Genomic DNA, 144,179 nt, shown 5'->3' with positions numbered 1-144,179 from the left:
ATGATTACGGTAAATACATTGTTAGATGGATTCATCAGTGTGGTGGAAGATATTATTTCAACATCCAAGTTTTCATCACGACCGAAATCCAGGAAAATACGCAGTCCACATCCCCTAATGGACCTTATTGGAGGACGAGATTCGACGGCATAGAGCTGAGCATTCCACAGCAAAAACTACATCACTCTCATATTACGATGACTGTCTCGTAATAAGAAGTATTTTAGCCACAGCTACAGTTGAAGTAACATTCCACTACAGTCATACAAACAAGATCCTTACAAGGGTAAGTCAAATACGTAAAGAAAGAACAAAAGCTGTTCTTCCATTTCTTATACCCTACTCGAACACCTTCTAGTAACACGTTTTATTTCCGAGTTCAAATCTCAGCTCAGACTTGTACAGGCCTCTTGAAGTCCATTGTACGCTATTAGTATTCTGGCACAAAAAGAAAAAAACGATATGTGCCTAAAAATTCGTAGCCTGCTACTTCAAAGTTTTACTGTAAATTTGAATTTACTTGTTGCTTCTAATGTAAGTTAATTTTTATCAGATGTGTCTGCCGAAAACTGTACCAGCAGTATCTGGCAGCTGCTGAAACTTTTAATTAGTGTGCCACAGCGAGAGAATTCAGTAAAAGAGCAAGTCAGGGGCAGACCACTGATCTATTTTTCTTACAAAAGTCGATTATACCTTGAGGCTAAATATTGAAAGAAAAGTGTCACTCCACTTTAAATGTGGCGTTTCAAAACGCTGTAGGCAGTGGTCGACAAATTAAGGGCGTTTAACGACGGCTACCCTCACAGAAATTAAATGTGGAGCGATAACATCTCTCCAGTAACAAGATCACCTTTACGAGAAAAAACTTTGACGTCCATCTAACGGACCGATTAAAAGATTCTACAAACAATTGCGGGATAAATACGTATTCAAATACGTATTTCTTCACAAAATATAATTTTTGTGTACCATTCAGTATTTACAGCTGCATATTCCCTACTTTCTCCATCAAAGGAAACAGTTCCTTGTACGTACAGCCCTCCTTATTTTAAGAGAATAAATATTATAAGTTTCTTTTTAAATTTACGTTTCTTACGTTCTCTCGTAGCTCTGGCGTTCCAAAATGACTCTAGAGGGTACTCCCCAATTCCTGTTAAAAACTTGTAGGACTTCGTAAAGGGGAGTGAGTACGTAATACCTTGACAGGAACCCATGTCCAGAAACGTACTGTTTCCTTGTTATATATAGACACTATTTTATCAAATGTATCCGGACACCTGGCTTAAAAAGCTTACAAGTTCCTTGCGCCCTCAATTGGCAATGATGGAATTCAGGCATACGTTTAATCACTCGCTGGAAGGTTTCTTGCGGAATGGCAGCCCATTCTTCACGGAGTGCTGCACTGAGGAGAGGTATCGATGTCTGTCGGTGAGGCCTGGCATGAAGTCGGCGTTCCAAAACATCCCAAAGGGGTTCTATAGAATGCAGGTCAGAACTCTGTGCAAGCCAGACTATTACAGGGATGTTATTGTCGTGTGACCACTCCGCCACAGGCCGTGAATTATGAACAGGTGCTCCATCGTGTTGAAACATTCAGTCGTTATCCCCGAATTGCTCTTCAACAGTGGGAAGCAAGAAGGTGCTTAAAACATCAATGTAGGCCTGTGCTGTGATAGTGCCATACAAAACAACAAGGGGTGCAAAGGCCGCCCCTCCCCCCCATGAAAAACACGACCACACTATAACACCACCGCCTCCGAATATTACTATTGGCACTACACGCGCTGGCAGGTGACATTCACCAGGCACTTGCCATACACACACCCTGCAATCAGATCGCCACATTGTGTACTCTGATTCGTCAGTCCAGACAACGTTTTTCCACAGTTCAATCGTCCAATGTTTACGCTCCTTACACCATGCGAGGCGTCATTTGGCATTTACCGGAGTGATGTGTGGCTTATGAGTAGCCGCTCGACCATGAAATCCAAGTTTTCTCACCTCCCGCGTAATAGTCTTAACACTTGCAGTGGATCCTCATGCAGTCTGCGTGCAGATACCTGTGTGACGGTGTGGATAGATATGTGCCTCTGAAACATTAATTCATTTTTGGTAGCTCGTTGGCTAGTAATTGTGACTGTTTTCATAACATGGTATTCTAGAATAATGAACTGTGAGTTCATAGAGTCTACTCGTTTGAGGCTAGATCTCCAATTCATCATATTGTACAGGATGATTCAGTGGCCCCAACCAACAGGCTTTATGCAGTCTACAGTGTCTTCGAAAACCATGTGAGAGATTTTCATCTGTCCTCGCTTGTTTCACCCAAACTATTAGTCCTATAGAAAAAAAATGTACAGGACCTTTACGTCGGGAATTTAAAGTAGATAAATTTTGTAGTGGGATATATTTTTACTAGAGGCCACAGGCTCAGAGTTATTCAAGAAAAATCCATTTTAATGTCACTTTTGTAAATTTTTCATGAACAGTTCAGCCGGCCAGAGTGGCCGAGCGGTTAAAGGCGCTACAGTCTGGAACCGCATGACCGCTACGGTTGCAGGTTCGAATCCTGCCTCGGGCATGGATGTGTGTGATGTCCTTAGGTTAGTTAGGTTTAAGTAGTTCTAAGTTCTAGGGGACTTATGACCACAGAGCAGTTGAGTCCCATAGTGCACAGAGCCATTTTTTTGAGCCAACAGTTCATAAACTACTCAGTACAAAATTGAACTACTTTCAATTTCCTACAAAAAGGTCCCATTCATAACTTTTTTGGGGGCTAACAGTTTGCACATTTAGAATGAGAGAAAATAAAAATCTAGCACGTGGGATATGAAGATGTTGTGCGTTGCATAAAACCCATAGGTAGGAGAAACTGAATCATCGCGTGTATTTCCCCATAACAAATCACTACACACGTTTTTAGACGACTTTCGGCTGTCATGCTACTTAAGTTTGCAGTAATGCAGTAGGCTCGACCTATAAGGTATCTGCAATTGCTCTGAAGAATGCGCTAAAAAGCATGCTCATTCCTTGATTATATTTCTGTGTTGTATGACACAACGTTCTCGCACAATTATAATTGTACGTGATTAAATATTTTGCAATTTTTCAGAGTGAGTACTCCAATAAAGTCATGCTTGCGGTTGTGTGTATGTGTGTCGCTGTGTGTGTGTGTGTGTGTGTGTGTGTGTGTGTGTGTGTGAATTAAATGATAGCAGTAAATAACGCTGGAACACGAGACTATTCAAAGTTCTCGATTTTGCACGTCTTCGGCAGCTGCTTATTAGTTCCACTGCTTACGTGTTAAAATAGCCCCACATTTCAACCACGGCGCTGTGTGGATCCTATTCCAGATTTTTCCGTATCAGAAAAATCTGAGGAGAACACCAGGTATTGGAACCTGGCCCCTCTACAACGCTTGCTAGAATCGCCAAGGACTAGGCCATCATCTGGTACTGCGTGTAATATTTCTGATACCTGGTACTAGAAATAAGTCATTTATTCAAAGTGCAGCCGGTTCTAGATAAGTTTACTTGCAGTTAAAAAAGCTTAATTGTCATACAGGACAACCTTTCTACCAGGGTATTTTATTTGATTCAGTGATGGAACTTCAAATCATCCTCCAGCTTGGTAATGAAAATATGGTTGTAGCGTACGCTCACCTCTTAAGCAGTTTGGGTGTGACTAGGTGTTGAGGTGAAAGATTTTTCGGGAGAAGAAGGACGAACTAGAAACATCAATGAGTAGATAAAGAGGTACTTCAATTCCTGCATTTTCGTTTCCTATGAAACTAATGAAGAGAGAATGGAAAACATTAATATCATACTAGGTGTGTTTCAAAGATAACTGTAGAGCAATACTTGAGTGCAATGTCGACCTACTGAATTAAATAATGAAACGGAACTTCTGTCTACAATGATGTGCTATTATGGTTAAAATGGTTCTAGGATACTGATGACCTCAGATGTTAGGTCCCGTAGTGTTCAGAGCCATTTGAACCATTTGTTGTTGGTGTTGTGGTCTTTAGTAGATGACTGGTTTGGTGCAGTTCTCCTTGCTACTCTATCCTGTGCAAGCCTCTTCATCTCGAATAACTACAGCAACCTACATTTTTATAAATCTGCTTGTTATAAATCTGCTTGTTATATTCATCTCTTGGTATCCGTCTAAAATTTTTTACCACTACACTTCCTTCTTAAACTAATTGTCTCCTAAGTTCTGTTCAGTACTTCCTCATTAGTTATTTGATCGACCTTTCTAATCTTCAGTTTTCTTTTCCCACATATCGTTTCGAAAGCGTTTCTTCTCTTTTTATCTAAACTGTTTACCGTCTAAACTGCTTACCGTCTATGTATCCCTTCTGCCATAGCTACAGTCCAGACACATACCTTAAGAAAAGACTTCCTCTTGAATCCATATTCGATAGTACTGTATAGTGAAATACTACATGCTCTCCTACTCATATGCACTGTTGACAGCGATAAAGTAAATATGAAAGTATTAGACGAAAATAGCAAAAAATCGAAAATAATACTGCATGACAAGATTAAAAAGGCGGCATCATGGGAAAGGAAATAACAATCTCTTTAGAATAAAGGGAGAAAACGTAGAGAGAGCATAATTTTTTCCTTGTTTCCTCGTTTTTCTCAAATTTTCTTCATATGTCGCTGTGTTCTCTCTAGCGCTCCTCCGACGGTTTATTTCGTTCTTTTCTAGTGTGTTTTGTTTAAGTGCGTGTTGCTTTTCGATGTCTCTCAACTGTTCTCGACTGTTTATATTGTGACTTGTTTAATGTCTTCTTCTCTTTCGGTGATCCGTTTTATCTTTATTTTTGTTATCCATACATTTGCATAATGAGTCTGTTCTTGGTCTCCTGCTGATTTGTCTATAAAAATTCATCCTCCTCTTCCTTTATTGTTTCTATCTGTTTGTAGATCTCTCTATCTGGTCCGAATATTTTCCTTAGAATGTTCTTTCCTGGTTTTCACTCTTATTTTCGTATGACCATGAAGACTGTGGTTCCTACAGCGTACGGGCGTCTACTGCGCTGAAATGCTTTAGTTTTGCGGTGACAGAAATTGATTTCTTATTGTTGCGTTTCAAAGTGAGCATCAGCACACAACTTGCTGATATCCTCATATCTACGGCGTATACTCTTTTTTCTCTGCTGTTCTCAAGTCGAATGCTGATTCGACGTAAAAACTGCTTCACGTTCTGCGAAAGCAACGTGAAAGTAATTGTCAGCTACCAAAACGTTCAAATGTGTGTGCAATCTTCTGGGACTTAACTCCTAAGGTCATCAGTCCCTAAGCTTACACACTACTTAACCTAAATTATCCTAAGGACAAACGCATACACCCATGCCCGAAGGAGGACTCGAACCTCCACCGGGACCTTTGTCAGCTACCGTCTTGGTTCTGTAAGAAGAAGTGTGATCCATCATGGCATAAATTATTCTGCCGCGAAAGTTAAATTGCTTAATGCTCTCGCTCAAACCGGAAGACGAAGCTGAGAATACACTATGAATGATTTATGTCAATGAATTTGGAATGTTTCTGAAATGGTTCCAGCCCTTTCGTGTACCGAGAAACATCTTTAAATTTTATATGAGCACTCTACTCGGAATCTTCAGCTACATGTCGAACTTTACACTTGTACTAACGCACCAGATTCCTGTTATTATTTATTCTCTTGTCAAATGGAACAGAATAAAATGAGTTTCATTTGTAATTTGTTGAAAAACTGAAGCAGACGAAGTTAAATATTTATGACGTCTGCATTTTAAAAGGCTGAAATGTTATCTCGTGCAACTGACGTTATTGAAATGGTGACTTATCTATTTCAGTTTTTCCTCATACATATTAGTACCTAACTTACCTAGAAATAACAATCGTTATGAGCTTTAGATTCAATACATTTCTACCAAATGTGAAGACAGAACTTTCTCTGCGGTCGTAACACTTTCATTTATTAAGATTTGGCTTCTTGGATACGTATTGTCTTAGCGCTACTCACCTGTGACCTGGAGATGCCCTAATAAATCTAGAACCGGTTAAGTATAAAAAAATATTAGTCGGACAAAGTGCAATTTTTTAATATCAGTCACAAAAACCACACCGCAATAGTCTTCTCGCGTGAGTTGTAGTGCACTATTCCAGCGTATGAGCAACAGATCTAGTTCATCCAGGTCTTCCATGGCCGTGAGGCGAATCCAGCGGACTGTAATAGTAAGTTCCGATGGCAGATTTGGTCAACGCTGAATGCGTGTAGGCAAGAAAGAGACGGAGTACCAAAGGCACGCTCTGTTTCAGAATCTAATATCCACATTTGTTGCCTTTGTTGAGACACTAAAATTAAATAAACAGAAATATAGTGACGTACTTTAGAGCCAGAGTAGGGAGAAATATTTACTACTTTAATTGAAATGATGTCTGTCTGTGATAAGAAAAAATGTGCTAGATCTCTGTACAACGTATAGAAAAGATACATTGGAAGGTCTAAGAATGAATGTGGCGCCTTAAACTGAACATAACCAGCGACTTACAGATTTGGTCATCGATTTCTTGACGATTGGCGCCTCTTTCATTCTATTCTGGCAAGGAAGAAAGTGAGTTTTATGTTTTGGGACAGGTCACACTGCTGCCTACTAGAAATGAAATTAGGATTGCCAAAGCTGATGGCTGCTTCAGCTACATATTAAGAAAAAAATATAGTTAGGAAGAATAAAGCATACCTAAATGAAATATCTTCTGCAAGAAGCAGTGCTCGTGATGACTCTGGGACTGTGTAAAAATCATTTATTAGCTGTTAGTTATCATTATTATCACCGACCTTTCTACAAACATTGCTGGAGAAGGGAATTGCCTAAACCAGGACCGGCCATGGCTTGCAGTTCAGGCGGTCCGCGTGTTCATGCCGGGAACGGCGAAGGTTTGGCCTATCTCAGCTTTTCTCGGTCGTTCTCGAAAGTATCAATACAGCGCGATATTTCATTTAGTATTGCGGTATGGCACACTTCGGTCGGAACAACTCTCTTCAGTTTGGCAGAATCGTGGCGTCAGTGCTATGTATCCTTGCCTATCTGTCTTTAGTATGAAGGACCTTCACAGGTGCAGTGGCTGTTTGCACAAAAAGAGGAAGTCTAGGCAGTCTGTCGACACAAACCTATGAAAATGAATGGGAATGACAGAAGAGGGGGATGAGAATTCTCGGCGTACGTTTTGCAGGAGCATAAATGACAGGTACTGCAAATTACCTATGAAACGATATTACTATGAAATACACTAAGTATTTAAAGATTTTTTTGACAGGAAAGATCAAAAAATTAAAACAACAGACAGACGGGAGCCATTGGTCTGTACAGCAATTGGCACTTTGTGCTAAATTTGCAGCCATGCAGCACTTGAAAAAATTGGTGATGATATGAATAGGGAAATTTCTGAAGTCGCACGCCTTATTCTACTGTCAATCGCATCAGTTTTCGATCGAATTGAGCGGAGAGTATGGATACTACACATTACTGCAAAGTACGTTGGTTAAGTAAAGTGGCATGCCTGGAACGATTTTTCGATTTAAAACTTGCTACTGTGAAATTTATGGAAGAAAATGGCTTCCACGAAAGGAAATTAGAACATACGAAATGGATTGCTGACCTCGAATTTTAAGTGAACTCGGCTGCACAGAGCCTGCAGGAAGTCATTGCAAAGTGTGAGAAAGAACTTCCTTCAGACTTGAAGGGAATGAATTTAAAAAGTACATCGCTTTACAGAAGGGACACATTTTATTCAATACAGTCCAGTTTACTAATTTCGCTGCTACTAAAGAAAGTGCGAGTTTTCAAGAATTCATTATGGTCTTCAAACAATAAAAGTATAATTTCCTAAACGTTCTGAGGACACTGCAGATCTTACACGTGTTTTCGAGTTGTTTTCGAGACCGTTGAAAGCGCTCCTGTGCATGTATAGGTGTAACTGATGGATCTGTAAGATAATTCCCATCTTAATGACAAATCTTTTTACGTTAAACCTGTCTAGGACGTTTATAGTCCTCTACTCATGTAGACTTTCCACGTCGCCGTAATAAGGCTGAAAAAGTGCTACATATTTGTGTGAAAGACCTTTCTTCGATTATGAAGGCAATTACGTCATGACTATGTGGCAACCGCGAAAATCTGTGAAAGTGTCTGTGCCTGTCCACTTGCTGACAGTCTGTACCAGATAAAACTTGTATTATGTCCTTAGCACGCCAAAAGAAGTTAAATAATTTATTTATGTTTGCGGTATATGTTTTGTGAAATGATTAATATAAATATAAGTCCTAGGCAGCCTGAGCCGGCCGCGGTGGCCGTGCTGTTCTAGGCGCTTCAGTCCGGAACCGCGTGACCGCTACAGTCGCAGGTTCGAATCCAGCCTCGGGCGTGGATGTTTGTGATGTCATTAGGTTAGTTAGGTTTAAGTAGTTCTAATTTCTAGGAGACTGATGACCTCAGATGTTAAGTCCCATAGTGCTCAGAGCCATTTGAACCCTAGGCAGTCTGACTACACTTCCAGTTAAATGTAGCACGATCCCGTTCCACCCCCCCCCCCCCCCTCCTCCCCCTCTTTGCGCTCAGCCTGCGTGCCAGTGGCGGTGGGGGAGCGCTATAGCAGTCTTTCCAAAGTACTTATGGCAGGGCACGGCACGCGAGCTTAATTCTTGTTCATACTGGTCTAGAACTTTACATGCACTGAAGAGACAGAAGTCATGGGATACCGACATGCACATATACAGATGGCAGTAGTATCGCATACACAAGGTACAAAAGGGCAGTGCATTGGCAGAACTGTCCTTTGTACTCAGGTGATTTACGTGAAAAGGTTTCCGAGGTGATTATGGCCGCACAACGGAAATTAACAGACTCTGAACGCACAATGATAGTTGCAGGCAGACGACTGGGAAATTGGTGTTCCAGGATTCCCATGATAAATAGAGAACAAAAAAAATCAAATTTCAGGCAATACCTCTCACCACAGACAGCGCAGTGACCGACGGCCTTCCCTTAACTACTGTGAGTAGCGGCGTTTGCGTAGAGTTGTCAGTGCTATCAGACAAGCAACAGTGAGTCAAATAACCATATAAGTCAACCTGGGACTTACGGCGTACATATACCTTACGATAGTGTGACAAATTTTGCGTTAATAGGCTATGGCAGCAGACGACCGACACAAGTATTTTTGCTAACAGTATGACATCGCCTGCAGCGCCTCTTCTGGGCTCGTGACCATCCATTTTGGTTGGATCGTAGACGACAGGAAAACCGTGGCCTGGCCAGATGTATCTCGATTTTCCTTCGCAAGAGTTGATGGTAGGGTTCGAGTCTGGTGCAGAACCCACGAAGCCATGGACCCAGTTGTCGTGGACCCAAGTTGTCGTACTGTGCAAACTGGTGGTGTCTTCATTATAGTTTGGGCTGTGTTCATGTGGAAGGGACTGTATCCTCTGGTCCATCTGAACCGATCATTTACTGGAAATGGTTATGTTCATCTACTTGGAGACCATTTGCAGCTTTCATAGACCTCACGTTCCCAAACAAGGTGGGAATTTGCCACTACCGTTCGCACCTGGTTTGAGAAACATTCTGGTCAATGATTTGGCTACAAAGATCGCCAAACATAAATCTCATCGACCATGTATGGGACATAGTCGGGAGGTCGGTTCGTTCACAAATACGGCACCGCCAACTCTCTCGCACTTATGGACGGCTATAGAGGCAGCATGGTTTAATATCTCTGCAGGTCACTTGTTTAGTCCACGCCACGTCGACTTCGCCAGGGAAAAGTAGGTCTGACACGATATTAGGAGGTATCCATTACTTAATTCACTTCAATGTACATTAATATCGAATTACATATGAATACATGTTAGCCCTTTTTTTTTATTTTACTCCTTCATACCTACCATTGGATCATCGGGTCTACACATTTCTGTCTCTTGGAATCCAGCATAGAAATTCATTACTCCATAAACCATCCATTGCCGGCCGGTGTGGCCGTGCGGTTCTAGGCGCTTCAGTCTGGAACTGCGTGACCGCTACGGTCGCAGGTTCGAATCCTGCCTCGGGCATGGATGTGTGTGATGACCTTAGGTTAGTTCGGTTTACGTAGTTCTAAGTTCTAGGGGACTGATGACCACTGATGTTAAGTCCCATAGTGCTCAGAGCCATTTTCTTAAACCATCCATTCACCTGATTGGATGGTCCACACTCGCCCATTTCATTTTTATTACAGTCTACTTTCTTATTAATTTGTTTGTATTCTTCGCTCTCCTAGTAATTACAGACGCCCGTAGGCTTGTCGTTTGCTGAACAAACCGCAGCTAACTATGCCAGTGCGTGAGGAACGGCGCACTGTAAAAAAGTTTATAATTCGAATAGTTCATCCACACATGAAGCATCCACTACTTCAGCATGATAATGTCATATCACACACGAGCGCTTCGGCATCTGCGACGATTCGACGCACTCGGTCAACTGTCATCGATCATCATCTATACAGTCTCGATGTTTTCATCTGTTTGCAAGACTTAAAGAACACCTTCGAGAAGAGTCGTGTAGGCATAGCCACATCAGACCATAAAAATGCGATAACTGATGCACGCATATACATTACATAAGGTTTGATTTGTTTGTGACATGTAAATGCTGGCATCTGTTATCCCATGTTTGCACTGTGACACGTTTATGCCCATATGATTCTTCTGATAATGCACCGACGCTGACTAAGTTACAGTCGAAATTTATATGTGCAATAAATAACGGATTCTGTGACCGACAGCTGTCCTTCTTTACGTATGAATATTTGACGGTGGCTGTGTACCAGCGGTATCCAATGGATTCCAATTTAGGTAAAGTGAAACATTTTGCATCGATGATATCAACAAATTCATCTCTCGATGGGAGAAATGCGTTTGTTGCCAGTGTGATTATTTTGAGCAGTACGTATGTGACATGAAAAATAGAGGTGTATAATGTTAATAACGTTCGTTTTTCTTAAAAACCCTTAAGAGCTTTCACATAAAAAATTTCAGAGGCATTATTTTTCAGTACACTTTCGTACTGTCAGCATCTGCTTCTATGATTTCATTATTAAATGGTGTATTTATAACTGATGCTTCCAGATTGGCTAGATTACGTGATTTGATTAGATATTGAAGTCTGCCTTCTCTTGAGGCATATAGGCCCTAGTAGGGCTGTAGTGCCATGAGCATAATGAAAATGGAGCAGATATGTTCAATTAACACACATTTCCGATAAATACATATTCCTCAACCGTTTCCCCAGTTTAAGGATCTAATAACGTACTCTAGGGATACTAACAATCTTCTTCCGTAAGTCCTCCTTGAAATTTTAAAAGTGGTCCGGCGTTTCCTTGCTACATTTTTCGTACGATCAGAGACGGATTAAAGTTGTAAGTAACCGCTTTAATTTGGTAATAGTTTCTGACGTCATTGAGGATCCACAGGAACCGTATATAAAATTGTAACAATGATAAGCAGTCGAAATCGCAATAATCTACCTACTTTCAATTCTGGCAACCAGTTTTGGTCCATACGACAATACAATGGCAGAAGGCTCCCAGTGTTGTGATTAGCAGTGTGTGACAGGCGGCTCCGAGGTTCCGCCCCTCTCATTCTCTTTGGTCTGAAAATGAAGGTATGGCCGAAACCAGGTGCCAGCATAAAAATTTAATAATTTGTTGCGATCTGAACTGCTTTTCATTATCATAACTGTAACTTTGATACGAGAAGTAGAATATTTTAGGAATAGTACGACACATTTTGGTAATATCACTGGTGGAATTTGCAATATACTTAGACGTGGATAAAGAAATAAAGAAAACAGACCATTACAGCAACTACGCAGTCAGCCTACAAAACGTGGAACAACTGTAAAATCCACTTGTAGTCGCAAGGTTGCTGTTGTTTTCTAGTATACAATTCCTTACATAGTCTTGTGTACTTTTTTACGTAGGTCAGTTTCACAGTTCTAAACAGACGTTATCTGTCACGCTTGTTTTCTGTATACTGCTATCACAGTAACACGTTTTAGTACAAGGCGAAATAAAATCGGTGAGTAGTTAGACGGCAGGGTGGACGGGAAAAAACTAGATAAAAGTTTCATTCTACAGTCTTCATTGCATCATAATAGTAAAAGTGGGCACTAAGTTGCTACAGCAATCGTACGCAAATCTTTGTTTTTATCTCGTGATCACTTATATTGCTCACATACAGCGGTGCATCAAATCTACGAAGTTTACCTTTGATCGTAGTGTTTAAAGCTGTCATCGACAAATACATACATTACCAGCTGCCTTAATAGAGCAATAATATTCAAAGCGTCCGTCCGTACCCCTGCGCCAACACGGATCATCAACATATCACTAGAAGGAAGAAGATATTTTGGAAGGATGAGACATGAGCGTGCTACGGAGCTCAGTGGAAATAGCGAAGTGTCTGGTTTAACAGATCACGAACAGAAAATTCTTTAATTTCAGTAATGTAATTATCTGTGTATTCGATTCAAGTATAAGTAATGGTTGCCGCTATTGTGCACACTTTACTTTATTTCAGCTCTCTTCCAGCAAGCAAGTCAGTTGCATGGCTTACAATTTACTGCGTGACTTTAATTAATCCCATCCGTTTAGATAATACAGCTGACAAACAACAGCTGTAACAATGGACAGTCTACTCATGATGGGTAGGAAATGATAGGAGGCGATCATCACTTTTTGGATGAGAAATAAAATATGCTTCGACACGTAATTAAGTGTAGTGTTATAGACCAGGAGTCTCCAAACTACGTTCCGCGGGCCGAAACCGGCCCACGAGGGCCTCCAAACCGGCCCGCGTTAGCTAACCGGACATCCCCGGTATCCGGCCCGCCAAATATCTGAGGTGGTACCTACACTGCCAACAGTTGAGTTTCGAGGCCTATCGCGACCAGTACACGGCGGCATTGTGGGAGCTCTATCTTTACAAAGCGGAAGGTCATGGTTAAACTTGTGGCTATCCACAATATACAGACAGACCATTCTCCGTGCGATAGTGAAAAAAAAATAACGGTTAACAGATTAGTTTGGCGAAAATATTTTAAGTAAAAAAAATTCTTACCGTTTTATTCTACTCACGAGTCTGGTGCAAGTCTTTCAAATGGACGCCACCTTGGCGACTAGCCTTAGTAATCAATCATTATGGAAGATGCTTCTTAAGTGAGGTTTCACTTTCTTTTGATTACGTTGTAAGATACATACAGAATGTGCAGTGATATACTTTTCTGTCGGTGAAATTCGCCAGAATAAAATACGCCAGAATTTCGGTCAGGTACGTCCACAAACCAAAATTATGTAATTAAATATAAATCGTAGTTCGTTTCAGTGCTAGCTATTCCCACAACCTTAGATTTTTGCGATTTCATCTTTCCTTTAGCCTTACATTACGGTGATCAGGGAGTGCTAGGGTGCTTTAATCCCACTAGGTAGTTCTTGGCCCTTATGACTTCGTGGAGGAGTCAATGTGGCCCGCGGACTAAAAAGCTTGGAGACCCCTGTTATAGACGATTGCAGTGAAATAAATTCATGTGTGAATGGAGCAGACAGCTATACAATGTAACCCATTATGTGCTAGCACCTGCTACTCCTAACTAAGTTCCACACTACTTGCAATTATGAGGACAATAATTTACGTCTTATAGCTATGTTCCGTAGAAAGGTGGCACTTACGAGAAAGCACGCTAATGTAAAACAAAGTACGTTTGTAACTGGGTTGCAATTAAGATATAACCTGCAGGCAGAGCGTTGGAAAATGTCATAACTGTCATAGCGAGGATGCTTTCAGAATATGGGGAAAAAACCGTGAGTAGGTTAGCTTGACACGTGGGCTATGCGGGATGGCTGGAAGTAGTCTGAAAAGCTTATAACGGCGTTTCAGGGCAGGATGTGTTGATAAATAATTGTTAAGAAAAAAATTAGATGCGTTGCACCGTGTCAATGAAGTTAGGCAATCAGGCCACTGTACGTAGAAATTCAAGCTGCCCGCCGATATACCTTAGACAGTCGCCCTTCTGGCGTAGATGATTGCGCACGAGACTACTCAAGCTTTGGCTAGAGTTCAAACCTAACTACCGTCCATTGTCCAATTTTTCTGTCGCCCTGTTGTTCAGATTTGGGAAATCGAATTAGAAACACGTTTGGCGACACTGTCTTTAGCTAATGCTTAAATTGGGTAATTTAAGCGCTAATTAACTAGGAAAGGGCGCAACTTGTAGAATTTTTTAACAATTATTTCTCAGCACAACCTACGCAGCAACAGACTGTTTCTGACGACCCAGTACAGTCACGTGGGTCGAGACGCCAAAAATTCAAATGGTTCAAATGGCTCTCAGCACTATGGGACCTTACATCTAATGTCATCACTCCCCTAGACTTCATCAGTCCCCTAGACTTAGAACTACTTAAACCTAACTAACCTAAGGACATCACATAATTCCATGCCCGACGCAGGATTCGAACCTGCAACCGTAACGGTCACCCGGTTCCAGACTGAAGCGCCTAGAAGCGCTCCGCCACAGCGGCCTGTAGTCAAGACGTCAGACATGTTTAACGGGACGAAGAGAATACGAGCGTGCTAAATTCAGGTGCTTCAAGATGTAATGCTTGCAATATACCCTGATGAGGGCACACATCAGTAAAGTGATAGGCCACATTTGCAACGCAGTATAGTAGGAGTTTTGGAAGGCGTGGATGCGACAAGTTCCTGGCAAATTTCCGGTTGTACATGGCACGAGATGTATACGCACGCGTCATACAGACTTCACGTCACACACCCGTCACTTCAGATTATAGGCCGGAGTTTGTGGGCGCGGAGCAGGCGCTCGACAGTGTCTGACATGTGTTCCATTGTATTTATATCAAGTGAGTTTGTAGGTCCAGAGATCACTGTGAGTTTACTGTAATGCCAGTCAAACCATTGTAGCACGACTCTAGCCTTGAAATCCTGGAAGATGTCATCACCATCGCTGAAGATATCAAGATTGAAGGGATTAAAGGCGATTGACTTTATCTTCCTTTTGATGACTAGAATATCGCCCTTTTCCGAACTCACAAACAAAAAAATTAACTTCTTTTCGACGGCCTTCCAATACCTCTTTTCCCATTTGGACCATTACGTCGTTTTGAAAGCAACACAATATTACTGATAAAAACATTGTATCAAAGTTAATCACATAAAGCATATGTGCAAATATAAAACACTAAACTCCGTCTGAACAGACCATGAAAGGCCAAACGCTACCGACGGCCGCCGTGTCATCCTCTCAGCCCAGCGGAGTCACTGGATGCAAGTGCCAAATACTTATGTTTTCAGTGCCATAGAGTCTGCAGCTTTGATGAACTGTTTGAAACACTTCATGATGCCTTTAGCAGCCACTCCTTTTATTTCATGTACGGTGGTACAATTTCGGCCTCAGGCCACTTTCAAGTGTTTTATGGATGATTTTTAGTAGTACATTATGCCATGTATGTCGTACTTCATATGACTCTATGTTATGCTCAGAAAATAAGTTCCATATGATTAACTCTGATGCGATACTATGTATCAGTTGAATATTGTTCCCTTGAAAACGGCTTAGTATGAAACATGTTATGGATAAAAGAAATATAATAAATACTTGTTGTCAACACTAAAGTTTTAGTGCAAGTCAATTATCTTCTTATATAACTATGTCTCTTCCTGTTCATACCTTCGTATTCCCAGGAACTTCAACTCTCCAGTTCAATATTTTTATTTATCTATTTCTGTCATAACCTAGCTTTCGGTTCAATAAGGTCAGAAAGCGGCCGCCATCTCTCTTTAGAATTTCATGGTGGTTACTTTTTGTACTTTATGTTCCAACTTTCTGTTAATGAGACCACAGAGAGCTTGTAACTTTGCTATTTTATTTTCAGTAACAGAGTCAAAGTCAAAACTTACCTCACATCAAAAGTAAAAAATTCAAGAAAGTTGTTCTAAAAATGTATTATCTGTGCTGGTGTGAACTGCCGTCAGCACACCGGTCGGCAAAGTGTAACGCGAAGATCGTTAGCAGGCGCTGGATCAAGGGCGTCTATCACAAGAGAGGCCGGAGATATACTGTCAAGCAACACGCCGCCATCATCTTGTCGACAGCATGTATTTAGGCTCCCGCCGCTTATTGGAGGGCTCACTGACTGACTCATTCTAGTTTGACGTCTGTCAGTTATTCGCAGAGCGGGTCACAGGCTATGACAGTACATAGCGACCAGATTAGTGACGATAGTGGGACCAGCAATGAGACTAAAGTTTGTAATAGCAAGATTACCAATATTGTCTGCAAGAGGACTATTACTGATGTGCCTGTGCTATAGAACATGGACTCTGTTCCAGTTAAGTAAATGTTCAAGTAAATAAAGAACCGTCTAAATCCATATGTGCATTTGTGTTGCAGACAGAGGATACTGGTCACCTACAACAACATCCTCTCCCTATCTTCCTTGCGCTACAGAAGTCTACGGTGGCGACGAGGACTCTACGTTATCGATATAAATTTTCGATCTAGCTGTATATTTTCCTTGAAATGGCACTTGTTCCTTTTATTGACAGAAACTTCAGAATTTTATTTCCTGTCTACTTCATTCAGCCTGGTGTACTCATCTTTTCGGGGTCATCACCGTTCTTTTGAATAACAAGAACACCATCTGTTAACAGAAACACATGCACTAATTTAATACTTTTTTTTTTTACTTTACATTTCCATTTAATAAAAATGAAGTCAATGTAAATATTAATATGAGTACACGATAGTCCACACCCTTGTCTTACACCTTGGTTAATAACTATTGCTTTTAATTGATTTCTACCTGTGTCTCTTACAATGTGTGTACTTTAACAAAGGCTGTTCACTACTTCTGGTAACCGGCCGAGGTGGTCGAGCGGTTCTAGGCGCTACAGTCTGAAACCGCGCGACCGCTACGGTCGCAGGTTCGAATCCTGTGATGTGTGTGATATCCTTAGGTTAGTTACGTTTAAGTAGACCTTAGATGTTAAGTCCCATAGTGCTCAGACCCATTTGAACTACTTCTGTTAGTTGATAAGTAAATCCCAGGCAAAATCTTCCATAATCTATCACAGCTCATACGGTCGGAAGACCCACGGTTTTTAGATTAAATTCCCTGTGTTTTTCTATAATTTTCTTGGTTAAAACCACATCGTTCGTGAAGGGAAGACCTGATCTAGAGCCACTTTCTTTTCAGGCATAACAGCTTCTGTAACATAGACTAAATTTGAATGTATATTGCATTCAGTATTTGGTACAGTACTGCCACGATAATTTGTACAGTCACTGCGTTCTCGTCCTCCTTTTTAGAAGACAGAGATTAGTGCTACTGTATACCAAAGGTCTGGGATTTTGTAATTCCTCGCGACGCAGCAGAGCGATTCTAAAATTACTGTAAAACTAACAAATACCTTCTGGCAAAGAACTGGATCAACTGGTAACAAGAGAGTGCCTGTGGCTGAGTCCTGCACAGCGGCAAGTATCGCGGGCGGGCATTTGGCTTCAGAACTCTCGGATGAAACGAGCCCGTGACGTCACCGCAAAGGCGGGGTTGGGCCATTTGTTTGTGACCCGAGTGCGGCAGGTCGGCGCAGCCCTCTCAGCCCTTCAAATCAGTCCGACCCAAGGGCTGATACTGTACTGCTCGGCCCTGGGCAATAGACCGTCGGACGAAGCGAGACAGTGACGTCACTGCGGGAGCCAGACAGCTCCCCAAAGTATTCTGAAGCGGTTCACAATAATTTTGCATTTTATGCCCTCAATTGGGCACTCATGCTTTATTTTCTCGTTAATTTATGTAATCTTAATTCGTAAATGGGAATTTTAATCAAAACTACACCTCGAAGGGGCGTCCTCACGCAGTATAACTAGAACTGTGTTGGAAAGAATGTTTCAGTCAACACATGCAACACGGCGTTGTAACTACAGCATTTACCAGCCGTTGCCACGTCAAAAGGGTCAATTTAATTTTTATTATAGTTATCTACAAGGTCTTTTATTAATTTTAGCATACCAAACTTTCTGAAACTTTGTACAGTTTTTATAGTATCTGCAGCTGGAATATGACGCAGTCGATTGTAAAAAATCCTAATGTATCGTGTTACGTGTATTTGGATTGGAAAATAAAACAGCAGTCTGCTTTCCCATTACTTGTGTTTGATTTTGTGCACTCTGAAATATTTCCTTCTTTTGGCAAAACTTGTATTTTCTGCTCCATGTATTTCTGCAATGCTGTATGCATTATGGCAAAAAATGATAGAAATCAATAAGTTAGAAGTGTTAATACGTTATCAAATACGTAGAAGCGCCATATAAACTAGTATAGGTATGTGTATTCATATACAGAGATATGTAAACAGGCAGAATATGGCGCTGCCACAAAGTTTCATATCAGCGCACACTCCACTGAAGAGTGAAAATCTCATTCTGAAAACGTACCCCAGGCTGTGGCTAAGCCATGTCTCTGCAACATCCTTTCTTTCAGGAGTGCTAGTTCTGCAGGTTCGCAGGAGAGCTTCTCTAAAGTTTGGAAGGTAGGCGATAAGATACTGGCAGAAGTAAAGCTATGAAGACGGGTCGTGAGTCGTACTTGGGTAGTTCAGTTGGTAGAGCACTTGCCCACGAAAGGCCAAGGTCCTGAGTTCGAGTCTCGGTCCGGCACAGAGTTTTAATCTTCCAGGAAGTTTTCGTATCGAACTGATGGACGTGTACGGGTATGGAGACAACCTCATGAATCCATGGTCCGTGCATGGCAGCAGGGGAGTGATATGGACCCCTAACATGTCTAGATACAACTCTGAACGAACTGTTAGTAAACCATAGGAAATGGGTTACAAGAGTTCTTATGTTATCTTTTGCAAACACATAAACATTTCAAATAAAAGCTATGGTATAACAGACTTCCGTGTTTTTCTTACTGTATAGAACGCGTAAGTTACAAGTGGTTTGAAAAGAAAGGAAAGTAGGTCAAGAAAACTGGAAATAAAACAAAAACTAGTGGTTGGTGAGTACAGAACCGTGCATCATGATCCAGATCTCAGAAGTTCAATTTGGTCGGTGTTTCAGCATATAGCAGATTGTCATGGCAACAGTGTTATCTATGTTTTTGTGTATAGTGCAATTATTTTTATGTGCATGCTAGAGGGTCATCTCAAGCTTCGTGTATTCCACGCCATTCGTTTGTGTCTAGCAAAGAAGTGGCCGAAAACACCTTCCCAGATCTGCTCAGGGCAAAATTACTGGCAAATTCGTGGCTTTGCGGGGAACACGTTTGAGATCAAATGAAATTATTGAAGGTGAAGAGTTACTGAATCCGGTTCAGGGATTAGACGACACTAAGCAGCATACGGAAAAGTATCCTCAAAACCTATTATGCTTCACCCCACATCTGTCTCACGATGCATCATTGAGAAAGTGAAAAACCTTAGAATGGAAATTATACTTGAAGTAATGCATTATATGAACGAAGGTGAACACTCGGCAGCGAAAGATGTGTGGACATGTAGTGTAAGGAGATCTCACAACTTGACACGTACAGTTTCATATTTTGTTAACTGGGACCTTAGATCACGCTTCTTGTTTACGACCCGGTTTCCAGGTGGGCCTAAACCAGGAGAAAATATTAGAATAGATTTTCTGAGACGAATTATCCCCTTCAGTATTAACGATAATAGCCACAAAGACCAAGGTGACCACAGACCAAGGTGACAAAATTATCGTTGCTCTTCTTAGATATTCCACAGTGAATTGCTCCTGTCACATGATGAACACAGAGCTGAAAAAATGCCTTTAATGTGCAGCATATGTCATCCAATTGCCCACAACTTCATTTTGTTCCGATTGCAATGAAGGAACTTGCGACCTTTCAAAAACAAAGCCTAGAGATAACACTGGAGCAGACGACCCACACGATTGACTATGTTTGAACCAGTCAAAAGGCAGCATTCGGTGTTGAGTAAAACGCTCTGTGAGAAATGAGAAGCAGCGAGAATAAAAGGAATTCACATCACGTTTAAGGACGAACTGATTTCTGTTATGGCGGTGTGGATGCTGTTGTGTTTTTATATTAAACTTATATACATTACCACGTCCGGAAACTAAAAAACAATGACTGTTGGCATGGAAGATGACGTTCCAGAGACAAATAAAGAACCTTAGAAAGGAGAAGTCTTGCGAATCAGCCTGAAAAATTATGAAGAGTATAAGGCACCACGAGCTAGCTACTTTCCTATAGGCACAATTTTGCCATCTGGAAATGATGTCTGGATCTCAAAGCCGTGAAGTCATGGGAAAGGTAAAGCTTAAAATACACTTACTACTACAACAATACTTTCGAGTAATCAGACACACAAGGAGGCTCCCCCGTGAACCGTCGTGTACCAAACAAAACTAAATTCGGCTGTAGAACAGACGGTCACCTCTGGTATACTCTCACCTAAACAATGTCCAGATATACGTGAACTGTTTGTTAGACTGTTCAAGTACAATATGAGAGCAACTGCGGCGAAGTACCGCAATGCTGGAAAATAATTCAAATATTTTTAAGAATGGAATATTTGGTTTTGTTCCCTGTGGTACATTTCAATTTTGTTGATTTGCCAAAATGATATATTAAAAGTCCTTGTTTTACCACCACGTACCACAGATAGAAGTTTGCTTTGTGGTCAATATTGACGACAATCGGACTCCCACAGATGAATTAGATAGGCACTTAAATCAGACTTCTACACTGAAGTGCCAAATAAACTGGTAAACTTGTTTAATAGCGTGTAGGGCGCCCGCTAGCACGCAGAAGTACCGCAACACGACGTAGCACGCATTCGACAAATGTGTGTAGTAGTGCTGGAGGGAACTGACGCCATGAATCCTGCTGGGCTGTCCATAAATCCATAAGAGTACGAGGGGCTGGAGACCTCTTCTGAACAGCACGTTGCAAGGCATCCCAGACGCGCCCAATAATGTTCATGTTTGGGGATTTTGACGGCCAGAGGAAGTATTTCAACTCAGATGAGTGTTCCTGGAGCTACTCTGTACCAATTCTGGACGTATGGGGTGTCGCATTGTCCTGCTGGAATCGCCCAAGTCCGTCGGAATGCATAATGGACATGAATGGATGCAGGTGATCAGACAGGATGCCTTATCAGAGTCGTGTCTAGACGTATCAGGGGTGTCATATCACTTCAACTGCACACGCCTGACGGCCGCGGTGGGTTCGCGGTTCCACGCGCTCAGTCCGGAACCGCGCAACTGCTACGGTCGCAGGTTCGAATCCTGCCTCGGGAATGGATGGGTGTGATGTCCTTAGGTTAGTTAGGTTTAAGTAGTTCTAAGTTCTAGGGGACTGATGACCACAGATGTCAAGTCCCATAGTGCTCAGAGCCATTTGAACCATTTTTTTGCACACGCCTCACACCATTACAGAGCCTCCACTAGATTAAACAGTCCCCTGTTGACAAGCAGGGTCCATGGATTCATGAGGTTGTCTCCATAGCCGTACAAGTCCATCCGCTCGACATAATCTGAAACGAGACTCGTCCGACCAAGCAACATGTTTCCAGAGATCAACAGTCCATTGTCGGTGTTGACGGGCCCAGGTGAGGTGTAAAGCTTTGTCGTTCAATCATCAATGATACACGAGTGGGCCTTCGGCTCCGAAAATCCATATCGAAGTTATTACGTTGAATGGTTCGCAAGCTGACACTTGATGGCCTAGCACTGAAATCTGCAGCAATCTGCGGAATGTCTGGAGTTCTACCGCTCTGAACAGTCATCGTTGGTCCCGTTGTTGCAGAATCTTTTTCCGGCCGCAGCGATGTCGGAGATCTGATATTTTGCCGTATTCCTGATATTCACGGTATACTCGTGGAACTGACGTAGGAAAAAATCCCCACTTCATCGCTACCTGGGACATGCTGGGTCCCATCGTTCGTGCGCCGACTATAACAGCACATTCAAGCTCATTTAAATCTTGATAACACGCCATTTTAGCAGCAGTAATCCATCTAACAACTGCGTCACACACTTGTTTTATATAGGCGTTGAAAACTGAAGCGCCGTATACTGCCTGTTTACGTATATCGTAGTTGAATACGCTTGCCTATACCAGTTACTTTGGCGCTTCCGTATAAATTGGATGAAATTTTCGCTTCTTATTGGAATGAAAACGGACAATGCCTCCGACTCTCTAGAAGATCGCAAGAAAAAAAATTTTTGTACAGTCATGCAGCTTGCATCAGAGAGATTTTAGTTTTGCAGGTTTAATTGTAGGTGCACGATGGTCACTTTTGGACCTGGACAGCGCTACTGCTCTTCTATTTCTTCATACCAACTTAAATATCAGACAAAATGAATGAAGGAAAACTTCGTAAATTTTTTTTCTTGCACCAACCGATCACGGTAGCGCAGTGGTCAGCGCAATGGACTCTTAGTCGGGAGGACGACGCTTCAAACCTGTATCCGGCCACCCTGAGTTAGGTTCTTTGTGGTTTCGCCAAATTGCTTACGCCAAATGCCGGGATGGTTCCTTCGAAACGGCACGGTCGCTTTTCTTTCCCATCCTTCCCTAACCCAAGCTTGTGCAGCGTCCATAATGACCTCGCTGTCGACGGGATGTTTAACACAAATCTTCAACTCATCATCTTGTAGCACACCACGTTTTGTTTTATGTTCTCTCTACATCGGTTGTCGATTATTGTATCTGTTTGTGTTGTAGCTTTCATTTAGGTAAGCAACTCTCAAATTACTGTTGATTTACTGCAACCAAAAAAAAAAAAGAACCTGTTGATTTGTGAATTATAGCACTGCAGACAATCGCAGCCCAGGACATCATGTTTTGAAGTTAGTGTAATGACAATCGTTTCACATGAAAACGCTTAATTTTAACTATCGGTTGACATGAAATAGTACTGTGGTAGCCTTTAGCAAGAAACGAAATGGCTTGGTACGACATCCCTTCCCAGGAAAATTAGCTATTCAGTACCTGCTTAACGCAGTGGCATCAACACTCCTAAGTTTTGTTTTTATATTTGTTTATTTGTTCAGTCGAACAGAATAAGCAATGCTGGGTTTGGGAAGGTTCACGTACTGCAAGTGTCAACACTTTTCATTCTTCTCGTTAGCTATATTAGGAATTTGGCTTTGGATGTGTCGAAATCTAGTTTACTTGTATAATAACAAAGAATTCTATAGAAATACAACCCGTCATTTCGCGTAAAATGGAGATACTCAAAGTGGAAACAAGCTGGAACGTGCTATTAGCGTCCAATAATACGACAGGAAGCAGCAGGGCTATAATTACGAAACATACACAGGTTGTGTTGAACAATGTTTATTACCTTGCACAATTTAAATACAAAGAAACAGATAAATTTAACAAGCCCATGGGAGTACAATAAAAAATTTTTGTAACACCACTGTTAAAACCTGCATAGCAAAAGCATTAAAAAAAATTTCTGTTCGTGTAAATATTGAATACAATCAAAAATTGCCAAATTCGGAACCCGCAAGACTATCCTGAACAATGAATTCTCTTTTGCAATATAAATTCATACCAAGGAATACACTAAGGCATAACATAAGCCACACCAGTATTAGTAAAAGCAACTTCTAAAACTTAAAAGCTCGGCAATGAAGACACCAGGCACACAAACTTCTGATTAAGGAAAAATACAGTTGATGCTATCACAGGGAGGCACTAATTAAATAACAAACAATCAATAAAAAACAGTGCCTCAGCTCCTCAACATTCCCTGAGAACAAACGCACAAGAAACACTCCTTCACGAAAATTTAACTTCACAACCATTCTACTAAGTACAAATATCACAAACAAATGGCTGATATGGTAATGCAAAATTAATAAGGCGGAGCATCCAGCAATCTAATCTGGCACTAATTACAGAGTGAAACCAGTTTTACAGGTTTAAATTCATATTTCGTGCGAAAGGTGCATTCGTCAATGCGGCAGAGAAGCGAGCTACAGAGCTTAACGACCTGAGAGAGCCATGAGCAACGAGAACAATACTGAACTTAACGACGAGATCGAGACAGAAAGCCAGCAACATGGAGCCCGGTGTAACGAATCACAGCTCCGCTGGCAACGAACAAGTCGTAAAGCTCCGGTGCCACGCCCCACCGTACCGGACGAAATACACTGCGCTCCGCACAACTGAAACATAAATCAACTACAACTGCCCACCTTAGGTTGCACATTCATATTACATAAAAGAATAATCCATAATATTAAAACAGGGAAGCTTGGCAGAAATTCTTTTTTAACTCAACACTTCAGTATTCATTTAAACAGTACAGTACCTTGAAACTAGTACCTTGAAACGTGATAGTAACAGCTGAGTATTACTTTAAACTGGACAGAAGCCACCAGAACTACACTTTTATGGAGTATGATGTAGTTTTACGAGCCAGCATAATATTTCGTTACTTGTAAATATTTGGTTCTTAATCACCCTGGTTACAACTTTACATATGCAAACAATCAATAATGAGAAGGTCACCGGGCTTCCTCACATATAGCTGCAAATCCTTCATCAAGTGGTGGGAAACTAAGATGGAAAGCCCAAGCCCCGTTATCATGCGACATAGAACATAACTTTGACATATCAGAATCGTCACGAAATTCAAACTGAAGGCAACATTAGCTAACCATTAACGAATATAGATAAGCACACAACTGCACCTCTTTAAATCACACACCCATCATATACACCACGCCTCGTGCCGGAAACGGTTCAAATGGCTCTGAGCACTATGGGACTTAACATCTATGGTCATCAGTCCCCTAGAACTTAGAACTACTTAAACCTAACTAACCTAAGGACAGCACACAACACCCAGCCATCACGAGGCAGAGAAAATCCCTGACCCCGCCGGGAATCGAACCCGGGAACCCGGGCGTGGGAAGCGAGAATGCTACCGCACGACCACGAGATGCGGGCACGCCTCGTGCCGGAAACAAAAACCTCTTTGCCGTCTCCGGCCGCAGCACGAGTCATGAACGTGCGCACCCAGAAAGAGCCAAACTTCCGACCGTGTTGCAACAGCAACCGACAGACCACACAGTGAGCCCTGCCGATGATGATGTTTGCCTTGCGGGACGCTCAACTGCTCGGTCATCACCCGCGATGAACAACTGACTCACGGCCGACCAAAGCGAAATCTATGGCAAAGATGACACTACAAAAAAGAGGTACTGGCGCCAGCCGCGAGACGTATCAGAAACGTATCTGATCAGATGTATTAGCAGCTGCATGAAGTAATTAGCATTTCAAAAAAATTACATCGAATGTATTTCTGACCATTTATTTCGCATGTATCGCGTAATATGAAATTCTATTAACAAAGAAAAACATTTCGGCCCCATCACTTTTGTGTTAAATGCTTTTCGCGATAAATTAGGAAATGCCTCTCTGAGAGAAGTTGACACCTAGTGTCGCAGCGCGGGATGTATATCTGATAGGTGCCCCGGTCCATAATGTGCGGTGGGCTAAGCTGAGCAGCCCAATGCTGCCGTGGGCGTGCTGCAGCGTCACGTGGGGTGATAAACCCTCGGGAGCTGGACGGAGGAAGTCCGTGAGCAGGCACTGCTGCGCGGCGGGCAGCCGTGGAGGACACTGGCAGGTGATTCGCAGTAAAATGTTATCTCTTAGTCACTTCGACGTGGAGCCCCATGTGAATGTCGCCCATAGCATAATAAAGCCGGGGCGGTGTATGTTTCGAACAGCCGTTCGTCACGATGACGGCGTATCGGGACGCGAACATACATTGTACAACAAGAAACTTGATTCAACCGACGATGTGACGCGTTTCCGTTGACCAATGGTCCAGTCTCGATTACATTCTCATGCACGATATCTTAGGGCCAACAGTGGAATACGTAGTGGTCGTCCGCTGCGAAGGCTCACGTTCAACAGTGTGCGCTGAACGATGTGCTCCGAAACAGTTGCGCCTGCATCAGCATTGAACAGTGTCCTCAGATCTACCAGAGATTTCCACCTATCGTACTTTACAGAGCGGGCACGCCAGCAACCTCTACGTTCATCGTATCCTAGTGGATTCCCCGTCATTCAGCCTTCTACTTTCCGTTGATGCACACGACATTAGCACGTGAATTACTAATCAGCTTCGTCATTTCTGCCCGTAGGCAGTGTCGCTTATGTCAGTGTACTACCCAACTTGTGGACGTTATCGTCCCTAGAATGATTCACCATTCTATTCTGCTACGCTTACACACTCTTCTTACGCCTTTTACAAGCCCTCTGCACCACCAGATGTCATTCAGTTTCAGAACTGGCAGCAGTGGATAAAATGTTTTGACTCACCAGTGTTTGTAGCACATTTACGGGAAGGGAACAAGAAATTACACGCGCGGGAAGTGACCAGAAGTCCAAATAAAAGTGTATCAACTTGAAAACTCACATCTGTATCAACGTACATCCTCTGAAAACCAATGTGCAGCGCATGGTAGAGACTACTCAGCGTGGTAGCACATGTTACGGTAGCTGCCCGGTCAAATCGTGTATGCAGCGCAGAGAAAATGGCAGCTGAAATGCGTCTGTTCGTACTGCAGTTGGTCTAATCTTCTTTTCGCGATCCCTTCGGAGACGATACGAAGGAGGGGGAAAAATTTCTCTACATTTCTCCCTTAACACTGGTTATAATTATGAAAGTAAGTTTTCACGGGATAATTGCCGTCTGTCTCCAAATGACTGCCAATTCAGGCTTTTCCGCGTATCGATTACACTCTACTGTGAATCGAACGAACACGTGACAATTCGCATAGCCTTTCCTCGACCGCTAATTCTTTTTCCCAGTAGAACCGTGAACAGATATTTTACAGTACACACTATTGAGAAACAGTGAAAACAGCAATTTGTGTTGATCTAAGGAAAACTTATAGGATATCTATTGTGAAACCATCGTACAGTTGTCTTCTAAATCATTACTGAGAACGTTGCGCACCAGTTGTCAGACGAGTGACATTCAGCGTAAGAGGGCTAAGACAGGGCAACCCAGATGTATCCCTAAACAATAAGTATGTTGAGATGCGCTTTTTGCCAAGCTGTAGAGGACAATATAGAGGATTTTCTGACGTTCTCAAGTAATTATTGTCGTTTATAGTTACTGAATTATGACACTGTCTCTGTTTTTTCCTAATGCAATTGTATACTTTCTTCTGCGGTATTGGAAAGAATCTTCTAACAGAAATTGAACGACTTAATGTTTATGGGACTTAATCTAATTGTATCAAGATAACAGCGCCGCGTACCATTGTTCCGTCGTCAGCAGAAGAGGTTCCATAAACGTCTGCCCTATTATACAAAATGTAAGCAAGCACGTAACTTAGGTACGGCTTACTGTCACCGCTGTCATACCAGCTGCTCAAAATGCTAATCTTGAGCATTGTTATACGCTATAAATAGATTCTCCAGGAACAATACAGCGCTTTGAAGTTCAGTTTCACTTAACGGTAGCGCACGTCCGTGTTATAAGGTATTTCATGCCTACGGGAGTCGCCGGTGTTTCCTAATAAACCCCCTTTTTCTAATTTTCACCACACAAAAAAGAATAGATGTGTTAAGACCGAAGAGCGTGCAGACCGTTTTACATTTCCTGTACGGTCGTTCTGAGGCTTCTAGAACCACTAATATGGTTCAAATGGCTCTGAGCACTATGGGTCTTAACATCTGAGGTCATCAGTCCCCTAGAACTTAGAACTACTTAAACCTAACTAACCTAAGGACATGACACACATCCATGCCCGAGGCAGCATTCGAACCTGCAACCGTAGCGGTCTCGCGGTTCCAGACTGAAGTGCCTATAACCACTCGGCCACACCGGCCGAAAACCAATAGTACCTCACGTCAGTATTTATACTACTGTAACTTGGGATGGGACTGGTCGCCACGAAATCGATCATGATGCAATAAAGGAAAGTGAACATCATTTTAGCAGCCAGAGACCAATTTATTCCTGATCTCAATTTTTCATATGACTGCACCCCGTGCTCTGTCGCGATGAAAGTCTTAAAAACAATATCCACCTTTTCGATCGTCGTATCGTTCTGAACGCAGACTGATGGACTTCAGGCGCACACATGAACACACAAACCGTACCCGAGCTACGTGTTTACTAAGATTTTGTACAATGGTGCAGCCGTTTTATGACGCTACAACACGTTACTTCAAATGTTCCACGTTTCTGGTATCCACGATTTTGATAGTAATATGTGGTTATAAATATAGCACAGCGTCCAAAATTTAAGCTTAATAAGGAAAACATGGGAATGAAAGGAGAAAACCTTAGCAACCACCCAAGATTGACAACGAAACCTACTTGTTCGCTCTGTATAGGAAAGGGGTACTCCGTGCTGTAAACAGCAGAACAACTGGAAGCTAAACACAAACTGCACGAGACAACTCACTTAGCAGTTTTTTTATTTTTTATTTTTTTTTATTTTGTCCATTCATAGAGAGCAGTCTCGTGAGAATCTGACTTGACTACGTAATGCCACAAAGATGCAATGCAGATACATTTGTGCAGGGTGGAATACACGGCCAGATACAAAAAGAAGTTTTAGTATTCTTGACTTTTCAGTATCCTTCGACTGTCACGAAGTGTCATTTAGAAGGTTTGGAGAAGGTTTAGAGACACTGGACATGTTCTTCGTGGGCCAGTAGAAGGTCGAACAAGAATAAACATCTCACCGATATCTGGTCGTATCTTACAGACGAAATTAGAGTACACCTGCAAGACAACTGGTTGCAGAGCTTGTAGCTGCCTCATTAGTTCCTATTTCCCGACAAACTACGTATAAGGAGGCGTAGAACAGTACGAATGTTTGCCAGACGTCCGCCCATGTGCATTCAACTCATTTCAGCAAAGAGGTGAACTCGTGTAGTGTGGAGTCGACAACATCCATGGCCCATGAATGAATGGAGGAGTGTGCCCTTCGCCGATGAATGCCAGATCAGTTTCGTCAATCTTCAAAACGATTATCATCGCACCTGGTAGCCTATACAATCCCACGTACGACTTGGAGAGAGACCAGTTTGGTGATGACGGCATCTTGATGTGGGGAGGCATCGTGTGGATTAGTCTTATGGAGGTTCACATCTTCGTTAGTTGTCGGAAGAATACTGTAAAAGTTCAGAAGTACAAATATTTTAGAGGTGCACCTGCTCCAGACTTCCTTCTTATGGACGAAAACACCCCTCCGTATCGAGCTGCTCTGGTGGAGGATTTTGTTGAAGGTGAAGATATTAGCCACATGGACTGTGTAGCGAGGTCCTCGGATCTGCATCCTGTACAAATATGCCTGCGAAGCATTACGGAGGCGATTTCATCCCATCAACCTCCAACAAGGACACTTCCAGACTTCCGAAAACGCTCTAGTTAAGGAATGGGACCGACTATCAAGTGAGCTTTGGATCTATCTCGTACAGAGCATCTCAGGTCGCTGTGCAGCAGGTGTGGCTGTGAAGAATAACTATATTGGGTATTAAGAGATTCTTTGGTTGTGGAAGAGATTTCACAGTTTCGTTATTTTCTTACAAATGTGTATCTTAGCTATCAGAACGTTTCTAACGTTATGTTTCTGGCACTATTGTATGCCAAATGTCTTGTGGCTAAGCTGTAGCTTCATCAGCATTTTTGACATTCTGATAAGCCAATATGTCGTCTTTTTATGATTATGCTTAACTTTTGGACACTAGCGTGGTTTGTCATTTTATAACCAGTACAAAACATCTGAAATACAACATAAATATATTACAAATCATTTAAAAATAACGCTGCAAAGCAATGTAGTGACTCGTTGGAGAAGTAATGGATTTTTCCATGAATAAGAACGACCTATAACCGTCTATAATCTCGTCAGCGCGCTAAGTTAGTTGATACGGAGAGCGCACACACAGCGAGTTACGAAGATGACAGTGAGATACACCGGAAGTGGGTAATAGTGAAACGCGCAAAATTTAGTGTTGTAAGGTGTTCACCACCCTTCTGGAGCAAATGTAATCTACACTCCTGGAAATTAAAATAAGAACACTGTGAATTCATTGTCCCAGGAAGGGGAAACTTTATTGACACATTCCTGGGGTCAGATACATCACATGATCACACTGACAGAACCACAGGCACATAGACACAGGCAACAGAGCATGCACAATGTCGGCACTAGTACAGTGTATATCCACCTTTCGCAGCAATGCAGGCTGCTATTCTCCCATGGAGACGATCGTAGAGATGCTGGATGTAGTCCTGTGGAACGGCTTGCCATGCCATTTCCACCTGGCGCCTCAGTTGGACCAGCGTTCGTGCTGGACGTGCAGACCGCGTGAGACGACGCTTCATCCAGTCCCAAACATGCTCAATGGGGGACAGATCCGGAGATCTTGCTGGCCAGGGTGGTTGACTTACACCTTCTAGAGCACGTTGGGTGGCACGGGATACATGCGGACGTGCATTGTCCTGTTGGAACAGCAAGTTCCCTTGCCGGTCTAGGAATGGTAGAACGATGGGTTCGATGACGGTTTGGATGTACCGTGCACTATTCAGTGTCCCCTCGACGATCACCAGTGGTGTACGGCCAGTGTAGGAGATCGCTCCCCACACCATGATGCCGGGTGTTGGCCCTGTGTGCCTCGGTCGTATGCAGTCCTGATTGTGGCGCTCACCTGCACGGCGCCAAACACGCATACGACCATCATTGGCACCAAGGCAGAAGCGACTGTCATCGCTGAAGACGACACGTCTCCATTCGTCCCTCCATTCACGCCTGTCGCGACACCACTGGAGGCGGGCTGCACGATGTTGGGGCGTGAGCGGAAGACGGCCTAACGGTGTGCGGGACCGTAGCCCAGCTTCATGGAGACGGTTGCGAATGGTCCTCGCCGATACCCCAGGAGCAACAGTGTCCCTAATTTGCTGGGAAGTGGCGGTGCGGTCCCCTACGGCACTGCGTAGGATCCTACGGTCTTGGCGTGCATCCGTGCGTCGCTGCGGTCCGGTCCCAGGTCGACGGGCACGTGCACCTTCCGCCGACCACTGGCGACAACATCGATGTACTGTGGAGACCTCACGCCCCACGTGTTGAGCAATTCGGCGGTACGTCCACCCGGCCTCCCGCATGCCCACTATACGCCCTCGCTCAAAGTCCGTCAACTGCACATACGGTTCACGTCCACGCTGTCGCGGCATGCTACCAGTGTTAAAGACTGCGATGGAGCTCCGTATGCCACGGCAAACTGGCTGACACTGACGGCGGCGGTGCACAAATGCTGCGCAGCTAGCGCCATTCGACGGCCAACACCGCGGTTCCTGGTGTGTCCGCTGTGCCGTGCGTGTGATCATTGCTTGTACAGCCCTCTCGCAGTGTCCGGAGCAAGTATGGTGGGTCTGACACACCGGTGTCAATGTGTTCTTTTTTCCATTTCCAGGAGTGTAGATGTATTGCTCACTTGCTAGAACGACAATTCACAGCACTGCCTAAGACATAAAATATCTTTGCCCCTGTCAAAAGAGAGCTACAATAGAGTCGCCGGTCTGAGCAATCTCTGTGGCAGTTTCAGCCCTTCGCTGTTACAATGTAGTTGTAGTCTCTCGCTGGTACAGCGCAGTTTACAGTTAGCAGTCGTTAAAGTCACAGTGCAGAACAAATTGTAAAACTTTATTATATGGAACTGAAAAATAATTGCGATCAGCCGAAGAGCTAAATGATACCATGGAATGAGATGATGATGATCCAATGAATAGTGAAACGCGTAAGATTTACTGTTGTAAGGTGTTCACCACCCTGCTGGAGCAAATGTAATCTCGATGTATTGCTGACGTTTCGTCAAAGAAGTGGGATACAGAAGTACTAAGGAATGACACGACACCCTTGAATTTCTGTAGGGCTAATGATGCAGCATTAAGGAATAGCTCAGTAGGCAGTACAGATGAAGAGGAATGGCCATCTCTAACAAGGACCATTACAGAAGTTTGGTAGAAAAACATAGGTACAAAGAAGGTAAATCCGAAGGAAGCGTGGGTAACAGAAGAAATACTTCATTTGATCGATGAAAGGAGGAAGTGTAAACTTTTTCGGGGAACTCAGGAATAGAGAAATACAAGTGGCTGAGGAATGAAATAAATAGGAAATGCAGGGAAGCTAAGGTGAAATGGCTGCATGAAAAATGTGATGAAATAGAAAAAAATGATTGTTGGGTTGGGTTGTTTTGGGGGAGGAGACAAGACCGCGAGGTCATCGGTCTCATCGGTTTACGGAAGGATGTGGATGGAAGTCGGCCGTGCCGTTTCAAAAGAACCATCCCGTCATTTGCCTAGAGCGATTTAGGGAAATCATGGAAAACCTAAATCAGGATGGCCAGCCGCGAATGATTGTTAGAAGGAGAGATTCAGCATACGCGAAAGTCAAAACAACCTTCGTTGACATTAAAAGCAAGTGTGGTAACATTAAGAGTGCAACGGGAATTCCACCGCTAAATGCGGAGGAGAGCGGATAGGTTGAAAGAATACAATGAAAGCCTCCGTGAGGGAGAAGGTTTGTATGACGTGATAGAAGAGGAAACAGGAGTCAATTTAGAAAACATAGGGGACGCAGTATTAGAATCAGAATTTAAAATAGTTTTGGAGGACTTAGTATCTAATAAGACAGAAGGGATTTATAACATTCATCAGAAATTCTAAAATCATTGGGGAAGTGGCAACAAAACAACTATTCACGTTGGCGTGTAGAATATATGAGTCTGGCGACGTATCCTCTTTCGGAAAAATACCATCCACACAATTCCGAAGACGGAAAGAGCTGACAAGTGCGAGAATTATCGCACACTCAGCTTAACAGGTCATGCCTCCAAGTTGCTGACAAGAATAATATACAGAAGAAAGGAAAAGAAAATTGAGGATGTGCTAGATGACGATGAATTTGGGCTTAGAAAAGGTAAAGGCACGAGAGAGGCAATTCTGACTTTGCGGTTGATAATGGAAGCAAAACCAAAGAAAAATCAAGACACGTTCATAGGATTTGTCGACCTGGAAAAAGCCCTCAACAATGTAAAATTCTTAGAGAAATAGGGATAAGCTATAGGGAGAGACGGGTAATGTACAATATGTACAAGAGCCAAGAGGGAATAATAAGACTGGACGACCCATAACGCAGTGCTCGGATTAAAAAGACATGGATGTTGTCTCTCCCCTCTCTACTTTTTAATCTGTACATCGAAGAGGCAATGATGGAAATAAAAGGTAGGTTCAGGAGCGAAATTAAAATTCAAGTTGAAAGGATTTTAATGATACGATTAGCCGATGATATTGCTATCCTGAGTGAAAGTGAAGAAGAATTACATGACCTGCTGGTCGGGGTAAAGTATTTAATGAGTACAGGATATGGAGTGGGAGTAGATCAAAGAATGTCGAAAGTACAGAGATACAGCACAAATGAGAACAGCGAGAAACTTAACATCAGGATTGAAGTTTATTAATTCAGCTACCTAGGCAGTAAAACAATCAATGACGGACGGAGCAAAGAGGACATCAAAAGTAGACATCAATGGCAAAAAGCGCATTCTTGGCCGAGGGAACTCCACTCCATGAAACATATGCCTTAATTTGAGAAAGAAATTTTTGAGAATGTACGTCTGGAATACAGCATTATATGGTAGTGAGACATGAACTGCGGGAAAACCGGAACAGAAGAGAATCTAAGCGTTTCAGATGTGGTGCTACATAGGAGAGTTGAAAATTTGGTGGACTGATACGGTAAGGAATGACGAGGTTTTGCACAGAATCGGAGAGGAAGGGATATGTGGAAATGACTGACATGGAGAAGGGGGAGGATGACAGAACATCTGCTAAGACATGAGGGAATGACTTCCATGGTACTAGAGGAAGCTGTAGAGGGCAAATACTCTAGAGGAAGACAGAGATTGGAATACATCCAGCAAATAATAAGAGGACGTAGGTTACAAGTGTGACTCGGAGATGAAGAAGTTAGCACAAGAACGGAATTAGTGGCGGGCTGTATCAAACCAGTCAGAAGACTGACGAGCCAGAAAGAAAAAAAAAAGTTATGACTGGTCTCTTGAGACGAAGCAGTGGTAACTCAATTATAACAGGTTGTTACGGTGGATGGTGGCTCTGAGCACTATGGGACTCAACTTCTGAGGTCATTAGTCCCCTAGAACTTAGAACTACTTAAACCGAACTAACCTAAGGAAATGACACACATCCATGCCCGAGGCAGGATTCGAACCTGCGACCGTAGCGGTCTCGCGGTTCCAAACTGCAGCTCCCAGAACCGCGCGGCCACTTCGGCCGGCCTGTTACGGTGGAGAGAGAGGACAATAAAAGCAGACGAGCACTGGCGAAAAGGGCATTCCTGGCCAAGAGACGTCTATTAGTATCAGTGATAGGTCTTAATTTGAGGAAGGAAGTTGTGAGAATGTATGTTTTGAGCACAGAATTGTGTGGATGGGAAACATGGGCATTTTTGTTTAATGTTATGGGACTTAACGGCTATGGTCATCAGTCCCTACGCTTACACACTACTTAACCTAAATTATCCTAAGGACAAACACACACACCCATGCCCAAGGCAGGACTCGAACCTCCACCGGGACCAACCACACAGGGAAACATGGACTGTTGGAAAACCAAAACAGAGGAGAATCTAAGCCTTTGAGGTGTGGTTCTACCGACAAACGCTTAAAATTACGTGGACGGACAAGGTAAGAGTGTGGAGGCCCTGTGCAGAATCGTAGAGGAAAGGAATATGTGGAAATCACTGACAAGGAGAAGAGGTAGGATGACAGGACAGCTGCTAAGACATGAGGGAATGACTTCCATGTACTTGAGGGGCCTGTAGAGGAAAAACACTGTAGAGGAAGACAGAGATTGGAGTACCTCTAGCTAGTAAATGAGAACGTAGGTTGCAAGTGCTACTCTGAGGTAAAGAGGTTGGCACAGGTGAGAAATTCGTGGCGGGTCGTTCAAACCAGTCCAAAGACTGATGACTCAAAAAAAAAAAACAGTGGTGGGAGTGAGGATCTGCTGTTGTGTATTGCTTCTGACATTGTTTGCTGCAATTGGTACTCATAGGCGAATGACGCGCGGGCTCATGTTTTCTTCCTGCTGGTCGCAGGCTACGCACTGGTAGTTACTCGTCGTCAGTTACTCGTATCCCGTGTTGTTGGTGAGGCTTGTTGGATTCTGACAGCTGGCAGCCAGGATATGGCAAGTCTGTTGTGTTGTTTGCGCGTTTTTTATTTCTGTTGCTTCTATGGTCTTGCGTTTCGTCAAAGCCGGCTGATTAGTCACTACGCGGTTTTCGTAAACTTGATTTCCTTACCGCAGTCTTAGCCTTTAAGGCCGACGGACATCTTTGTTAGTTTCGACGTCAAGTCATTGTTTACAAACGTGCCAGCAGACGAAGCTGCTCGCATCCTTCCGCAGCGTGTACCGCCAGACACGATAGCGGTAGGGTTTCCCTTATCCGCATTACCAGGAAATGTATTCACGGAGGCGTATGAAGCAACGGAGTTTGTGCTGCACGTTACGCCCATGATGGTGGTTCAGATACGTGGGCGATACGTTCAATATACGACCTCATGGTGAAAGAGAGCTACACAGGTGTTTGAATAAAATTCACAGCGGACACAGATCACGCTCGAGATAGATAGGAGTGGCACAATGTCATTCCTGGATGTGTAAGTATCCAGGACAACGAACGGCATAGTAGGACACAAAGTACATCGGAAGCCCAGACATATGGTCGGGTGCTTGCACGTCCAATCCAGCCAACACCCAGTGCTGATCTCAGCTATCCATTCTTTGGCCATCTGTCCTCAGCGCCTAAGCGATGCTCAAAACATACCATCATATCATCACGCCGCGCCTGCAACAGCTACACATCAAAGTAAGACTGTGCGGCTCCCCCAATCGGAGGTTCTAGTCCTCCCTCGGGCATGGGGGTGTGTGTTGTCCTTAGTGTAAGTTGATTCAAGTTAGATTAAGTAGTGCGTAAGCCTAGAGACCGATGACCTCAGCAGTTTGGTCCCATAACCCTAACCACTTTTTTTTTGCTATTTCTTAATGAACACCGCTGCCCTATATCAAGCGCGCCTCATTATTCTTGTCCACTCCAAATGCGTCTTTTGTCAAGAAGCAAAAGTAAAAAAAAATCGAGCATATTTTGTTTAACTATTGGGGGTCACTGACCCTCACGACTGCCTATCTTGTAGCTTCTTTCATCTCGAATGTATCAGCAGCATTAACGTTATTTAAATAGCACGCTGACTTTTTTATTCGGTAGTCCACTTCCTCTCCTGAATCAAAAACTTATTTATGTTTAGTTCACTTAAATATGAGGTTATAAAAACGTACAACAAAGTTGACTTTTTAGTAGTTCACAGTACAGATGCTAGGATTAACGTAACTTGTCCGTTCGTTAGAGGAAGCAGTAAACAAATGGAAACAATGAAAATGCACATCGGCCATTCAGTCCTTCATGAGGAGGTTTCTGTGAGCAGAATACATACCAAGGAAGACAAGGTAAATTTTAATCATAGGCTACCTTTTTCTGTACACAACATGTCGTTTAAACGTAGTACGGTATGTAATAAATGTGCTTATGCTGCTGGAATCACAGTTTTGCTAACTAAAATTCTTTAGAGGTAAGAAGCATTTCTACCTCTCCTTCGTTGGTGTTTAATGCACTCACATAAATTTGAAGTGGAAATGTTTCACTGAATTACCGTTATCCGTTTTCTTTGTGTTTCCATGTGTTAATTATCAATTATAGCAAGTCGACGAGATACTTTACCCCTGCTAGATGCACTATGTCACTGACACAGAAGGGTAAAACTGAATTTGTGTCACGTTCTTAATAATGAGCAAATTTGTAAATACGTGTGAAATAATAAACAGGTGTCTAAAAACTAAAACGAACAAGGAAACGAGTTTGAAACTTTATAAGACGACGGCAAGCAGAGATATGAGGTCTTTAAGAGCAGTAAAGGGATGCACAAGATTCGGCGGATTTCGGAATTCGGAAATCAGGGAAGAGCTGAAAATATATAACTTCCTCAATAAAATACACGAAAATAGAAGAGACTGGAATGAACAGCTCGAAAGAATCAGTGGTGGAAGATTACATTACTAGATAACAAGATTTAAGTCAGTTGGGAGAAGAAGTTAAGGAAGATTGAGGAAGTGTTCGGTACCGTAACAGACAAAACAATAAAATGGCCTAATGCTTGAAGTGAGTATGATGAAGAATTTATTAATAACGTCTCCTTTAAGTGAATGATATACTGCGGTATGTTTCTGAGCAGGTCTTGAGGACAGATAGTGTATTACCGAAGAAAAAGGAAACTAATTTAAAAAAGATGTACTACTGTTCGTACGTTAGTAACGCACAAAGTTTCAAGAAACTGTCTTCCTGGTAGGTAGCTAAACAAGGTTTGCTTAATACTTTATTTTTCGCTGCCGGACGAAAAGTTAGCTGGGGCTGTGGATTCAAATGGGACACCTCGTATACTCGTCAGTGATTAATTATTTGATGCCGAGTCTTAGCAGCATCTCACCCTGTGCACATTTGGAGCCACGCCGCAAGTCACTTGAAGTCTGCCACGCAGACAATACGCAGCTGCCGGTCACTGTACAGAATATACAGGTGCACGGACGAGCGGGTTGCTGAGCTGCAGTACAGCTAATCCTGTTTGCCCAACGCCGGCAAATGCGTGCGGCGGATGCTCCACACGGCCCCATCTGGTTGTTGGGTGCGCAGGCACGTCGCGCGTCCGCTTTGATGTGTTTTGACGGAATACTGGCTGGCTAATTGTAGGCGGTAACTCTCCTGTCACGCGAGATCCTGGTGTCGGCCTGATGGAATCTGTCATCTGCTGTATCATCAAGTCCGGCCGGCTTGTGAGCCTAACAGTTAATAGTGCCTAAACTTTCATTTCTTTTATTAATTAAAACTTCCGCGCTGAATTGCCGTGGACCATACGTAAAACTTCTTCTCCTTCCTGACGTTTCGTTGCCTACTGCGGGCAACATCTACTGAGGTGAGTCGGCGACTGACGACTAGGCGCTGGAGGCCCCGCTTATATAGAGAGCTTAGATGGCGCCACCACTCATCACGTGCTTTCGACTTTAAAACTATCTCTGGCTAGTGCCATCTCGATTACAGGTAATCGATTGTCACTTCGTTTGTACAAAGACCACCGCCATATCTTGTCTAGTTTTAACCCTTCTTCTTTTTTATTAAAATTATTTTCGTGCTTGTAAATCTACATAGCTTCTCTATACATGCGAGTATAATAATGTGAGGTCCTAGCTATCACGTTTGTCTCACTAAATTTTATTTCGTGGTCACCGTCTTTGAAAACGTGTTCCGCTACAGCTGATTTGTTAATTTGTCCCAATCTACAGTTTCTTTTATGTCCTGTTATGCGGGTATTAACATTCCTTTTAGTTGTACCAATATAAACCATGCCACAGCTATACGGAATTTAATACACACCTGGAGCAGCTAAGGGGTGTCGCGCGTCTTTCACCGATCTTAAACTTTCACTCACCTCAGAAGATGTTGCCCGCAGTAGGCAACGAAACGTCAGGAAGGAGAAGAAGTTTTACATATGGACAACGGCAATTCAGCCCGGAAGTTTTAATTAATGAAGACGCCGGCCGTGAAAGCTTACATGTTATGATTTCATTTTCTTTGTCTGGTTTTTTTTCTGGTAATGTCTTATGGGACCAAACTGCCGAGGTCATCGGTCCCTAAGCTTACCTACTACTTAATCTAACTTAAACTGACTTACGCTAAGGACAATACACACACCCATGCCCGAGGGAGGACTCGAACCTAGGACGGGGGGGAGCCACACGGACCGTAACAATGCGCCCTACGCCGCGCGGCTACCTCGCGTGGCCTTTTCTTTGTTATCATTCATTAGTTTTTCTATATGGTTACCTGCTGGTTGCCCTCGGTCATCGGAACCAATATAGATAATTCAAAGGAGAAAACCATTTACATATCTATCCGTGAATGTTGCTTCATATGGCAGCATATACTTTGAGTTCAACGTAACGGTAACATCGGCAAAATTTCATAAACGAAGTCGTCTGGAGCCAATATCGCATAAACGAAAGCGTATACTGTTTACTATCGTAAGTTTACGTAAGTGCTGAGATACATATGCAGATTTGACTTGTAGTTTAGTCCCTTCCACTCCAAACCAACCAACCAACCAACTTTAGCTTCTTTGAATGGAACGACTGTGGTGACTGAGCGAAGTGGCTCACTGGACTCGCATTTGGGTGGACGACGATTAAAACTAGCGATCATCCATCCAGGTTTAGGTTTCCGTGATTTCCCTGAATCGCTACAAATAAACGCCGCGTTAGTTTCTGAAACCTACAATTATGAATAAATGGGTGATAGTCGACAGGTTATGGCTCATGTACCTTCATGTGTCAATTCTTGATATTACTTTATTGACATAAACACCTCTGAAAGAGGTAAGCCTTTGACAATCACAATTTAACCTAATTACAACACAGATTTAGTAAGATAAAAATGGTTCAATTGGCTCTGAGCACTATGGGACGTAACATCTAAGGTCATCAGTCGCGTAGAACTTAGAACTACTTAAACCTAACTAACCTAAGGACATCACCCACATCCATGCCCGAGGCAGGATTCGAACCTGCGATCGTAGCAGTCGCGCGGTTCCGGACTGCAGTGCCTAGCACCGCTCGGACACCGCGGCCGGCTGCGTAAGATATCTGATCGCAATAACAGGGCAATAAAACAGGTAGGCTTTGATTAAAAAGAGTTTTAGCTTACCAGGATTATGAAATAGCTCTTAATTAATTAAAAAGTAACAACCTTCAATAATAACAGCTTCACTTAAGTAAAATTACCAGGTGGAAAATAGGCAGGCCAACAATGAAAATAGCTTCAGTTAAGTAGAACTACCAAATAGAAAACAGGCGGGCCTTCAATAATAACAGCTTCTATTAAATGAAATTACCAAATAGAAAACAGGCAGGCCTTCTTTAATAATAGCTTCAGTTAATCGAAATAACGAAACAGGAAACAGACAGGTCTTCAATGATAACAGCTTCAGTTAAGTAATCAAAGTTTGAATAGCCTTCTTGCGAGGGTGCACCAGAAGGCTAAAACGCAAAGAGGACAAGACTACACCAAATAGGAGTGCCAAGAAAGGTTACAACGAGAGGACCGGCATTACAAGGCCCTTTTCGACGGGTACAGAACGGCAAAAGAAATATTAACATAACAGGGTTAATTACATGAAAGCAACAGTAACTAGCCAAACGGTATACCCGCTTCACTGCAAGATACCGACTCTAAAACGACGCCGAAACGCCCACAAGAAAATTGGAGTGCCAAATCCAATTTCGTAGTAACTGCAAATTGTAGATTTAGGCGCCTGCTAAGGCAGAGCGATACGTCTGCAATGCCTGAAGGTATCTCGAAACAGGCACCCGGTCGTATTCCAAGAGAAAGGTACTTATGTGGTGTTCAAAGACGTTTGGCATGGAGGTCGGCTAAAACCTACCATCTAGGTACTGGGTGATAGCCGGAGGGTCCGGCCACAGTATAGAAGAAAAACATTATCGCTCTGTCTCAGGAAACACCGTCGGGTCACATAGTTTAAGGCAGCCTATTAACAAACAACCTAGGCCAGAATCGATACAGGAAAAGCAAACAACAGCCACAATTCAAGGAACCAACTGGTGGTGAAATAGATCAGCTAAGAAATCACAATGATCGCAACGGTCCTATAGATAACAATAATAAAATAACAGTTACGACCTTCAAATCAAAATCTTAACTGAAGTTCACGAATCGAAGCTGAAGCTTTCCAGTTCCAAAGGGGGCCCAGAATTCAACACAGCGAAACTGGCTTCAACTCTCTCCTGGGTGTGCCACGTCTCAGAGCTGGCTTGGCTACGCACGAAGACGGCACTCGAAGGCAGCCAAGGATTCAGGTCGGTTCACAAATATGCCCAGCAACCACTCGCCGAACACCGTGCCCAAGACGTTTGCGCATTACTCGCTTCGGTCGCTGGACGGACCTCACGCACTGTCTCGTTTGTTACCACTCCTCAACTGGCCACGCCACAACACGTCAACAACCTTGAGCAAAGATCTTAGTGGCCTTAAACCAGAGGGTCATCATGCGACAGATCGAGCTACTGGCGCCAGGAATTCAAATGGTAATGCCAGCAACCTCCCGACGGCTCAGTTTCTTCGAAAGTGCATGGCCGGTTTCCTTCCCCATCGTTGACACGATCCGAGCTTGTGCTTCGCCTCTAAAGACATCGGTCTCAGTGGGAAGCTAAACCCAATCTTTCTTCCTTTCTTCCTTCCTTTCTTCCGACTGTGGCGTTGCAGAAAGACAATGACATGTTACATGTCATAAACTGGATCACCCAAAATTTTCTGGTCAGAATGACGCAGATCGTAGAAGCACATAAACTGAGAACATTGGGGCCGTGAGGTAAGAAACTAACCATGAAAAATGAGTAATCACTAATTTATTGACATAAACAATATTCACGTTTAAGAAAAAGATCTTTTAGTTGGCAGTTTGTGCATTTCTGGGTTTCCCCAGCAGACTGGAATTGTGTGCCTAAGTGGACTCGAACACAGAACCCTGGATTGTGAGGACAATACCAACTGGACAATCGAGTCATCGTACAAAATGCAGCATCACGGCTTTACTTTCAACAGCACCTCTAATGAGTTGTGTCTGGTTAGTTTATGCCATGATAGCAGTTCTTGTGTAATATAAGGCTTTTGCTGCGGTCCCGAACCAGCAAATATACAATTTTATTCTGTCAAGCAATTTCAACCTACATTTTAAAACCATAACTCAAGATCGTTTTGTGCGTTGACAAGTGCATGGTGTTGGTCAGCCTGCTAGGCGGTCAAAAATCGAAAATTGTACAGTGCGGCCAGGGCTTCGTTAAGAACTTTGGCCACCTCTCAGTAGTCATAACGGCAAAGTTTTACGTAAATTTCTGCCCTCGACAATTAATCCCTACAACTTATGATAACTCACGTAGTGAAACGTCTGTCTGCATATCAGTTTTCCTTCCTGGGTGCTACAATCGGCTACAAAATTGCATTAAATACAAGCATGCAAGCGGTTAGCGTTCGCGCTTTGCAAAAAGGTCGTGGACTAGCCGATGGTTCGAATCCCTTGAATCATTATTTTTTAATCTACATTTTTTCATCGCTGGTCACATTATTTAATTTGTACGACATTTGAGAGATAACATAATGGAAAAAAACCGTGCATTTTCAAACTCTAGTGAATATCATACGTTATTTGACTACTTATATTTGTAATCAAATAATCCTGAATGAGGGACAGACTTGGAAAGCCCATATGAAACCTCGATAAATAATTACGCAAATGACGTTACTATCACTTAGTAATGTAGGAGGTCACAATGTGACAGACCACAAGAGTAGCGTACAATTACTCGTCGGATATGCTCTCGAGATCACTCGTTGCATGATGGTATTCGTCATAGAGACATAGAAAACATAATTAAAAATTGATTCAAATACGTGCCGTTTTCTTCATTATATTACCAGTCAAATGTCGTATAAATTGAGTAATATGACCATTGATGAAAAAAATAGATTGGTAATTAAGTTTGAACGGGAATTAAATCATCGCCTCATACTCGTTTGCCTTATGAAGCTCGAACGCTAGTCACTTCACCACTATGAACTGTAATGTCCGGGATCTACAAGCAGATACGTAAGCCACATAACAGACGTGTAAAGCTTCCCTTGCGATTTTCTGCGAATTGCCCAAGTAGTGCATCTTACTAGCAGCACATTATGTTGTTTTAATAGCCTACTATAGGCGTACAAACATTGATATATATCTTTGTTACCACCGTCGTAGCCTCCCTTGTGAGTTAGTGATCACCTCCAAAGAGAAAACGGGAAGAGCTGATGGTCTGCTACCTTGGTATGGTTTCAAAAACGATCGTACTTGGAGTGTGGAACACTGACACCTCCCTGTGGTGTGTTGTCACATGATCAGACTGCTCCCTACAGTTCAGGACGTTGGGAGATCAGTTGCCCTGTTTGTAATTGGTACTGATTTTGTTGACTTGATTTTAAAGGTTTCTATGATGTTGTTTTTTCTCCTTTCGTGGCGGTTATTACTGCGAAGCACTTTTGTGTGAGGTAGGGTGCTTCACTTCTGTAGAATAGTAAAATGGTGCACCACAGTATTTTAGTTAAGGGTGCTTCACCGTAAGTATTGATTTGGCTACAGTCGGAGTTACTTACTTGCTTTGTTCTGCACAGTGCTCTATGGTCGGCAGTGTTAAAGCCTGATCGGTGTTTGCCCTTGCTTGTGTGGCCACGTCCATTTTGTGGCTACGATCATCAGCGTAGTTGATTTCGAGATTCTGTGACCGTACACTGCAGCCTGTGTGGCAGCAACGTATTTGTAATTCATGAGTAATTATGAGATCGGTCAGAGTTATGCCTTTCTTAAAGTATACTAAGTTCTAAAAGTATTGTTGCTAAAGCTTTAGCTCTGCTTGTTCTGACATTTATGTTGTTTTAATGATAAAAATAAGCCCTGCTATTTGATTTGCCTGGCGCCCTTCAGGTCTGTGGTACGTAAACATATAGTGGTGTTACTTTGTGGGTTCCTCACATTGGCATCGCACACAATAGACATTAAGGGGCATAATCGTGCTATTTAAGGAAGGGCAGGTTGCATAGTATTAATTCACCTTTAAGCTTTTATGCTTATGATAAAGGAACTTTAGGTTTTGTAGTTGTCGTCACTGTTGATGCCAGATATTTAGTCTTTGCTAAGTCACTTGCAGGACGAAAGTAGTAACTGAGATGTTAGTTCCAGGGGTCCTGTCGTTGCGAGTAGCAGTTTCGGCCAGGGTTAAGTCTCATCAGCTGGTCCTGCGGGATGTCTCCCTGAGATTCGTCCGAGATTCAAAATTCCGCCACCAGGAGAGTGAGGTAGCCTTAATCTTCCCATCATCCAGCTGGTGTCGGGTGCGGCCATCTTAATATTTTGAACGGTGTAAAGATGTAGAGATTTTACTCAATTCATTCTCGGTAATTAATACTCAGACCTTCACTTCTATCAAACTCGGGATCAGCACAATGTAATTTCAATTAATGTATTCGATAAAAGGTGAAACATGGATATACTGATGATTCCGTAAAAAATCTGTTAAATGTACTAAGTGTGTAAGTACTAAAATACGTTGGTTTACTTAGTATAAAAACTCCTAGCATAAATCAAGTCATTTAGAACGGAACGGCAGAACAATACTAACGAAATGAAATTTTTATTCTTTTCTCTACAAACTATAACGCCATAAATGATAGTATAATTCTATAGACGAGAAATATAACGTCTAGGAAAAGAAAGGAGGAGAATCTATTAGGAGATTATGAAAATTTCTTGTGTCGTTAATCGATGAAGAAAACAGGGAATGGAAGTCTAGAAAAGGTAAACCCCTACTAGAGTCGTATGGATATTACGAAAAGTTCTTGTATCGTTAATCTGTGAAGAAACCGGCGGAAGGAAGGCTAGATAAGATAAACAACTACTGGAATTCTATAATTACCAAACTTAAAAATGGTAAAAAAGGGAAGATTGTGATAGCCTCAAACATAAGCTAGAATGTTGAAGAATAAACTACATGACATAGGATTCTCTGAACCGAAGACAAGAACCGGACAACCCAGAAGTACACGGCTACAGGGGGTCGGGTATGACGTAGTTACGGTGATAGGAGAGTTGTTTTTGGATACAGTCCGCCACAAGCGACCACAATTTTTTTTACTTTCCAGACAGGTTTTGCTGAAGTTTCAGCACTATCAGTGGCTTTTTACTGTCCTCTAAAAATCCAGAAAAAATCCTTTTTACTAATTGTACCCATATAAACTTTTGTTTTTAACACAGTATTTATGTATTCGAAAAACAGAGAAAATTAGTTATATACCTTGTTACCACATGATGTGGACTTCCTCGATTTCATGTCATTTGATGCAATTGGTTTGTTTCACGGTTTATTACCCGCAACGATATGGAATTTAATGTAGAACTGTCATTTGCTGGGTATATTATAGTTATGCCTACCATTAACTAATACTATGTGAAATAGTGTGTGTGTGTGTGTGTGTGTGTGTGTAAGTTTGGAAGGAGGTTTGGATGTTTATGGATTGGTATAGTTGGAGAGCTCTTCAAGGGCAGAGAACAAAGTTCCATTGACGTGCACTATGTATTCATTTATGAGTTTCTTTCCTTCAGTTATGGCTTCTTGTATTTCTTAGTTTTCTTCAATTATTAGTATTTATGGGGAGTGTTGCTGCATTTGAGAATTTTCAGATTGGTGTTGATGCTTGCTGGGCTGTGCTTCATGTCCATAAAGTGATCACCAAACGCTGAAGACAGCTGTTACTCTTAATGTTCTTCTGTGTTAAATTGATTTCCACTCGTGGCAAGTTTGTTGGTAGACACCAAATGTGTGGTGTTTGTCTGTACTTGTGATGGTTGCTCTTAGTTTTCGCTGTATTGAGTAGCTTGTCCTCTTGGCTGTTTTTAGCTGTTCTTCTTTGCATATGTGGCCTAATCTATGGGATGATATGGTTGTAAGTGAGAGTGTACCATTTGCTTGTTGTTGTGGGTGATTCTCGTTCATGTGTGTTTCTGTGTGTGTGTGTGTGTGTGTGTGTGTGTGTGTGTGTGTGTGTGTGTGTGAGTGTGTGTGTGTGTGTGTGTGTGTGTGAGTGTGTGTGTGTGTGTGTGTGTTTTCAGTGTGTTTGTGTTATGTGTGTTTATGTTCTGTACGTGTTATTTCAACGCCCTGCCAAGCATTTGCAAGCAAGCTCTACAACAAACCCATAACAACTAAACAAAATTATCAAATACAAAAAGCCACAGTTGAATGAAAACAAATAATAAATGAATGCACAGTTTTGTGAAATGTAACTCTGTTCTCTGTCCATCAAGAACCATCAGAATACACCAACCCACAAACACCTCAAAGCTCCCTTCCAAAAACACACACACAACCTTCCACATGGTATTAATTAATGTAAGGCATAACCATAACATCCCGTGTGGGGTTGCTAGTCCCCCATCGGGCGCCTCCCCGGGTGGCGGATTGGGGAATGCTCTCCAGATATGGGGGGTACCGGGGAAATAAAATACCCGGGGTGGACCAAAACTAGCACGGGTAGGGAAGACTCGTTAAGCCATGGTGAAGGCAAATCCCTAGGGGTAGAGTACCCCAAAATCAAGACTCCTGGTCCTCCAGGTTGGGGGTTGTGCAGAGGGCTACCAACCCACTCATGTAAAACAATGGCCGGACAGGACACTCAAGGTATGCCTCGGAAACAGGACAGAATTTACTGGAACAGAAATTGGCAAAGTTACAAGGATTTCTCTTTTGGCTCGTGGAATGTCAGAAGTCTATACTGCCCAGGAAGCGCACAGATACTAATAAACGAACTAGGAAAATACAAGGTACAACTGGTAGCGTTCCAAGAAATAAGATGGCAGGGAACGGGATCAATGAAAATAGGAGACGGGACAATAATCTATGGAGACTGCGGTCAGCACCATGAATTTGGAACGGGCTTTTACATTCATAAAACAGCAATTGACACAATAAAGGAATTCAAATCAATTAATAACCGAATATCACACATTACAGTTCAGGCTCAGTGGTTTGATATTACATTTATAAATGTTCATGCACCCACAGAAGATAAGGAAGATGACGTGAAAGAAGAATTTTATAGTCAACTGGAACAGACATATAATTCAATAAGTAGACATAACGTAACAATAGTGTTAGGAGACTTTAATGCCAAAGTAGGAAAAGTAGAAATCTACAAACCAACCATTGGGAATTACAGCTTACATGATGAAAGTTCAGAGAATGGTGTGCGACTCATAAACTTTGCAATGGCAAATGGTCTCACATTAAGCAGCACAAAATTCCAACACAAACGCATTCATTTAGGGACATGGATATCACCAGATGGAAAAGTAGTGAACCAGATCGACCATGTCGCCATCCAAAGACGATTTCAAAACCGTATTAAAGACGTTAGAACTTTTAGGGGAGCAGATTGTGAGACAGATCATATGTTAATCATAGCTCAAATGAAAATAAAGCTAAAAAACAAACAAAGTACAAATAGGGTTGAAATTAAAAGGTACGATGTAGAAAATCTGGCAGAAGAAAAAATAAAAGAAAACTTTAGGAAAGAAATGGAAATTAACCTATCGGAATCTAGACTGACACATAGTGACCAGCAAGACGTGGAAAGTAGATGGAGACACCTCAGAAACAGTATTCAAGATGAAGCTTCCAAAACTTTAGGTAAAAGAAAACGAACTAACAAAATCTGGTTTAATATAAAGTGCCAAGAAAGAGTACTGGAGAGGCAAAATGCGAGGAAGGCATGGTTACAAGACATGGACAATATTACACTAAAGGAGAGATACTATAAAATCCGCAAGGAAACACAACGAACTCTAAGACAAGAGAAGAGAAAACACTACAACAACATGGTAAGAGAAGCGGAGGATGATTTCAAGCATCACAGAGCAAGGCAGATGTACCAGAATATAAAAAAGTCCTTGGGAAAATTCACTAAAAGGGAACAGTGTATAAAGGACCATAATGGGAAAATACTTACAAACAAGAATGACATACAAGAAACATGGAAGACATACTTTACACAGCTGCTCAACTGCAATGATCCACAATATTACTTTACATTTGAAGAACCAGATACAGTTGATATACAAGTCACCACACCATCAGTAAATGAAATAAGACAAACAATAAAGAAATTAGAGAACAACAAGGCCTGTGGGGAAGACCAGGTATATGCTGAGCTGTTAAAAAATGGAGGACCGCAATTGGAAATAGAACTACATTCCTTAATTGAAACAATTTGGGAGACAGAAAACATACCGGCCGATTGGAAAACTGCAATTATATGCCCCATCTTTAAGAAGAATGATCCCCTTGTCTGTGATATCTACAGAGGAATTGCCCTACTCGATGTCACGTATAAAATTTTGTCGATGTGTATACTACACAGACTGATTCCCATAACCGAAGAACTGATTGGGGACTACCAATGTGGTTTCCGCACTAACAGATCCACTTTGGATCACTTATTCACATTGAGACAAATAAATGAGAAGGCATGGGAATTTAATGTAGATATCCATATTCTATTTGTAGACTTCAAGAAGGCCTGTGATAGCATACACCGACAGACACTCTTAAACACCATGAAAGAATTTGAAATACCATTAAAATTTATCAAATTAGTTAAAATGTGTTTGGAAGAAACCATATGCAAAGTTAAGACACCTGCAGGAGAGACTGAAAATTTTAAGGTGTACACTGGACTGAGACAAGGGGATGCCATCTCACCTATTCTATTTAATATTATCTTAGAGAAGATTGATAGAGAATTCACCAAAACTAATCCACAAGGGATCCAACTGCAGGGACAGAACATTACTAGACTTGCTTATGCAGATGATGTAGCCTTAATAAGCGCTTCAAAAGCTGAATTAATCAGGATGATGCAAAATTATTACAAAATAGCTGAGAAAGCTGGACTTCATGTGAATGAAGAAAAGACAGAATATCTAGTCATAAGTAAAAAACTCCAAAAGAATACACCACTGACTGTAAATGGTCTCACTTTCAAGGCAGTTGACCACTTCAAGTACTTAGGGAGTCTTTTTAGCAGAGACAATAGAGCAGAAATAGAAATAGACGCCCGTCTAGCAGCAGCTAATAGAACTTTTTACAGCTGTATCAAAATTTTAAGGATGAGATCACTTAGTACTGAATTCAAAATCCGTTTTTATCAGTCAACTATTGTATCAGTAGCATTATATGGATGTGAAGCTATTACATTCAGGAAAATAGATGAAGAAAAACTGTTGATATTTGAAAGAAAAATACTAAGAAAAATATTTGGACCAATCTTCGATGAAAATGTCATGGAGTGGAGGATAAGGAAAAATGAAGAACTACGGGAGCTGTACAAACATAGTACCATTGTGGAAATGTTAAAGAAGAGAAGACTGAACTGGGCTGGTCATGTAGCAAGGATGCCGGAGAACAGACTACCCAAAATAGCATCCACTAAGAAATTAGAAGGAAAGAGAAGAAGAGGAAGACCTCGAATTAGGTGGATGGAGAATATCCGGGAAGATGCAGCTAGGATGGGCATCAACTCTGATTGGACAACAATTTCCCTGGATAGAAATCATTGGAAGAGGCTCGTAGAGCAGGTGTATGGTCGATAAGGCCTTAGCCACGTGTAAAGTAAAAAAAAAAAGTAAGTATAACCATAACATTGCCATACGTAAATTTTGGAAGTAAATAACTGTTTTACATTAGGTTCTATGTGGTTGAATATGACAAACTTTGAAACAAAGCCACAAAATTAAATAACATAAGATCTAGCATGTGGTAACAAGGTATATATAAAAAATGTTGTCTATCAGATACGAGAATACTGTCTTGAGGACACAAATTTATATATATATTTTTTTTTTTTGGTCATCAGTCTACTGACTGGTTTGATGCTGCCAGCCACGAATTCCTTTCCTGTGCTAACCTCTTCATCTCAGAGTAGCACTTGCAACCTACGTACTCAATTATTTGCTTGACATATTCCAATCTCTGTCTTCCTCTACAGTTTTTGCCCTCTACAGCTCCCTCTAGTACCATGGAAGTCATTCCCTCAAGTCTTAGCAGATGCCCTATCATCCTGTCCCTTCTCCTTATCAGTGTTTTCCACATTTTCCTTTCCTCTCCGATTCTGCGTAGAACCTCCTCATTCTTTACCTTATCAGTCCACCTAATTTTCAACATTCGTCTATAGCACCACATCTCAAATGCTTCGATTCTCTTCTGTTCCGGTTTTCCCACAGTCCATGTTTCACTACCATACAATGCTGTACTCCAGACGTACATCCTCAGAAATTTCTTCCTCAAATTAAGACCGGTATTTGATATTAATAGTCTTCTCTTGGCCAGAAATGCCTCTTATACCGTAGCGAGTCTGCTTTTGATGTCCTCCTTGCTCCGTCCGTCATTGGTTATTTTACTGCCTAGGTAGCAGAATTCCTTAACTTCATTGACTTAGTGACCATCAATCCTGATGTTAAATTTCTCGCTGTTCTCATTTCTACTACTTCTCATTACTTTCGTCTTTCTCCGATTTACTCTCGAACGATATTGTGTACTCATTAGACTGTTCATTCCGTTCAGCAGATCATTTAATTCTTTTTCACTTGCACTCAGGATAGCAATGTCATCAGCGAATCGTATCATTGATATCCTTTCACCTTTTATTTTAATTCCACTCCTGAACCTTTCTTTTATTTCCATCATTGCTTCCTCAATGTACAGATTGAAGAGTAGGGGCGAAAGGCTACAGCCTTGTCTTACACCCTTCTTAATACGAGCACTTTGTTCTTGATCGTCCACTCTTATTATTCCCTCTTGGTTGTTGTACATATTGTATATGACCCGTCTCTCCCTATAGCTTACCCCTACTTTTTTCAGAATCTCGAACAGCTTGCACCATTTTATATTGTCGAACGCTTTTTCCAGGTCGACAATTCCTATGGAAGTGTCTTGATTTTTCTTTAGCCATGCTTCCATTATTAGCCGTAACGTCAGAAATGCCTCTCTCGTCCCTTTACTTTCCCTAAAGCCAAACTGATCGTCACCTAGCGCATTCTCAATTTTCTTTTCCATTCTTCTGTATATTATTCTTGTAAGCAGCTTCGATGCATGAGCTGTTAAGCTGATTGTGCGATAGTTCTCGCACTTGTCAGCTCTTGCCGTCTTCGGAATTGTGTGGATGATGCTTTTCCGAAAGTCAGATGGTATGTCGCCAGACTCATATATTCAACACACCAACGTGAATAGTCGTTTTGTTGCCACTTCCCCCAATGATTTTAGAAATTCTGATGGAATATTATCTATCCCTTCTGCCTTATTTGACCGTAAGTCCTCCAAAGATCTTTTAAATTCCGATTCTAATACTGGATCCCCTATCTCTTCTAAATCGACTCCTGTTTCTTCCTCTATCACATCAGACAAATCTTCACCCTCATAGAGGCTTTCAATGTATTCTTTCCACCTATCTGCTCTCTCCTCTGCATTTAACAGTGGAATTAACGCTGAACTCTAAATGTTACCACCGTTGCTTTTAATGTCACCAAAGGTTGTTTTGACTTTCCTGTATGATGAGTCTGTCCTTCCGACAATAATATCTTTTTCGATGTCTTCACATTTTTTCTGCCGCCATTTCGTCTTAGCTTCCCTGCACTTCCTATTTATTTCATTCCTCAGCGAATTGCATTTCTGTATTCCCTATTTTCCCGGAACATGTTTGTACTTCCTCCTTTCATCAATCAACCGAAGTATTTCTTCTGTTACTGACGGTTTCTTCGCAGCTACCTTCTTTGTACCTATGTTTTCCTTCCCACCGTTTGTGATTGCCCTTTTTAGAGATGTCCATTCCTCTTCAACTGTACTGCCTACTGCGCTATTCCTTATTGCTGTATCTATAGCGTTAGAGAACTCCAAACGTATCTCGTCATTCCTTAGTACTTCCGTATCCCACTTCTTTGCGTATTGATTCTTCCTGACTAATATCTTGAACTTCAGCCTACTCTTCATCACTACTATCATGTGATGTGAGTGTATATCTGCTCCTTGGGTACGCCTTACAATCCAGTATCTGATTTCGGAATCTCTGTCTGACCATGATGTAATCTAATTGAAATCTTCCCGTACCTCCCGTCCTTTTCCAAGTATACCTCCTCCTCTTGTGATTCTTGAACAGGGTATTCGCTATTACTAGCTGAAACTTGTTACAGAACTCAATTAGTCTTTCTCCTCTTTCAGTCCTCGTCCCAAGCCCATATTCTCCTGTAACATTTTCTTCTACTCCTTCCCCTACAACTGCATTCCAGTCGCCCATGACTATTAGATTTTCGTCCCACTTTACATACTGCATTACCCTTTCAATATCCTCATTCACTTTCTCTATCTGCTCATCTTCAGCTTGCGACGTCGGCATGTATACCTGAACTATCGTTGTCGGTGTTAGTCTCGTGTCGATTATGATTAGAACAACCCGGTCACTGAACTGTTCACAGTAACACACCCTCTGCCCTACCTTCCTATTCATAACGAATCCTACACCTGTTATACCATTTTCTGCTGCTGTTGATATTACCCGATACTCGTCTGACCAGAAATCCTTGTCTTCCTTCCACTTCACTTCACTGACCCCTACTATATCTAGATTGATCCTTTGCATTTCCCTTTTCAGATTTTCTAGTTTCCCTACCACGTTCAAGCTTCTGACATTCCACGCCCCGACTCGTAGAACGTTATCATTTCGTTGATTATTCAATCTTTTTTTCATTGTAACCTCCACCTTGGTAGTCCACTCCCGGAGATCCGAATGGGGGACTATTCCGGAATCTTTTGCCAATGGAGAGATCATCATGACACTTCTCCAATTAGATGCCACATGTCCTGTGGATACACGTTACGTGTCTTTAATGCAGTGGTTTCCATTTCCTTCTGCATCCTCATGTCGTTGATCATTGCTGATTCTTCCGCCTTTAGGGCAATTTTCCACCCCTAGGACAAGAGAGTGCCCTGAACCTCTATCCGCTCCTCCGCCCTCTTTGATAAGGCCTTTGGCAGAATGAGGCTGACTTCTTATGCCGGAAGTCTTCGGCCGCCAATGCGGATTATTTATCAAAATATAGGCAGTGGCGGAGATCGAACCCGGGACCGAAGACGTTTTGATTATGAATCAAAGACGCTACCCCCCAGACCACGGGTGTTTACAAGTGGTAAATAGCATGTTTCGTTTTTTACAGAAATAACTAAAAAAACGTTACGATGTTGCAACTTAAGCGAAACGTGCCAGGAGAATAAGAAGAAAAAGGAAAATTGTTTTTTGCTCAAAGGAGATTCCCTCCAAATACAAATCTATTTTGTAAGTGAACACAGACAGAAGACATTCACCTCAAGATGATTATTTCAACGTCCGAACAGGCATTTCCAGCGAATGTCTACAACCAATTGTGGAACACTGCAGCAAAATTACACTAAACTAATTTGAACATACAATTCAACAGCTTCAGTCTTTCACATGGTGTAATACCTGACAGTATATGTAACAATGGAAACAGTATGTCACCTGTAGCTCAACATGCCAAGCAAAAAGCCGAAATAGCCTGGTTGAAAACAAGAAATTAAATACCTGCACACGAAGAAGAAGATTTATCTGGAACTAGGAAATCACAACACAATCTCTGAAATATTAAATGACATTATGGATACAGTCAAACAAAACACAGCAACACTCATAAAAATAAAATGGGAAACAACAACAAAAACTGCACAAGCTTTTGTAGCAAAACAAAATCATTATACATGAAAGTAGAAGGCAAACATGGCAAACATTCCACAAACACATTTCTATCTGAGTGACATTCAATACTAACGAAGACATAACTCTGCTAGAAAAATTATCTAAATACATCATCATACACATTATACATAAAATAGTACCGAATCGTATCACAGAAAATGAGTAAATAATAAACGACAAGAAATAAGCAATAAATGAAACTTCAGTGCAGATATGACAACAGACAAACTGTGAATCGAAACAACTACATTAAGTAACATAAAATCTAGGAAATCCACACCATGTGGTGACAAGGTATATATATAAATTTTGCGTAGTCTTAAAATACGTAATTACTGTCTTAAAAACTCAAATTTATATGTCTACAAGCAGCAAAAAGCATTTTTCCTGTTTCATAGAAGATACTAAAAAATCCACTGATAGTGCTGGAACTTTAGTGAAATATGTCTGGAGGATAACATAAATAAACCAACACACATGAAAAGAAAAAAAAAACAGATAATTGGACACTGCGAGTCACGGGGTATTTGTCTACATAAGATTGATTTAACGCTTTAATATAATACGAGTACGATTTCCTACTTCGAACAGTAGAGAAACAAAATACATTTATGTTGATGTCCCGAATTCAGTTTCACATAATAGCATTCATTTGTGATTTTGTGTAATTTAAATGTCATGTGGTTTTATTATAAATGAAACATACGTATTTTACTCTGAATGTAATGACAGTAGTTAAATATTCTGAAGCGTAGTTAATGAGTGTTTTTAATAAGTTCGGCGCGTGGGCTTTATTTCGCTCGCAGCAACAGCAGCTGAATGTTTAATGAGTCCACAGTTCTCATAGATCCTGACAACCCGTTGACAGCTGAGATGTAAGCGTCAAAGTTCTTCTTTCAGTTAACTTTGTACATTTCATTTCCGTAATTTACTCTACCGATATTTCAAAGTGGCACCTGTTACAGGTGCCTATACGTTTGTCTTTTTTCTACTGAGAAATATGTTATTCCTGGTGGTAGCTCGTAGCTCCCTTACATCAGATACTGTTGTTTCGATTTTTTCTTCAAACGGAGCAAATTGGGAATAACGTCTGAAAATGTTTGACTGTTTAATGTATGGTGTATTGTGTTTCATCTTGACTTGGAGAGTTTAAGGACATGGACAAACGAGAAACAGACTTCTTCAAACAGGCAAGAGTAATACAGCTGTGATGGTCAGTAATACACGGAACAATAGGCACTAGAAGAAGAAGTACAATGTTTTGTAAACCGCAATAATTTGAAACACCTTATGTGTTTTCTACTAATCTCCCAAAATCTTAAATGAACTGTCACTACGCTGTAGTGTTTATCCACGTATGGTAATTTACAAGCCTGTTGATTTCAACAGCAACTAATAAAAACAAATATGCTACATCATGTAATTCGAAAGATGTTTCCTATCGTGACTCGAACACTGCAATCAATGATAAAATAATCTGAAAGTTTCTTAACTGTTCACTCGCATCAGTAATAATGCAACATGGGGTCTGTCGCTTATCTTCTGTCCCAAGAGGGCACCAAACGTAAAATTAGTGGACAACTACATATACTTAAAGGAACTCATTCAGTCTTAAGAACCATATACTTCATATTACGCCTAAGTTAACATTCTGCTAGTGAGAGCTGTAAAAATGTGAGTTAACAAAAAAAATTCCTCCCTGGAGCTAATAAAGTCGCTAGGTCGTTTTGTGTGCTACAGTCACTTAAAAATTTTAGTATTTGTAAAGTTTTACTAAGCTAGTTCCTAAGGAACACAAAGATATACTTACATAAATGACATGTTTTAGAATAATGTAACATATAATATTAAAAATTCTGCAGCTGCTTTCCACACCATTCAGCAACTAAAAACTATTTAATGCCAGAAACCGATGCATTCTGCTTCATTACTGGTAACAGTAGCATTGTTGTTATTGCAGTTAATAAAGAAACACAGCACAATAGCTGATGAAAGCGATATGACTTACGTTTAAACAAATACTGTTGTTAATTGGCTATCTACTTGAGCTGCAGTTCACAAAAGCACATATGTGATATTTGTTTAAAATTTCTATAAAACATAGTGGGACTGAGCTCTTCTTTTGGGAACGTATTATCACCAAAGCAGAGCTTCCTTAGCTGTGTCTGTATTCCCAGCATGTTGTTAACAGAATAATTTCAGAGAAACTACAGCATTACCTATAGCCAATAGCATAAGTTTTGATATGATTTCGATGAGATACCCAGGCTGATTTTTCCCACTAAAACATCTGTTAAAATTTGTAGAAATCTAATAATGAAATTTGTAGAAAATAATAATGGGTAAGAATGCGTTCTGGAGCAGCTGTACAGCTTATCTCAATGTCCCCTGATAAAGATTACAGATCATCTTCTAAAATGTCATAATTTATGAGACTACTTTAGCACATAGTAGTTTTCTGTCTCCTAAAGGTTACTATTGCATCATGGACTCACAATAGATACGGTTTTCGCTACAAAGTACACCTGGAAGAATATTCGATTACGGAGAATGCAGTCAGACCACTAAGTCACATCAGAGGCAACAACCTATAGGCTTTAGGATAGTTTCTGCTGCTACAGTATGTTTCTTAGACCTTCTATGTGTGTTGGTGCTTGCGTGCATGTATACATCTTCCCGAATGTTCTGTAGCGAATTAATTTCCATGGTTTAATGCCAGATCTTCGGAAGACACGCTGACAAGTAAAGCGGGAGGTATAACTAACACACTTTCCGATTTTCTAAAATCATTGTTGGAAGTGGCAACCAAATTGCTATTCAAATTAATTTGTAGAATCTATGGGTCTGGAGACGTACATTCAGCATTTAGTAACAGTATCATCCACACAACAGCGGAGATAGCATTTGCAGACAAATACAACAACTTTCGTAGAATCAGCTTAACATTTCATACATCAAAGTGGCTGCGAAAGCATAGAAAAGAAAATTTATGGCCTTTTGGATGACGATCAGTTTCGCCTTAGGAAAAGCAGCTTAGACGTTGAGATTGATAATGCAAGCAACAATTGAAACATGAAGAAACATTCATAAGGTTTGTCGACCTAGAGAAAGCCTTCGAGATAAAAAATGGCCCCTGAAATTTCACCCTGAATCGGAGTGTGCTCTGATATGAAAAATTCCTGCCAGATTAAAACTGTGTGCCAGACCAGGACTCGAACTTGGGACCTTTATATTTCACGGGCAAGTACTGTACCAACGGAGCTACCAAGAACGACTCATGGCCCATCATCACAGCTTTAGCTCCGCCAGGACCTCGTCTCCTACCTTCAAAACTTCACAGAAGCTCTCCTTGTAGAGCACTTGGCCGCGAAAGGCAAAGGTGCCGAGTTTTAATCCGCCAGTAAATTTCAAAGTAAAATGGTACAAGTGGCTGAAAACTGTCAGGTTAATAGAAGTCTGCTACAGATAAAGACGAATAATATGAAATATACACTCCTGGAAATGGAAAAAAGAACACATTGACACCGGTGTGCCAGACCCACCATACTTGCTCCGGACACTGCGAGAGGGCTGTACAAGCAATGATCATACGCACGGCACAGCGGACACACCAGGAACCGCGGTGTTGGCCGTCGAATGGCGCTAGCTGCGCAGCATTTGTGCACCGCCGCCGTCAGTGTCAGCCAGTTTGCCGTGGCATACGGAGCTCCATCGCAGTCTTTAACACTGGTAGCATGCCGCGACAGCGTGGACGTGAACCGTATGTGCAGCTGACGGACTTTGAGCGAGGGCGTATAGTGGGCATGCGGGAGGCCGGGTGGACGTACCGCCGAATTGCTCAACACGTGGGGCGTGAGGTCTCCACAGTACATCGATGTTGTCGCCAGTGGTCGGCGGAAGGTGCACGTGCCCGTCGACCTGGGACCGGACCGCAGCGACGCACGGATGCACGCCAAGACCGTAGGATCCTACGCAGTGCCGTAGGGGACCGCACCGCCACTTCCCAGCAAATTAGGGACACTGTTGCTCCTGGGGTATCGGCGAGGACCATTCGCAACCGTCTCCATGAAGCTGGGCTACGGTCCCGCACACTGTTAGGCCGTCTTCCGCTCACGCCATAACATCGTGCAGCCCGCCTCCAGTGGTGTCGCAACAGGCGTGAATGGAGGGACGAATGTGTCGTCTTCAGCGATGAGAGTCGCTTCTGCCTTGGTGGCCATGATGGTCGTATGCTTGTTTGGCGCCGTGCAGGTGAGCGCCACAATCAGGACTGCATACGACCGAGGCACACAGGGCCAACACCCGGCATCATGGTGTGGGGAGCGATCTCCTACACTGGCCGTACACCACTGGTGATCGTCGAGGGGACACTGAATTGTGCACGATACATCCAAACCGTCATCGAACCCATCGTTCTACCATTCCTAGACCGGCAAGGGAACTTGCTGTTCCAACAGGACAATGCACGTCCGCATGTATCCCGTGCCACCCAACGTGCTCTAGAAGGTGTAAGTCAACTACCCTGGCCAGCAAGATCTCCGGATCTGTCCCCCATTGAGCATGTTTGGGACTGGATGAAGCGTCGTCTCACGCGGTCTGCACGTCCAGCACGAATGCTGGTCCAACTGAGGCACCAGGTGGAAATGGCATGGCAAGCCGTTCCACAGGACTACATCCAGCATCTCTACGATCGTCTCCATGGGAGAATAGCAGCCTGCATTGCTGCGAAAGGTGGATATACACTGTTCTAGTGCCGACATTGTGCATGCTCTGTTGCCTGTGTCTATGTGCCTGTGGTTCTGTCAGTGTGATCATGTGATGTATCTGACCCCAGGAATGTGTCAATAAAGTTTCCCCTTCCTGGGACAATGAATTCACGGTGTTCTTATTTCAGTTTCCAGGAGTGTATTTACCATGTGGATATTGCGATAAGGAATATCACATTAGCCAGTTCAGTTGAGGAGGAGTGGAAGTCTCTAGGAACGGCATTCATAGATGCTGAACAGTCGCAAGTGAAGACTAGGAGGATAACAGAAGATACTCTTTATTGATCACCGAAAGGAGGAAGTACAAAATTATTCAGTAATGGAAATCACTTAGAAATGAAATAAATAGTAAGTGGAAGGCAGTCACGGAGAAATGGCAACAGGAAAAATGTGGATAAATCATAAAAGAAATAATGGTCGTATGAATTGATTCAGAAAGTAGAAAAGTCAAAACAACATATGGTGAAATCAATAGTAAGGGTGGTAAGAGTAAGAATGAAATACTTATTCCAATATTAAACGCAGACTAAAGAGCGTATAGGTGGGAAGAGTACACTGAGAGCCTCTATGAGAGGGAAACTTGTCTGCTGACGTGATCTGATGACGTGATGGAAGAAGAAAGTGGAGTCGATAAGGAAGACATAGGGGATCCAGCATTAGAGTCAGAATTTAAAAGAGCTCTGGGAGACTCGAGATCAAATGAAGAGGAAGGGGTAGATAACATTCCATCAGAACTTCTAAAATCATTGGGGAAATGTAAACTAAACGACTTTATTCGATTTGGTGTGTACAATCTGTGATTGTGGCGACGTACCATCAGAAATTCTGAAAAATATTATCCGCAAAATTCCGGTGTAGCAAGTCAGAAAAGTGTGAAAAATACCACAAACTCAGCATAATATCTTATGCATACGAGCTGCTGAAAATAATAATATACAGAAGCATGGAAAAGAAAACTGAGGATCTGTTAGATGATTATCATTTTGCGTTTAGGAAGGCACAGACACCAGAGAAGCTAGTGTTATTTTCGCTTTATAATGGAAGTAAGACTGTAGAAATAGAGATATACCCATAGGAGGCGTTCGACAGTTTGAAAGGTTGCGAGATATTCGAAATTCTGATGAAAACAGGACTAAGCTAAAGGGGAAGTTGGGTAAATAAAATATGAACAAGAACCCAGAGGGAAAAATAAGATAGAAAGACCAAGAATAAAGTGATCGGATTAAGGACGCCCTACTGCTCAAACTGTACAACTAAAAAGCAATGACGACAATAAAAGAACGGTTCGATAGTGGGAAAGGATAACAATCAGGATAGTCGCTGATGATACTGCGATCCTCAGTGAAAGTGATAAAGTGTTTTAGGACCTGTTGAATGAAATGAACAGGCTAATCATTAGAGAATATGGGCTGAGAGTAGAAAAGATAAACAAAAATGTAATGAGAAGTAGCAGAAATGAGAATAGCGAGAAACTTAGCCTAAATATTGATGATCGCGAAGTAGACGAAGGAATTATGCTAACTTGGAAGCAAACTAATTGCGGGCGTTGCAAGGAGGACGTAAGAAGCAGACTAGCGTAGGCAAAGTGGGAATATTTGGTGCAGAGAAGCCTACTGGTGTCAATATATCGCCCTCAATTGGAGGAAGGAATTTCGAGACTGTACGTGTGCAGGATGGCGTTATGTGCTACAAAACCATTGACAGTGGGAACACTAGACGAGAATAGAAACGTTTGAGATGTGGTGTTCCAGAATAATGTTGATAATCAGATGCTCTGATGAGATAAGGAAGAATCGGCAAAGAAAGAAACATATGAAAAACACTGACAAAAGAAGGATAGGATGACAGGACATGAGCTGAGGGATCAGGGAATAGCCCCCCAGTGGTAGTAGATGAAACTGTAGAGGTTACAAACTGGAGGAAAATACACAGATTGGAATACATTCAGCAAATAACTGAGGGAACAGGATGTAGATTTTTCTCTGAAATAAAGAAGTTATGCAAGAGAGAAACTCACTTCGGGACGAATCAAATCTATCAGATAAGTCACGTCTCAAAAAATTAAAATTCAAGAGAAACTGTATCAACGACATTCTATCCTAAGTGAGCGCGAGCAAGGACTCCAAGACCTATTGAAAGAAATCAGTAATCTAATGAACTCAAACTATAGACTGAAAGTAAACTGAAGGAAGACGGAAGTTACGAGTAGTAGCTGAAGTTAGATTAGTGATCCAACTAGGAGAAAATGAAGAAGACGAAGTAAAGGAATTGTAATGCCTCCTGGCAAAAAGAATCTAGTTGTATGAAATAAAACACTAAATTGTAGGAAGAAATGTCGTGAGGATTTACGGTTCGAGCACAGCATTGGACAGAAGTGGATTATTGACAGTTGGAAAACGAGACAGAAGAGAAACGAAGCATTTGAGATGTGGTGCAACAGAGGAACGTTGCGTCTTAGCTGAACGGATGAGATAAGAAACGAAAAAGTTCTCTACAGAATTAGTAAAAAGAGGAATAAAAAGTGGAACATCTAGATAAAATTGACAAAGAGAATAGGCAGGATGTTGGGATGTTTGCTAAGACATGAAGGGATAATCTGCGTGGTGCTTTAGCCAACTCTAGAAGATAAGAACTGTAGGGTATAACACAGTTTAATTTATAACAATAATTTTTGGTTATATGTTCTCATCGTTTGATTGAAATTGGAAATACGTTTTCTTTTGTTTTTGCTTTGGTGCCGCATAAAAACACTTAATCATTTGTAGTGTCGCCAGCTACACGGAACAAGAGATACTGTAAATATATTACTTATACTTTAATGATCTGTGTATGGGCTTCTGGGGACACAAAAGAACTTCCTTGTTTAACCAAATGGGAAGACACAAAAATGATCTTTAAATTATATCTGGTTTTTCTATTATTCGTGAGGATCAGGACAATGTGTAGAATATGCACTTTCTTCAACTTGTTTGAATACACAAGGTGTTCAGAAATTCCAGTTAGAGACTTCTAGGATTTGTAGGCAGGAGTGAGTGCATCATATTTTGAGTAGACATCCATCTCCGTAAACGTACTGTTTCCTTTCTACGACAGTTTCAATTAGGATGTGTAGCGCATCGACATCTGGTGAGAGAAAGAGAAAAGTGGCATAGTCGACTGTCATATTATGCTATAAGGTAGACAGGATGAAGTGTACGAGTACTTCGTCAGACGGCCACCTGGCGTCATTTAACGTCCGCCTTGCTACAAGACTCTTGCACAGACAGAGAAAGATCGGCTGGCACGAGTTCTGGCCACTGCACTAGAAACTGAAGAGACGCGATGTCTAATGGAGAGTGTGTACCAACGTTGGTGCTCGCCATATCAAGCCTCTGCTGCAGTGCATCTGTACTGTTCTGTACGCACAGAATGCTGGGTTCCTCTTTGTGCTGGAATAATTTAAGCACGTAATATTTAAGTGTTAATAGAAACAAATGTGCTTATGGAATACAACGATATTTCTTTATGTTTCCTTTCGAATTGCTTCCTAGTAATAGTACTGCATCACACCCAAATAAGTTCCTCAAACAGAAGTAGATGAGTTAAATATCTGAAATGAAACCGTCATAGAACGGAAAGACTACGTTCCCAGACGTGGGTTCCTGTTCAAAATATTACGTACTCTCCTCCCTCTACAAGTCCTAGATGTTTATAACGGGTATTCACGAATACCCTGGGTTGATAGATGCGCCACATGTCTTTCACATTACTCACCATGTACGGAATGGCACGTATTAGATAACGGCAGTGCTGATTATAGAAAGCGTCGTCCTGCTGATAACGATAAACTAGAACTGATCTTCGCTGGTATCGCCTCCGTCTTCGAAAAGAGGGCTACAAAAGAATGCGTAGCTAGTTATGTATTCTGTGCCCTATTTTATCTCAAGTGGTAAAAATCTAGTCAGTATTTATCAACTAATGCGAGTTATGCTGAGTTGCAGGCATAAGGACAGAACAGAGACACTAAAAGGGGAAGGCAGAACTTCGTAGATATCCAACAAATAATTCAGGACATTAGATGCAAGTACTACTCTCAGAGAGAGGTTTCCACAGGAGAGAAACTTGTGACGGGACACATCAGACCACTGAGACGACATAACAAAAAAAAAAAAAGAGAAAATATTTTTTCAGTTTTAATGACAATGTTGTATATGGGCGTATTATTACTGACAGAAACATCATCCAGAATTTCTGCCATATGTTTTATATTATAATAACTGAGCATTCACATTTTTAGTACGTATCTGCTCCAGCTTTCCTTTCAGGCGCTGACACAGCCTTCAAGAACGCGTCGCAAGTATTGTTACTGAAAGCGAGATGTTGAACATGCATCTGAACAACTATTCATACTTTTACAGAAATTCTATACATTTGTGCTGTGGATAAGAAGTTTCACTACAGCGCTTTGGACAACACTGCGCTTTAACAACTTGAAATTTAATAAAACCAACTAGTGACTTTACCCAGACATGAACTGCAAAACACACACGTCGCTCTTCTTTCCTGACTTTAAGTACTTACGTTCTTCGTGATTGCCCCTACTCAAATTCGCATTTTAAAATCGTTACGAAAAGGAAAAAAAAAGTTTCTTCCTTTGATTAGGTGAGATCTTATCGGTGACGCAGTAGAAAGATGTTTAACACCTCAAATATGAAATTATGTCTCAGTGAAGCCCTCTTTTAGTCTAATGTATTTTCTCGAACGCTTATACACTGCGTGAAGTTTAGTTTTCTTTTCTCTTTTTGAAAGTCTTTCACAGTACCCATCCATGGTTACTATGGACACAAAACATGTTCCATGCACTTATCTCACTAGGCTTGTGTGTAAGTGGTATTGACAGTAAAGATTTTCCAACATTTCATACTTCATATATCAAAGTTTTTCCATTGACTAGAGCATTTTTGTAGCTAGTTGTATTGTCCTAAAGAGAATGATCTCTTGTTTACACGCCAATTATATTTACGAGCATTTTTTTTCAAGTTCGGTTAGATGATAGTCTATTTATCTGTTTTGATTGCACTTTTTGTAGCTGTCTATAAAGGGTAATACATTTTGCGTCCCATAGAACATTCGATTTCGCCTTCGTTACTGTGGATACTGTTCTCTACCGACTACTTTGACTCATGTTTACTTCGTTACTTTAAGTTAATAACTTACGTACGATCTACCGTAAGTAATCTGTAGAACATATTACCTACCTGGTAAAACAATGCTCAGAAATTTTGGCTCGTATTCAACCAATGTGGCTCACATCTTACGCAACATTTAGTCGTCGTTAATTCCTGGCGTGAGGTATACATTAAAACGTATACGCTACGTATGCCTCTAGTTGACGATATCGTGGCAACGATTTCGTTAAAGAGTAACGCAGAGGATTTGCATTCCGCCTCACATAGCTGTGGTAAAAGAAAAGTACAACTTATTTACGAAACTTAGGCCACTTTGGACGACTCCATTGTTCATAAACTTTCAGCACTATAGTTTATCCATCTGACTGAAACAGACGCACCCAATGGTTAAAAAATTCGCATAACGGAACCTATTCAGTAGCTGAAGTTAACATTTGACTTCTAGTTTTTGGAAACACACTGCAACATGAAGAATTAATGATATCGCCGCATTCTTTATGCGAGACGGAGGACTTATGTTCAGTTATCACACTTTCAGATTTGGAAACTAACAAGCCCATCTGTTCACCAGAATGCTTCTCTGAAACAAGTCTCACTCATTTCTGCCGCAAAACCTCTCTGCAGCTTCCTCTCGCTATGGATTGCCCATATTTTTATAGAAACAACACACAGCACTTTCATATCCTCAGGACAGAAATAATTTTGTCTCTCAGTAACCCTCCTAGATTGGCATCTTCTCTTCCATCTGGAATGCGTGCAAAGTGGGAAAATATCCTATAAGAAACCAATGCCAGATCTCGAAATATTTCATAATATAAGCCCTACAGCTGGGGGAGGGGTGAAATAATGAAAAACTTTCCTACGTTGACAAAGATGCCATGTACGCCGTACATGGGCCTTCAGGCTGTCAAGCAAATGATCTCAAGCTTAGTTGAACTACTCTATCATTCCACAGAAAGTTGCCACAGTTTCTGGCTCACGTGTTATACGTAACTAGTAAATCTGTATGTTCCCCCATACAAATAATTTGGGCTACATATTTCCAAACCAAGGACTTTATGTGTAAATACTATTAGACGTGTAACGCTGCACTTGTAAATTTGACGAAATGCTTTAAGGTTCTTTTTATCTCTTATAAAAGCTGAGAAAATTATCGTACTTGAGAGGCCTAAAATGAAATTTTAAACCTTGTACTCTTGGGAGTTCTACACTCAACGCGCTCACAACATTAACTACAGTAAAAATTGAAATTAAAAACATTATTCAACTTCAACTTTTCTTTTATTGTAACTGCAAGTGCTAACGTGTCTCTAAAAGTACAGAAAAGATTCTTAAAACAACATATGCGACGAAAATAGGTCCTTTGGATGGGAATGATTGGACTATGTTCTTACGGAACTTAAATTGCTTGGCAGTTTATGCGTAACAATTCTCACATGGGCGAAGTTGTTTTCAGATATTGTCGGTGACAACTCTGCGCCGAAATTCAGATACGAAAAAGACTCATGGCTGAATGAACGTTAAACTGCCAATCACTGTACATTTGGCCAGCAGATGTGTCACTGTAACGACTTTCTGTCAGCTGAAATGACGAATACGTTTGTTTACTCCGCCGGCTTTCCTGAAGTCCATCATTCACGGCACAATTATTGAGAATTACACGATTGCAGAGAGCGTTGATACGCAACGCCTGTCCATGCGAAAAAGTGAGGGAAAAATATTGTTCAGTTTGTTATCCTCGTATTTCATTGAATTATTTACGTACTGCTCCAAATTTAAAGGGGTACTGATTGCTGCGTAAAACCCACTGTTCTAAGACGTTTTCTGTAGAAGTAAGATAGGATGATTTAGTGACCCAGTCGAAGACTATTAGCGTGCCGTAGTATTCGTGAAACCAGTATAGTATCCTTGCAGATTTATGAACAAGGCTGTTGTCATCTAGGAAGGCCAGAATCTCCACTGCTTCCTCATCACGAAGATGTGATGGAAGGGCTACTCTTGGTTAGCGAGAATGTTAAGTATCCTGTTTCATATTCTAGTTTCGGAAATAAAACTGCAAGCGCTGCACGCTTTAACATAATATAATATTTGAATCAACTGTTTAGCTCGCCCCCGCTCTCGGCCAAGGAAAACGCGCACTGTTTGTCCTTTTTGTGTCTCTGCTGGTCATAACAGTCTCTTAGACGCCACTCTTTCTTCCTTAGTCTATACTTCTTTATTTACACTGTGCAACATGATTAAAAGACCACTTTTTAGAAACTCCATGATTGTCTCTCGGTGCGATGCATAAGTTAGAAATTTGGCTCAATGGTCATCCTTCCTCTGTAACAATAAAAATGCATGGCACCCTGTGACATCAGCCTCAGGCTGGACGAAGCTTCAAACACCAAGGTATTAAAGCGCACGTAAAAATGCTAAACCTCATTTCATGTGCCGTGTAAGGTGGGTTAATAGGCATTACACTGACCATAATTCTGCTTAATGCAACCGTGGACGTGTTACATGATGGGACGACACCCCCTCTTATCCACACTTCACCCCTTCATTTGACACTTTTGTGATGTAAGTCGGAACGGCACACCCCAGCATGTTTCATCCCCTCTCTAAGGACACTGTGAGGCTTCATTCCCATTGAAAGTGATCAGAGACCTTTGGAGTGCTGTGCGACAGCTATTTTTCTGCTCTCGTGTACAGACTGGAATCACTAGTGTCCATTCAAAACCTTTGGACAAAATTTGAATGTGATCTAAAGCAGCTCATAGTTTTTTTATCCATCCTGTTTTGTGCCCTCCTGTGGCGTGACTGCAGGGGGTGCAACATTGAATATGTGTGAATTAAGTGGCAAACGGTCCACCTAAAAGCCCCAAGTTCTGCAATACCCTAGGTGGCAGCAGCCCACTATTTTTGAAAATTTTAAAAATATGGTAGAGAAATCGTACGAAGTAGCCCTAGGCGCCTGCAGGCAGACAGCCACTTGACAATCCTGCAATGCCAGTTGCTTGCCTGCAGGCGTTTATGACTACTTGCCAGCTTCGCTCCTAAAACTTTCAACAAAATTGAATGGGTGCCACAGAGAGGTCTTGGATGGACCTTTGTCATTTTATTCATGCATTTAGCATTCTCGTACCCCTCTGTGGTCACGAGACTGCAGGTCGTGAAATAAGAGGGCGGCAGAAGCATAAGCAACCTTTGCTCCCTCCAATCACGTTCAAATATAGTCGAATGATTTTTAACAGTCCCTTGTGGTTCCAACATGTACACGTCAGCAAAATCTGCAGACGCACTGCACTCCAAAGGAATGCAATCACGTTCAAAGGAGATGCACATAATATCCTTACAGAATGATTGTCAGCAGGGTCAAAGGTTGTCAAGGACGCCGTCCTCTTGCTCGTCGCACTGAATGTCGCTTCCAGCCGCAAAATTTGTGGAATCAACGCCCCAAGGAAAGGGATGGTTTATTTGACGTTCATTCTGCCAACGATGAGGTCTTTTCTTGCAGATTCTGAGTCTGAAATATTTTCCTCGGCCATCCATCAGAAAACCGATTTTAACGCTAGGTGCCATCGTTCTGATTTGCATAGCAGACGCATCAAAGAGGTTGTGAATTGTGGATAAGTGGCTTTGTGGCAGAGAATTATGGTGAAAGCTAGTGCATACGTTACATCATAAACCTATCTTACAGGTCAAATGAATTTCTTAACTCTGACCTTTTTTAGCATGTGTCGACATCTTGCTGTTTGAAGCATCGCGAGCCCGAGGATGACTTCGCAGGACTCCACACTTAAGCACCGTTAGAGATTAAGGTTTTAGGCACAGGACTGTAGGCACCTATGAACAAAATTTCAGACTTACTTGTCGCAATAGTATAAATGGCACGATTTTGAGTAAGTTGTCCTTTAATGGCGCTGTACGATGTAGATTCTTTAAACTCGAAATACCGATTTTACGCAAAATGCAGAATTTTTATTCCCTTAGTGAACAAAATTCCGTCCGAGAACCAAAAGCTATGACCGTATAGAAATCCGTTTTTTAATTTATTCGAAACACCTTCTTGTATTCCTAAGATTAACAAAATTATGCAACAGGCTATAGATGCTGAACGATGAGCTTGCACGTACCAAACATCCGCACACTGAGAGAATACTGACTGTAAGACCGTATCTTCAGGAAAACCTTAACACATTCTACCCCTACTTGTTGTCTGACGACCGAAATCATTTCTCAGGCCCAGCAACCGCGAAAAACCCTTACATCATTTCAGGTCTGATGTTACTGTAATTAATATGATGTAGCCTAGGTATTATTTCTATATAACACACTACTACAGCACACGTCTCTTCTTCTCATTGTTATATCTAGATTTTATTATTAGAAAAGGAAACAACTGCTACCTCTAATACAGAATTGTGCTTTCCGTTTACCGAATTGTTATGTAGTGCTATCTGAACTAGGAGAGTGACAATCAACATTGACTGTATGTTTCTGAATATTCTGAAACATAGTTAATCATGCGGTTTAACAGCTCACTTACTGAAATCTAAAAAATGAAGAGTCACCTTTAATCTCTTACTTACAGACTATAGTGTCAGTAATTAAAGTATTTACATGCTTCCAGCTATAATTACATATTAGCTATTTATGTATCTGAAATACAGACTACGATATGTCATTTGGATTACAAATCAGCGTTCAGGAATTATTTAAACTTTAAAATTACAACATAGGTAACTTCTCAAAATTTGTGTTGTAACTGTTCAGGTGTAACTGGTCACTTATAACCTACTAAATGTGTAACGTGTAAGTGTGATATTCTAAATGTGATTGTTATGTAGTCCTTACGCTGCAACTTACGTAAAATGTTCTGTGATAAATCCGACTTGACTGTACAACCATCCACAAGAGGTGGTCTGAACTTTCTATACATGATGTAGTAAAACTAAATGAAAACTAAGTAGCTGAAACTCGTCCATGCAAAACCTTTATAGTGATTGCTGTTTTTCTAGTGTAATATGTGAAATTCGGACAATGAAACTAGTACTGTATAACATGATGACTGTTTCCTCATTATGTGAAACTATATTACGTTAAACTGAGACAGGTAGTTGGCAATCTGTTCCCTGGCTCTAATAGTTGGTAATTTAATCGTGGGAAGTAATTGCCTGTCAAAACATGTAAGTCTACAGTTTCCCTCCAATTATCAAGATTTTGCAATGTTAACTGTTGTATGCCAAATCCACGTGCGGTTACTGCTTTGAAATTATACAGACGATCATAAATCCTCTCTGGTCTCTAAACACGCCAAAGCATTGTTTCCTGGGAACAATACCTTTTCAACGGCCTCCTCGAGGGCTGCCCACTTTACAGTGGTGAGAAGATTTGCGTGTCCCGTTATACCCTAGCAGCTTTGCTGGCGGGAATTTAAGCTCTTGAAATGGTTACCCAAGCCAGACAGGTCGAAATACTGGGACCAGACGAAGAGCAGTCCACAACGATGTTCGTGAAGGCCTCAGACGAGAAGTCCTGCGGGAGGGTTCAGACAAGGGGCACGAAGGGCTCTCAGACATGGTAAAGTCAACCTTCCCAGGGGAAATAACCCCGAAGATAGATTAAACAGCTGCCGCCTTGCAGTTAAGTGACTGGCCCACCATGGGCTAGAGGAAGTAAACATTGACCAAATATTGCTGGTAAGTTGTGAGGCCGACAGGTGTCTACCCTGCCTGCAGGGTGGCATCCCACATTGGGAGCTTTAAATATAATATTCAATAAAACCAGCCGGACGGATTAAATATGAGACGATCGAAGCACCAAAGATTTGGAACAGTGGAAAAGGTCAACATATCGACTTAGAATGTGGGAAGCCTGCAATTAAAAGAAACAGAGATATCTAAAGAACTTAAACAAAGGAACATTAGCAGTGCAGCGATTACAGAAACGAAGATGAAGTTAAGAGGAACTGCAGATTTAGATGTATACCTAATGATCTACAAGGGTACAGGAAGTGACAGAAGAGCAAGTAGTGGAATAGCTATACTAGTGGTAGATAAATGGATATCTAAATTCGATAATTATACTTACATGAATGACAGAATCATAATATCGATATGCAAAACAACTCGCGGGCATCTAGCAGTGACTGAGGTGTATTAACTTTAGAATCAGATATAGATAAATACAGCAAAATGGACCACCTGTTAATCTGCGAAAATTTAAGCGCCAGAACAGGAAATATTCACGTGCCTCTCTAACAATGGGAACTTTTATTGAACAACACGTAAATGATAATGGAGATTCTCTTACACATTTTACCTCAAGCAATGGACTGAAGAACACTTTCATGAAGTGAGACATACGTAAATACACCTGGAGCCCGAAGAAAGAGAGATCAATAATAGACTAGTGATCGACAACAGTAAAATATGCAATGAAGTGCAGGATGTTCGTGTTTCCACAGATAGTGTTATTTACGCGGACTACTACTAGCAGTAGCTCTCGCAAAATGTAACAAGACAAAGAGAGTTGAGACAAAAAGGGAAGAAGATTTTTGAGGTCGACTTATTATAGAATTAGATCACTAAATGTCTATACAAAACCAGACACTAACAAGTGTTAGTTCAGAAAGAGACTGGGTTAATATAAACCACTTTATTGAACTGGTCGCAAATGAGACACAAGGAAAAAGGAAAAAAAGTAAGAAGGGACGTGGAATATGGAATTAAGAAACCATAAAGCAGTTGAGGAAAAGAAACTAGCATATTAGATATATTTACACGATAAAACACAATCTACGAAACAAGGATATAAAGAGAAAAGAAATAAAGTAAAACCATTGTCAAATAATTGTGGAATAAGTTTGTAACAGAACTGAATATGACGTCAATGGAAGACAGCACATTGATCACAAGGTGGTAAATCATTTAAATAAAACTGCAAGAGAGACAACAAATTTAAATGTGATACCAGATTATAAATGATAACCAAGCTTTCGAGGAGGAGTGTATAAACGATATGAAGGCGATCTGGTAAGGATCCCGCAACAAAACAAAGCCTTTAATAAAACAAAAACCGGGAAGCAAGAGCACCCGACGGCATAAACACTAAGTTATTTAAATACAGGTAATTATTTTTTAAACTTACACTTCTTCATTTATAAGATATATGATGCAAAGACGCCAAATCCCAAAATCAAGAACTGTTGCAGATGTCAAATAAATTTTTTAAACCGATAAGCGAAATGGATGCGGTAATTATCATAGTATAATATTGGTCGGCACAGATCTAAGATTTACGTCAAGATAATAAATAAACGTCTACAAATTATTGCAGTACATCTGTTATCTGAAGGACAAAATGATTTTCACACTTAAAAAAATTACAGAAGAACAAGGCGAGTTGAATAGGGAAACACATATCGCATTTACATACATAGAAAAAGCCTCAGATCATCAAAATCTAATAGAACATATACACAAGAATGGATATCTTCAGGAATAATACAAGTGATACGAAGACCATATAGAGGTACAAAAATAATAACAAAGTCTGACCGTGCTATACGAGAAGACATAGCGATACATCAAGCTTGTCACCCCCACTTTTTTAATACATGCATTGACGATATGATTGAAACAAGGGAACAACAAATTGAGCCGTGCTTGAGATTATCACATAATAAATTTTTTAAATCGATGTTTTTCGCAGACGACCTTTTAGTTCTATGGGACAGTGAGACTTCAGTGCGAAGATCCATCTATAGGCTGAACCAAATTTGTACAGAATACAATATGAAAATGTCCATTCCAAAAAAAAAAAAAAAAAAATTAACGGCTTTCGAAGGGACAAAAACGCCCAGGACTGAGATCACAATAGGAAACAAAACCATTGAACAATTAAGTCACTACCGAAAAGAACGCAACAATGACAACAAATTGCATATTTACCAAATGATATGCGGAACAATCAATCGAAAAATGAGAAATAAAGTGATAAAAGACACAAAAATCAAGTTTTATTAGGTAATGGCCATCCTCATATTCTTCTACGAAAGTGAAGCTAGGACAACTGCTAAAAAACAAGAACACAGAATACAAGCGTCAAAAATGAAATTTCTAAATGGAGTTAAGGGCTATACAAGGTCAGACAGACTAAGAAATGAAGACATAAGAGCAAAGCTTGGGATATATACTGACCAGCCTGAACATTATGACCAACGACCTACTGTCCACGCGATAGCAGCGTGACCTGGGGAGGAATGACTGCCAGTCAGACATCCGCACGGTGCATGTAGTATCAATAAACGTAGCGTCTGTATGCAGAATGGGACGGCGCGCTATCCATCTGAGTGTGACGGAGTACAGAATTCGAAGGCCCGGAGGCTGGCACGAACATTTCAGAAACTGCACGATTTGTTGAGTGTTCGAGAAAAGCTGGTTCTTCAACGTGTGGAGAAACAATTGTGAAACCACATCCAGACCTCGTGAGGTTGGGAGGCCAACCTTCATTACAGATGTCGGACGTCGTACGCTGGGCAGACTTCTAAAACAGGACAGGCGGCGAAATGAGGAGGACCCAACATCGGACTGTAATTCTGGGCGGAGTACAAGTGTGCCTGAACATACTGTGCACCGAACGCTCAAATCGGCGGGCCTCTTCAGTCGACGACTCTTGCATTTCCCAATTTTGAACACCACAAAATCGGCAACTACTAGCGAAATGAGCACATGACCATTGGAAATGAACTTCGACGCACAGGCAGAGCATTGCATGGACTGATGAATCCCGATACCTTCTTCATCATGCCGACGGGAGGGCACTAATCCCTCGTCTTCCAGGGGCACAAATCCTTGACATCTGTACTGCGGGACGGAGACAAGCTGGTGATAGCTCCGTTATGCCCTGGGAAACATTCACATGGGCTTCGAAGAGTCCTCTGGAGTACGTGCGAGGCACCTTGATTGCCAAGGTGTATCTTGCACTGGTTGCAGACCAGGTACACCCCTCCATGACGATCATGTTTCGCGGTGGCAGTGGCATTTTTCGAGAAAATAAAACGTCATATTTCAAAGCAGAAGTGTGATTGAGAGGTTCGAGGAATAGAGTAGAGATCTCTAATTGAAGTGCTGGCTCCACATCTCGCCAGATCTGGACCAGATCATACATATCTGGGATGTTGCGATGTGGCGGGTTAAAAGTCGCGTAGCGTTGCATAACTGTTTGACCACTGTATTTCGCCGTACTGTGCACTACAAAAAGTTCCACCTACCTCAGTACGGCATAGGTAGATACTCATCAGATTATTCTTTGAGTTCCATCTCGAGCCAAAAGTGTCCTACGCCAATCAATGTTCACAGATGCATTTATGTTACTTCACCATGCAAATCTAATTAGTCATGTTTAACAACACTAAATGGAAAGAAAACTAATCTCGAAAAGACTTTAGAAAATCATTACTCTGCAAATGGCTATTCTGGTGGCCTTCTTACAAAATCAAGTACCCTTGGACATACTTAATCAGCAAAGTAGGGAAATTACAGCCTTCATTGCAACTGCATGCTTCTCACTTTCCCATGACATAGTTACGTAATGTTTAACATAAGATAATATTGAATATTTACGCATGTGCCACATATACACTCTCACTCTCATTTGTTCACACAACAAGTAAAAGAGTTATTAAATATATATTAATCCTTTCTGAATTCTATGTTCCAAAAATGAAAAATACTGAACGTTTTTAGTTGTAAAAAATCTAAGTAAACTGTTCTGCCATTTAATGAACTTTATTAATAATTCCAAATGATACTAAAAGATTAACTGCTATGAATCCTCACTGTCTTTAATTTTATAAATGTCGGTTTTTGATGTTTTACGTAACTGTCTGTAAATCCGAAAGTATCTCAGATAGATAGTTGAGATTTTAATACAACCTTCCTTTTACTCAGAAAGGGCTGTGTATTGACTTTTAACAAAACTGAATAATATTTAATATGGTTTATTTAGATTCTTAGGGACCTGAATATTCTGTTGCTGGAACTAACACAGGTTGCGCTTCCCACGGCTAGGCTAGCGACAGGTGCGAGTGAGTCACGCTAAGATACCAGTGTACATTGCCACCGCCAACGGCTCCAAAGCTACGAGCCCGTCCTTCAAAGTATCTAACAGCAATAACATGCTATTGCGTATTGACTCGCGACGTTACAATATGACGAACGTGGCGGAATTTGAGGGAAACACGTGACTTGGGTGTGCAGACCTGGTGCCAGTGTCCTGCAACGATATACCACGGCCTCATTGCCTCCATGATACCATGCGTCGCCGCTGTTATCCCTGCCAAAGGTGGACATACTGGTAATATAATGCTGTGGCTGATAAGAGTATGCCATAAATGAGAGGATCAAGTATAATCGATTAAGCTGGCTGAAACAACTACAAAGGATGCCAAATTCCAGGATAGAAAACAACCCTTAAGCTTCACATATTTTCGTACAACATTGTTAGGAAGACTTAGAAAAGTATGGCTTGATACTTATAAGACGCAACAGGCCTACGGCGTAGACCACGATGAAAAAGAAGAGACGACCTGTAGAACGAAAAATTTGCTCTGTTCTTTGCAAGGTCGCGGCGCTGCGGGGAGCAGAAATAAAGCACATTGTTATGGAGTGTGGTGCTATGTAATCCCGAAGTGCAAAGCGTATCAGAATGGTCATGTAAAGAGGATTGTAATTGCAAAAGGTAAGTATAGAGACTCGGGATAGAAGCCATCAGATCCTATCTCACGTTACTCTTGTAATTACTACAGTAAGAAGAGAGTTCCACTTACACTGTAGTGGACTGTTAAACAAAATTGACGGTAAACAATTGCATGGAAACAAAAAATAGTGTTATGAGTTTAATCATATGAAGTTAAAAAGAGTTCCTACACAACATTCATTAAAATCCTGATATAACGATTTCCTAAGAACATGTATGGCAGTCATAAAATGGCTGCAAAGACGAATATTTACTAATCATAATTTTAGGCTTTACATAATGACTCAAGACTTGAATAATAGAACTTAAGCTTGTTACGCAAATATTAGCGATCACAGCAAACGCAAAAGCGTTGGTGCTTGTTATCTCACTCAGTACACACAGACATGAAACAAGAGCATCTCGAAAAGTAGTCTGCACACACTATAGTCACAAACAGTACAATGTAATGAGCTTGTGTGGCAAGAAGCAAATGACGACATCTACTGGTAATACACACTCTGGTTGTCTAAAAGGTACTTTCGACTCATGTGCTCAAATACACTTTCTATAACTTTAATGATAATTACAGCCACCGTTCATCATAAAGGCGTCTTTCAGTGTCTTCGTACATTCTATTGAATTTACGTTCTCATCAATGACATATTACGAATTACTGTTTACAATAATTCATTTTTACGTCAACATAATATGCCATAAAATATGATTTATATCTCCACTGTGACTCGTCTCTGTATGTTTCAATTGGTTACAGTTATATGTTATGTCCATCGCTACTGTCCCTAGACTTATTATTCCATCCTCTTTTGCCATGAGAAGGAATTATTTCTCATCTTCGGCCACACCCAAACGGTTAGTGATTTTAGCAAGCAGGAGATGCTTATGGTTCTACTACTGCGTCCCTATCCATATCTTATCCATCTGTCACGCTTAATCTAAAGGTACTCAAACCATCGATTGGTTTGTGTAAGCGTCCTCAAATCAAATTACACAATTACAATATTATACTTCAGGACTTACGTAACAGTAAAGTCAGTTTCGTCACTACAACAAAATAGGCTCAAAAATGAATATTTTGTACAGCGATTTTTCTGAGAGGAGAGACGGAAGATGACATTCAATGAAACCAGCCAAAGGAATTATGTTTAGCATATGCGGTGTCTCTATTACATAGTATTACATAGAAAGTTATCCAGTTTCTCAAGAGTGTATTAACTACATTATCGAAGATAGAAACGTGCAGTAGATATTAATTAAAGCATCGAATGTAAAAGTTCATCCTGGCGCTATTTGTATGTCGCTGGTTCATTTCGTTCTCGTCCAACTCCTTAACGGAGTCGTTAGCGCGTCTGAGTACCATGAGCAGGCCCGAGTTCGACTGCCGGCCGGGTTGGAGATTTTCTCCTCTCGGGGACCGGGTGTTGTGTTGTCATCACCATCATCGACAAGCAAGTCCCCCAGAGTGGTGTCAATTGGAAAGGCTTGTACCTCGGTGGCCGAAATTACACTGCTGGGTCATTTCATTTTATTTCGTTCCGGTAGGGCCTGCAGCCCACAGAGACCGTGATAGAACTTTGTTTTCTGTTTCATCTAGTGCAGTTTTATTCATAACTGAGCGGAGTGGCTTTCGTTGAGAGTAAGGCACTGTAGATTCCACAGCTCAAAGTATTCGACGATGACAGTCTTATGTAAAAGGGAAACTGCAGTTCGCCCCTGGGAGTTCGTTCACGACACAGACCACATTCAACAGACTTTAGCACTTAGTTCACAAAACCCTACTTGTCGCGTGAGTCGGGAGTTAGCTAGTCTTCATTCTTGGTCATGTTGTGCGCCGACGTGAATGATGCAAACCACACGCGATTCAACAGCTTCAAGCCTTTCAAGATAGTGTAAACAATGGTATTAAAATTCTTTCACTTTAGTTTTTAGTAATGAAGTTACGTTCTATTTCAGGCATCTATCAATGTACAGTATGAAAGAGACACTTCAACGCATCGTCTTTTCTGCTCCGTTAACCGAGAAAAGATTTACTACTGTTACTTTCTCCATTTCCTGTTCCATTGCAATAATACGCAGACTGACAAAAAGGTGAAGTATCCAAAAGACATGCTCGGATGTCAGTGTAACTTTGTACATGTACACAGTATCGGCGGTTACGTAAGTGATTAGAGTAGCATTTTCTGTGAAACATACAACAGCCGCCAGAGTGTATTGCGCTGGTGCGCTGCCAGCGCCAGTCTCCATCGATTGTAATCCCGATCGTTGTGAGTCGATTTGCGATTCCTGCTTGTCTTCTTCGCATCCTTGACGCATGGCTATTTAGCTGCGGTGTGAGCGCTCTGCAGGATCCTCTACACCTCCCGTAAACTCGATCCTCCTCACCCGCTTGTCTCACCCATTCTCTCCCACCCCCACCCGCTGCTGCGCCTGTATTCCCACGTCCCACCTGCTCTCCATCTCTCCACCCTCCTTACCCTCTCCCAAGGTGGCTTCCGCCAGCTCCCCCTCCCTGATGATGCCCTCCCCCCCTCCATCTACCCCTCCTATCAACTTTGATCCTCCCCTCCCACTTCCTGTGTTTCTTCCTTTGGGCATCCTCCCTCCCTTCTCTCTCCTTTTCCCTCCATCCCCCCTTCCTCCACCACTCTTCCCCCAGGCTTTCCCTACTCGCCTCGTCCTTCCTTCCTCCCCCCTATCTCCACTGCCCTTGGCATCTCTGCTCTCCCCTCTCCCTCTCCCACCCCCCCTCCTCCTCTTTTGGCAGGTACCCCGGACTCGTACACACTCACTGGACATTCGCACGCCAGAGATCATCAACATCAGTGTCTCGTGTGTGTGCCTTCGTGTTTGCATTTGGTGTTCTTTCGCCGTCACGCCCCTTCGTTCACATGTGCCGTCGCAGTGGTCAGTGTTCGTGCGTCATGTCAACAAGTTTTAGTGTTTTTTCTTGTCCAGCGTGAACGGCTTCGTGTAAATTGTTTTCTGTGTCTACAGTTTTTTGCCCGCCATTTGTATTGCATCATCTGTACCCCCCCTTTATGTCTCATATTGTACCACTCGAGGCGGAAGAACAGCGTACTATGCTGCTGACAGCCCACCTTTGTACAAGGTGTTTAAAATAACAATGAAGAAAAAAAAACTTTGCAGTGACTTGCATTCGGGTATCAGCTGTGTGAGCGACTGTGACGTGTGGCGCTGGCGAGTGGCCGAGTTGGTACGACAGAGGAGCATGGCCAGCTGCTGCGGCGTGTTTTACCGTTGTATGCAGATCCACTGCCAACGGTGATTGTGATTTCCTTGAGATTTGAAGGACAGATTTCCTTCGCATCTGTTACATGTTACTCAAAGTGAATGAACTGGAGTCGTCGAAGTGTTCCTTGGTGGGTTCTGTTCATGTTAATTGAATACCCAGTACACTGGAAACTATCTTGTTTCAGTTGCTTATAACTGTATTTGGTCTGGCCGCCTGAAATGTTGATAGTATTTAAGGGAGTACTAGCTACGCACTTCAAATAGACATGAAGCCATGCTTAATACGCAGCTAGAGGTCATCCCAGGTAGTACGTTAAGTCTGTGCCTGACGTTCAAGAGCGGGCCGAAACAATTTTTCCTATTTCCTTTTTCTATATTAATATTTTGTTTGTCTAGAGAATTGGCTAATCAAATTTTAAGAGCCGTTACTGGGCAAATGGTCATGTAGGTTAGTTCTGCTTGGTTTCATTTGTGCAGTGTATAATTAGAGGTTTATTTGACCCACTCGGGTAGGCACGCCGGCCCCGGATCGAATCCGCCCGGCGGATCAATGGCCTGTGTGCCGGCCAGCCTGGATGTGGTTTTTAGGCTGTTTTCCACATTCCCTAGGTGAATACTGGGCTGGTCCCCACGTTACGCCTCAGTTACACGACTCGCAGGCATTTGCAACACATTTGCACTATTCCATGGCTTACATTAGACACAGACAGCTGGAGTACACTAATTCCTTCCTAGGGGGTATGGGGTGGCTGCAGAATGGGCATCCAGCCACCCCTTAAACTTACCATGCCACATCCGATTAACTGTGGATGACCCTGCGTAGCTACGGGACGAGGCTCAGGCAAAGAAAGATAATTAGAAGTGTATTTATAACCAGTTGGGCAGATATGTATTTGTGTATCTAACGCTCCAGAATATTGTCTGCCGCTGATGTGTTTCAGATAACTGGCAGTGGTGGATGCGAGCAAACACCGATTGTGGTATCATGGTGGAAGAGGGAAATTTAAAGATCTGGCTCCATTTATTTAACATGCAATTATTATATTCTGGTCATGAAATGTATGCAAACCTTGTACCTGTGAGTAATGCTAAAGAGGAGCTTAGTTGAGTGTATCAGTCTGACGGTTCTTGTATTTTGTTACAATTGCTTAAGATCAGTCATTGGAAGATATCTTAGTTGTTGGAAGCAGTTTTAGAATTTGATATGAGTTATGTGAAAGCCAGTTTCTGTGTAAGGCAGTTATGTCAGTTGAATTTGATTAATGGTGGTTTTAAGAACATTGTTTTGATTAGTTAAAATTGGTTGAGTAAATTTTGAAAGATCTGTGTCTGTCGCACTCGAAAGCGTTAATCTTCTAATCTGAGTCCTGCTGCTAGTTCTGTATCATGGCAGGTGATTTTTATTTTAAACGTTATTACTGTTGGATTCATTAACAGCATGTGTTTGCAATAAAGAAGTTATGGCAACTACTAACTGGTTATGTGTTTAATTTCGATGTGGCGAAGGGAATAACATATCATGTATTAGTGATGATTGTGTCTAGTGTTGTTGCCAAGTCTGGTAACGGGCTTGGACAGTGTCAGATGTTGAGTGGGATACGGAGGTGCCGCGAAGTCGTATAGTTATCAACACTTGATACAGTTTGAAAGGGGCCTCCCTGCGGTTCTCCAGTTTGTCGGCTTGTACGAATTGTGCAGCATTCAGACGTGATAGTGACTATATGACTATGTATTTGACTGTATGGCAACCTGACGACAAGCTTAATGGTCTGTGGTAACCCATCAAGCAAAATGAAATTTGACTGCAGCCAGGCACGCAACACTTGGTAATGATAACAAAGTCAGCACCTTTATTTAAATCTAACTTCGATAATTTTTTTAACACGTGCTACCAGTTTCGACACCACAGGCCCCGAACATAGCCTGCCACCCACAACCATCCTCATGTGCGATGAACAGAATCGTACGCAGCGGGCCCATCATTCTGGGCTTGTTGTTACCACGAAAGGTACGTAATCCAGTTAATTTTGGTCCTCTGAATACATTTCTGTTCATCGCACATGAAAACGGTTGCAGATGGCAGGTTACGTTTGGGGTCTGAAGATGATGCCATGTGGTGTCGAAACTGGTAGCATGTGTTAAAACAAAACAAAAACGACTTTAGATTCCAATACAGCCGCTGGGTTTATTATAATTATTCCAGTACTAAAGAAATACTGGTCGTCAAGGTTCTGGTCATGGGTGGACCACGTCTGACCACCACAAAGGAGGATCGCCATATTGTGCAGCAAACATAACGCTACCATCTGCTCCTGCCATCTGAGAACAAATAATGGAGTCCAAATAACATTCGGGGTCATTCCGAATTATTGGTCTTCTACTAGCAGAAAACACTCTCCCAAGCGATGGCCGCCGTCGAAACACCACAAAAGGCTGTATTTGGAATGATGCTGCAACCGGGAAGGCTGGGATGCTGATAAATGGCGTCACATAGTTTTCAGCGATGAATCGCAGTTCTGCACCATTCGGGATGGGTATCAAGCATGGCGGTGGCATGGGGAGAGGTCCCATTCTTCCACTGCTTTGGAAACGCACAGCAGAGCTACTACTAGCTTTACACTGTGGAGGACAATCAGGTAGTGACCGAGGGACGTCAGACGACACAGCTGTATGCCTTGGAAATGCTGCGTCCTCATGTGCTACCTCTCATGTGACAGTATTGTGGGGCCATTTTTCAGCAGGACAAGGCCTGTCCACACAAGCCATGTGTCTCTATGGAATGACTGCTTGATACTGAGGCACCCCAGCGGTCAGAAAGCCCCAAGATCTGTTCCAGTTCGAAAATATGTGGGACCAGCTCTGACGCCAGCTCCATCCCAGTAGCTCTTTAAAGGGTATCAAGGACGGGAACCACTTACCTGTATATGTTAGAGTCTTGGCTTTTTCATAATTGTGAGAACATGCCCAAAACTATTTATTCAATGGGACAGAGCACCACAGAAGTGGAACTCGCATGTAGGAGCATTTTTTAGCAATTAGATGCCTCATAGATGGATTTGCTGTAAGGTGCGTAAGAATAACGCGTTGCACCATTGGCCTCCAGGGTCGCTTAAATTGACCGTATGTGATAGTGTCTGAAGAGATTTGTGAAACACTCCATGTGCACCTATGTCCAACTCTGAGAGTAGTGCGACGACGATTAGTAACAGCAGTTTGGGCAATAAGTCCAGGAATACTAGGAAAAGTATGAGACTAGTTTGTAAACGTGCGCTACCGGATGGTTGTCGTGCATCTGGAGGGCAAATTGGACGTTGCAAACATTGGTCCTAAACATAATTTCATAAGTACACCGAGGTCTTGTGTGCAAGCTTGAAAGAGATATACATTTGTAAAATCATACTCCACTATGGAAAATAAGACGTTTGTAGTAGAATGTGTAAATAAAAGCTTATTCCAGGCTTTTATTTTGATTTATGTAGAAGATATAGCCTAGAGTAGTCGGTTTATGTAAACTCCCAAAATTGCAAATAGAGGTCGCAGGACAACCCACATATTCTGCATGAAGAACCCCTCCACTCAGACGAGCTGGGTGTTTGGTGCCATGTCCAGAGTGCGCCTTTTGGTCCCATATTCTTCGATTACGCCTTAAGCAGTACCATATATCTAGAGATCTTTGACTCAGTATATCCACAGTTAACAGAGACAGTGAAGCTGGGTGCAGTACTTCAACAAGATGTATCGCTTACCCTTCCAACCAAGTACGGCCCACATCACCAACGTACTCCATGAAGACAGACTTGTCAGTAGAGGCCTCTGGCTACCAAAGTTCCCGGTCTTAACATCATTTGACTCTTACTTACACTAAAAGGCAAGGTGTATACTGAAAAATCTCGCTCATTAGACGATCTTAAACCGAACAATACTAGAGAAATTAACCGCATCAAACCTCCAGAGTTACAGTATGCTATAATGAGCATTCATGTTTCATCCCTTTTTTCGCAGAAAAGTAGGACATTCCAACATTACATAATCTTATTTATCATTTTACGTACTCGTAAATTGTTTTCCTTGAATTGCATCTAACTGATGTTCCTTATTAAATTGTATTAATTTTCATAAGTAATGATTTTCCATTTTGTATTTTTCTACTACAACAACTTCAACTTGTTTTTAAATTTTATTTCTAGTCACAATTCGATTACGAAATTTCGTGATGCTATTCTTAAATAACCAATCTAATAAATTAAGCAATTAAAAAATTTGGAATTTTCACAATTTTGCCCTATATCTGCCCTTAAGCACTTATTTCGGCTGATGGATCTTCGAACGTCGTATTATATTACAGTAAAAAAATGAAAATTATTTATGGTGGAAAAATGCCAAAAATCTTTTGTGAGGGGTCATAACAAAAACGGAAAAGCTTTGCAAAATCAAAAAAATGAGACAACTCAAAGAATTAATTAATAAATACCCGATAACGCCTGACATTCAGCGACAAGTGAACTATGTATCAATATTGCTGGTGTACAGACTATAGTGGAATTTTCTACCAAAACTACGTACTTCAAATTCAAAGGACGCTTAAACTGTTTCAGTATAGAGTAGTCGTATAGATCTTTATGCAGCATGATACATATTTTACCAAATGAAGCTTAAATAAATGCTTGAAGCACTAAAGGTAATATGTAGATGAACATTCATACTCGAAACAATGCGCTTTAGTTACGAGTTATACGCGAGTAACACAGGTCTTAAAGAAGTTCCTATATAAGGTCTTGAAACAGTTTTATGATGCGAAGGAAGAATGTGACGACGAGAACACTCAGTATCCGAATTCCAAATCCACGTAGAGCTTGCTGTTGGCACATAGGGAGTATTCCTGCGGGCTAAATAAATACTTCGACACGCAGGGGTGGAGTTTGACGTCTCTTCCGCCACTGAACCGGTTGTTGAACACAGTAACTAATCCGATTCGTGACGTGAAAAAGAGAGGTCTGGATTAAATCGTCACTGAGAGCTGGACGCTTGTATCGCTAAGCACTGAAATTTGTTACTTGTTCCATGCAACACACCGGGATAAAAGCTGCACGTACAGACGCAAAATAACTGGACCGTTCAGTTCACTGCCTGACTTTTTTTCTTCTTTATTTGCTCTGTATTTCGGTCGTACCGTTCGACAGTAAATCTGTCGCGCTCCTGATATTTCGGACGGCTGCCTCCGAGTTATTTAATCGCTAATCAGGAGAAAAACTGAAGCGAACCGGAACAAAATTATTCCGAGGAACGAGGACGTCAATAATATCGAAAAATTACACTACACTGAATTGTGATAGTAAAATATTAATCTGTCACATGTATATTGGATAAGCAATATCGCTTTTCATGTAAATAACGAAGGAGAATAGGAACACTGCTATATGTTCTCTGCGTTGTATCTCAAACTGTACGGTTGCTGAACTGGTCGTTTTGAAGAACGTCTCTAGCACAAATTTGTTCGACTCAGTAAGCCATACTGTTAGGTTCCTGCTGATAGATTCAAGTATCTATATCTGTTCTAATCGGATTGTCTCTTCGCAGATTTTATATTTGTATAATATCTCCAAGCGTAAGTTATCCATGAAATATTTGAGAACACTTAAAATCCAAATCAGAAGTAGGCTTGGATCTCACGTATTAGATGAAACTTCATTTATGGGAGTATGTAGCATTTTTTCCATATTTAAATTCAAAAGTGTGAGTTACAATTAGGATAACACAATAAAGTCAATATATCCGTAATCAGGACTAATGGTTCAAATGGCTCTGAGCACTATGGGACTTAGCTACTGAGGTCATCAGTCCCCTAGAACTTAGAACAACTTAAACCTAACTAACCTAAAGACATCACACACATCCATGCCCGAGGCAGAATTCGAACCTGCGACCGTAGTGGTAATAAATAAAAGGCTTCGAGACACTGCAGCTTGTTCGTCTACAGTAAACATAGTTATTAAAACACTTACACGTCCTCTAGTGGCATACTGCTCATGTATGTGCTTTACACATCGGATCGAGTCAGGTACACTCGCTCGATTGCCAAACAAACGTGTGACACTCTTAACTATTTTTTTTCTGCTGAACGCTGAAACACCTTGAGTGATGTAAACTCGAAGAAAGAAGGAAGAACATTAGGGTCTAACGACCCGTCGAAGGCTAGGTCATTAGAGGAAGACTACACAATCGGATATAGCAAGGACGGTGAAGGATATCTACCCTCCCCTTTCAAATCAACCATACCAGCATTCGTCTTAATTAGTAGCTATTTGACATTCTTTCTGTCTTATGGATTAATTAAGATCACATTTTAGAAACCAGGATTACGTAAACTACTGATTGTCTCGTACAAAGTAATTATTTTGACAAGTATTGTTCGTGAATTAAGTTCACTTGCAGATCCACATCAGATACGAATACATCACGGTGTCTGACAAGAGGTGCCGCATCCGGAATGGTGAATAGAGTTATAAGGAACATTTAATTTTGTTTAAATATTTTTCAGAAATTTGTCCGTAAGAAAAGTGTTACATATAAAATTGCCTGGAGTCATGAGAATGGCGTACCTGGAAGAACTTATGGACTCTTCCTCTCCATAAGGCCATTATAGACGCTATAGGCGCAGTCAATTGGTGTTAGAGTTCCTAGCTAACAAATCACTTGAATGTCATTCTTCACGGTGTAATCTCCCCCCTCCTTCCTAATTCCAGCTATTATCCAAAGAAAGCAAAGACTTTGATGTAAAATTTGAGAGGAGCGAAGATTACAACAAACTTTCTACTTTACGTAGCTTTTCGTATAGAGTAAGCTGCAGTTCTTCTGGTCTAGGAGTTTGATTCTTCAAGCTAAACTCTCACACTTTATGTCCATATGGTTGAACTGATCTAAATAAATTTGAAGAATGTGTTTGCATAATTTTTGTTGTTACCTTAATATATTTTCTCACATTTTAGAATATCATACAGTCTTTTGAATTTTCATATTAACAAAGCCGAAATTACATTGTTCGCCCAATACAAAAATACGTTGGATCACATCAGAGGCCTGATTACACGGTTTACAGTTTTTCTTGACAGATGGATTTCTATTAATTTCGAATTTTATTTCATAAATGAATCACGAAATAAGCGTAGTAAACGGTACTAGATTGCGCTGTATTAGAGTGACAAATAATTCGTTCTTTGAAATGTTGCTAAAAAAATAATTTTAACTGTACATTCATAGCTACTTATCGATTGTAACATCAAATACAAAGTAATTCCTTTTTATAATTTTTTTTAAATATAAGGTATTGTGTACAAAATGATATGGAAGTTTTCAGAAAAGCAGCTCAGATCATAATGACGTGTCCAACATTTGAAAAACAATACTGTTTGCGACAACTACTGTCGAGGAAAAGTAATTCTAGAGTAGGATGTCCCGTTACAACGGGGAGGAATCTTTACGCGTGAAACTAACATTGGGCGCACCCCAATGGGGTTTAGTGGAGCACTACTATTCACAATGCATGTAACTGATCTGTCGGAAGACCAACGAAGCTCTTCGTGAATGATGATCTATGTAGAGAAGGCGCAAGTCTTGAAAACTTGTAGCGAAATGCGGGTAGACCTGAAAAGGCGACGGCGACGGAATAGGCAGTTCACTGTCATCATAAAAAGTAAGTAACGTATTGCGTAAAACTGGGAAGAAACGCAGGTAATTGTGTGATTACTCGACTGCCAAAAACTATAAGTAGCTGCATTTCTTATATACCTGGGAGTTCGTGTACGGAGCGATTTATGGGGGAACCACAAAACTAAACTGATCGTAGGAAACGTAACTGCCAAATTCATTGGATGTAGCCTCAGGAAGTGTAGGCCACTCCATGAATGAAAAAACTTAACGGAACCCTGTACCTGAATACTATTCGCCGGTGTAGGAATATTGCCATATGTAGTTGACAGATGAAATTGAGAAGATCCTAAGATGAGCGGCGCGTTACGTCACAGGTTCGTTTAGTAAGCGCGGAAGCGTCACACAGGTGCTCACCCATCGTCAGAGGCAGACGATACAAGAGTAGGATTGTGTATGAGTTTGTATTTACTGTTAAAATTCCGAAATCACACGTTCCGAGGAGAGGCAGTGTTACTTTCTAAGTAAACTCAGCGAAAAGTCCACGAAGGCAAGATTACAGAGATTAGAGTTCGTACGGAGATTTAGTAACATTCTCCCTCGTACAATTCCCAACAAGAGCATCACAGCGGGGAATTAGTGGGTGACACAAAGTACTCTCCACCACCCACCATAAGGTGGTTTGGAGATTGTAGATGTGGATATATGGCTGTAATAACATCCCAATTACAGAAACCCTAATAAACAACCCTTTGTTGTAAAGGATGTAGGAAAATTAGTCATCCTGACACTGATGGCAGCTACTGACGACAAAATTTACCCTTGTGATAATTTTATCATCAGGAATGTCATGTGAATAATAATGCTTATCATGAAATAGAGACTGAATGAAAGAACATGATAGGACACGCAACAAAAACATCAAACAAAGAACTGCAAAATAATTAATAACGAATGTTAAGGCCCAGACGGTAAATTGGCCAAAGATAGCATTTACCATACAAGAGAGTTGTAGCTGCATCGAAAAATAAGTTCGATGTGACTACAATGTAACTCGGAAATGGAAATGTTAATAATTCTATTGTCATAGTAGCATTCATGTAAGCGCTACTAGATTGTTTTAAGCTAATCGGAAGTTTGGAAGTTTTGCGATATAGACTGAAGTATTATTCAGACGTCCTATTAAAGCAAAGTCAATTTTACCGTTAGCAAGATTACGGGATACGGAGTTTTGCGACGAAATTAAATCGTGTGAGATTTGTGATGGGACATAGCCTTCGTGATACTGAATAAGCACGAACATTCAGGGACGCTGAAAAAGAGAGATAGCAGACAGAAAAACCATTATTAGTCTCGAGCAGGTAACAGTGAAACGCAAACACGAAGAATGTACAATTGCGCCAAGTTGTCAGAAGTTGTCGTCAACGACTGAATTACTGGTGCAAACGGAAGGAATTCCCTGAGTGAGAAATCGGTGTGCGTACTCAGCGTAGGGACAATTAATTACAAGGAACAATAAAATTGTATTCAAACTTTAATTCTTCATGTCACCTACATAATTGAATAGACATTATCATGTGTATTAGTGACAATTAATTGACTATTAGAATATTGTGAAGTGGAAAGTGAATTTATGTTAATTTAACAGTGAACAGTCATCGATTTTTCCCAAGATTAAGAGACATTCTGAACATTGCTTAAGTATATGTTATCTCTCGAATTACGTCTTGTAGTTATTCAACACGCGACGTAACGACCCCTTGACGACGGAATAACAATTTAATAACTTAACATCCCAGCAATTCCATAACGTGGCCACGACTTGGGTGATAAATTGAAGATTCATGACTTTATATTATTAATATTCAACATTCATTATCTAACCGGGCATAATAAAAGGAAAAACTACAGTTAGCCAGTTCGCGCAAGCTGGAAGTCTGTCGCGGACTCACAACAAAAGAAAACTGGTGATCATCATTTCAGGTGAAGGGAGTCATTGCGTCATCGTGTGGTGCAATTTCGGCGTTTATCAGTGAAGAAGCAAGAGCGGCTTACACATTCTGACGCGCTGCTTAATCGAAACATCGACATTAATCACGAAAGACGGTATCTGAAATATGACCAAACCACGCGAGGAGGGGGTGTCGTTGTCGTGAGCGACGGACGTCGTTCGACGTCATACCAACTGGGACAACCATCAGCACTGAGTCGTGTCAACTGTAAGGAGACGCCGACGCCACAGAGTGTCATTTATATTGGCCACTCAAAGCCTGTTTGTTGAGAAGTGAAACAAAAAGGGACATTAATCGGCATAAGTGCTTTTCTTGCAACTCCGTGTGTGATGAATATTCGAACAGCAGTACGTCTTTCCAACAATTACCTTACCTCGTTCGTTAATCTACTTCTTCTCTTCAGGCCTGGTCAAAACCGTATCACAGCACACTATTCATACAAACATAATGTTATAAGAGATGTAAGTAAAACTTGTCATTGTCCCGTATTAGCGAGCAACGCAGGTACGCGGGGTATGTAACTTGTCCACTTGCTGGAAATGACAGTAAACAAATGAAAACACAAGGAAAACGAATGCCAGCAAATCAAATATCTTCAGTAGAACGGTGTGTGAGTGAGTATAATGTGCTCCAACGAAGACAAGATATAAATTCCAGAAAGTTATCAGTAATTGCAATAGTGTTCCCGTTTGCTGGACCGCCAACATGACGGTAAGCATCCGTCAGAAAGTTAGGTTTTTGCCAGGGTATTGTCCTCTGTCAAGCTCTCTGAGTGGTGTAATGCCTACCTTCATCCTCAATAAAATAAGGGTAATGATGATGCAGTTTTTAATCACTGACTGTCCTTACTGTACACGTGATATGCCATAAAAGCACTTCATGTGCCCATATTGTAACTAAGAAAACATTATAAGATAAATGGGACATCCTGCATTCTCTAACGGGTATGGTTACAGTGTGTAATGTGAATAAATGTAATATTCACTATGTAATATTCACTGGTACTTATAACAACGATGCATGGCGATTTAGTCGTAAGGCACGTTCAAATTAAATCTTTAAAAGAAATGGTAAAGATGCAGGTTCGAAATTATATAAAAAGAAATAGTCGATCAATGTATCAATTAACTGTTGAGATGGACATATAAATATACATTATAATAATTTTTCCGACACTCTTCATTAAGGAAATAAGAATATCTATGATTCACATTTGAAGGTATACGAAAAAAGCAGAGTTGTGCTGGCTGATGAAAGAACAACATCAACATACGTGTAACAAGCAAACTACACATTCACTGCCAGGTGCTCCACCTGTGGGAGAAACGATGGTACGATGCCCAAAGAGTTAGGTACATTTAAGGTTTTCAACCAAATGAGGCACCTCAATCCCAGAAGAGGCATGACACATTTCTTGACTAGACACGAGTCTCATGTCACCAGAGGGCATCTTACTGGTCGAGGACAAATCTATGAATGTGATTTTTTTCTGAATGTGCCTGTTGTGAGGAAGGCACAGAATTGCAGAAACTGTACGATATTGCCGTTTCAAGAAAGGGGTTGGGTAGCGCATGAAACTTATCAGTTACGCCCCGTGTGGTGCATTACCGGATGTTGCGATAGAAAATCGAGACGCAACGCAGTGAAGACAACTGAGGTCAACAATTTTGGTAGACGGACAGCGAACCCTGCATGTACGACAATCGCCACACCGCCAAGTGGAAACACATCCGTGTACCGTGGAAGGTGTAACGCTGCCCAAGTATTCAGAACTGGAGTGACGTGGGCCGCCACCAGCAGCAATAATGCTCCCTCGGACCAGGGGAATGGTTCCCTGCGACCAAGGAGCCAACAGATAAGGTGAAGGTCAGGTGCAGCCACGACGACTCCTGCAGCGCCCAAGCGACCGGTAAGGTATGTCTGTGGAGTCCATTGTGGAATGTGACAGACAAGAACTGATGCTATGACCACAGTAGATTTTACGAGCACACTACCTGCGCTCGCATATCAGCAAACTAACTGAAATGTGTGCATGGCTTTATTGGCCAGGCAACATATTCGGGCTTTTCGGCTAGTTGATGCATGTCCTTTAATTTAACACCACTTCGGCGACTTGCTCGTCGATAATGATAAAATGATGATAAGGACAACACAAGCACCCGTACTAAGCAGAGAAAATCCGACGCGGCTTGGAATCAAACCCGCAGTTCCCCTGATCTGTCAGCAACGGTGAACAAAATACCTTAAGTTGTTGAAGCAAGACAGTATTTTGGTACTAAAGGGAAACGTTAACTTTCAAAGATTATAAAACAGCGTAACCCTGACGAAGAAAATAAAATAAATTATTTATAGTTCAATGTAGAGCAAATTCTATAAAATTTGTACGTGCATTAAAGTTAGCTGCCCTCACGCTTCTGCCGGTTTCCCGGGTCTCCAATCGTGTATGATAATCAAAAACTGGCTCGCTAAAAGCCGCCCACGATCAAAGTGTAAACGCCAGAAATCTCTCGTTTGTCATACAGCATTTAAACTTCGTCGTTGCTGTGAGTCTTCAAGACTCTCAGAAGCTACGAGAGACGCGTGACACTTAGCGACTAAAGTAGGGCAGGCTTAATACTATGAATGAGACACCCTGAGGATAGCTTTTGCATTCATTAGGCTGAAATGCGTTGTATAGAACATATCAAACAGTAGACGGACAGACACAAAAATGATTAACTTAACATGTCGAAAAGTAAACAGTATGTTCAAAAAGTAATTATTGTTCCATATTTCACTTTATATTCGTCAAATCTACAAATATCACGTACTACATACTTTCTAAAGTAACTCGTGTTGCTCCTCAGCGTTCAAGCGTACATCGAAATCGGTTCAATGGTTTACTATCAATAGCGTGACAGACAGAGATACTTTCTCATTTATAATATTACTGTGAATTTTATTAACGATGGATTTAATTAAAACCAATAGTAATTTGTATTCTGTTGCATGTAATAACGAATATGGTACAATAACATGCGATGAATAGAAATTGAGATAATACACACATAAAAAAAAGTTTTGCATCACCCTGCTTTCCAGAACTCATGAAGATAGACGTTGATTGTGGGTATAGTATCATCAACACAGTCCCTTTCACTATTCAGAGATGTCACTAAACCCGCCCAAAGATGTAAACAACCATGTATGAACAGCACCTATTAGACGGAGGGTGCCCGACAACCGATCAGTTCCACTCATTCTACCAAGAAGGAGGGACACGGCTCGTTTCGTCTGTAGTTCAATCATGCCTAGACGGTCAATACTACGGTTCGACTGCGTCCGCATTTCACCTTGTGCCAGGAAGGGCTCTCAACAAAGTAATTGTCCAGGCGTCTCGAGTGAACCAAAGCGATGTTGTTCGGACATGGAGGAGATACAGAGGGACAGGAACTGTCGATGACATGCCTCGCTCAGGCCGCCCAAGGTCTACCACGGCAGTGGATGACCGCTACCTACGGATTATGGCTCAGAGGAACCCTGACAGCAACGCCACCATGTTGAATATTTCTTTTCGTGCAGCCACAAGACGTCGTGTTACGACTCAAATTGTGCGTAGTAGGCTGCATGATGAGCAACTTCCCTCCCGACATCCATGGCGAGGTCCATCTCTGCGGTTAATAATTGGCTCCTATTACCGACCTCCCGACTCAGCAGCATTAGTGGCAGAACAACTGAGAGAAAATTTGGAATACATTTCACATAAATTTTCTCAGCATGTTATAGTCTTAGGTGGAGATTTCAATTTACCAGATATAGACTGGGACACTCAGATGTTTAGGACGGGTGGTAGGGACAGAGCATCGAGTGACATTATACTGAGTGCACTATCCGAAAATTACCTCGAGCAATTAAACAGAGAACCGACTCGTGGAGATAACATCTTGGACCTACTGATAACAAACAGCCCCGAACTTTTCGACTCTTTAAGTGCAGAATAGGGAATCAGTGACCATAAGGCCGTTGCAGCATCCCTGAATATGGAAGTTAATAGGAATGCAAAAAAGGGAGGAAGGTTTATCTGTTTACCAAGAGTAATAGAAGGCAGATTTCAGACTACCTAACAGATCAAAACGAAAATTTCTGTTCCGACACTGACAATGTTCAGTGTTTATGGAAAAAGTTCAAGGCAATCGTAAAATGCGTTTTAGATGCCGAGTAAAACTGAGGGACGGGAAAAACCCACCGTGGTACAACAACAAAGTTAGGAAACTACTGCGAAAGCAAAGAGAGCTTCACTCCAAGTTTAAACGCAGCCAAAACCTCTCAGACAAACAGAAGCTAAACGATGTCAAAGTTAGCGTAAGGAGGGCTATGCGTGAAGCGTTCAGTGAATTCGAAAGTAAAATTCTATGTACCGACTTGACAGAAAATCCTAGGAAGTTCTGGTCTTACGTTAAATCAGTAAGTGGCTCGAAACAGCCTATCCAGACACTCTGGGATGATGATGGCATTGAAACAGAGGATGACACGCGTAAAGCTGAAATACTACACACCTTTTTCCAAAGCTGTTTCACAGAGGAAGACCGCACTGCAGTTCCTTCTCTAAATCCTCGCACAAACGAAAAAATCGCTGACATCGAAACAATTGTCCAAGGAATAGAAAAGCAACTGGAATCACTCAACAGAGGAAAGTCCACTGGACATGACGGGATACCAATTCGATTCTAAACAGTACTCGAAAGAACTTGCCCCCCTTCTAACAGCCGTGTACCGCAAGTCTCTAGTGGAACGGAGGGTTCCAAATGATTGGAAAAGAGCACAGGTAGTCCCAGTCTTCAAGAAGGGTCGTCGAGCAGATGCGCAAAACTATAGACCTATATCTCTGACGTCGATCTGTTGTAGAATTTTAGAACATGATTTTTGCTCGAGTATCATGTCGTTTTTGGAAACCCAGAATCTACTATGTAGGAATCAACATGGATTCCGGAAACAGCGATCGTGTGAGACCCAACTCGCTTTATTTGTTCATGAGACCCAGAAAATATTAGATACAGGCTCCCAGGTAGATGCTATTTTTCTTGACTTCCGGAAGGCGTTCGATACAGTTCCGCACTGTCGCCTGATAAACAAAGTAAGAGCCTACGGAATATCAGACCAGCTGTGTGGCTGGATTGAAGAGTTTTTAGCAAACAGAACACAGCACGTTGTTATCAATGGAGAGACGTCTACAGACGTTAAAGTAACCTCTGGCGTGTCACAGGGGAGTGTTATGGGACCATTGCTTTTCACAATATATATAAATGACCTAGTAGATAGTGTCGGAAGTTCCATGCGGGTTTTCGAGGATGATGCTGTAGTATACAGAGAAGTTGCAGCATTAGAAAATTGTAGCGAAATGCAGGAAGATCTGCATCGGATAGGCAGTTGGTGCAGGAAGTGGCAACTGTCCCTTAACATAGACAAATGTAATGTATTGCGAATACATAGAAAGAAGGATCCTTTATTGTATGATTATATGATAGTGGAACAAACACTGGTAGCAGTTACTTCTGTAAAATATCTGGGAGTATGCGTGCGGAGCGATTTGAAGTGGAATGATCATATAAAATTAATTGTTGGTAAGGCGGGTACCAGGTTGAGGTTCAATGGGAGAGTGCTTGGAAAATGTAGTCTATCAACAAAGGAGGTGGCTTACAAAACACTCGCTCGACCTATACTTGAGTATTGCTCATCAGTGTGGGATCCGTACCAGATCGGTTTGACGGAGGAGATAGAGAAATCCAAAGAAGAGCGGCGCGTTTCGTCACAGGATTATTTGGTAACCGTGATAGCGCTACGGAGATGTTTAATAAACTCAAGTGGCAGACTCTGCAAGAGAGGCGCTCTGCATCGCGGTGTAGATTGCTCGCCAGGTTGCGAGAGGGTGCGTTTCTGGATGAGGTATCGAATATATTGCTTCCCCCTACTTATACCTCCCGAGGAGATCACGAATGTAAAATTAGAGAGATTAGACCGCGCTCGGAGGCTTTCAGACAGTCGTTCTTCCCGCGAACCATACGCGACTGGAACAGGAAAGGGAGGTAACGACAGTGGCACGTAAAGTGCCCTCCGCCACACACCGTTGGGTGGCTTGCGGAGTATAAATGTAGATGTAGATGTAGAACCACGGCACCGTGCAGCGCGGTACAGATGGAATCAACAACATGCCGAATGGACCGCTCAGGATTGGCATCACGTTCTTTTCACCGATGAGTGTCGCATATACCTTCAACCAGACAATCGTCGGAGACTTGTTTGGCAGCAACTTGGTCAGACTGAACGCCTTAGACAAACAGTCCAGCGAGTGCAGCAAGATGGATGTTCCCTACTGTTTTAGGGTGCCATTATGTAGGGCCGACGTACACCGCTTGTGGCCATGGATGGCGCCGTAACGGTTGTACGATACGTGAATGCCATCCTCTCACCGATAGTGCCACCATATCGGGAGCATATTAGAGAGGCATTCGTCTTCATGGATTACAATTCGTGTCCATATCGTGCACATCTTGTGAATGACTTCCTTCAGGATAACGACACAGCTCGAGTACAGTGGCCAGCATGCCCTCCAGAACATGGCTGGGATAGATTGTAAAGGGCTGTTTATGGACTATGTGACCCACCAACCACTCTGAGGGATCCACGCCGAATCGCCGTTGAGGGGTAGGACAATGTGGCCAACATTGCCTTGATGAGGATAGTATGCCACGACGAATACAGGCATGCATCAATGCAAGAGGACGTGCTACTGGGTATTAGAGGTTAAGGTGCGTGCAGCAATCTTTACCACCACTTCTGAAGGTTCCGCTGTGTGGTGTACAACATCAAATGCGTGGTTTTCGTGAGCAATAAAAAAGGGCGGAAATGATGTTGATCTCTATGCCAGTTGGAACGTCCTCTTTGAACAATTATATATGACTGTGCTTAAACTGACACACAATATTTTATTTTAGCGCAACGCAATCTGACTTTCAATAATCCCTACAAAAGAATGGCCCTAACTAACGTTAACCTATACCTTTCACAAATCACTTACCTCACAAAAATCTTCGTTACTCGAACTACTGCAATACAGCGAGCGCCACTACTGCCAGCTAAATAAAAGATTCAAACTACAGAAGGCACTAACTACTGATAGGCATAGATAGCAAATGAAAGATTTTAATAGAGAACAAACAATGTATTTACCTTAATAGTCATAATATATGTAGCAGTTCATGACATCCAGTCTTACAAATTTCAAAACTCCGCCATCTCTCTCCCCACATCCACCACTGCTGGTGGCTCACCTCCAACTGCGTAACGCTATGCGCTGTTAACATCCAGCTGCCCAACACAACAATGGCAGACAACAATGAAAACTAGCCACAGAATGCAGACAGCACAGCCAGTGATTTTCATACAGAGCGCTACGTGGCGTTACCAATAAGAAAACCTAAACAGCCTACTTACATAGCCCCCATGCTCCCCACAAAAAATTGTACAAATTTTTTTGGGCACTGGCCAATACATATTTGTTAAAATTTTTTTCAGAATTACAATAACAAAGAAATCAAATGTACACACTTACTGATAGAATGTTGGACAAAGCTAAAATTTTCTCACAGTCCATAAAGACAGTCCTGATCATTCATCACAGTAAAATTGCAGTGTTTTTTTTTCTCAAAGTCTGAGCAGTAAAAGAGAATGCACACGGAAGTAGTGGATTTCCATGCAGTCTTGAAGAAGTTGTGTTGTCCTTCCAACGGAAAGACAGTGCTGACTCTTGACATGCAGACAGGTAATGCGCCACAACAGAGCAAACCCACAGCAGAGTCAATCGAAGTTTTCAAGAATATTGGTAGGTAGGTCATCACAGAGCAGACCCACTATGGTCTTGGTAGAGAGTATGGTATTGGTGGGCCACCAGAGGTGCAGACCCACTGTAGTCCTGGTAGAAATTGTGGTATTGGTGGGCCACCAGAGGTGCAGACCCACTGTAGTCCTTGTAGAAATAATGGTATTGGTGGGTCATCAAAAATGCAGACCCACTGTAGTCCTTGTAGAAATAGCTAGCAGCCATCTGTTGCGACTGTGCAGGTGCACAATCACCATCGAAGAGTCTTGCAGAGAATATAGCAAGTCCATAAACCACCACTTGTGCACTCATAAAGTTTCTGGAATTGTCCTTAGAACCAGCAATGCCGTTAATCAGTCCCTTGCTGAATTATTAACACACGTCCAAACACTAACAGTCCCAACTTCTCACATATTTTGCATATACTATAACCATCAGAAATTTAATGAACTGGTGTCAATTACAATTTTATAACATGAGAATACAATAACAAAGGTACAAAATACATCATTAAAGAACATAATAGTACAGATAACATTTGTAGTACAGGCTTTACAAAAGAATCGAAATAACATATACATCTGTGTTACAGGAATTATGACATAAGTAAATACATAAAAGATCAGAATAACTTTTGAAACATCAACTTTGCACATGAGCATTAAAACAAAACAGAATAAATAATGTCTAAGCATCTTTACAAGGTAAATAACATGTTATCAGAAAAATTCTACAACATAAATCTTATTAGTTAAACACATACAGACAGGAAAAACACAAATTCACGTAGTGTAGTAACACAAAAATACAGGACAGGGTTTGTTTTCAGTGTAACATTTGGTACTGTAGTCCAACCCAAAACTTCATTCCATAGATTTTTCGCCTTATTTCAACATTTGTTTCCACCAAAAAAATCCTATCGAAGCATGCTTTCTATATTTATATGTTCACATATTTCTTACCTCATTATTTATTTTCCATTATCTTACCTCATCATTTATTTCCAAGAAAATCCTACCTTAACCTGTTGTTCCGAAACCTTACTTTTTTGTTCATATCCTCTTTTAAAGTACTTTTTTGCCCAAACCAATTTCTTATAGCTTCTCAATGCATTTCTTCCAATTCACCATCACTCGTTCTCTTATATGGCATACCCCCTCTTAAGCTAACTTAAATCTGCTGAGCTCAGATACTAAACTAAGGGACGAGGCAATGCAGCAACACCAAACAATTAACACAAACAGCAATGACAAAAAAATGCAAATTGCCAAAGCAAGCTACAGTAAATCTAAATTACCAAGCAATGCAACATTACAACTAATATGAGCCAATGTGCAGCAACAAGAAAAATAAACAGTAGTAAAACTAGCTTAACAGAGTAATACAAAGTGAAATTTAGTAGCACTATGCCTGGAAAACAGCCGCAGCAAATGCAATAACTTATATCTAAACATGAGAAAGCTCAAGCAGAAAAAATATTACAGTAAAAATGGCCATGTTTAATACCTATGTCACATCTTAACACTAGGGTGATGCATCATGAGAACGTACTGTAGCAGACAAGTTACCAAATTGCAAAAAAATTATTTATGCAGTTTCTGTGAAGGGAAATGTCTATTTATGTTCCCTCATTTTCTTGGAAGTAGATCATAATGTTTTTTTTTACTGGAGGCATAAAATAACTATATTAGTACATCTATTAAATTTTATTTTAACCAATGCTGCAGTGCAGCTAGAAACTAGATATTAAACAAAATAGGCAAAGCAAGGTGTGAAACGTCATTCACTAGCCATATGGCATTTCATAATGCAGTAAACAATCTTTCAACTAGCAAGACAATAGACATGAAATGTTTCTCATCATTTCATTTCAGTAAATATCATAAATTAAGAACTCTACAGTGTAATCATGTTTTCAAGTTTGAGGGTGTCGTATTTATGATGCTTTCTACAAAGGAATGTCAATAGTGAGGATACTGGCCTCCCTCTTTTTTTTTACCTGTGTCTCTGAAAAGGCACACACTAATGGCTTTTTCTCCAGGCATCTGACACAGCTGGCCGCTCAAGATGCATTATGTCAAGGTCACTTGGCTTTCTGACCGAAATATTTAGGACAGCAGTAACAGTCTCATATAAAAATTTCACGGTTCGAGAATTTGTGTTGCAAATCTGTAGAAACAAAATCCTATAAATATAACAGTGTCCAAAAAGTATTTGTCGGCATTGTGATACATTATGCATTTAGACACATTTCATATCTCTTAAAGTACGATTCTTGCATCCAACATACTTTTTTCAAAAACCAGAGTCCCTAACCACTGCTCATTGTTCCTTACCTTATTCGTCGACACTTCTTCCATATTTCATCATAACAGATACGTGGCGTAATCAAATAACTCATATAGCATCAGCTTATTGATCATAAACATACCGCAACAGCATAATACACATAGTCATCGTAATAATAACATCATAACACCTCAGTCAAATCTCAAAAACGTCATAGCTTTCTGCAATAATGTCAAAACCTAAATAAAAAACCTCTGCTCATTTCAACAGTGTCTTCTGCCTCCAACATACTTTAAAAATCATGATCCCATGCCAAATACATCATTCAAAGCTCTCATAGTATCACAATGGTTCCGAAAAAATATGAACAGTTCACAAAATACAGACGAAATACAATTTCATAAGTGTCAAGTTATCCAACAGTGTAATTGCTAAACATCTGACACTGACGTAGTAAAAATTGTTTGTTTCTCTGTTTAAATAATCAGATAGCTGTGTATTTTATGTGTTAGAGAAATATGGTACCGAAGTGTAAAGTTGTATAAGCAAATACCATATTAGCTAGGGCTCCTTGTGCTTGCGAAACACATGGAACACAAACTAAGCGTGTATCCCCCTGAGGATTAATGTAATTATACCCTCAGGTGTTACAGGTTACAGATTACAGCAATGGAATGAAATGTATCATGGAAAACTTTCTTTGTAATTCAAAAATCTTGAAAAATAAATGGCTTAAGTACAAAATTAATCTCTCAAATGCGTGTCCTGTAGCGCTAAATGTGTGTCTCGCTGTAAGATAATTCTGTGGAAGTGTCGTAGTTATCTTACTCTGTAAGCAAAGCTCTGCTGAAGTCAATATACTTACCTCATCATAAACGAAAGTGAAATGCTTTGCGTATGGATACCGTAGTTATTATGTACCTTACCATGATCAAGAAAGTACTATAATGTAACGTATTGTTGTGCTACAAAAAATGCTGTCTCATTGTAGCTATACATCAAAAGTTACTACTAAAACATGTTTTACTTTCCAGAATAATTCAGAAAAACTGTGCAGATATAAAACAGACACACCGCAAAAGCAACAATGTAAATTACATCACATATTAGTAGCGTCGTGACATAATCGTGTAGCTGTCAAAGAAACCAAATACAAAGTCATCTTTAATCTCACAGAAAGTACTTCAAATCCAGAATGTATTTTCAAGTAAACCAAAATGTTGCATTAAAATCTCATAAGCAGTATATGTTCTAAGTATGTAAGCCTTATAGTCGTTACGTAATCATGCAACTAACAAGCAAGAATGTACACACACAATAACACTGTGTCATCTGTTCACTGTAACAATGCATTCGTAATTATTGTCTAAATATGTTCCCTAGGTTCTTGATTGGATATTTAACTTCAAACATTGTTGCATGGTAACAGTTTCTAAGTCTGACAATGCATACTAGAAATGTGAAGTGAAGAGTTTTATGGCAAAGACAAAGTTAAAAAGCAGATTATCCTTCAATAAACGGTTTTACATGAGACATGTGGTGGAAACCTTTACTCTTCCTAGTACGCAGAGTTTCAACTTCAACGCAATTATCGTGCGGTATACGTCGGTAAAGAATACTGGAATTTTTCTCAAGGTTAGCGTATATGTTATTTTTCCCTGAGCCAGCGGGCGCACGTGGCTGCCTGCGGTGCGAGTCCTTGTCTGTTTCTTTGTTGGCGCACGTCGTTATTGGGATTAGGAGACCTAACTTCTACAAATTCACCTTTCCGAGAAGGCCCTGCCCTGTTTGAAGCTCGACAGTTCTGATACAATTCAGCTCTGTCGTTACGATCATATCGTCTGTCGTCATGTCGGTAGATTCCATAGTTTCTTTCTTGTCGGTCACGTGGTGGAGAATTTCTCCCCGAATCGTAACTGCGCGCTGGACCGTTGCGTCTAAAGTTATTCTGTCTCCCCTGATAATATTTGTTTGTGTTCGCATATTGTCTGTTTCTATAGTAATCTCTGTCATATTCATTACTATGGAAATGTGATATTTCTCTGTAACTATTATTACTCTGCCAGTGGTTGTCTTATGGGTGGTGTCTGTTTTGGACACGATTTGCGTTGTAAGAATAGACTTGTTGTGTCCAGTTATTGTTTCTGTCGTCACGGAATTGTGACGGATGTGACCTGTAGTGATTGTTTTCCGGTTTTTGCATCCCGTGACTGTTTGTGTCAATTTCTAATTGTTGTAAGAGTCCCTGAAAAGCTTCAATGTCGTATTTGCAACGTCCTGCCAAAATAATATTTCTTAAATGTTCAGGAAATTTCATTAAGCAAATGCGGATGAGTTCTGAAGGGCTGTATGGGTTTGAAATATATTGATTCTTATGAAACATGTCTTCAAAATATTTGACAAGACTGGAAAATTCAGATTGTTCGAAATGTTTCATCATTATGATGCTATGTTTTACTCGGTCTTGTGTAGCTTGAGACCAATATGCTGAGAGGAAGGCATGGTAAAATTAAATTCTCCTTCACTGTGACAATCGTGAATGACCGATCGCATTCTTACAGCTGATTCATTCTCTAAATAGCCACACATAAATTCTAATCTGTGCTCTAATGACCAGTTGGGAGGAAAACAATGAGAGAATTGATGAAGCCACGATCGTGGATGAATGTCGTTGCCGGAATTCTTAAATGTTTTGAATTTACGTGTAGTAATGAACAGCTTATAGTCAAAATCATCATGTCGGCGAGTCGCATGTCGGTCATTGTTACGTCGTGTCGGCGGTTCCATCTCAAAATTCGGTGCACATTGCCAATTTCTTTCATAACTTCCGAAATGCCCTGTGATATTATGTTGTGGCTGTTCCGTATTTCTATGTCCCTCTTACCATATTGGGGCACGAGTGTCCTCTGAAATACGTAATTCTTGTATTACCTGTGTCAGCTGATCTTTTACTTCCCGGATTTCTCTTTGGTGTTGTGTATTAATTTGATTCTGATTTTGTTTGAATTTCCTAATTTGTTCGCACTCTTCTGTGTCATTAAAGACTACCGGTTTTGTGTCGTTCAGATTATCATCTACCTTCGTAGATAAATTATTTAGCTGATCCGAAAGTTCAACTACTTTCTCTGATAATGAACTAATTTCCTCCATGTGTCTTTCTGAACCAATTTTCAGAGTACCTACTGTGTCCTTTAAGTTTTCCTGAGTTTTTCCAAGTTGCATAACCAAATCGGTAGATGCAGCTGAGTCAATTTTAGCTTGCAAGGTCTCATGATTTTCATGAACAATAGTTTGCAGTTCTTTTATGGCTGCTTCATGATTCTGTAATGCATTTTCACGCCACGAAAAAAATAGGTTGAAAATGCTCACAAATTTGAGTTTTTATGTCATTACAGGCTTTTTGACACTTAGATTCAATGTTATGTAAATCAGTAGTTAAATCTTCACGTGTTTGTTCAAGCGTGGTGACTAATTTCCAAAGATTCTTTTCCATTGTGTCTAACTTTTGAAGCTTTTGCAGTGTTTGTCTCTGATTTTGTTCCATTGTGTCTAGCTTTTGAAGATATTGTTCCATTGTGTCTAACTGTTGCTGTGTTTGTCTCTGGTGTTGTTCCATTGTGTCTAACTTTTGAAGCTTTTGTCCCATTTGTTGCATTAATTGTAATAACAATGCACTGGTGTCTGAAACATGTTCCTCAGTGCTTTTCGGCAGTGAATTTGCACCGGCAACATTCACATTTTGACAAGCGGAAAATATGTCTTGACTCATTTGAGAAAATGGTGAGAACCGAAAACCTGAGTCTACGGTATTTGCAATATTGTGTTCTGTCATTACCGATTCCTGAGGCGAGCTGTTGCCGACCGATCGATCGATAATGCTTCCCTGTTCACTATTTGTTTCACTGTCTACGCCATTATTTGCAGCCCGCTCCATTTCCCTATGCACAATTACCAAATTACTACTTTGAACATTGGTTAATTCATTACACAGTGGTGGTGATAGGCTACGCTCGTTGTCACTATTATTTCTCAGTTTACTTTGGAGCCTAGTGTTACGTCTTTCACACGCCATAATTGTCACAATATTTCACACGATAACACAGAAAAGCACAATTTGAAGAGCAAAAATAAGAGAACACATTAACATAGCCCTGAAAAAAATATCTAGTTAATCGCAAGCGCAGCTGCGAAATACTTGGTGCAGATTTACATGCATGCCACAACTGTTTTACTGTACAACAATGAAAGACTGCAACTACAACGGAGATTCTGTCTACAATTACGCGCTAGCAATAAACTAAAGCTACACTAATTACACAAACTACAAGAAAAAATCAGAAGATTCCAGTGAGGTATCCTCAGCTAAGGGTCGACATATGAAACGTCCCCTTTGAACAATTATACATGACTGTGCTTAAACTGACACACAATATTTTTTTTAGCGCAACGCAATCTGACTTTCAATAATCCCCACAAAAGAATGGCCCTAACTAACGTTAACCTATACCTTTCACAAATCACTTACCTCACAAAAATCTTCGTTACTCGAACTACTGCAATACAGCGAGCGCCACTACTGCCAGCTAAATAAAAGATTCAAACTACGGAAGGCACTAACTACTGATAGGCATAGATAGCAAATGAAAGATTTTAATAGAAAACAAACAATGTATTTACCTTAATAGTCATAATACATATAGCACTTCATGACATCCAGTCTTACAAATTTCAAAACTCTGCCATCTCTCTCCCCACATCCCCCACTGTTGGCGGCTCACCTCCAACTGCGCAACGCTACGCGCTGTTAACATCCAGCTGCCCAACACTACAATGGCAGACAACAATGCAAACTAGCCACAGACTGCACACAGCACAGCCAGTGATTTTCATACAGGGCGCTACGTGGCGTTACCAATAAGAAAACCTAAACAGCCTACTTACATGAGCGCTACGTGGCGTTACCAATAAGAAAACCTAAACAGCCTACTTACACAGTTTTCTGTAATGGATTTCGGATAACATGGTTGTGGAGATGAAGCAGCGATTAGCATGTCTTATCAATTATTCAAAAACAGTCTTAATCGCATTTATTATTATTATACCGACAACCGGTTTCAACCCGACGTAGGGGTCATCTTCTGGGCGTTTACACTGTGAGAATGAAGATATCTGTCAGAAAGACTCCATTATACAATAGCTAAAATTATGTAAATTTAAAATATGTTACCCATTGGTCGATTGCTGGTGGTGTCACTCCTGTCTACACAACGTCAGGAAACCTATGCGAGCCTACCCCTTTGGATGGGCTTAAACAGCGTGCTGAGATCACGTGAACAGACGGCAACACCCCCAGCGGCGATCAACGGCGTTTACGTCGGGTTGAAACCGGTTAGCGATATGATAATAATAAATGCTATTAAGACTGTTTTTTAATAATTTATTCTGTATAGGTTTCGAAACATTCGGAACCGAAGTGATGCAAATTTTTTTTACATGTGTATGCTTTTGTTAGTTATAAGTTGTTTAGGATTGAATAGAGCCTATTTTTAAATTATAGACAATAGGATTTAATTTAATAAACAAAAAAAATTTCGAAATAGTGGGGGTAGGGGGTGGACAAAATATGGCAACACCACGAACACGACACATTACCATGCCTAATACGATGTAGGAAAGCCGTTGGCACTGAAAACATTGGTGTTGGCCTGGTGGCCAGAGCAGATGCGACAGTACACCTTCCTGAACGATGTGGGCTGTGTGTACAGGGTTCCTGCCGTCTACGAACATAGCCTCACCATTGTCGAACGAACGTTGTGGCATAGGACGAATATGATCAGCCCATGGTTACATGATGCTTGGCAGTAATGTGATGCTACAGAGTAACCACGAAACCTGTGGGATACCGGATCAAGGCTGTCGAATGATCAACGAGCCTCCACTAAGTTTCATTTTTGGGACGCAATTCAGCAAGAAGTTGGAAAACATCCGACGAAGTTATTTCCTTGCCTAATCGAGGTTTTATGGCTGTGGCAGTACGTGTTATTGTTATAGGCATTTGCATCAAGGATATATGGTTCTGGTATTCCAGCTTGATCTGCAGTGCACTTATTATATAGGTACCCTTCGTGTTATTTTGCTCCTGACAGGTATCGCGTGTGAGGCTTCCAGTTCTGCAACTGCTTTTGCAGCTATTCTTATTTTTAATCAGAATCCTCTTCAATGAAACTTCCTGGCAGATTAAAACTGTGTGCCGGACCGAGACTCGAACTCGGGGCTTTTGCATTTCGCGGGCAAGTGCTCTACCAACTGAGCTACCCAAGCACGACTCACGCCCCGTTGTCACAGCTTTACTGCTACCAGTACCTCGTCTCCTAGCCAAAGGTCCCGAGTTAGAGTCTCGGTACGGCACACAGTTTTAATCTGCCAGGAAGTTTCATATCAACGCACACTCCGCTGCAGTGTTCTGGATCCTCTTCAATGTTCGTCAGTCACGATTATTCCACACACACTTCCGCCCGTGTTGTTACTTAGCGGATGATGTTTCTCCGCTTACCATGTGTCTGGTGTAAATCTGCAATACGCTGTTTCTTAAACCAGTAATCCCCTGGACTGCCTTCGGTGCGGAAGCACATATCGTACTAGCACCAACAATTTGCCGAAATCTACTTAGCTGCGACATATTTCACTCACAAATACACAGAAAGCTACTGACGTGACCACGACGGATACTTGTAATGTATTGAGGGCATTTTACAGGTACCTTTCGTGTTTAAATACAACTGTGCAACCTGTAGTCTTTACCAGCACCTACTTTTATGTTCAAACATGCCTTTGTCCCACCCCTTTTTAGTCGTAATTAAGATCATTAAAAATATGGTTTGTTAATATTCAATCAGTTACAGCGTAACAGCCATCGACCCGTAGATACATATATATATAGGGTGACCAGACGTCCGGCTTAATCCGGATATGTCCTCCTTTTTAGCTCTTTGTCCGGGGTCCGAGCGGATTTTTACAGTGTCCGGCTTTGAGCGTAATACAGTTAAATTTACAATTCGTCCCATTCTATTGCGCTTTTCTTAAATACTTTAACTATTGGTACAGCCATCGTGTTACACACGCACGAAGGTGGTGTTAGTAGGTGGCACCAGGATCGTCGACGTTATCGTTGATCGATCTATAAGCGAATGCCAATATCGATTATTTAAAATTTTCGTTTCGTATCTTCGGTTTGTATTGGCTTGGCTTCCTGTAGCGCGCGTGTGATTTGTGAGTGTAATTTTTAACCAAGTAGCTTACGTAAAATATTTGGCTATGCCTAAACGAATGTGTACATTTCCAGATGTCCTTCCTGCAAATATCCGGCTTTCAAGAAAGGGAGAAATGAATTTGAAGCGGAATGTAAGATATGTGGAGCTGGAACGTACGTCTCAGTGGCCAATAAAGGTAAGAAATAACTCGACATATTAACTGTCATGGCCTTATTTCATTGTTTCATAGTCATTCAGTTTACTTGTATTCGGAAGGTTAAAGTGCAGTTTACATGTCGTCAGCTGCTGCTTGAATTGTAGATGTTGCTAGCGATGCGGCGAATGGAGGGAGGTGAATGGTCTTATGTTTTTCGCTTTGTAAACAATTTCGTGTTGTTGACATAACAAAACAATTGACGCCACGCTGTTAAGGAATGTATGTACGTTATGTCTATAAATAATAGACTCATTTCTTAAAATTGAACGTATGTTTGATGGGGAATAGTGCAGATGAGGATACCACCCGACAGCTTTGGACAAGTCACATGAAAGTAGCGAATCAGGAGTGGCGTTTAGGCAGCCGTCTTTGTTAAATCTTAAAACTACGAGCAAATATAAAAACAATTGATGCCACAGTGCCACTACAATCAATGTTTTTAATTTAAAATAAAAAATATTGCTCTGGGAATCACCACCTGACCACCAGTAACTATTAACTACTAGTTTTAGCGGTAATTCCCGGCAGTCACCTGACTTGTCCAAAGCTGACGGGTGGTATCCTCATATGCAGTTGACCCGTTTGATGTGTCCTCTTTTTTCTTCCTTTGTCCTCCTTTTTGAAGCTGTTTGTCCTCCTTTTTAAACAATTGCATCTGGTCACCCTACATATATACCTCTTTCTGCGGTCATAGATCAGCACAGTGAAATAGGTCTTTGAAACTGGGCGTGATTTCCTTTATAATTTCTCTTAATACAGCGAGCGAAAGTTGTCAGAGCGGGTTGGTGTTGCAGCTGTTTCTAGGGTCGTCGAAGAGCACAACAAGCGGCCTAGGTTAGGTCCCCCGCCACAAGGCTCCCGGTCCCGGGGGGCACACGCACATGCGTGGGGTGGGCGCGTGTGTGCTGCAGCGCCGTGCGTGCGCGCCAGCACCCGTTTTACGACGCCACGCTGCGACCTCCGCCTCCAGCGCCGCCTCCGCCCTGCCCCCGTCTCGCTCGTATGAAGGCAATAAATTTCTATGTAAATGAGAAACTCGCCCCTAAATTAGTTTATTCGCCGCCGCTGTGGCCCGCTGTCGCCCTGCAGGGTAGCTGCCCCTGCCTCTACAGCTCCCGTTCCTGCCTCCTCTTACTTTTACCCCCCTGTCGACGCGGACCAGGTATCATACACTAAAAAAGAACCCACACATATTGTCAGCATCTGCATCGGGAGGATCAAGACAGCAATGACCGTAACGCAGTGGCATCGAATTTGTACTGTACCACCGAGTACTTAGCTGCCTACACGAAATGTGGTAAAATACGATGTATCGTACTTTTTTATAGTCAAGTTAATGATTTTTTGACAGTGACAATCATGTAATGGAAAACTTAAGAGAGCTGTTAGTTCTTGTTTTATTGCATGCACGTCACTGAAATTTGGCGATTCTGAAGGCTGTTCTTCGTGCGGTGCGAGAATTTCACGTAGCCATATTGAACATTCGGCTGGTCGACGGACGCCCGCAGGAATAAGAAGAGTGAAACTGTACCACACCTATAGCTGCGATTACGACTGTACATTGAAATTATTGAATATTTAAAATCGTACTGAATGTTAATTTTCTAAAACAGTTCTATTTTGCGGAATGCTAGAGCCAACTTCTAAAATATAGCATTGCTTCAAGTGTCTTTCTTTTTATGCGTGGCATTATATTGTATTCTCTGGTGCTGAAGAGTTATTATGCAGATATAATCACCGAGCTGTATGTATTTTTCTGAAGTACACACGAAGAAGCTCTGGCGTAGCCTGACCTGCCATACGGTTCACATAATCGTGGCCAGTATTGCGACACTTTCGAGCAACCAACGGGTCTATGGAATACCGCGACATGGCTGCCAAGATCATCACCGAACCACCACAGTATTTCACGTTTGCTACGTTAACACGGATAGGATTTGGAGAAAGTGTGCAACATGACTCATCCGACCAAATGACATTCTTCCCTTGCCCCCAAAGTCCAGGTTTCATGGCTTCGAATCATGTCTTCCCATAACGGGCATTTGCATCACAGATGAGTGGTTTTGGACTCCCAGCTCGCCTCGCAGTACACTGATTATGGAGCCCCCTTCGACTGTTTTTTGTTGTTGACAACGTTCGAGATTGCGACATTCAGTTCTGCAATGCTTTTTGCAGCTGCTGTCCACTTATTTTTCGTTACGATCCTCTTGCATGACTGTCAGCCATCATCACTCAACACGCACTTTTGTCTGCGTTTAGAACTAGCGGATGATGTTCCTCCGCTTTTCCTGTATGCCATATAAATCTTAGACACCGTGAATCTTAAAACACCCAACACTTCGGCTGTCATGGTTACGTAAGCACACGCCGTATGAGCACCAACAATTTGCCCACGTTCAAATTGTCTTCGCCCTGGCGTAATCAACTCACACCCAGACAGAACACTGTTCTGCCGATGGTTGATGATTACACGTGTTCAGGAGATTGCACAGGTTCCGTTAGTGATAAAATACAACAGTTCAACTTGCGGGTTCAGTTATCATCTGGATTTATGTTCGAGAGGCATTTCTTGCGGTGTTTCCACATTTTTGCCCAACCCCTGTACATCATTGGCGCAGAACTATACCAAATGTGACGTAAGTCTCCCCCAAAAGTTACGATTCTGTTATGTCACTCTACGGCTCTTTTGTTAACTGTGTGAGCTATAAGTGAGGATCAGACTGAATAATACCCAGGAGACGAATTCTGTAACGAATGTACTAGATGCGATGATAACTATAGAAAATCTGACAATAAGCTGAAAATAATGTCCTTAGTAACACGATAAATGTTCAGTGACACTGAAACATGACAACAAACTGCGACCAGAACTATTGGAAACGAATGATCATCAAAGGCTCATTAACTTCAAGGGGATTCAGTTCGTAATATGTCAACCGTAATATTGAAACTTACAAAAATGTACGAATTACGTTATCTGAAAGAAAATGGGTTAGAACTTAAGACACTAAATCTCACAGTTATTGGGCAAAGAACGATATTGGGAGATTTTTTTGCTTAGTATATCTTTAGTGTTAACGGCGAATACCGTTCGTCTTCGAAAAGCCATACAGAAAATACAATGAAGCGCCAAAGAAACTGGTATATGCATACGTATTCTAATACAGAGACATGTTGTAAACGGGCAGAAAACGGCGATGCGGTCGGCAACACCTAAATAAGACAACACGTGTCTGGCGCAGTTGTTAGAATGGGTTCTGCTGCTACAATTTTACGGTATCAAGATTTAAATGAGTTTGAACGTGGTGTAGGAGACGGCGCACGAGCGATCGGACACAGCATCTCCGAGGTATTGATGAAGGGATTTTCCCTTAATACAATTTCACGAGTGTACCGTGAACTACAGGAATCCGGTAAAACATCAAATCTTCGAAATCGCTGCGGCCGGAAATAGATCCTGCAAGAACGGGACCAGCGACGATTGAAGAGAATCGTTCAACGTGACAGAAGTGTAACCCTTCCGCAAACTGCTGCAGATTTGAATGCTGCGCCGTCAACAAGTGTAAGCGTGCGAACTATTCAACGAAACATCATTGATATAGGCTTTCGGAGCTGAAGGTCCACTTACGTACGCTTGATGACTGCATGACACAAAGCCTTACCCCTCACCTGAGCCCGTCAAAACCGACACTGGACTGTTGATGACTGAAAACATGTTGCTGGTGGGACGAATTTCGTTTCAAAACTGTGTCGAGCGGATGGACGTGCGCGGGTATGGCGACAATCTCAAGAATCCATGGACCCTGCTTGTCAGCATGGCACTGTTCAAATTGGTGGAGTATCTGTAATGGTGTGGGGCGGGCGCATTTGGAGTGATAGTGGACCCCTGATACGTCTAGATACGACTCTGACAGGACACATGTCTAATCACCTGCATCGATTCATGTCCATTGTGCATTCCGACGAAGTTTGGATAATTCCAGCAGCACAATGCGACACCCCACACGTTCAGAATTGCTACAGAATGGCTCGAGGATCACTATTCTGAGTTCAAACACTTCCGCTGGCCACCAAATTCAACAGACATGAACGTTATTGAGCATATCTGGGATGCCTTGCAACGTGCTGTTCGGCAGAGGTCTCCACCCACTCGTCCTGCTACGGATTTATGGACAGCCCTGCAGGATTCAAGGTGTCAGTTTCCTCCAGCTCTACTTCAGACATTAATCGAGTCTGAAATGTAGTTTCGCAGGACAGAGCGGATCAGGTTATGGCTGTGGAAAGGGGCCAAGATCAGTTACTGTTTGTTGCACAAAACAAAGGATCTCTATTTTCCTATAAACCCTTAATCACACATGCCCTTAAAAGTATTCAAAAACAGTAAAGCTGAAAGCCTGAACACAAGATATTAAAACTGATTTAAGGAATACATGCGGCTGAAGAGCTTACTTAAGAATTTACGTCAAGACTAGGCTGAAGGCCGCACACTAGACATAGAAGAACCGAGGATTAAGGCGTGGATAACAAGAATTTCCAATAGAGAAGAAAATTTGAAAGGCTTTAATCAAGTGAATTTTCAAATTTTAATTTCAGGCCGCTAAAGACCTTATTTAAAAATTAAAACAATCTAAATTAATAGGCTGCTGAAGGCCTCGCGCAGTACATGAGACCAAAACCACGATCTAAAACAACAGAACAATGCTGCTCAGGATTGTTCCAAGGTTCGGCCTGAGGAGGTAACTCTAACGTAAGTTTAGGTGAGGTAGGCAGCCAAGTGTAAGACCAAATAATCGGATGGCAACCCGGCCCAGGGATGGCTGAAGAACCGACACACAATCTTATCAATCCCCTTCCGCCCGACCAACGACACGACAACGGAACATATCAGAGAGGACGAAGATACCAGCACCACTACGTCCTCAAAAATGGCGTTTAAATACAGCCAAGGCACAATAACAACTCAAAAACATAAACAAACACCAATAGCTGTCGAACTACACGCCGTGACGGACAGCATCAACACGGCGAGGAAACACACATTCGCTGCTCTGTCCGAAACGACCAATTGCCTACTCCAGTACGCAGACAGCACTCATAACTGCTCAGTGGAAATCACAGAAGCTACACACAGTTTCACGTAAACACTTACACCAAGAACTCCAACAATCCTAAACCAATCACTGTGGAACAACGAGGACAAAATCAAAAGTCGACACATACAGAATTTCCATAAGCGATCGGCGACCAAATACACGTCGTCTGGTGAGACACCCGACCGAACGACCAACCAAGGTCATCCCCACTCACGTTATGTGTGTCGACAACGGTCGGGCGAGTGATGGCTGTTCGGAGCTCACTGCAGCACCATCCCGACTCCCTTGATGTCCGTTCGGAACGCGGAGACACGGCGACCCGGGCATACTAACTCGGACCCAACCATGCAGAGGGAACACTTGCCGATATCTCTGCACAAAGAAGGAACCGACCCACGTGCGACAAGATAACCAACTGACGAGGCCCAGAAACGGTCAAAAGACCAAAGACATGTCGCCCGATGAGACGACCGACCGAACGACCAACCAACGGTCGGTCCCGCTCAAGTCTCCTTCCGTTGGACAGTACATGTGGGCCGCCAGCGGTCGGCGAGTACTGGCTGTCCGCAACTCACTGGCGCTCCGTCCCAACTCCACTCAACAGATGACGACCCGGAAATACTAGCGGTCGCTCCATAGATAGTACGACAGTGGACTTATCGATAAGCGCTGCTACTGCCACACACCGGCAAGCAAAGCAGCAACTTAGTGACGCCAGTAAATCGAAAAGAAACGAGGCGACAGTACGATAAAGACAAGATGACAAGCAATAAACGGAATGAACACGAGCCGCGCTCGGCTCAGAGTGCATACCACGTGGTGTTGCGGCACTTCTACGTGCTCGCGGGGGCGCTACACGATGTTAGGCAGGTGTACCAGTTTCTTTGGCTCTTCGGCGTATATACATAACTTTTATCACGAAATAGAACTTGAAACAAGAAAACACTCATAAATATTCTACTTAAATCAACGAACGAAACCGGATTTGTGCAATCACTGGAAGGGACAGGCTGAGACAGATAGTGGAGACAATGACCATAGGGGTAGAAGGAAATGGACAGAGAGAGAGGGGAGGTGAAGCAAGTGGAAGATGTCGAAGGGTAGTTGGCATGAGGAAAAGGAAGAAGGGAATGCAGAGATAGGAACGGAGAGAGGCAGGAGAATATAGTCAGATTGAGGAGGGAGGAGAATATGATAAGAGACAGGGGCTGGAGGAAAGAGATAGAGGAAGGAGGAGGAAAATGTGATCAGACAGACTGGGGAGAAGGAGTTAGATAGAGGTGGGAGGATCTGGTGGAGACACAGGCAAGTGGGACGTGGTGGTCGCAGAGAGCAGGAGGACCAGTGTGTTCAAAATATATTTGTGGAACACATACACAGGCAAAGCAGCCGGGAAAAGACTAGTTTAGACATAAGGCAAATACCAGGACACCACACCGCACACACAGACACACACACACACACACACACACACACACACACACACACACACACACACATTACAGTCGCTAACTCTTTGCGAGGTGCCGTGGCTAGCACTATATTTGACACAAAATTCTTCTAGGATCTTCATATGGAAATGATTTTGTAAGCCCCCACTTTTCTAACTCCGACTTTTGCTGTTGCACATGGATTAAGAATAAACGCAAACTGACTCTAATCGACCCTGAAAGTGGAGTAGAAAAGAGTTTGGCACCTGCAAGAATATAATTTAATAGAAATTAATTTGATAAATAAGTTTCATTAACACAACACATGAAACATTTACAATACGTCAAATCAGATACTCAAATAAATGCTGTGAAGGTGAAGTTGTCCCTAAACTAGCTTGTGACGTTTATGACCAAGTGGTATGTGGAGCCAATTCTTTGCAACTCAAGTCTTAAGAGAAACACCCAGCGAACCCAACATTAATTGCTGTTACAGTAGTGAGAACTCAGACAATGAACACCCACGACAGAACCACGTAAGAAAAGACGGGAACAGGCGCACTGAGATTATCACAGAGCAAAATTCCCTAATCTGCCGGTGCTGCGGACATACATTACCAAGCTGTCTTCTTAACTACAAGGACACGATCTGGCGTATCGGAAGCTATGGCTGGTTACTTCGACTTCCAGTCGTGGTGATGATAATGTCGCGAGTGTAGCCCAAAACAAATTACCCTGGTCTGGTTGTTCCTGACTAAAGACTTCCTATTAATACAAATGCGCCTCTGAGGGATACGAAGGAGGCTCTTTACACAATCACTGACGGTACAGTGATTGATTTTAACAACCGAAGTCACACAGTAACTCCGATACAGTCAACTTTAGCCAAAACTGCTAAAGACGGACAACATAGGCCGCTTGTACGCAGAACGCGCAATTGCCAACTGTACTCAGAGAGTTACGTTGAAGTCGAAACTTCAGCAACTTCGTCAAACAGTTACAAGTAAATGAAAGTATATTAGACAGCCAACGGAAGGCAGGCTGTCCAGAGCGTCGAGGGCTCAGTCTTGTAACCTACTCCGACCGAAAGGCAAGAGCCGACTCTCTCAAGAGCACCCGTACAAGCCGAACACAGAACATTCCCGCCCCCACGACAGCGATCGTGGTTAAACATCCCAATCAGGAACTCGAAAACTGGCTGAAAATTCCACTCTATTGCTGACGCACTACTATTCCACCAATGCAGGTACTTGGCGCCAATTTCTGCACCGATTTTGGTACGTCACAAAGCTATCCCCTGAGCAAGCCGATCACAGTTATGATTTTGCAGAAAACGCGGAAATTTGCCCGCCAAGACTGCCTGGGAACACAAGTCATTCCCACGCCTCGCTGGTAGCCCGCCAGAAATTGTTTTCACTAAGTTTCTGCGAAGTAACGGAATCTCTAGCGCAGCCGCTCCGTCAGGCCCCTGTGGGCGTGTCGCCCCCTCTCTTATGACAAAGTTGGCTTCTGGAAAGTATCCACTCGACTGCCTCACACCTGTCGGCTTAACCCTTTCAAAATCAGCAGGACCCACCTGTCATCAGACCACCTGGGTGACGAGAGACGCTGCATGGGAAGTACGCGTGTGAAGGAGTAGCAACTTTTCACCGCATGCAATTAGAGAGGAAAATCGAATTACTCAGAGTAAGATAGAAATATGAGAGGGGGCTCATGCCACCTCTCAACTTAACATACAGCTTTCACTCAAAGCGAAATAAGGAGCCATTGTACCCACATGTACAAAACCATTCAATTTCCAAACAACAGCTCTTGGGACTCTGTCAGTCTTTATCAATTACCATCGCTCAGCAGCTTATGTCTATAGCAACATCGAATTTACTAAGCAGTTGCGAGTGATGTTAGGGAGAAAGGTATTACCTCTGCTTATGTCATTACTATATCTTTTGTATTTATTTATGTTTATCTCTTGCTATATAAATGTTGTAAACGAAGATACTGTTTTAATTTATTTACAAAATGTAAATTTTTTGTGACATTTTGTTCATCTAAACATTCTATTACAGGATAAAGTGTATTATGATAAACAGACTGCAAATATGTGTAGGTAGTTACACAATTTCCACATTTGCAGAGTGATTATCTTGATGTTTCCCTGTATGTACCCTTTTTTATTACCTAAGCATACTTTCTTCACGAAATAAAATGTATCCACCACTACTTATAGCACAACAGTAATAATTATCTGTCTTTTTCATAATGTAACATGTATTGCAGATTTTATTTACCATTTATTAATGAGAGAATCTTAATTTTCATTGTTGTTTTTCAATATTGATGATATCTGAGTTCAAATATCTAAATTTGCTGTAATTTCATTGATTTATAGTGTTTTTAATGGAAGAGGGAATACGTAATTTTTACTGTCGATTTCACCTCTAATTTTCAACATAGTTGTAGAAAAGTGTGTGGCAGGAGAGGTAAAGATGAGAATGCTGTAAATTCAACAGACAGAAATGGTAGAGCAGAAAACTGATGGTGATGGTGATGATAATGATGATGATGCTGATGACGATAATGAAATTGCAGTTCTTCTTCATCTGCATGTCATGTTCCAGCCTCACCATCTCTCTCTCTGCCTCCCCACATTCCTTCTTCCGTTGTGACTGTATTCCATCCGTTGTTAAGGGATTGCCTGCGGCGACGTACGCAACATGCGCTTTCCAATAGTGCTTTCGTTTGCTTGCTTTGTCAGTTAATGACTGCACCTGAATTCTGTCCTTATTTCTTATTTCTTTAGCGCATTCAATCACAGATCTAAGTAAATCTAAGTAACTATCCGTGAGTTCTTTTGATCTTAATTAAGAGTATAAAACCAGACAGCTAGTAGCAGGCAAATTCTCTAGCACATGAAGTACAAACGCTGCGAATCAGTTATTACTTATGTTCTCAGTATGTAGGATTCTGTGAGTGTCCGAAACGTTCTCAAGCCTTCCACGCTCCTGGTCACGGTGGCGCCAGCAGAAGATACATGTTGTGTGTGGGGGTGGGGGTGTGGGTGGGGGGAGGGGGGCCAGAGCTCCCCAGGGTGAGAGTTGCGTCCCGGCCGGAAGCTGTCGCGTTACCTACCGAACGGCCAGCCTGCCGGGTGGACGCGCGTGGCGTGCCGTGCTTCGCAACCCCCAACTTCCTGGCACGGCGCTCGCTTTCTGCCAGTAAATTCTGCCAACGCCGCAGTGGACCTCTGGTGCGGCGAGCAGGTATGCACAACATAAATACACGCCACGCGGGCAGAATATATTCCGATCACAAAATTTCCTACAGCGAATCTGGAGAGGTGCACCGTTGAAGTAAAGCAGTTTCAGTGTGCCTTCCTGGAGCACAGAAACATACCTTTCGTGAAAAGTAGTGGTGTACATCTATTATAATAATTATAATATGCATCCTCCTCCGGAACGTAAACAGAAATATAGTGTTTTGAAAATTCTTTGTTTCGATGTAGACCCGTGTTATCTGTTGTCAGTGTTCTCTCAGTTAAATCAGTCGATGTACGTAAGGCATCAAGTGAAAATTGATGTTAGACATAAGGATTAGATTTGTCCTGTTTATAATATCTACATAGAATACATACAGTCTAGAATATATATCAGAAATGAAATGAAAATACGCACGGAACGAAATAAATTGTTATTAGCATCTAAGGCTTCCGGTATTTGGCATCAATTTCGAGTAATGGAAATGTCACTTCATTTCATTTTTCTTCGTCAAAGGAAGTAACGTAATTTTTATTTAGCAGCACTAGAAGTATTTCGTTCACCATATTAGCTGCAGTATTCAAACACAAAATTTTGAGCATATTTTTCCAAAAAATTCTTATTTTAGTTCTATCTTTAGCACTTTGAAAGTAAATAGATTTATGTTAACTGCATTTCACTTCTATTTTCAAGCATAATCTATGGTTGTTGGTGTTTATTACACAGTTATATACACGGTGTAAGGGGTGGAAGTGAAAATACTTCTATTGATGGTTGAGGATGGTGAGTGAACAAAATTACATCAGTATTTACCTCACCAAAGACAGATTAATAATTACAGATATTAGTAGCAGCGCGGTTATTGCTTATTGTCTCCTGGACAGGAGGTAAGGTGCTGAAGTGTGGATGCAATGGAGCTCGTCTATTCTGACTGGGGAGTTCTCTTAGTGGTTTGGTTACTACTGTGCAGAAAACATCAGGTAGCAATTTGTGACCTGTTTTCAGGAAGACTGTTTGGTGCAGAGAAAAAACAGCCTGATGTAGTATTCATTCTGCTTCAACGTTGGCAGATTTATATATCAACTAGTTTGCGTAGTGATACTAAAAATAAACCAGCCACAGTTGCAAAGTTATTTTAAAAAACGCATTTCGCGGTGGTTAAGTATGATCAGATTACCCAAATGGTAAAAGGAGACTAATTACATAACAATCTTGTAGACGTTGTACGGCAGGATTATAAGCTACCCCAAAAATTTAATCAAAACCGCAAACAACACTGAGGTAGAACTGCCAAATGGAGTTTACTGCTATGGTTATCAAAGCTCTATCTCAGCCACATAAACACAAAACCGTCTGAATGAAAAACTGGTAGTCAGAATAACTATAAAGAACTGTGGGAACCTGCACAGAAAATTTCAGAAATCAGTTCACAGCCAAAACGGAAACGAGGTCGTTGGTAGTAGGTTAATTCCCGAAATTCTCTGTGTAGGATCCCTCAGTTCTCTTTAGGTATTCTGAGGACTGAATTTCCATCCAAAGTGTTTTAGGTGTATGTGGCTGTGGTAGAGCTTTGGTAACCGGCGCAATGAACTTAATTTGACCGATTTACCTGAGTGTTGTTTATGGTTTCGATCAAATTTTTGGTGCAGCTTAGAACCCTATATTATAATGTTTATACAATAGTTATGTAATTGGCGTTCTTTTTGCTTGGAGATAATCTGATATGTTGCCTATACACGAGAAAGGCATTATTTTAAAAGGAAAATGTCTTTGGAGCCGTGACTGTTTTATTTCAAATATAACACTCTGATGTGTGACATGTTAAGGAAGACACCAAAAAATATGCATTTGTACCCTTTACACTCTGTATGTTTTCAAATATAGACGTCTTTCGCTCTTTGCTAGCAGGGGTTGCAGCAAAAAATATTTCGTTTCACTTTCAGCCTTCCCTATTATTCGGTTTTTAGGAACCCGTATTTTTCGTCTCCTACATTTGTGTTCTTCACATTTCACTTTTATAGAACTTCACGCAAGCTGATGTCACACAAGTTTTAGTGTAGTCCCATTCCTGTATACAACACACGTGCTTCTACATAATGCTGCGTGAAAACCGTACGAAACCATAATAAATTTTCTATGAATATAGCAGTGAAGTGAAACATGATAATAAAATATTTAACATTGCCAACAAGACTGTTTGTCTCTTCATAACTATGAGGGTTTGTAAAATGAGTGATATGCAAGCAATGTAAATGCATCAAGAGAATAAACAGATTTCTAAAAGACCAAAAACTTCCAAATGTGAAAATGAAACCATGTTTTTCCGACTGCTAACTCAAGTAACAACGAAGGAAGAACTTGTACATCTCAAAATATCTGAAAACCATAAATATTACTGATAGTGCTTTGTAAGCCAAAGTAAAACCTGCCTGGTTTAGCAATCTATATAATGCAGTATGCACAAGGCAGAAAATCAATAAATGAAGCAAAACAGCTGTTAAGAAGTTTTCGTTCTTGTTTCTCTACGTCATTAATTTCTGTCATCCTCATAATTACTGTAGTTTCAGTTGTGCACGAGGCTTCTGGTGAAACAACAGTGTTGCAGTGTTGCAGCTTTTTTGTTGTGGTGATTCCGAGTCAGTGTTTACGCCTTTTTCAGTTTGAATTTTCTTTCTGTGTTGGAGATGATGTTGAGTCATCTGGGTTGTATGGTTTCTCCTAACTCACTGGGTTCCTAAACGTTTCGATTCTATTTCAGTCACGAAACTAAATTATTTTCAAAAGACTATTACTTTTATCACAATTTTGTAAGACTCTAATACTGATCATATAACTTATCAATAATTACTTTTTCTCAATTAGTAGCATTAATGCAGTGGAGGTTATAGATTGATCCACCCACTACACACATATGTGGTTCCTTGTCCCGTACATCGATGATGACAAAATTGAGACATATATGTAAAAAATGATAAGTATCTCCAGAAAATGTCTTCACCAAGTTCTAGGCGCTATCGACAGTAGTACAGAATTTGCTTCATTACTGGTTTCGAAACACATAAAGAATTAATTGACAGAATAAGACAGCAGTAACTACATAAGGGCTAGTATTGCGTTGTACATATTATGATTGTTATTATTACTATTATTACTGTAACTAATAGAGGCTGCAGTCAGACACAGAGCAATAACATCCTGAAGGCTTAAAATTTCTGCCAATTCAGAGGTAAGTAGTGCAGCAATGAAGTGATTGACGAACAATAAGTATAGAGCACACATTTTAACCTGTGAGATTTTAAATTGGGTTGCAATGAGCAGGCAAACAATTGCCGGAATGGAGTGGAGTAAGAAAGGTGAGGTGTATTTTGTAACAAGTATGAACCCTCACTGAGGATATTTAGCTTTCTTATCTGAGAAGGAGTTGTAGGTAGAACTTGGGATGCACCACGAATTCCTTCGTCAAACTTACATTCTACCACCCCCCCCCCCCCCCTCCCGCCCACAAATACACAAACTAAATATCAATCAATCATATTTTACCATTTTTAAAATAAAAGCGTTTCGTTGTAACACTCCATCAGCCCGCTCACAAACACACAAGCTAAATATTATCCTTCTTTTATCATTTTAAAAGCAAAAAGTATGTGATAATATTGGGAGGGGAAGGGGGGGTGGGGCAACAGACAGTAGAGGGAGCGGGGCAGGGGTACTAGCTAATATCTAATTGCACTCAGGGACAATAGTCTAAGGAAGTTCGGGAACCACCGTCCTAAATACATGAAGTGGGTGACATAAGGTTCTTCCATACCATGTTTTCAATGGAAGTATTCCGAGTGATTTGGCATCCATATGCGGAGTATTTTCGTGGTAAATTTGGAGCCTGCTATAACGTGAGATGTCATATAGTTTATCTAGTACTAGTTTGCTGTTCGTTAATATAGCCAGATCATCTGGAAAGGCCAGGCGTTTCTCACTGACTCTCTTTCCTTTTTCTTTTCCCGTTTGGGTACCTTTGACGTGCTTTTCCCATCCTGTAATTATTATTTTGCGTCACGATGTCTAACAATGATGCCGATTAGCCGCCACCTAGTCGCACACCTATGTGATTTTCGAATAAGTTTGAGATGTCTCCCATGAAATTAACTTTTGTACTGGTTTCTGATAAATTTTCCTGGATGGTTGCTCTGGTCTTTTTGTGGACTGCTATTTCCTCTAGAGTATTAAACGGTGTTTGTTTGTCAATGGAATCGTAAGTTTTTTTTGAAATACACAAATTTGAGTGTGGTGCTCCATCATCGTCTGTGGCGTTATATGGTGGGGTTCCAGATGAATAATGAGGCATTCAGTTTCCAACGCAGACTAGTCACGAACTTTATGAAGATGAATTATAGCTTTCAGCTTAAAGTGATCTATATCATTATAAATTGACCAAAGAATACGGTTTTGATTAAGCCATGTCTTCGTATTTGAAAGACTTGATTTCTTGGCCATGCAGCAGAATGGACCAAGTCTCGCATTCACTTGATTCCTATGCATGTTGGGTTACTTCCCTAGGTGGCCTGTGCGAGCGGAGCACCAGAGGACGCGGCTCACTGCGTTTCCAGTTGGGGGCTGCACTTCTGCGAATATTCAAAGAATGGACTAAGAATGGACCAATGGCGGAGTGACTGACATTGGTCGAGTTTTGCCAATTGTTTGCAGGACGAAACGACCTGCAGGACGTCTGAGTGTCGCCACAGTTTATGTGTTTACCCTCCCAGTGCGTCTGGAACAAAGACTGCTGGCACCGACTGACTGCATTGTCCTCATGGTTCTGAGAATACTTGTGGGCCATGCCCTGCTGGTCTTTTGGTGCGAATGATGTTCTGAGGCAGTGTGGGGGAATTCTGAAATCAGCACTAATTGCTGATTCGCAGTTTTCAAGGACAGTAGGGAGTTGAGTGAAGTTGGCTTCACTCTTGCGTTGTGCGGGCGTATGAGACTCGGGATCTGGTCTTCGTCGAAGTTGGACGGTCTTGCGACTTACACTTCCTCGGACAGCCTTCGAGGCCAGGGGTTGAAACAGAGTTGCTGCACACCAGAAGTCGGTGCCTACATCATCAGAACGCTGCCTACCAACGACGTGCTGCAGATTTCAGGTCTGGTACAGTATTTTGTGGTTTCGGCGTTTTAGGACCTATAATTTTGACACTGAATCCTTCAACAGCATGCACGTTGCTTGTTTCTTCATGTGATCCCATTTGAGCTCTCACTACGAACTGTGATACTGCAGTGTAGTCAGGAGAGTAATATTTGATTGATTAGGACCTCCAGTCATCTATTGCATCACAGAGAGTAGGAGCCCCTTGTTCTCGTGCCATCTCTTATTCTCATAATAGTTCAATACATCCCATCCCACAGTTTCTGTTGGTAATCATGTGCCTCTATGTTCTGATGTATAATAAATCTCATTGTAATATTTAATCTGCATATGAATTTGTAGATGCATGTAGAATCCCATTTTCTGTTGTTTATTATGATAAACCTGGTTTCTTTTCTCTGAGTAGATTACGATTCATATTAAAATATTGTGAGTGCGCACTCCTTATTTTAGCAACTAGCAGGGTCCCCCATAATTTTCTTTCGTTACTGTTCTGCGCATAATTAATTAGGTGGTTGATAAGGAGGGGGTCGAGTGGATGTCTCGTGCTCATGCAAAATTCGTCGCAATTAAAGAGGTACAAACTCTTCTCCACCCCGGCACCTCGCATAATATGGCGACCCTTGCCTCGGTTCTTTCCTGTGACTGGTGAGCTGCTGTCAGGACTTGATCGATAACTTTTCTGATTAAAGAAAAACTTAATAATTAATTTTCTTTGCTGTAATTAGATTTCGCGGTAGATTATGTTGCGGCGCGCATGTTATAGCCATTGATTTTGTTCATTTACTTAGTAATATCATGTTGCTTTGTTTTGTGTTTGTTGGGTGATGTGTTTCGGTTCTGTACCACATCACGTTCCGTTGAAACTGACAGCGTTGCTTCAGCGGTGAAATTATTTTGTAGGGTTAAATTCCTTGTTTTTAATAGTAGGAGTGGGTTAGTTCAATTTTTGTGCCAGGTTTTATATGGGGTTTTCGCTGTTATATAATTAATTTTTGTTGTTGTGAAATCGATCTCAAATAAATAGACTGGACTCGGTGGAGCAGTATCAGATTAGTAACAGGGTTGAGCCAGATGAAGGAATGTTAAGTTTTCCTATGGGACGGGAGGTGTGGAACACAGATGATAGACGTGAACTGGAGGCAGGTCGACTGCAGGAGGATAAGAGCGTTGAAATCAGGGAGAAAGAAGCGGAGGTAGAAGTGGATAGGCACACGGAGGCTCATGTTCATATAAATAAGACCACAGGTGAGAAAATACCGAGGAAATTCGGCCACGACAGTATAACAGTGCTCAAGTGTCTAGAGTAACATCACCAATTGGCGAAGACGGGCCTAGTCATCCGACGTTTTATCGATAGAGATTTTGGGGATGGTAAAGGACATAAAGCAGAACCTAGAAAACATAATGTATGAAGTAGAGAAAAAGGTACTTGTGGTTGTGAATGAAGTCAAGAGTGAAATAGCGGTGGTCGGTAAGACGAGTGTCGAGGCGAAGAAAAGGGCCGTCGAAGCCAAGAAGGATGAAGAGTTAGCAAAGGTAGAAGCTGCTGGGGCCAAAAAAGTGGCAAAAATCGCAAATAGCCGTGCAAGAATCGCTAGGTGAATTGGACGCGTCAATGCAGTTGGAAGGAAGCAGTTGCGAGTACGTCGCAAAGAATAGAAAGCGTTGAAGAACATGTTACGGGTACCACCCAAAGATGCGAAAACGTAGAAGAACGTGTAGCACTTCTGTAACGCCAAGTACAAATTGGTACATTGCGTCCAGAGGCGACGACCGGCGGACATGCATGTGTGGTGCCGGACGGCGGCCCACCGTACACCAGTTCGGCGCAAGGTAGCGGACCACGAAGCGCTCACAGCAGCCCAGGGAGCGAACGGTCGCAAAATTACAGCCCGATCGGAACGAGTAACGCTCAGTTCCAGTATCATTATGGGGCAGGACTATGTGATCACAGCACGCACCAGGAGATGTCAGCTCGCATCGTACGGACGGGTGCGTTTGATACTACAACCAGTAGAAATGTGCGAGAGGGACCAGAGTTTGATTAAAAACACTTTTTATCGGCCCTCAGATTCCAAAATTTCCAGGAAAATGGAGGCTCACTTCACCCAAAAATTTGACTGTCAATTTTCTAACACGCCAACAATATCTTGGCCATTGCCAGCAAAGCTAGAATTTATCTGCGGGCACATCGAGGGCACGGCAGCTGAGGAAATGCGCGATGCTGCGGGTACATGCCGAACATACCAAGAATTTACCGACGCGTTTCTCGGTAGGTATTGGTCGGGCGAAATGTAAGACCGAATAAAATAGGAAATTTTTATGTGTCCAGATCTGGAGGCGTCAGGGTACAAGAACCCCACGAAGCTCTTTGAGGCTTTAATAGAAAATAATCAGTTTCTTGATGTGCCACATAGTGATGGCGAAATATTTAAGTTCTGTTTCGCGAAACTGCCAAGAAGCTACCAGCAAGGGCTTGTAGGAAAGTACGGCTCGAATATTGAAACATTCAAAAGCCTTCTGGTCGAATTGGAGTTAATTTTTGAAAAAGAAGCAGAGCATGATCGAAGGGAAGGGCAATACAACCATTACAATGACGACTTTCGTGGAGCACCGCGAAATAACAACAACAGTGGCCTGAGCTCCCAGTTTGTGCACATACATCGACTGAGCAGAAAGATACGTATATAGCTTCTTATCTGTGTTTACTTCGTAGGTTCGTACTTAAATTGCGTGTGAGTTTCGTATAGGAGGTGTAATTTCGAGTTTTAGTTACTGTAATCGTAAATTCAGGCAGATTGTAGCGCAGTCGTTAGGTATTTGTACAGGTTAGTTCATACATTCTTTGCGTGTTTCCCTTGCGTTATCTAGGAACGGTCTCGTGTTTCAGTAACTGTTGTTCAGTATCGATTAGAATGGACAGGGACTGTGATTGCTGTGTTCGGATGAGGGCTGAGTTGGCATCCCTTCGCTCACAGCTGCTGGCGGCGCTGAATTCGGTTGCGCAGCTTGAGGTTGTTGCCAATGCGCACCACTGTGGGGAGCCGGACTTGGGTATCATGGGGATGTCAACCTCGTCCCGTCTGTCCCCAGATCGGTCTGCCGCTGTGGTTGCCCCGGTTGCTGCCCGCAGTGGGGCTGGGCCCTCGCCTGTGGTTGATTGGTCGTTCCAAGGCGTGGCAGGCAGCGAAAGACGTCCCCAGAGGCTGACCAGATAGCCTCCCCGGTGCGTCTGATAAACAGGTTTCAGGTACTGTCCCTGGCTGAGCCAGATGCAGCTGCCTGCCCTGTTTCAGAGGATGATTCTCAAAGATCCGGGCAATCGCAGAGGGTGGGCTTATTGGTAGTTGGGGGCTCCTTTGTTAGGCGCCTTTGGGATATGGCGGCTAAGGAGGGGATGAAATCCAGTGTGCACTCCGTGTGCATTCCGGGTGGAGTCATTCCTGATGTGGAAAGGGTCCTTCCGGATGCCATGAAGAGCACAGGGTGGAGCCAGCTGCATGTGATGGCACATGGCGGCACTAATGACGTGTGTCGCTTTGGGTCTGAGGAAATTCTCTCTGGATTCCAGCGGCTATCTGATTTGGTGAAGGCTGCCGGTATTGCTTACGAGATGAAGGTAGAGCTCACCATGTGCAGCATCGTTGACAGAACCGACTGCGGACCTTTGGTGCAGAGCCGGGTGGAGGGTCTGAATCAGAGGCTCAGACGGTTTTGCGACCGTGTTGGCTGCAGATTCCTTGACTTGCGCCATAGGGTGGTGGGGTTTCGGGTTCCGCTGAATAGGTCAGGAGTTCACTACACTCAGCTGGCGGCTACACGGGTAGCGCAGGCTGTCTGGCGTGGACTGGGTGGTTTTTTAGGTTAGAAGGCCTCAGGAAAGTACGGGGTGGGCGGCAATCTCAAAGAGTGCATGGCAAATACAGGACGTGCTTGGATCAAGGAACAGTCGGAATTGTAGTTGTAAATTGTTGTAGTTGTGCTGGGAAAGTCCCGGAGCTTCAAGTGCTAATAGAAAGCACAGAATCAGAAATCGTTATAGGTACAGAAAGTTGGCTAAAGCCTGAAATAAGTTCTGCAGAAATCTTTACGAAGTCTCAGACGGTGTTCAGGAAAGATAGATTAGGCAGAATTGGTGGTGGAGTGTTTGTGTCTGTCAGTAGTGGTTTACCTAGTAGATACTCCGAATTGGCGTGGGTGGAGGTTATACCTAACAGCCGAACTAAGTTAATAATAGGCTCCTTCTACCGACCCCAAGACTCCGATGATATAGTTGCTGAACAGTTCAGAGAAAATTTGAGTGTTGTAACAAACAAATACCCCACTCATACGGTTATAGTTGGTGGAGACTTCAACCTTCCCTCGATATGTTGGCAAAAATACTTGTTCAAAACCGGTGGTAGGCAGAAAACATCTTCCGAGATTGTCCTAAATGCTTTCTCCGAAAATTAATTCGAGCAGTTAGTCCACGAAACCACGCGAATTGTAAATGGTTGCGAAAACACACTTGACCTCTTAGCCACGAACAATCCAGAGCTAATAGAGAGCATCATGAGTGATACAGGGATCAGTGATCACAAGATCGTTGTAGCTAGGCTCAATAGCGTTTATTCCAAATCCACCACAAACAAACGCGAAATAATTTTATTTAAAAACGCGGATAAAGTGTCACTAGAAGCCTTCCCAAGAGACAATCTCCATTCCTTCCGAACTGACTATGCAAATGTAGACGAGATGTGGCTCAAATTCAAAGATACAGTAGCAACAGCAATTGAGAAATTCATACCTCATAAATAGGTAAGAGTTGGAACTGATCCCCCATGGTACACAAAACAGGTCCGAACGCTGTTGCAGAGGCAACGGAAAAAGCATGCGAAGTTCAGAAGAACGCGAAATTCCGAAGATTGGTTAAAATTTACCGACGCGTGAAATTTGGCACGGAATTCCATGCGAGGTGCCTTTAATAGGTTCCACAACTAAACATTGTCTCGAAATTTGGCAGAAAATCTGAAGAAATTCTGGTCGTATGTAAAGTACACAAGCGGCAAGACGCAGTCAATACTCTCACTGCGCAGTGCCGATGGTACTGTTACCGACGACTGTGCTGCTAAAGCGGAGTTATTGAACACCTTTTTCCGAAATTCCTTCACCAGGGAAGACGAATGGAATATTCCAGAAACTGAAACACGAGCAGCTGCTGGCATGAGTTTCTTGGAAGTAGATACCTTAGGGGTTACGAAGCAACTCAAATCGCTTCAGTGTTCAGGTCCAGATTATGCGATTCGCGCACAGGATTGCCTCGGTGCGATGTCTATGGCTGGTCTTCGTGTTTTACGTCGCGGTTGGAGCAGATCTCCACCTTGGCTCCTCCGGAAACCCACACTTATTTTAGATTTGACTAATTTTAAGAAAGATGGCACATCAGATTTTACATTCCAGTCTCTGTTTTTTAACATTTTAGATATGCATCACGGTTTTACTGTCGTTTACACTGATGGCTCCAAACAGGAGACTTTCCTAGGCTGTTCTGTGGTGTTCCCTGATCATGTTACCCGGATTCACCTCCCTGCTGAATATACCGTTTTCGCAGCGGAGCTCCACGCGATCCTGAAGGCACTGGAGCAGATGAATCGTGTTCGGGGCGATCGATTTCTTCTCTGCTCCGATTCTCTTAGTGCCTTACAATCACTGCAGAACCTGTACCCCACTGAGGAGATGGTACAGCTGATACATGACCAACTGTACTTGCTCCAACGGCGGGGTAAAGAGGTATCCTTTTGCTGGGTGCCTGGTCATGTCGGAATATGGGGCAATGAACAGGCCGATCAGGCTGCCAAGGAGGCCTGCAAAGAGCAGGATGTGGTCCAGTGTCCTATCCCCTTGCAGTCAATCATAGCTGCACTCGACAGGAAGTGCTTGGCGTTGTGGGAGGACGAATGGCTGGCGGTGACGGCCAATAAACTGCGGTTGGTAAAGTCAACCACTCGGACGTGGTGTTCCTCCTGGCGGTTGCTCAGGCGGGAAGAGGTGGCCCTCACACGTCTTCGGATCGGGCACTGTCCTCTCACACATAGCTTTTTATTACGGCGGGAGGATCCTCCGTTTTGTGATGCTTGTGGTGTGCACATCTCTGTCCTGCACATTTTAATAGACTGCATTTTATACCGTGATGCAAGGGCGGAAGCACAAGTTGATGGGGATCTGCCTTCTGTTTTAGCTAATGATGAGACGTGTGTGTCTAGGGTTTTTAAGTTTTGTGATGTGTCTGGACTCTGGCCTAAACTTTTAGGCTGGAGGTTTTAGTGTATTGCAGAGTGGCTGACTCCTTCCCTTTTTTCCTTGCGGTCAGCCAGCCACTTCCGTCTGCTACATTGTTTTAGCTACCTCTATCATTTTCTTCCTTTGTTGTCCATGTTTTACTGCTGACACCCTGCTTCATCCCACGCTTCGGTGTGGGTGAGCACATGTTTTTCACCAATTGTTCCCCGTGTTTTATGTTCCGTTTTCTATTCCTGTTCTGGGATTTTTCTTGACACTATGTTACTGAACGGGCGCTGAAGACTTTGCTGTCGTGCGCCCAACCAACCCCTCTACTACTACTACTACTACTGTATACCGATTTGGTTCCTTTCAGATTACGCTGATACAATAGCTCCCTACTTAGCAATCATATACAACCGTTCGCTCACCGATAGATCTGTACCTACAGATTGGAAAATTGCGCAGGTCGCACCAGTGTTTAAGAAGGGTAGTAGGAGTAATCCATCGAACTACAGACCTATATCATTGACGTCGGTTTGCAGTAGGGTTTTGGAGCATATACTGTATTCAAACATCATGAATCACCTCGAAGGGAACGATCTATTGATACGTAATCAGCATGCTTTCAGAAAACATGGTTCTTGTGCAACGCAGCTAGCTCTTTATTCGCACGAAGTAATGGCCGCTATCGACAGGGGATCTCAAAGTGATTCCGTATTTCTAGGTTTCCGGAAAGCTTTTGACACCGTTCCTCACAAGCGACTTCTAATCAAGCTGCGGGCCTATGGGGTATCGTCTCAGTTATGCGACTGGATTCGTGATTTCCTGTCAGGAAGGTCGCAGTTCGTAGTAATAGACGGCAAATCATCGAGTAAAAAACTAAAGTGATATCAGGTGTTCTCCAGGGAAGCGTCCTGGGACCTCCGCTGTTCCTGATCTATATAAATGACGTGAGTGACAATCTGAGCAGTTTTCTTAGGGTGTCCGCAGATGCTGCTGTAATTTACCGTCTAGTAAGGTAATCCGAAGACCAGTATCAGTTGCAAAGCGATTTAGAAAAGATTGCTGTATGGTGTGGCAGGTGGCAGTCGACGCAAAATAACGAAAAATGTGAGGTGATACACATGAGTTCCACAAGAAATCCGTTGGATTTCGATTACTCGATAAATAGTACAATTCTCAAGGCTGTCAATTCAACTGGGTGTTAAAATTACGAACAACTTCAGTTGGAAAGACCACATAGTTAATATTGTGGGGAAGGCGAGCCAGAGGTTGCGTTTCATTGGCAGGACACATAGAAGATGCAACAAGTCCACTAAAGAGACAGCTTACACTACACTCGTTCGTCCTCTATTAGAATATTGCTGCGTGGTGTGAGATCCTTACTAGGTGGGATTGACGGAGGACATCGAAAGGGTGCAAAAAAGGGCAGCTCGTTTTGTATTATCACATAATAGGGGAGAGAGTGTGGCAGATATGTTGGGGGATGAAAGTCATTAAAGCAAAGACGTTTTTCGTCGCGGCGAGATCTATTTACGAAATTCGAGTCACCAACTTTCTCTTCCGAATGCGAAAATATTTTGTTGAGCCCAACCTACATAGCTAGGAATGATCATCAAAATAAAATAAGAGAAATCAGAGCTCGAACAAATGATACCCGCCAGGACGACACGAACTGGAGGTGCAGAGATGAACAGCGGGATGAGTCAATCAAAATACGTCGTCCTAACCCGAGTTCCAGTCACCGAAACTGAAATGAAGGGCGAGATTGAAATCAGGACCGTCGGATTCGGCTCACAGAAAATCCGCGCAAATACTCGGACAGAGCAGTTTACATATGTTGAAGTATAAGGAGTGCGAGAACGTAGTTTTTGTATAGGGGAAAAAGTGTTGGTGAAATCTTTTCAGCTTTCGAATAAACAAAGAAAACGGCCCTACAGGGTTAAAAGAATCGCTACCAGAACACGTACGAACTGCAGACACTGAAGGGCCAGGAATCCACTGGTATTCGCCATATATTCCACATTAAGCCGTTTGTGGAATGAGTCTTGTGTGTGAAACAAAAGGGAAAAATTTTTCAAATAGACTGGGTTAGAAAACATCTTTCTGTTGTGTACATGTTAGACATTAAGTGTGGTAATTTGTTGTTATTTATATTCTTTAACATCTACTTGTGTAACTTGTTGGAGCTACGAAGCGACATATGATCTTGCGTGGTACTGGTCAACTCTGAAAGCGAAGTGTCGCTCTAAGTCACTTTTCCGGACTTTCCGTTACATGGGGCAGCCACCACTCTTCCGATTCAATGGTAACACAGACTCGATCTTCATGTGAACTTGTCTTTACACCATACATATTACAGTGTCTATATTGAGGAAGAGCTACTGGATGCATATCGACAGTGTCCTGGGCACGCCTTACAGCGTTGCAACATTTGTTTGTTTTCGGGGTATTTGCCACTGGCGTTATGGGCACACAATTGCAGTTTTGCACCTACTTTCAAAATAATGGCTCTGAGCATTATGGGACTTAACTTCTGAAGTCATCAGTCCCCTAGAACTTAGAACTACTTAATCCTAACTATACTAAGGACATCACACACATCCATGCCCGAGGCAGGATTAGAACCTGCGACCGTAGCGGTCGCACGGTTCCAGATTGTAGTGCCTAGAACCGCATGGCCACTCCGGCCGGCGCACCTACTTTCAGTGAGGCTTTTTTTTTTTTTTCGTTGGCGTGTTGGGCACGGCACAGCGCGTTGCACCATACTCCTAGCGTTTGGAGACGTATGTACAAAGTGGACCATTGTGCCCAGCCCTGCCGCTGCTGCAGGGCGTAAACTTTTTGGAGTGTGGAGAGTTTCTCGTACGATGGTAGTCACATCTCTGAACGTGTGCGGTCATCGGGATTTATCGCATGAGCAGTGTAATGCGAAAGGCATGGAATTCTTCAACAAACCCGGTTAGTGTTCTCTTGGTGTCAGACCTAGCACACAAGAGAACTCCAAAAGGATGGTATTTAGATGAACTTCTTTAAAGGGATAGAGTCTTTGCATTGTAACTGGCGAAGTCTGCCGCGTTTTTGTTTTTGTGTGTGTGTGTGTGTGTGTGTGTGTGTGTGTGTGTGTGTGTGTGTGTGTGTGTAAATTTTCCACCGTAAGTTTCAGTACATTCAGTTCCATCTCACATGAGCAGCGACCGACTCAGCGTATCGGCCACGCCAGAGACAGCAACATCCATTTATCCGTCTCAGCGGGGAAGGATGGGAGCGTATGTATGGTAAACGGGTGTAGCCGATAAGTTACATACATTGTTTTTATTAATTTGCATTACTAAGGCAATTGCAGCTAATTTTATCTCGTCTAGTATGTGTTTATTGCGTTTGTGTGTGGCCGCCATATCTTGAGCAGTTTCAGGTATCCATCGAGGCCTCTGGGGTCAGAGACGGCGAGAGACGTGCATTGCTGCCTGTAGATAGCATAGCGAATTTAAATTGTCATCCATAGCTGTGAGCATGCTCGAGTGATGGGCAGGCTATATTTGGGATTACATATAGTAGTTTACGCTTAAGGATAGTGTTCTTCAGCTTTTATTTATCTTCATGAATCGATAATTACACACACACTACTATTAAGAATGGTCCCATAGGTGAAGTTACTATTCTTTATAATTAATATTAATTATAAAGCCTCCTGGAAGAGTATAAGACATTTTATATTGAATTAGTGTAACAGTTTTATTCATGTAAATATTCATTTCTATTAATTTTTTCATTGAATGTAGCAAATATTATCTGAGACGATTGTAAGGAATTCTTAATGCTGTATTTGTAAAAAGTTCTGGGGAGGCACACTTTATAAAAGGATTTAAGTATTTTGCAGGTACTGGGAACAGCGAGTGACTGCTGGACGAGAACTGGCGCTCCAAGGTGGTCGGTATGGACTAAATGGGCCCGAGCGGCTGGGAGTAGCCTGAGGGAGGCGCCTGCCAGTCATGACACATCCCGCCTCCACCCGAGGGCTCAGAGGCGTTTGCTGCCTGTCTAAGCGCAGTGAAAGTAAAGCGGCAGCTCACCTGACGGACAGCTCTGGATCAGCTGAGGGTGGACACAACCCTCAGAACCCCAACGGGACAAGCGAACCTGTTAGCGGCTAGCCAGGGAGACAGCACGATGCCGCTCAGCGGTGGCGCAGAAATGGGGATTCCACTGCAGAAGAAGTGTCGGACGATGAAGGCCTGCTCTAATAATGGCGGCTTGAAGTGACGGAGAGAAGATCTCACTTGTGACGGACGCTGTTCACAGTTCCTGCTCGACTTCGCGTAACTCTCTATAATAGGCTGGACTGCATGCCCAAAGCAGTTACGTGCTGGGTATTGCTGGATTGCCGTTTATCCTGATTATCTCCTCTGCTTCAGAGAGCAGTTCCGACGGCCACGTTGATCAATATGCTATCCTTGTTTCAACTTCCATCAGATGACTCCACGACTTTTGCAGTCACTCTAAGAGTAGTATACTGTAGCGCAATTTTTAAGGCCAGGTGTTACCGTCTTTGAGCAGCCAACTGTCCGCAGCTCGTGGTAGTGCGGTAGCGTTCTCGCTTCCCTCGCCCGGGTTCCCGGGTTCGATTCCCGGCGACGTCAGGGATTTTTTCTGCCTCGTGATGACTGGGTGTTGTGTGATGTCCTTAGGTTAGTTAGGTTTAAATAGTTCTAAGTTCTAGGGGACTGATGACCATTGATGTTAAGTCCCATAGTGCTCAGAGCCATTTGAGCAGCCAACTATCTGTCCTATGGATCTGCCATGAATCTTGCGATCCTCAGTGGCAATCAGAGCCTGTACATGTGCTTGCCACCGTACTGCCCCATACAGAAAATCAATAATAGGCTGCACGACCACCCTACGAGATTCCTGTCGACTGATAACGCCTCTACAGAGAAGGAAGGATGGTTCCGAGAAACATCAGATTGGTGGCCCACACCACTAGTCGCACTCCTTCCAGCAGGCGCCCCTTTCCCCCCGCCAGGAACCACCACCCCGCTCCACAGACGAGTGAGGCAATGTCTGTGTGTTGAGTGATTCGTTGTGTGATCTGAGTGTGTGAAGGATGTTATGGTCAATTTGTTTTCTCTCTCAGACAACTGCCTGTAAACAGTAAAATTCGTGTCCCTAGTGAAAACATTGTTCTATTTTGCCCCCAAACGTTATTTCAGAGACTAGAAACTGGAAATACAATGTTTTGTGTACATAGTTCCGCGTAGTCAGCGCGTACACAATTTTCCCACTAGAGCTCGCCCCGCTAAGCACAACAGCGCAGGCGCAGCGCTCGTCCGTCTCCGCTCTACGAGATGGCGCTGCCATAAAGACGGACCAAATTCTGCTTCCGCCGATCCGCGTATTAATATGTAACGCAGCCAATGTGATTGCTGCTTACGTAGGACCTTTTCTTCTCGCGGATCACACTCGCGCAGTGATACCTGAACGCGCGAGGTATTATAACGAGTGCACAGACCTCCGATTAGTCAGTCTGCATCAGTCTGCATTAGTTTACAGTCAAGTTTCAGTCTGCGCCTAATAAGATTAACATATTCCTGTACATAGCCATGAAGAGAAATGAATAGACACTTTGTCAAGTATCATAGATATGTGAGAATAAGATTAACGTACCAATATCAAAGGAACTTCAGATTGTCAATTGTAAACAGCATCCAGAATCAAGTTACGTAATATCTATGCCTTTTTATTATTTTAATAAATGTGTGTGAAAATTAATCAAGTTCTGTTTAAAGTTGGTCACCGTCAATCTGCTACTACAAGCGTGCAAGTGGCATTTCTATCGTCTGGCCTAACGGCAGAAGATAAACACGCCACGATAAGACCACGAGACATATTGCTGCCACTCGCCTACTTCGTTAGAGCGACAAGTCAAATAATGTGATGTGTGTACCAAAGGTCTTACAGTAAGCACACCACACAATGTCAACTACAGCTTCCAGTCTTCTTTTTTTTTTATATATAAATGCCCATGTTCAAGATATCCTGGTTTCCTATCACCATGTCAAAATGATTTACATACGGAATACGGTTCAGATACGGTAGTAATGAAATATCACCATGACGGCACGGCTGCCATATATAGCACCCACATGATCATCTTTCTCTCCGTCTGGAGTACCAACACCTAAGTGAAGCTCTTCGGAAATTTAAAAATGGCTACCAGTCCTGAAAGTCAAAGAAGCAACATTTTTAGTGGGAAGTCAACATGTTTCACACATGGAAATGTGCTTATAAGTGAAAAAAATTCCAGATGAATGAGACTAAATTACGTGAGTGAAGTACAAATTTACAGCTGTTAAAACAGTAAAGGACTACGTGTAGGGGATTATAGGAGAGCTCAGTGCAAATAATAAAAACTAAGTCGGCATTCAGCATTATTTTCAAATGCATAATGATTTTTTGGGCTGTGTTTAATAAGCGATTTCATAGTCTTCTGGAAGATACATAGCTGACTGTTCAAGTAATGGCGAGGAAAAAACTGATTTGAAATGCAGGTACCTTTCTCATCCAAAATCAGGAGTGTGGAAGTGAAATACCGATTCCTCAGTTTTTTTGAGTATACTACGTCATTAAAATTTAGTTTGTGAGACATTATTGAATTAAATGGAACTTACGTATAGCAATGATCGATTTTCATGGAACCAACAGAATATTTTTCATAAGTTACGTCAGCAGTCGTAAGATAAAGCAATGGAATAAGTTTCCTTTCATTTACGTCTGTGGTCACAATCTTTTCTGTTTAACAGATTACCGGTTTCGTTCTTTAATGATTATCGTCAGATCTGTCACATAAAATCAAAGTCCTAATGCACTGCAGCCATAGTGGCATTGCCAACTGTTAAATGCGGTAATCTGTTAAACAGAAAAGATTGTGACCATAGACGTAAATTAAAGGAAAGTTATTACATATACGGATCACTGTGTTTTTTCGCGACGATGTCGCAGCTTGTGAAATATAGAAATGGAACGTGACAAGTGCCTAGTGTTGCAGTAATATTTATCTCAGAAATATACCAAAATTTCCAGGATGCAATATATCTTGGAAAAGTCAAATTTATGTAACGAGGCCTTAATTCGAAAGAGTTAACGACAAAAAGACAAAAAACTGGAAAAAAGCTGTAAAGGATTTTCCTAGTTCATGCGCCCTTCATGTAGACAGTGTCGAGTCGCCGTAGGTGTGGGCTTTTACGGGTTAATGCGTCTCTTGTACGGACGTATTAGCCGTGCATTACGGCCATCCTTTCAGCTGAAAGCTCGCACCTAATATGCAATCAACCACGAACGGTAGCCACTCTCCTCTTCTGCTAACATAAGGGGTGTGAGAGGGGACGTACTGAGAGAGAAAGAGAGAGAGAGAGAGAGAGAGAGAGAGAGAGGGAAAGACGGATCAGGTAGAGTGGCGGTACTGTACTTGATGGACGTGTGCTGTAGTGCGAGGATGAGAGTTAAATTAAATGCGTTACGCCACAGATGGACGACGGGACTATCTGGGCAACGAAAGCACACCGACAGCAGGGGTTTGGTTTGTACATTTGTGCGCTCCTGAACACAGAGAGACAGAAGTGGGGTGGCAGAGGGAGAGGGGAGAGTGACACAAGGAAAGGAGGGAATGAGAGGCAGACAGAGAGAGGGACAGAGGTGCGTAACTCTGCAAGGCGTGCTACTCGAGGCACAGGATGACGTCATCTATGAAGGGTCAGCAGCATGACTCTAGTTTGTAATTCCATTCTAAACCTTTGACAATGGTAAGAAGGCAGAAGTTCGTGTATACCTACGGACGAAGAATTAATACATTCTGCAAAAAGATACCTCATAACAGAACAGGAATAATCGTGCAAAGGAAGCCGAAAATCAGTAAGGGCGGCGAGGCGCTGCTGAGGGGACACCATACTACAAAATATCGCATAAGAGTAAACACAACTAACATGAAGATTATAATCTTCTCAGAATTAAAGAGAACTTAATGGACAAAAATGAAATAGAATGCCTACATAGTATTTGATACACTGAAAAATTTAGATTTTTTTGAATTTTAATCCCACTCCAAAACCATTATCATATTGCCGTCTTTTCTTCTTCGATATACATATTCAGCAGTTGAGGGGAAGGACTACACGTCAGTCGTGTACCCTTTGTAATCTGAATACTTAGTTCCTCGTCTTCCATTCTCGTTCATGTAAATACTGTATATACCTACCTTTTGTTATAACTTACATGTAATTCACTCAGAATTGCAATCATGCACCATTTTGTATTTCAGCCGTCTTTCCCTTAAGTTTACTTGTATTTTTCGCAGAATTACGAACATCTTGCGTCAATGTAGACTGTTGAACGCCTTAACCAGATCAGTATTATTCTTAAGTCTTTATTCAATCGCAACGTCAGAACTGCCTCTCCTTACTAAGGCCAAACTGATTATCACCTAACAGATCTTCAATTCTCTATTCCATTATTCTGTGTATTAGTCTGTATATAATCTTATTATTCACCCACGGGACGATGTAACCCCTGTGGCTCAAAGTAACGAACACCTCGACGATATGTTAACTCGAGTTAAGAGAATCGTTAGCACAGATAATCGTGAAGAACCGCACAAGCAGCCCTCATGCTGAGAGCGTCAAACTTGAACGCGAACCAAGCAGCAGGAACAAACTAAGCTGAGACCGAGATGAAGATGATTAGAAATCTGTATGATGGCAGCGGTATCCACAGAGTAACAAAGGACACAGTAGTAGACTTTTTTCATACCTATGAAGCAAGGTTTGACCGTGCTGTAAAACTAGGTTGGTTGACTAAAGCACACAAATACACTCCTGGAAATGGAAAAAAGAACACATTGACAACGGTGTGTCAGACCCACCATACTTGCTCCGGACACTGCGAGAGGGCTGTACAAGCAATGATCACACGCACGGCACAGCGGACACACCAGGAACCGCGGTGTTGGCCGTCGAATGGCGCTAGCTGCGCAGCATTTGTGCACCGCCGCCGTCAGTGTCAGCCAGTTTGCTGTGGCATACGGAGCTCCATCGCAGTCTTTAACACTGGTAGCATGCCGCGACAGCGTGGACGTGAACCGTATGTGCAGTTGACGGACTTTGAGCGAGGGCGTATAGTGGGCATGCGGGAGGCTGGGTGGACGTACCGCCGAATTGCTCAACACGTGGGGCGTGAGGTCTCCACAGTACATCGATGTTGTCGCCAGTGGTCGGCGGAAGGTGCACGTGCCCGTCGACCTGGGACCGGACCACAGCGACGCACGGATGCACGCCAAGACCGTAGGATCCTACGCAGTGCCGTAGGGGACCGCACCGCCACTTCCCAGCAAATTAGGGACACTGTTGCTCCTGGGGTATCGGCGAGGACCATTCGCAACCGTCTCCATGAAGCTGGGCTACGGTCCCGCACACCGTTCGGCCGTCTTCCGCTCACGCCCCAACATCGTGCAGCCCGCCTCCAGTGGTGTCGCGTCAGGCGTGAATGGAGGGACGAATGGAGACGTGTCGTCTTCAGCGATGAGAGTCGCTTCTGCCTTGGTGCCAATGATGGTCGTATGCGTGTTTGGCGCCGTGCAGGTGAGCGCCACAATCAGGACTGCATACGACCGAGGCACACAGGGCCAACACCCGGCATCATGGTGTGGGGAGCGATCTCCTACACTGGCCGTACACCACTGGTGATCGTCGAGGGGACATTGAATAGTGCACGGTACATCCAAACCGTCATCGAACCCATCGTTCTACCATTCCTAGACCGGCAAGGGAACTTGCTGTTCCAACAGGACAATGCACGTCCGCATGTATCCCGTGCCACCCAACGTGCTCTAGAAGGTGTAAGTCAACTACCCTGGCCAGCAAGATCTCCGGATCTGTCCCCCATTGAGCATGTTTGGGACTGGATGAAGCGTCGTCTCACGCGGTCTGCACGTCCAGCACGAACGCTGGTCCAACTGAGGCGCCAGGTGGAAATGGCATGGCATGCCGTTCCACAGGACTACATCCAGCATCTCTACGATCGTCTCCATGGGAGAATAGCAGCCTGCATTGCTGCAAAAGGTGGATATACACTGTACTAGTGCCGACATTGTGCATGCTCTGTTGCCTGTGTCTATGTGCCTGTGGTTCTGTCAGTGTGATCAAGTGATGTATCTGACCCCAGGAATGTGTCAATAAAGTTTCCCCTTCCTGGGACAATGAATTCACGGTGTTCTTATTTCAATTTCCAGGAGTGTATATTACATATGGTATCCTCGAGTATCAATTATGGACATACAGTTAGGAATTTCCTGAATGTAGCATTACAGACCGTCAGTGAAAGAAGTTTGAGACTGCGCTAATGAACGTAGGGTAAAGTTGCAGTGGAGCTTTTAAAGCTTCAGGTCCTCCCATCCTCCACCCCGTCCTCTCACACGTAAGCACAACGTCAAAAAGTTCACATAACCGTTGGAAACTGTCAAGAAAAGTGCTTCTTTGGGACGATATTCAACTCGGGCGTCACTTTAAAATCCTTGGCCAATCATCAGAGACTCATTCTGCACCTTGTTGTTTTCTGCTAGGTTCGTATTCACAACAAGTCTCGTCGCCCGTGATGATTACTTCCACGCTTTCGATTTGAATCAAGACGCGGCAGGCGTCCAGGAGTCGTTCTTGTTCGAAAGTGACGGGATATGGAATAAACTGTACATACGCTCTTCTTCAGAATATTCTGTAGAATATCTTGAACATTTGTTTTAGAAATGTTCAGTTCCTGATTGCACATTGTGGTGCAACAACGTTGACACTTTACGTCCGCACGTCCACCGCAAACCACTACCTCCTGTTGTCTGACTAGTCAACTTCGCATCTATTGTTTACAGCTGTTCGTTCAAACTACCATTGTAGTTAATGTTCTGACGTAGGAATAAAGCCTAGGAACCAATGAGCCACGGAACGTTTTGGGCAGACGGCGTATGTAAGTGAATCATGGACAGTGAACAATTATAAGAGGAATATATTGAAAGTATATGAAGCGTCGGACTTCAAGAAGAATATAATAACTCCAAGTTCAAAGAACGCAGATGCTGACAGGTGTGAAAATTACCGAAGTCACTGTTGCAAAATACTGACAGAATTCTTCACAGAAGCATGGCGAAACTGCTAGCAGCCTACCTCGGGGAAGATTATTTCGGATTCTGGAGAAATGTGGGAATACGAGAGGCACCACTGACCCTACGACTCCTCGTAGAAGGTAAGTTTAGGAAAGGCAAACCTACATTAATAGCATTTGTTGACTTCTCATAGAAGATAGGTTAATGAAAGGCATACTTACATTTGTAGCCCATGTAGACAAACAGATAGCTTTTGACAATACTGACTGGAATAAACTCTTTCTACAGGCGGAAGAGGTAAAATACAGGGAGCGAAAGGCTATTTACAATTTGTACAGAAACCAGCTGGTAGTAATAAAAGTCACGGGACATGGGAAGGAAGCAGTTGTTGAGAAGGGGCCGGCCGCTGTGACCAAGCGGCTCTGGGCGCTTCAGTCTGGAACCGCGCGACCGCTACGGACGCAGGTTCGAATCCTGCCTCGGACTAGATATGTGTGATGTACTTAGGTTAGCTAGGTTTAAGTAGTTCTAAGTTCTAGGGGACAGATGACCTGAGATGTTAAGTCCCATAGTGCTCAGAGCCATTTGAACCATTTTTTATTGAGAAGGGAGTGAGACTTGTTTTACCCTATTTCCGATGTTATTCAGCCTGTATTTTGAGCAAGCAGTAAAGGAAACGAAAGGAAAGTTTGGAATAGGATTTACAATCTTGGGAGAAGAAATAAAAATTTTGAGGTTTGCCAATTACGTTATAGTTCTGTCAGTCACATCAAAGGACTTGGTAAAGCAATTGAACGGAATGCACAGTGTCTTAAAAGGAAGATGTAAGATGAACATCGACAAAAGCTAACTGAGCATAACGAAATGTAGTTGGGTGATTCTGAGGGAATTAGATTAGGAAATGAGACACTTCAAGTAGTAGATGAGTGTTGTTATTTGTGCAGCAAACGCTCGAGGTAGAGAGGATATAAAATGTAGACTGGCAATAGAAAGAAAAGCGTTTCTGAAGAACAGAAATTTGTTAACGTCGAGTATAGATTTCAGTGTCAGGAAGTCTTTTCTGAAAATATTTGTGTAGATTGTAATCATTTGTGGAGATGAAACACGGACGAGAAACAGTTTAAACAAGAAAAGAATAGAAGCTCATGAAATGTGGTGATACAGAAGAATGCTGAAGATTAGATGAGTACACCACATAAGCCATAAGGATGTTCTGAATAGAACTGGGGAGAAAACTAATTTGTGGCATAACTTCACTAGACGAGGGATTGGTTATTAGGGCACATTCTGAGACATCAAGGGATCACCAGTTTAGTTCTGAAAGGAAGCGCGGGGCGGGGGTGAGGGGGAGGGGGGAATTGTAGAAGGAGACCAGGAGAGGAATACAAAAGACTTCAAAAATAATTACAGCCTGAAGCGTGGAACATACAAGAAGGTTACAGTTAATAAAGAGACTAATGATGAAGAAATATGAAAACACCGCGCGGAAGAACTGACCTTCCTGGGCAAATCAACGCATCCAAGCACTCAGGATGTGGTACTTGGATAGTGTATAAAGGTCACAAGTAGCAGAGGCAGCAAAGAGCGTAAAAGGTAACACAAGTTACTGAGGTCGGTGACTCTAATAAATAAGTACAGATCTGATTAACGCGAAATGAGGTCTGAAAGACAAAGAGTCAAGACGGACCAGTAGAATGTGAGTAACATAACTTGACAATGGAAGCACGGGTTGGTACAAGTGATGAACATCTAATGACGATATACTTCTCTTACTAGAACGGTAAAATTTCTTTAATCTAACGACTGCTTCCGAATGTCAAATAGTGTTTTCCAGTTCACAACTAGCTGTGACGTAACCAGTTCGTTAAAGTCTCGAGGCGCCACAGACTACTAAAAATATACGCATGGACTTAAAAGCCGGTGCTTTAAAAGCCATCGAAGCTATGTGCGCTCTTGCTGATGTTTTATACAGCTCTAGAACATAGAACACATCCAATTTTTTCCCTGACATGCGTTTTACTACATACCTCAGCGGCTACGATAAGAAGGCGAATTTTGGAAATTTGTGGAAAGGCTTACGGTACCAAACTGCTGAGGTCATCGGTCCCTAAGCTTAAGCACCTCTGAACGTAACTTAAACTACTTTACGCTAAGGACAACACACACACCCTGCCCGAGGGAGGACTCGAACCTCCGATCGGGGGAGCCGAGTGAACCATGACAAGGCGCCTAAGACAAGGCGGCTTCTCCGCACGGCCAAGAAGAGGACAGAGAGCTTATATAACTTCATATTCTATTCTCCATGTATACTTCAGGCTTGTGTGCGTTCACAAAAGAAGTTTAATGTCAGTAATATTCTCTGGGAGAGACTATTCATTTTTATATCCCGATTATTTTAATGCTTTTACTCCGTTACAACGTCCTGCACGATCTTCATCCGTTCCCCCGATGTCCGAAATAACATGGGAACTTCTGACCATTAAGGAAATCTGATACGTGTATTTCACTGTAATAATGTCATTTTAATTTATCGAAATCTGCTTCTGCTAAGAACAATGGTCCAAGAACCTTGAAAGTAAAAAAATGGCTCAAATGGCCCTGAGCACTATGGGACTTAAATGCTGAGGTCATCAGTCCCCTAGAACTTAGAACTACTTAAACCTAACTAACCTAAAGACATCACACACATCCATGCCCGAGGTAGGATTCGAACCTGCGACCGTAGCGGTCGCGCGGTTCCAGACTGTAGCGCCTAGAACCGCTCGGCCACCGCGGCCAGCCCTTGAAAGTAAGAGAACTCTTATGGAAAGTAATTTTAAGACACCTTAAGGACGTTGTATTGAGGTGATCAAATTGAGCACTTCAGAAATGCCACAGGAGAGTTTACGATTGTTATATAAAATATGGCAATATCCGTGTACTCTGAAAAACCATGGCCATGGTAATAAGATAATGAACATGTCATTGTTCTCCAAAATCGGATTCCGTTGCAACAATGCCGATAATTTCCCAGTATATAGTGCCTGTTTACTTTGCGTATTTTTCAATTGCTGAAAGTCAAACAAGGTTTGTTGCACCACGAACTTCATCCATCATAATAAGAATTTTCGGCCGTTCGGTGTCTCAGTATCTACACTTCAGGTGCAAAACCGTGTACAGTCGTGCTCAAAGGTATCCGAACGACCTAAATTGCATTTCGCCTGATTCGCACACAACCCTCACTACGCAGCTGTCTAGCAGGTCCTCTTATCGCTCCTCGGCACAGTCGTTTGACTATTGAAAATGGTTCCAACAAATCACCACCAGAAAACACTGCTCTGCATCGCAGTAACTCAAGATGTAAAGTAATACCACGATAATACAAATATCAGGGAACGCCTTATCACAGGCAAGACTGTCCTTAAGGCTTGTAAGCTCACATTTATTACAATAAATTACATACCTGAAATGTTACCACTCTCATTATTACGTCAGATAGGTAATGCACGTAGTAAGTTCGTCCTATTCATGATTTCCTCTTCAAAGTAACATACCGAACTTGTTATTTAACACAAAATGACATTAAAAATTTATGTTATTCACGAGATGCTAGTTGAGAATATGTATGAACTTCGAATGACACGACGAACCGTCTCCTTCTGCATATGGATTCAAACCCAGGTCATGCAGACTAAGCAAAGATTTCGTGACTGACGGAAATAACAGTCATTCCTGACTAGGCATATCGGGAGTGATATACCTCGATTTTATACCGTATCAGTTAGGAAATATCAACTTTAAATTACATAACGTAAACATTTTTGACGGAAGCCAATTCCTACCCATCATCTGTTGTCCCTGTTAACGAACTACGAGAGACGTTAAATATTGCTTCTTCACTAGTAACTTACTTGAAATGCCGTGAGGTAAAGCTTTGTGCTGGACAGGGATTCGAACCCAGAACGTAATAGGATTGTTATCGAAGCACAATCAACTGTGACATGTCGGATTTTGTCGGCAGTAGCAAGATGTTTTAACTGAAATGACAAGACGAAACACTAATTTTTTCCTTCCCAGAACTCCAACCCGGCACCTAACGCAGTTATATCCTAGAGAAAATGAACGTTAAATATAGGTTTGTTACACCAGCCGCGACATGTGAGCATGTTTGAACTAGAAATAATACGACGAAGAGTTCAGTGCTGACTGGTAATTGAACCCCAACACATATCGTTGTTGACTACACACAAAGCGACGTCAGCTACCGAATTTTTCTCCACCAGCAGTTCGGAATAACATCCTTGAACTTACAGTGATCTCGCAAACAGTTCTGTGCCTCACTGGGAGTCAAAAACGTCATATATCGTTAGTGTTGGCAACGAAAGAAAATACATTAAAAATCAAAATTATTATCCACCAGCAGATAGGTTTTCCCATGCTAGAGCTTTATAATACATAATGAAAACTTTAGTGCTGGGCCAGGATTCGAACACATTCACGAAAACATGTGGAGATGATGAGGAATCTGCAGTTTTGCGTTAAGGGCGGTCTGAGTTGCATTCCCAGTTCAGAACCAATTTTATCGACGTACAGAAGATCAATTTAAAGGTGGAATAAGAGTCCTGTGGCCCTACATAGCGTTTGTTTCGTCACTAGAAATAAATAACTAGTGTAAGAAAGGTTACTGGTGACAGAGTTTTACATGTCGCCACTCCTGACTTTATTGTGGTTCGACCTAATGTCTCCCTGGTAAAGAAGGAATATCATGTTTGATGTGAATTTCGGACCACAATGCCATTACATCTTCTTCATTTGGCGTAGCCAGAAGAGAATAGAATTTGTCTCTCCCTATCAAAAATCATCGGCAGAAGTTGGTTCAAATGGCTCTGAGCACTATGGGACCCAACTGCTGTGGTCATCAGTCCCCTAGAACTTAGAACTACTTAAACCTAACTAACCTAAGGACATCACGCAACACCCAGTCATCACGAGGCAGAGAAAATCCCTGACCCCGCCGGGAATCGAACCCGGGAACCCGGGCGCGGGAAGCGAGAACGCTACCGCGCGACCACGAGCTGCGGACGGCAGAAGTTGGAATCGGACCAAGACCACGAGCATATGAATCTATCATAAATCCTACAGACCACCAAATCCTCTTCTATGTGACTAATTTTCCTATTGTAACGCCGTTGGGCTACACTGGATGAGAATTCGAACACACAGGCTCCCTGTAGTGATCTGCAACATGTGCAGTACATGTATTTACTTGGTTGACCGAATCGCCATGAACTAGCTGCCTCGGCTACCCAGTACATACATTCGACTCTATTTTGTAATCACCGAAATAAAATCAAGTAACTGCCACCTACGCAGAGCTGCCAACAGTGTAGGATGCAGAAATTTAAATAGGAAGTGTTCCTTTCCACTTGAGCTACTCTATTGAGCTATCTGTTTGTTGAAAACGTCGTCCAGCGGAAAAAAAAGCTGTAACTGCCTGTCTCTCAGAAGTCTGCATCCTTCCATATGCACTATCTCACAACACTGTGGAATGGGTAAGTTCTGGAGGTATTGTTGTTGCCTTCTGGAGGTGATGTCGCTACGGCTCAGATAGTAGTGTAAAGATAAGTGTAGTGCAACGTATACAAAACGTCGCGAGTTGAAATACATTCTTTGCTATATTTTATAAACGCATTTATGCTGTCTGCTGAAGTTATGAATCTAATGGATCTTTGAACATAATTCCCTTCACTTCTCAACCCAAAATAGTTCCATGTGGAGAAAGGGCCAACTACTGCGACATTTTGTTCTTTCCAGGTTTAATAGACGGCTAGGCAGCAGATGCATCTCGAAACTTTTGTATTATGTATGGGGAGAGCGCATCGTGCCAAAATACGTCAGAAAAATATTTTCTACATTAGCTGCCGTGTGGTACTGGCATTTTATTCTTCTTCAAACCTTGTTTGACAGCTTTAACACAGAACAAGTTTTCTACGGGTAATCAATAAACTGCATGTGCGTTGTCAGACTGTTATAGATAACATCAGAGAATTCGCATGTATAGGTGATGATTAATTTATCTGTCATGTCTACTATTGTTTAAACAACACTAAGAGGAACCCAAAGATTATTCTGCACTGTATTGAAATAAAACGACCGACGATAACCATTGGACGAAAGTCTGTTTTAATAAAGCTGAGTGCCTCTATCCGACCGAATTAGTAAAATACTATGCCGGCCGGAGTGGCATTGCGGTTCTAGGCGCTACAGTCAGGAGCCAAGCGACCGTTATGGTGGCAGGTTCGAATCCTGCCTCGGGCATGGATGTGTGTGATGTCCTTAGGTTAGTTAGGTTTAATTAGTTCCATGGTCTAGGTGACTGATGACCTCAGAAGTTAAGTCACATAGTGCACAGAGCCAGTAAATTCAACTCACTTAGACTTCGATTGGGTCTGTGTTTAATTGATATGCTGTATCATACTCAAGAGTTATGCAAATGTAGCATTTCATAATGAAAGTAATGTATTCCTAGAAAGCCAAAATTTGCTTGTCAGCAACGGAAAGAGTCATTACCTATTGCGCAGCATTGTAAGTTTTTTACCATTGCACTATGAGCCGAAAGTATTTTCTTGTGTGTTCCTTATCGATGTTTGATCTGAATGCTTGTAGCTCTTTCACTGAAGGGATAAAAACGTCACAGTCAGCGAGACTGTAACCGCGAACCACAACAGGCGCATTGTAGCACGTCAGCATGATACCACAGAGCTAGTGAAAACGTATGTGTCTGGTATTCCTATTACGACGCTAATACTGGCTAGAACTCGAAAATCGCTATTTAAAGGACAAGATTAGTTGAGAGTCCATGTCCAACAACTTTCCTGGACTGAAAACCGTAAATTTACAATCTTTTATTACACATCAAGCGATAATAACTGAGATTATTCAGTGGAAATGACAGGAAAAATTAAGTGAACTTTGAGGCTTAATTCCGTGCACATCA

This window comes from Schistocerca serialis, chromosome 2 (assembly GCF_023864345.2).
Source record: "Schistocerca serialis cubense isolate TAMUIC-IGC-003099 chromosome 2, iqSchSeri2.2, whole genome shotgun sequence".
Lineage (NCBI taxonomy): Eukaryota > Metazoa > Arthropoda > Insecta > Orthoptera > Acrididae > Schistocerca > Schistocerca serialis.
The sequence above is the reverse complement of the archived record's forward strand: the minus strand, read 5'-3'. Positions refer to the sequence as shown.